At 39.2% G+C, this 126,020-nt stretch overlaps 7 protein-coding genes and 1 non-coding gene across 10 annotated transcripts; 7 read left to right on the forward strand and 1 right to left on the reverse strand.

Annotated features, from left to right (window-relative positions):
* The first annotated feature begins 11,195 nt into the window (after nt 1-11,195).
* On the forward strand, nt 11,196-24,608 carry atg9a (ATG9 autophagy related 9 homolog A (S. cerevisiae)). Its single transcript, XM_084742313.1, has 20 exons — nt 11,196-11,335; nt 11,660-11,715; nt 13,563-13,714; nt 13,802-13,845; nt 13,977-14,041; nt 14,180-14,329; nt 15,415-15,556; nt 15,693-15,833; nt 15,930-16,050; nt 16,203-16,378; nt 16,467-16,589; nt 17,054-17,241; nt 17,970-18,123; nt 18,789-18,968; nt 19,081-19,293; nt 19,408-19,637; nt 20,242-20,359; nt 20,513-20,783; nt 22,684-22,829; nt 22,926-24,608. The coding sequence occupies exons 3-20, from the start codon at nt 13,612-13,614 to the stop codon at nt 22,932-22,934; spliced, it is 2,574 nt and encodes an 857-aa protein (XP_084598439.1). The 5' UTR covers nt 11,196-11,335; nt 11,660-11,715; nt 13,563-13,611; the 3' UTR covers nt 22,935-24,608.
* Nucleotides 24,609-25,154: 546 nt separating this feature from the next.
* Nucleotides 25,155-25,227, forward strand: trnak-uuu (transfer RNA lysine (anticodon UUU)). Its single transcript has one exon. It is a non-coding gene; the product is annotated as a tRNA-Lys (tRNA).
* A 1,023-nt stretch (nt 25,228-26,250) lies between these two features.
* c18h21orf58 (chromosome 18 C21orf58 homolog) lies at nt 26,251-28,776 on the reverse strand. Its single transcript, XM_084742977.1, has 8 exons — nt 28,762-28,776; nt 28,617-28,673; nt 28,416-28,473; nt 28,071-28,144; nt 27,448-27,639; nt 27,089-27,203; nt 26,861-27,006; nt 26,251-26,531 (listed from the first exon to the last, which is right to left on the reverse strand). Exons 1-8 carry the CDS (start codon nt 28,774-28,776, stop codon nt 26,298-26,300), a joined length of 891 nt encoding a protein of 296 aa, XP_084599103.1. The 3' UTR covers nt 26,251-26,297.
* A 1,757-nt stretch (nt 28,777-30,533) lies between these two features.
* Nucleotides 30,534-80,445, forward strand: pcnt (pericentrin). The gene is made up of 61 exons (XM_084743316.1): nt 30,534-30,709; nt 32,783-32,812; nt 35,090-35,266; nt 35,735-35,878; nt 37,452-37,601; nt 37,726-38,636; nt 39,046-39,408; nt 39,857-40,265; nt 40,488-40,904; nt 40,987-41,205; nt 42,195-42,290; nt 42,457-42,576; nt 42,883-43,114; nt 43,326-43,405; nt 43,543-43,840; nt 44,664-44,764; nt 44,947-45,058; nt 45,293-45,419; nt 45,598-45,717; nt 45,810-45,882; nt 46,125-46,229; nt 46,839-47,090; nt 47,174-47,308; nt 47,432-47,666; nt 47,785-47,935; nt 48,334-48,787; nt 48,922-49,119; nt 49,250-49,321; nt 50,087-50,191; nt 50,599-50,751; nt 51,446-51,592; nt 54,163-54,323; nt 54,632-54,792; nt 54,932-55,113; nt 55,228-55,390; nt 61,802-62,044; nt 62,534-62,766; nt 63,501-63,608; nt 63,864-63,884; nt 64,271-64,507; nt 64,600-64,773; nt 64,857-65,009; nt 65,591-65,770; nt 65,867-66,892; nt 68,786-68,956; nt 69,080-69,269; nt 70,377-70,711; nt 70,817-70,919; nt 72,082-72,254; nt 72,343-72,618; nt 72,821-72,972; nt 73,412-73,541; nt 74,126-74,917; nt 75,498-75,686; nt 75,841-76,059; nt 76,332-76,558; nt 76,694-76,773; nt 76,859-77,000; nt 77,107-77,225; nt 78,520-78,675; nt 79,826-80,445. The coding sequence occupies exons 1-61, from the start codon at nt 30,662-30,664 to the stop codon at nt 79,867-79,869; spliced, it is 12,774 nt and encodes a 4,257-aa protein (XP_084599442.1). The 5' UTR covers nt 30,534-30,661; the 3' UTR covers nt 79,870-80,445.
* An 821-nt stretch (nt 80,446-81,266) lies between these two features.
* Nucleotides 81,267-91,441, forward strand: senp2 (SUMO specific peptidase 2). Its single transcript, XM_084742828.1, has 17 exons — nt 81,267-81,726; nt 83,377-83,438; nt 83,551-83,663; nt 84,386-84,452; nt 84,556-84,637; nt 84,775-84,949; nt 85,763-85,869; nt 85,958-86,040; nt 86,273-86,321; nt 86,411-86,483; nt 86,584-86,739; nt 87,149-87,280; nt 88,189-88,410; nt 88,628-88,707; nt 90,115-90,199; nt 90,290-90,385; nt 90,466-91,441. Exons 1-17 carry the CDS (start codon nt 81,545-81,547, stop codon nt 90,526-90,528), a joined length of 1,827 nt encoding a protein of 608 aa, XP_084598954.1. The 5' UTR covers nt 81,267-81,544; the 3' UTR covers nt 90,529-91,441.
* Nucleotides 91,442-92,523: 1,082 nt separating this feature from the next.
* On the forward strand, nt 92,524-96,362 carry LOC146310929 (transformer-2 protein homolog alpha-like). Its single transcript, XM_084742874.1, has 9 exons — nt 92,524-92,700; nt 93,889-94,022; nt 94,140-94,299; nt 94,427-94,615; nt 94,832-94,947; nt 95,045-95,215; nt 95,437-95,507; nt 95,654-95,687; nt 95,730-96,362. Exons 1-8 carry the CDS (start codon nt 92,668-92,670, stop codon nt 95,662-95,664), a joined length of 885 nt encoding a protein of 294 aa, XP_084599000.1. The 5' UTR covers nt 92,524-92,667; the 3' UTR covers nt 95,665-95,687; nt 95,730-96,362.
* A 1,628-nt stretch (nt 96,363-97,990) lies between these two features.
* LOC146310930 (obg-like ATPase 1) lies at nt 97,991-105,212 on the forward strand. The gene is made up of 11 exons (XM_084742675.1): nt 97,991-98,122; nt 98,449-98,546; nt 98,642-98,785; nt 98,877-99,004; nt 99,419-99,594; nt 99,701-99,781; nt 100,228-100,325; nt 100,404-100,544; nt 101,099-101,195; nt 102,897-103,019; nt 103,157-105,212. The coding sequence occupies exons 2-11, from the start codon at nt 98,449-98,451 to the stop codon at nt 103,259-103,261; spliced, it is 1,191 nt and encodes a 396-aa protein (XP_084598801.1). The 5' UTR covers nt 97,991-98,122; the 3' UTR covers nt 103,262-105,212.
* A 2,859-nt stretch (nt 105,213-108,071) lies between these two features.
* LOC146310931 (transcription factor Sp3-like) lies at nt 108,072-120,854 on the forward strand. Of its 3 annotated transcripts, none has more exons than XM_084742258.1 (9): nt 108,072-108,671; nt 108,960-109,057; nt 109,660-109,890; nt 111,032-111,634; nt 113,630-113,842; nt 113,961-114,165; nt 114,538-114,727; nt 115,788-115,984; nt 119,704-120,854. In XM_084742258.1, exons 2-9 carry the CDS (start codon nt 108,989-108,991, stop codon nt 119,946-119,948), a joined length of 1,953 nt encoding a protein of 650 aa, XP_084598384.1. In that variant the 5' UTR covers nt 108,072-108,671; nt 108,960-108,988; the 3' UTR covers nt 119,949-120,854. The 3 variants fall into 3 exon arrangements, with proteins under 3 accessions (XP_084598384.1, XP_084598383.1, XP_084598385.1); XM_084742257.1 differs by having other exon boundaries at nt 108,072-108,631; XM_084742259.1 differs by lacking the exon at nt 108,960-109,057 and having other exon boundaries at nt 108,072-108,631.
* Nucleotides 120,855-126,020: the final 5,166 nt, after the last annotated feature.

Here is a 126,020-nt window from a genome sequence, read left to right on the forward strand (position 1 = left end):
AAAGAGCATTGAGAGAAACTGAGGTGGAGAGTTAATATTTCTGTGTGATCTTTCCGAAAAAGGCTACCCGGAGGTGGAGGCTTGGTTACAGGGTTAGTCAGAGGCCCTGTAGGGTGAAAAATTATATCTCACAAACATACACATGCACACAGGACCAGAACAGCAGGGGCAAAACACCCCTCAAAATCAAGGCAGATAATACATAATGTCCCCAAAGACACACCAGTTTGTATGAAATAGATAGACAGCTGGTTTATGTGAGTTGGACCGTGCGTGGTTTTATTCTCCTCTTCAGAAGTCCAAGCTGCGGGGGCCAGGTGCAGCCATCAGGAGCCCAGCAGGCTGAGGCCTCTCTGGGGTGAAGTATTGTGAGGCTCAGCCTGTTCCCTCTGGAGCCCTGGAGGTATAGAGGGGGCCTCCTGTATGCATGGACGTATTATTTAGCTGTGCCCTCCATCTTCATCACGGAGACAGATCAAAAGCTATAGACCAAACAACAGGGCCCCTCTTTTTGTCAGAAGTGTGTGTGTGTGTGTGTGTGTGTGTGTGTGTGTGTAGGGGTACACACACATACTGTATGCACATATATAATCAGTCAGGAAATGGGACCTGATCTCTATAATCTGTGATATGAAGTGGCCTGAGGGGAAAGGAGAACTTATGAGGAGAACCTGAGACTCCAACAGCGCAGGCCATGAACACTTCATCACTCACGTTCTCTCTAAACAATAAGAAAGACTGTCTGAGCTTATACTAGACCAGTTGGATATATTAACCACTTAAATGCTCCATAAACAGAAAGCCAAGTTGTAAGATAACTAACTTTCTTGTTTACCATTTTGTAATCACATTACTTATCAGATGATTCCTTTCAGACAGGTACTTGTAAGGTGTGATCTTGGACTTGTTCCATGTCTGAAGACAGACTTATGCCCGAAACGTCACATGGGGATATATTAATAAATGTTCATTAATGCATTATCTATTGTGTGGACTTGACATGTAATTCTGTCCAGCACTGAGCATTTATTGTGCACGCTTTTGTAAACTTTTTGCAACACTGTCCCAGTGACACACTTAACAAACTAGTTCAGGTCATACAGCACTTGTTGGATGCAGAAACACTTGAGAAATTATTTGAAACTATTTAAACAAAATATATTATATCATAGTGATGCATTCAGGTATCAGAGGCTGTTTGTTGACACAGGACTAACAGAGGTTACAGCATAGTCAGGCTAAGGTGGCCTGCAGCAATGCACACAAATCACAATAGACTCTCAAATGATCTCTATTGTTTTCTCAGAAGTGTCTCTTTTAAAATTTAATGAAGTGCTGCTCTGAAGGACACTGACGTTATTTGCCAATTTGCCTGTATTGGAACATTTTGAATAGACAGTAGATTTATTGTACGTGCACTTCATGATATAAGCACACAAAATCCCAAATATATCAAAATCTGTAAGTAAATGTAGGTTAACAGTATTTGAAAATATTGCAAGCATTTGTTTTAAACCAATGAGGGCAGTTTACTAGAAGTGACAAAGGCCTACTGTGTACTGTAGGCTTACATAAGCACGTCTCAAGCTAGCTAATGTTAGGTAAAAGCTAGTTAACCAGCTAGTTAATCTAGACCAATCTTTAGCTACCTGCTTTGTTCTATAGCAAAACACTAACTGGCTAGCACTAATTAACACTAATCTACACCAGTTAATCTAGCTAGTTAGTTGATAAAGTTGTGCAATAAAGTTGAGAGATGTTCTGCGAAGTACCAAGTTTGTGCAACTGTTATTAGAGCACAGAGCAAAAAGGGGCGGGATTTAGGAAGGGTCAATTAGTCGATTAATCGATTAGTTTAATTAATCACCACGAATTTTGATAATTTACATTTACTAAGCAAAACTTGTCTGGTTCTAGCTTCTTAATTACAGTATTAAGACTAGCTGCTAACTGAATGTCTTTGCGCTGTTTTTACTGTTTGGACAAAACAAGACATTTGAAGATGCTCCCTGGTGATAGATATTTTGGACATTTTGTAGGCTAAATGATTATCAATTAATCAAGAATTAATGATTAAAGAAAATGTAAATCACAGCCCTATAGCCATATGTTTTATTGATTTTACAAAATAAAATGTTTGCTAAACCTTTTAGTACACTTAATGTTGTCTGCACTAAACCCTTCCAGACTGGTATTTCAGGACGTAAAAAACAAATACTCTGAACATAGTTTTGATCCACATTTAAGTCAATACACCAAATGCAACAGACGCAAATTTGCACAGAAAAATTCCCCAGGGTGGGACAGGCACATGTTGAGGGGGGTTGCTGCTGTCTGTCCGAGATTACATGCTAAAAGCCATCGACCCAACACACAAGTCATCTAACATGCACATGTGTACAGGGACCGCATATTAGAAAGTCTGGGCTATTAAATTCTCATTACCATGACAACAGCAGGACTGAGTGACCCTAAGCGGTGAATTGTGGGATAGATTTTTGTTCCCTGCGAGTCAGGAGCGGAACTCTGCTTACTCATCTGACCATGGCGCTCTGTCTCCCTCTTTCTCCTTCATGTCTCCTTCTCCTCTTACTGTTACACACTGAATATACGTGAGTGTGTGAGTGTAAATCAGACAGAAGTGTGTGTTGTAGACAGATCGTCAATAGGTCCTTGGGTTCTCTGAGTGAGAACGCAGACAAATTACTGAAGAGCAAAGCCCACCCATCCATGCTGCTTAATCTTCATCTGTACACTCTTAGAAAGGGTTCCAAAAGGGTTCTTCATGAAGACCTGAGGTTCTCCCCGGACCCATTTGTTTCTGAAGAACTGTTTTTTGATGAAAGGGAAAACAGAGTTCTTCAAGGGGTCATCAAGGGATCTTTATACCATAATATAAGGGTTCTCGGTCAAACCCCCTGAATAGGTTCTAGGTAAAACCCATGGAATTTAAATGGTGTGTTCTATAGGTTCTACATGAAAGCCTTGGAATATAAAACGTTCTTAGTTGAACCCCTGAGTGGGGTCTTGATAAAAGCCTCTAAATATAAAAGGGTTCTCATAGAACCCTTTGGGTGCAGTCTAGAAGAGACTTTTGAAACATAATAGGGTGTGAATTCTCAGTAAAACCCTTGAAATATAAATGTGTTCTCAGTAGAACCCTCTGGGTGATTCCAGAAGAAACCCTTCTAATATAAAAAAGGTTCTTGGTCAAACTGTCGGGGTAAGTTCTAGATATGACTCGTGGAACATAAAAGGTGAATTCTATGGGTTCTTGGTAGGACCCCTTAGAGAGGTTCTAGATTAAGTCTTCTGAATTTAAAAGAGTGGATGGGCTCTAGAAAGGTGTGAGGTGGAAAGGCTCTGGTGGAACCTTTCACAGATGTTTGTAGGTACAACCCTTTATGTTGGGTTTAAGCTAGAACTCTCTGGGGCTCCAAGTAAAACATTCAGAAAAGGTTCTACCAGGAGCTAAAAAGAGTTATCCTATGAGGACAAGCTGAAGAACCTTTATGGTTCTAATTCGCACCTTTATTACCAGTGTAAATCTATGACTGTAGCTCTATAGGAACACAGTGACAAACAAAGCTAACATATAATTAATCTCGATATGATAAATGATATAATTTAACACATGTATCTAGTGGAGTGTGTGTATCTGTGTGTGAGTGAATGTGTGTGTGTGCACGTCATATGTTACATGTGTTAGTGAGCATCACTCACAATGTCACAGACAATCAGTTTTACGAGCGCAGTGTCCATAAATCTCTCTTCATTTATTAACCTCTTTCTCTTTCGGTCGCCCCTCAACTGTGACCGCCCGGCTCTCTCGCTGCAGACACATCTGTTTATTGCCTCCTGAGAGGACACGCTGAGTCAAAGAGATGCAGAGAAACTCAGCATGAAATGCCCTGATTGATCATCAACCCCACTTTGTACTGGTTAACTGGTAAAATGGGACAATCCGAAACAAGGCCTGGAGGCTAAATTTGATCCTCAACGAGTCCTCTTTTGGGTTTTTAATGGACCCAGAGAGACAAAGATGCATTGTTAAGTCTAATTTAAAGAACGTTCTGCAGGGAAATGTGCAAAAAACTTTCTAAAATGTAACATCAATAATACATTAAAAGACAAATATTCAATAGTCTAATACCTTTCTGTGTTCTGCAGTCTGCAATACATCAACAAAGTCACTCTTCAGGCAGTATAAAATTTAAATGCTATAACAATAACCACAGTTGCTTTATTAAAACCTTGTTTTCATCAGTCTAAATTACAGTTTATGTTGTGTGTATGACACACAAACAGACAAACACACATGAGGAAATGCAATATTGAGCAGATGAGGTTACTTCGTCTTTCTAATCTAGTTTCTAGTTTCTAATCTTGAGTTACTCACTATTAAACCTCTGCAAGCAGAGGGCAAATCCTCCTGTCCACACCACAGCAGTTTAAATATTAGTCACACAAATTTCTGTAATTTTCAAAGCATTTTTACTGTAAAATGAAGAAATCCTTACTGTATAATAGGGATACAGTAAATCACTGTATATTTACAATTGACAGGATTACTGTAAATTTCAATACAGTAATTTTAGTGGGATTGTTTTTCCAGCAGTCAACAGAGGACCTGACTTTCTTCCAGTCCAGGAAAATGTCACAAATGATGGGGATTACTGGCCACCTGCTTTTCTCTGTGTAACTTTATTGAAAGAGCAACTAAATTCTTCACTTTCTTCAGCCTTTGACTCCAGTGAGGTAATGTAACTCTGTCATTATTTTTTAAGTGTATGTTAGTTTAGCACAGCTCTCATAATGTTATCAGGCTGGTGTGGGAGTAACACCAATGGATAAAAGTCAAATCAGAATTGTGTGTGTGCTTTCCTGAACTGCAAAATCTAATAAATTGGGTGCACTCAAAAAATTATGCAAACTCAGTGCCTCAAAAAGTAAAGTTGAGATTTTAAAGTAAAAATTACTTGTTTATTTTGAGTCCACAATACTTAGACTAACTTGTTAGGGCCCGATAAGACATATACATGAGGTAATACTGTGACACCCTTCATCACCAACCCCCTGCACAGTTTCTCATCAGATCCACATCAGATCCATTCATTTGATTTTCTGGGGGGGAAATGTTCTATTAAACCAAAAGTATGTTTCTTAATTTAATTTCTTTACTAGGAAAGAATAAACATTTGAAGAGTCAGAACTGCCGTTTGTTTTTGTCGTCATACAGTGATGTCAAGTCGACTTGGTTCGGTCAGAACTTTGGAATATCAAATCACTGATCTTTGCTCACGACATCTTGGCAAGTAATTATACTGTTTGGAGGGATGCACGGTATGGACTTTTTTCAGCTGATGCATTGATTACCTGCTTCACATGGCCGATAAGATGACCGATGATTTCACATGTTAAAGAAGTTTATATAACCTGTAGTTTTTACTTTAATTTAAAAACTAAGATTTAATATTCCATGGCTGTGATTAAGCCAAATCTGACATTACTATTAAAACAAAGATACTCTGCTGGTGGTAGTTTCATACTTCCGGCAGAATATGAGAGTAAAGGTATATAATAGTCAGACATTTTCATTATTGTATAATCAGAATGACCTGTTTATATCTTCAGAGGGAGCAGATCTTATTCCATGGTGGACGTCATATTGTTCCACTATGCCCATTAGCCCAGAACACAAAAACCAAACACTGGCTCTACGTGGGGCCTATTGTGAGTTACATGGCCATGCTAGGTTCTTCCACACGTTTGGAAGGTGAGGTTGAGATAAAGTGTTTGCAATCTGCAAGCTCACCACTAGAGGCCACTAAATCCTACACTCTACAGTAGAGTTCACTCCTGTATTGATGATGAAGTACTCTGCTGATTTGACAACAGTAATGCATTCAGAATACATGAACAAGGGGGACCAGTATGGAGAGAGCAAAGGATTTTGAGCCACAGCTGCATAACAAACAGTCTGAGATGCAGATTTTTCTTTTTGTTAAAATAGCAAATAAAACAAATAGATAATAAACAAATATTACTCATAAAATTGTCTCTCAGTATCAAGAGCTAAGTGAAAAAAATGAATACAAAGACGCTGAGCCACTGTGTCTGGTGTCAGAGTTCACTCCCTGGGGACACATATACTGAAGCTACAATGATTCATGCATTCATGTGTCATGCACTCATCCCCCCGACACACAAACATGCACACTGCCAGAGAGTGACATATATGATGTCATCCCAACTGTATGAGTCATGCTACACAAAATGAAATCACATTTCTGAGAACAGAGGAGGACTAAAGAAGGTCGTTTTGGAAGAAACTTACTGACTGGGCTTCTTTTTATATGGAATAAAATATACGTGCTCAAGTTTTAATTGCTGTCAGCAGACCGTGGAGGGTATTATTTCTCTACCCGGAGACAGCCGTGGACTATTTTAAAAAACTTATTAGACCAACAGTGCTACATCAGCGAATTATGAATGAAAGTTTGACCTCCTGTCTTCTCCTCTCTTCTCCTCCACAGGTCTATTCTATTTATCTCACATATCCTGAGAAGATATGTTTTTACTTTTGGTGTTGTTATTTATTTATTTATTTTAATCTTTCTTTATGTCATATACCAGATGAATGATTTAGATCCCCTGCTCATCCTGTTCATGACAAAATGTAAGCAGAGATCAGTAATCTCTTTGTTCAGGTTGCCTTCCATCTTCTTCACACACATAACACACTAACACACACACACACACACACTCAACCACATACACAGAGAGACAATCACACAGGCACATCGGTCGGACATCTCCACTTAAATCAAACACAGACAGGAAATTGATATCAAACTGATCCACTGTGTGTGTCTGTAAATGTCTCTGTGTTATTTTTTTTCTCCACGAGTGTCCAAAGCATTTGTCAGGGGAAACAAGGGACAACAAAGGGAAATATGGGAAAAAATACATTGCACTAAACAGATGTTTAATTGTCTTGATATTGGTTCAGGTTCTGATTTTTTTTTTCAGACATGGCTTATAATCACTTTGAATTGGATGATAACAGAAAGATGGTATATTTTAGAGATTATTTAGTGAGGAATCTAACCAACCAATCATTTAGCACACTGAGGTCATGTTCTTTTTTTAACAGTATTTTCAGGCTGTTTGATATTAATACCTCTCCGATATTTTGGTTTGGGGAATATAAGTTTTGCCATCTGGAGGTTGGACACGTGGGAATAATAGCTGCCTCTTTTATTTCACATCATTTTGCATTTATTCCTAAAGATTAACGGGATAGTTATCGGTTAATGGGTGTCAGGAAAGCAAAACTGACGTAACTAATATATTTGCAAGGTTCAGATCAAGTATCTCTTCAACAGCCACAATTTGTCACTATTTGATTAAAAGCTCTCAAAGTTTTGGCCAGAAGTCGATGTATTTTAGACAAATTCAGATTCACAATATTTAAAAACAGTAGTCTGTTGCAGTAGCTGTAAAGGAAGTGGGACAATTAGGACTGTTGGGAAACTGCCCCAGGGGTCCCAGTGGGGAGAGGAAGACAAGCAAAGATTTAAATTTTAAAGGGGGGGTTTAAGGAGCCTTAGGTGTGTTGCGTAGATTTCATACCTGCTGTGGTGGATTTACGTGGGTGCACATACAGGAAGGAGCTTGATCTAATTAAGTTACTCTAGAGAGATGACTTCATCCTGACTCCCTTTTCCCTGCCCCCACCTGCCACACCCCACTCCCCCACCCCCACCCATGTTATCCCAGCGTTGCAGCTAGCATGACAGCATGTCTTTGGACCAAATTAGCTGTCAATGCAACCCCCTAAGTCCCCGACAGACAGTGGGGTAATTTAATCAGTCTGCTATAGCCTGCAGCAGAGCAGACATGCTTACACACACACACACACACACACACACACACACACACACACACACACGCACACGCACACACACACACACACACACATACATACATACAATAGTCCAGAATTAGGCGTGTGACATCATCCAAGGCAGCAGAGAAAAAGGCAGATAAGCTCTGACCTAACTTGAACTTAATTTAGTTTTTAGATCATCTGCAACATCGGCAATTTTAGCCTTAAATTTTCTCTCAAAAGTGTTAATAGAGTGAGTAAAATACAATTACATCAGTTTAAACACAGCCTGTGTAGATTCATCCAGATTTTTCATTGATATTGGTTTATGGTGACCAACTTTGAATTTATACATGATTTTACTTCCGTATTTCTGTTACAGTTTGGTGTTTATCAGCTGGTGATCTTGGTCGTGACTGACTTTTTTTCTGATGGATTAAGGTGAATGAAGCCTAATCCTAATCAGAACAGATTAAATTACCCAGATCACTATAATAACCAGATTACACAGACTCCCCCCTGACTCAAGACACTCCTGCCCCTTTTTAAAATCCCCCTGCACACACACATACACAAAAACAAACAGACACGCTGTCAGAAATGGTTGCAACATGGTGGGGGTGAGAGGGGAAGAGTGAGAAAGAGGCAGAAAGCTTGTGGACCTACAAGAAAGAATGAGGAAATGTGTAGAAGCCCTTTCTCACCAATGTGAGGGGAAATAAGATCCTGCAAGTCACAATAATGAGAGACTTTCTGGAAATAATGTCTTAGTATCTCAAAATTTTGAGAAACTTTTTCAAAATGATAAGGTAGTATATCAAAATAATGAGCTAATGTGCCTAGTAATGAGAAACTTTCTCAATATAATGACTTATATCTCAAAATATAGGTAGTAATAATTTCACATTATTCTGAGATACTAATTAATTATTTTTGAGATACAAACTCATGAATTTTGAGATATAAAATCATTATTTTTGAGATACCAAGCCATTATTCAGAGAAAGTTTATTATCATTTTGGGATAATAAGCTATTATTTTGCAAACTTTGCCATTATTTTAAGATACTAAGTCATTATTTAGAGATATTAAATCATTTTGAAAAAGTTTCTCATTAAAATGACTTACAGGATCTTTTTTTTTTTTTCTTTTCATTATAATGGCAGGAATGTGCTTCCACAGTAGTATCCTGACCTTTCAGTTTGTCAACAGTAATGACTTTGTGTGTGTGTTTGTGTGTGTGCATGTGTGTGCATGTGTGTGTATACGTGCATGTGTGTTTCTTTCTGTTGTGTCTCACATGTGTGTCTCATCTCTGGCTGTCTGTGTGTGAAAACAGAAACTCACTTATTAATTCACTTCTGTCTGGGGAGATTGGTTAATGAAATAGTCATCAGTGGGTTCATTACACAAAGGTGAGCGCACACACATGCACACGCATGCACGCGCACGCACACACACACACAGTGACTGGTGTCAACATTTTAACTAATGCAGTGACACAGTGAACAAAAGCCCAGCTGTCACTCCAGAGGCCTAACAATCATATATGAATATTCATCACAGCAGAGAGCGACAGAGCATCATCTTGGTTCTGTGGAGTCAACTCCTGATCTGAACCTCGTCCAGGCCCATCAAAACACACATGCAGACACCCTGAGGTACTAGTCTATTTATCTGTTAAAACAATGCCAGATGTCAAACTGAGCATGTAAATGGAAAAAATGTTATACATTATCTGAACATGAATGGTTGCTTTGATTTTTAGATGTATTATCTTTTCAGTGTTCTTCAGCAGTGTTTCTCAAACTGTGGAGTGGGCCCCCCTGGTGGGGCATCGAGCTATGGCAAGTGAGGAGTGGATTAAAAAAAATGAATGAACATGATTTATGTAGGGAAAATAAACAAGCGTTTGCTGATGTTATCATGCTGACCTTTATTTCACTAAAATTCAACCTGGATTCATTTTTGTACGTTGCCACACTAGGGCTTTGCTTTGAGACAGTTTAATTTAATTTTTTCTTTTTTAAAGATCTGAAGTTTCCTTTCACACCTACAGTGTAAACTCTATTCAAAGAAGGACCCCTGGTTTGTGGTGTAGTATAAGGACAATCATTACAATATGTTGCAGTTACAGTTGGATTGACCATTTTTATTATTATTATTATTATTATTATTATTATTATTATTATTAGTAGTAGTAGTAGTAGTAGTAGTAGTAGTAGTAGTAGTAGTTTATTTTAGAGGTCTGTCATTTTCCTGGAAAGCTAGCCAATTTAAAATTAATTATTGGAAAATGGAAATGTCCAAGTAACTATTAATGCATCATTCTTTTATTATTAAACCTAACTGCGTGCTTGTCTGCAAACAAAATACACAGATTTATATGTTCAGCTGACCTATGTGCAGTGACTAAGACACTCTCCAAATTATGCATCCAATTAATTTAAACTAATTAATTGGATGTGCATCAAATGACTACTGTCTCACTTTTTCCTATAATTACACATTTAAATTACATCAACAACAGTAATAATAATAAGCATTACACTATTTTTTTTATGTCTTTAACTATATGAGTGTCTGCATGTATTGACTGATATTGTTACTCCTGTCCAAGCTCTGACCAAGTTTATTTACATTATGGTAGTACAATATTGGGAATGACAGACACATAATGTTTATGATCATGGAGTACATTTTATCAAATGTAGTTTTCTAAATGACTCATGTGCCATATACACACACATACTCATATTTGCCTATACAAATAAAATTTAATTGAATCTATTATTATTATTAGTAGTAGTAGTAGTAGTAGTAGTAGTATTAGTAGTAGTAGTATTTTTATTATTGGTAGTAATAGTAGTAGTAGTAGTAGTAGTAGTAGCACTGCAATATTTTTATCTCCTTAAATATATATGGGTGTCTGCATGACAAAAATAACATTTAAAATCTGTGTCAGAGGAGCAATTATTGCACATATTATTATCATTGTACATGTAGAATCTACATGTAGCAGCATCACCCAGAGTACACTTGCAGTATGACAGCACCTCTAACAGTATTGTAGTTATTCTAACAACGACCAGGCGGTGGTGGTAAACACCCATTTAATTAGACAAACCAAAGTCAATGGAAGAATCCGTCATGGAGGTTCATTCAGGGCGTGTCGCTGACTTCCTTTATGTACACAACACTTTCTTAGAGCCCGCCTCTCGCCGCATCTGATTGGCTTCTGTGCTTACCGTTGGGGAATTCTCTTTCTGATTGGTTAAGTATCCTGTCACTCACCTGTGACAGACGACACACTGCTAGCTATTTCGAAAATGAAACTGGCATCGAGGGAACAGAAAGAAAACGAAAACAAGACGATTATCAGATAAAAATCCCCGTGGATTTCACTGTTTTAGGCTGACACACGGGGGTGCAAGAACCAAACGGTAAGCTGGACTCCATGTGGGTTTGAGAGGAGACATATTTTTAGTGAGAGAGTCAGGCCTGTGCTGTCAAACCACGACAACAACAACACCTGAATCTGTCCTCCTGTGTTGGCTTCGTAACCTTATGTGTTGCTGCTAGCTTAATTAACACTCACAAACAGGTAGTTACTCGTCAGCACTCGGGTATTTCTGTCATTTTGTGTGGGATTAAGCCTGTGTAAGAACTATGTTACCTCCGCATGGAAATATGTCACAAAACCCTGTCCTAGAGTCTGTTGTGGTCCTTTATAGACTGAAGTGGACATGTCTCTTCCCTTTTTTCAGCTGGGAATGTTGAGTCAACACCAGAGCGGGATGGGACGCACTGTACTGCAGTGGAGGTAAGCATATTTCTGTGTCATTTGTCTGACATAAGCCACACAATGGCTCTGCTTTGAGACAGTTTAATTTCATTTTTTCTTTTACAAAGATCTCATGTAGCTTTTCACACCTGCAGTGTAAACTACTTGTCAAAGAAGGGCCCCTGGTTTGTGGTTTAGGATAAGGACAGTCATTACACCACAAAATGTTGCTGTTACAGTTGGATTGACTAAAACTTAGAAATAAGATCCCTTTTTGACAAATATTTAGTGTCTTTTTAAGTCCAGGTTCAATTTGGTTCATTTTTTCCAACTTTCTACGCACTCATGTTTGTCTTTGCTAGGGTTGCCATACCCCACATGCATGGTGTCCTTTTTCAGCACAAGCTGTGGTCAACAGTTTGTTAGAAGTGTTTACACTGCCGACAATGCATAAAAAATTACATGTGCTTATGTAACATTTTTAGTTATAATCGATAACCTTATTATAATACAACCATTCTAGCTTGTAAGAAATATTCATAAATAGAGGAGAAAAAATTAAGCAGTAAACTACAATACATTCTGTTTACATGTAAAGTGATGTATCCAACTCCTGACTTTTTACCTGTTTCATCAAATGTCAATTAATGCCTAAATCACTCTAAGTGTAAATATTTCTTTTAAACAATTCAGTCCATAGACATAAATCAGACACCACGTGAAAGCATCACAGTTGCACTATCAACTGGTTTTCCCTGCAGCTTGTCTCGATATGATATGTAAATAAAATTATGTTACTTTAATTAAAACATGCTCAGTGTCTTCACAGGTGAATAAACATTCTCAATAGGGTATCCATGGAGTGCCTGGGAACTCCTGGTGATTTTATCAACCCAGAGATTTTCGTCACTATTTAAGTAGACAAATCCTGAGACAGAGACCTTTGTTAGCGAGCTATTTGGTCGGTTTGACTTTCATTTCATCAATTCGTTTCAGTCTTAACTGAAGAGGCGGATGCAACATAAAGGGGTTAAACCACACATTTGTGTAGGTGCATACTAGATACTGATTTCATTTGTTCAACAGGAAATGTGACAGTCTGTGAACAATCAGCTCAACTCAGCTTTACTTTTATCACACCTTTCATGTACACGTGCAGCCGAAAGTGCCTCACATACCAAAATTAAACAACACAGACAAAAAAAAAAACAATTGTAAATAAAACATTTAAAAGAATAAAACTTGACAATAATCAAATGTTTACAACAAATCAATAAACTCTCACCACTACTTTTATGAGACATATAATGAACATTAAAAAGAAAAGCGTTGGAAGACCTTTGTAATGTGGCTGAAACATAAAATGAAAGCAGGGACAGGGAGGAACATTGTCATTCAATATTTCCATCAGTAACAAACAAATATTTATTATCCTTTAGGGGCACATGTTTCTTCCCTCTTAAAATGTTGTCATGTGAAGATATTTCAGTAGTCCAGGGTTGCATTTCTTGCCCTTTAACCAGGGAATCTAGTTTTGAGGCCCTTTGTCAGCAAGAATCCAGCAAGAATCCAGCTCCAGGGTTGCAGCTCTGTTGCTGATCCTGACCCCTGACCTTCTCTCAGAAAGATCAGGCAAAGTACCAAATCAAGGCTAATATTAATGTTAAGGCCTTTATGGAGGCTGTAACCTGTACAACAACTTTTCCATAATGCAGGGTGTGTCAGTATAATAATGAATTGATAATTATCCAACAGATGTGTGTAAACTTCACTCCCTTTCCTCTTTTGTCACTCTCTTGCTCCCTTCTCCCCCCATCATGTTTTGCTGCTCGTCTGTATACCTTCACCCCTCTTGCCTTCCTCTCATGACGTTCTCTGTGTTCCAGTCTGTAGCAGTGGGCCCGGCTACTTGGTGAAAGTGAAACTGATGTCAATATGGCACACTTTGACACAGAGTACCAGCGCCTGGAGGCGTCCTACAGCGACTCTCCCCCTGGAGAGGAGAACCTGCTGATGCACGTTCCTGAAGGAGCCAAATGTATGACAAGCATGCACACACAAATCATTAACATTCCACACACAACAACAACAGCAACATTACTGATTTGTGATAAATCTTTTGCAGCCCAATGGCACCACATAGAAAACCTGGACCTGTTTTTCCAGAGAATATCCTTTGACATGGTCTTGGCATGTATTCCTAATGTGTTTTGAGTGTCTCTGACAAATGAATTGTGCTTCTTTTAAAGTTTTAACAGAAATCATTAACCTAAGATACAATACTCCTTAACATCCATTACGTTTATAATCTTCACCAGAAGAATGGATTCACCTGTATGCTGCTGGGAGAGATCTTTGAGCTGGTGTATGTATCCAGTCCACCCGTAATTAAGTTTTTGAAGGAATCTTGTGTCTGTCATAGTGCTTAATGTGCCCTATAAGTATGTTTTCTTACCATCTTTTCTTTTCTCCTCTGCTTCCTCCTCCCTCCTTCTCCATGCAGTCAGTTGCTGTTTGTGGTTGGCTTCACAGTCTTCCTGGCTAACTGCGTTGACTATGACATACTCTTTGCCAACAAGTCTGTAAATCACACTGATTCATCTAAAGTCACTTTGCCTGATGCCTTCCTCTCAGTGGAGGTCTGCAGTAACCGGTGAGTGTGACACTGTATTTAGTTCAGTTAGTTCATGATGCTTTTTTTGTACAATTATACACTTCTTGTTGTACAATTATACAGTTGTAATTTCAGGACAATATGAAGATATGTGCGATGTTATTCAGAGGGATGTTTATGAGATATTGAAAGATCGACACTTGCAAGCAGACTGTCTTCAATATTAATTGATGTACATGATCACATGGAACTGTTATTTCATGGTTTACTCCTTACAAGTTAATCTCCCAGTTGTACCTTTTTTATGACACAACATAACTTGAAAGTGTGATGAGTTCCCAGCAGCACAGATACAGGAGTTTGGCCTCATTGTTTTGCAGTGTGTATCTGTCAGAAAAACACGCCAATATCAATCAAAGGAATTGATGGGTGGTTCTGGTTTTCAAGTCTCATCCCTAGCCCCAAGCATCTGCCACATTGTCCATGCCCCTTTTTATATATTTTCCACCATAGTAATAAAAGTAAAATAATGTTCCTGTTGCCATTACTTAAGCTGAAATGTGTCATGAATTCAGTTATTTAGATTAGTAAGTGTGTCACAACTGTCCAAATCCACGATTCCATTTGACTTTTGATTTTAAGGTCACGATTGTTATGCTATTACTATCTGGTCTTGATTTGTAAACATCAAGAGATCATTGCTTTTACACCCTGACAACTGTCGTTTACATTTTCAAATTCTTCTTTAAAGACATATACATGGTATCTGTATATGTCTATATGGTATCAAGTGTGAAGTAAAGGCCAGTAAGCTGTACTGTGTCATCTCTGAAATGTTGTTTCTTTCTTTGGATACATGCTAGATGCTGAAAGTAGGCAGGGATGGAGAGAAAAAAAAATAATGGCAGAATCACTGAATCTGCCTTTGATTTCAATCATGGAAATTGAAAGCTCATTCTGATTTAACATTGAAATTCTGACACCCCTACTGGTTAGGTCCAGTGTGTTTATATTCACTATACAGACATATTAAATATGCTAAAGCAATTCCACTTCTCTCAAGACCTGAACACTTTTGAATATATAGATCCTTTAATCACAGAGGTAAATATTTTCTCCTGCAGTATTCGAGACAATGCATTTGTGATCTTCGTGCTGATAATCTCTGGGGTGTTTTGGCTACACCGGCTAGTCAAATTCATCTACAATGTCTGTTGCTACTGGGAGATCCGATCCTTCTACATCAACGCGCTCAAGATGACCATGGTGAGACAGGCAAAATTATACCAGGAAGTTATTTTTTAAATGGCTATTGAAAATTGATTTTGTTGGCAGATTCCTTATAATTGCATAGAATAGAGTCATTGTATTCATTAATCTCCACTGTGCGTCTATTTTCCAGTCAGAACTTCCCTATGCAACATGGCAGGAGGTTCAGGCGAGGATAGTGGAGATCCAGAAGGAGCACCAGATCTGCATCCATAAAAAAGAGCTTACCGAGCTTGACATTTACCACCGCATCCTCCGCTTTAAAAACTACATGGTACGCTGCTTGTGTGCTGAACTATTCATGGCTGACACAGCTACTTGCAAACATAATGAAACAGTGCACCAAAGCTTTCTTCCTGCTCTTCTCCAGGTTGCCATGGTGAATAAATCACTCCTTCCTGTGCGATTCCGACCTCCAGTACTCGGGGAGTGTGTGTTCTACACCCGGGGTCTCAAATACAACTTTGAGCTCATCTTCTTTTGGGGGCCAGGTGTGTTCATTACATATATACAGTCTTTGCATTTTTTTGTGGTGAAATGAACTATTTGCATGCATGCACTCATATTTGCCTATTTGCCAAGGTTTAGAATTACAAAGGACTATTCTTATGACCTTTGTGTTTCTGTTTTGGTTGCTCTGTAGGCTCTCTGTTTGAGAACGAGTGGAGCCTGAAACCAGAGTACAAGAGAGGAGGGAACAGGCTCGAGCTGGCAGACAGGCTGGCATCCCGTATTCTGTGGATTGGGATTGCCAATCTGCTGCTGTGTCCTGTCATTCTGGTGTGGCAGATTCTTTATGCGTTCTTTAGTTACACAGAGGTAAGCGGTTCACATGCACATACAAACTTTATGCAAGTTCCTTTTTCATTTAGTGCTCTAGACAGTAATGTGTTGTGTGTGTTCATAGGTGATCAAGCGGGAGCCTGGTTCTCTAGGAGCGAGATGCTGGTCTCTGTATGGTCGATGTTACCTGCGTCATTTCAATGAATTGGACCATGAACTCATGTCACGGCTCAGCAAAGGCTACAAGGTCAGTGTACAAACTTATCTCCTATCAAATAATATGTAATACATAATTAAAACAATATAATACTAACTTTTGGTGGTATGTAAAGTCCTGAAGCTACCTAAGACAAACGATCCTTTAGTTTAGTTTTTGTTTTCCTGCTTTTTGTGTTCTTTTCTATGTGTTTAATTAAAAAAAAAGTATGCCCAGGGCTTTTTGTGTGTATGTTTTTTGCTGTGGTATCAAAAGAGGAATCAAGTATTGTTTTTCTATACTGTTATTGTACCAAAGTTTAAAATTCTGGTATTCTGTCAATCCCAGTGCAGAACACCACAACATAATTTTCTTTTCTTTTTTTTTTCCTTTAACCATCACGCTCCTGTTGCTTGTACATGTGTCTCTCAACCATTGCCTGTAGTAGAGTTAATAATTGAGTCTGTTTCCTCCTTTTTTCTCTTCTTCTTCCTTTCTGTTCCTGTTTCATTCAGGCCGCATCCAAGTATATGAATTGTTTCCTCTCACCACTCCTGACGGTGGTTGCAAAGAATGTAGCGTTTTTTGCCGGGTCCCTTCTGGCTGTCCTGATTGCCCTGACTATCTATGATGAGGATGTTCTTGCAGTGGAACATGTTCTGTCATCGATCACACTGCTTGGAGTGTGTATCACAGTCTGCAGGTAGGGATTAGTGTCACCCAGTTAATCTCCCTAAATACGCACATGTGCATTGATTTCATGGTTTTATTTACACAGCTGCACTGCAGCAGCTAATCATTGCAATGGTATAAACAATTACAATTGCTAAAATTGATCACAAAATCATGATTAATCACCTATAAATTATTACCTTTGTCACCATAAAACTGATATTAGTCGGAAAACATCAAACATGAATATTCAACACAAATGTGGAGCTATGTGCAACTTTAGGACTTTTAACCATGAGCTATTTCTTTATTGCCCTTTTAAAGCTACCCAGAGTTGTAATCCCCCTTTAATGCTCTTCGGCAGCTTATTCTGCTCTATAACTGATGGGTATAAGAGGGTTTCCTTCCTTAAGTAGCTATTAGCTCGACTATTTGAAGTCTTTTAGTAGCACTAAATTTAAATAATTTTGAATTATTTCATGGGAACATTCCCATGCATTCAATTGTGAGGAATAAATCTAGTTCTACCACTATCAGTCTCGTACTTTCAACCATCCAAGACACTCAAGAATCCATCAGAAACGTCACAGGTAGATTCTGAACTATAGGACTGAATTTGTTATTTCATTTGTGTTTTTTTTAATTCCCACTAAGACATGTTTTTTTTTTTCAATATTAGGTAATAAAAACTTCTTCAGTCTTCTGAATTCCAGAGTTATAAGCACAGTTCCACAACTTGTCCACCACTTCTCTCTTCAGATCATTTATTCCTGATAAGCACATGGTGTTTTGTCCGGAGCAGCTGCTGCGGGTTATCCTGGCTCATATCCATTACATGCCTGACCACTGGCAGGGCAATGCACATAGATATGAGACCCGTGACCAGTTCTCCCAGCTCTTCCAGTACAAAGCAGTGAGTATGAATACTAAACTAGGAATAAAAATCAAGACTCGGAATAATTACAAGGGAATTAAATTCTCAAAACAGAGAGGCCTTTTCCATGGCAGACATATTAACATGAAATCTTGAGTGTAGTTAATTGTATTCCTATGACTATATATATATGACCATATTCCTGTGACTATATTCCATTTACATATACCAATTTGAAGGCCTTGCTATTGTGCAAGCTGGTCTATGGACATGGCTTTCTGTGACAGTTATAAATGCATTCAAGCCATTATTATGATTTTTTTTCTTCTACAGTGACAGTTGAGCACAAAAAACACACCATGGCCATTGTGTCTAATTGATGGATGTAAATTTTATGTTATTATTAAAACAATTAATTCCATGATGGAAAATGTTCAGTTAATGCGACCCCTCAGAGAAACCAGGAACACCACAGATTTCTGCTGTTGCCTATCAAGCAGATCTACTGAAGCAGTAGGAGGTTTAGAGTCATGCTGAGAAGTACTTTGTTGGTACATAAGTACCTCCACTATCAAGAATGTCCCAGCTGGTGGCATTTTTAATTTTAATCAGAAAATTAGAATTGTTCTTCAAATATTGAATCAAAATTAATTTAACATGTTTTGAGTGTACAGTGTTGACCTTTCCCCTCTGTTACCTTCCAGGTTTTTATCCTAGAGGAGCTGCTGAGTCCGGTGGTGACTCCCATCATCCTGATCTTCTGTCTGAGGAGGAAGTCTCTGGAGATCATTGATTTCTTCAGGAACTTCACTGTGGAGGTGGTCGGGGTAGGAGACACTTGCTCCTTTGCCCAGATGGACATCAGGCAGCATGGACACCCAGCGGTGAGGGACTGCAAGATTTAGATTTAGATGAACTCATTCGAAGGTGAAATATGAAAGAATGAGAGTTTGTGAGAGTATATCTGTGGGTTCACCCTGTCTATTCTCTGTGTAGTGGATGTCCGAGGGGAAGACAGAGGCGTCTATCTACCAGCAGGCGGAGGACGGGAAGACGGAGTTGTCTCTGATGCACTTTGCCATCACTAACCCCCAGTGGCAGCCTCCTCAAGAGACCACACACTTCATCAGCCAGCTGAAAGAACGGGTTCACAGAGAGGCCGCGGGGGCTCCTTCAGACACGCATCCACTCTCACTGTCTGAGTCTGAGGTGCAGAGATTAACTAACAGTCATCCTGAAATATCACAGTGGTCATAACTTACATTTCATCACATCCTTAGTGGTAGATTTACTCTCTTCTCATGCCTTTTCTCTCTCCTATAGCCAAGGAGCCTCATTGCAAACATCCTGGGAGCTCCCTCTACGCTGACCTCAGTTCATTTCGGCAGGGATAGCTCTTTGACCAATCACGCAGCAGCTGGCATAAGCGATGGGGCATCAGCCTTACGTTCCCTGTCCCCGATCAGCAGCAGTCTTCACCTGAGAGGCAGTTTGAGTGCAGCTCACAGGGCTGGCCACACATCAGCCATGAGCAGAGCAATGGCCGGCTCTGGGTAGGAAAACTCTCCCTCTGAATAATACTTCAACTCTATTCCTTTTGTGCCTCATACATGGTTTCTCAAAGTCCCTAAAAATTAAAATGCATGTCTCAAATATGATTTTAATATGAATTTTTCATTCTTGCTTTTAAATGTGTTTTTGGAAAAAATGATGTGATAACCACTAATGCAAGCAGTGCATCAACACAAGTTTATCAAGTAAAATACTTCATAAATTATAATTTCTGCAATGAAAGTTTTAACAAAAATTCATCACTCAGGTGTGAGATATTTTGGTTCAGTGTTGGGTTTTTAACTAAATCATTGTTTCTGTCCCTGTTGTGTTAGCCTAATAAGCTAAGCTAATGTTAAGTTGGCAGGAAAGAGCATAGAACATAAACATGTTTGCAGTCGTGAAATAGGTCTTAAATTGCTTTCATAACAGTCTTAAAAATGTCTTAAATGTAACTTGTAGACACCATGGATCAAACTGCAAAATCTACCATGCTATGTTTGCAAGAGATTTGTCACGGATGACCTAGCTGAAATCCTAATTTATATTCAGTATTTTCCTTTTTTTTCATCCTCTTTTCTTCTTATTTGCATTCTCTTTCTGCAGGACTGATGCCCGCACTGTGAGCTCAGGCAGCAGTGCATGGGAGGGTCAGCTCACCAGTCTGGTCCTGTCAGAGTATGCCTCCACTGAGATGAGCATCCACGCACTTTACATGCATGAGGTAACTGTGTGTGAGCATGTGTGGGAAGAGAGACAGAGGATATCCGTAGGAGTCACAAACTGAATGAAGAACAGTGTGTCGTGCATTTGTGTTATTATCCTGAGTATCTCTCAAGATCTTCATCCATACTCCCTCCTATTTTTTTCCTTGTAGCTACACAAGCAGCAGTCTCGTGGCGAGCTCTCCCGTCACACATGGCACAGGCAAGAAAGCGACGAGAGCAGCGACAGCGTCCCAGATGAAGTGAGGAGTGAACCCAACCCTCAATCCAGAAATTTCCCCCGTTCGCACACTTTCCCCACCACAGTTCCCAGTCCCAGTGCCATTCCCACTTCAGCTTCAGCCACCAGCAGTACCACTATGGGCCAGGAGAGGGCATCATCACAGAGCAGTGCTCATCGCCGCTACAGTGGTCCCGCTGCAGGTACCTATGTTTTTAATGACCTCTCTATTTTCATACCATATGCATTTGAATATTATTTAATGATCCAGTCAGACTTTGAAAGGATGAGTGATTTTCACCTTCTAATCTCTTTAATGTTCTTTCTTTTTTTTTTTACTTTAAATGGTATTTATATAGTATCTTTTATACACACATGCAGCCCAAAGTACCTCACAAAGCAAAACTAAAACAACACAAACAAAAAAAACAATTAATGCATTTTCACAAGACTAAAAATTACAATAAAAGAATAAATGTCAAAAATAAAAGTTGATAGGGTCAAATAAAATAAAACAAACTAAACATCAGAAATCACAATAATGTTAAACCCAATGATTAAATTTAAAAACTCAGGCTACAACATTGCTTCAAATTAAAAGCCAGATGAAAAAGATAGGCCTTTAATATCCTGCTGAAAATACCAAGACAGCTTGTCATTCTAATATCCAGAGACAGTGAGTTCCACGGTTTAGAGACATAAAAACAGATGGCACTCTCACTGGTACATTTATGTGACACATAGATCTTATCTTTAGAGCACTAAATCATATTTTCACAACAGCTCTGTACTCTTGTGGCATCACCAATTTGACAAATGAAAACAAGTTGATAGAACAAATACACCTTTAGAGACAGGGGTTAATCTTATGATAGGAAATACTTTATTCCAAGATCATGTAGTATGTACAAGGAAGGAAAAAGTCTACCACACTGGATTATTATAAGAACCACAGGGATTTCAGAGTATTTCATATTTTTTATAAATCAGGACAGTTTACAGGACAGTAGCTGAACAGATCAGTGTTACAGTTTTCTGAATTGCTGAGGTACACTTCATGCAACTGGGATCCACTTGATCTTCATCATCACCTTAGCACAGCAGAAGTCAAATGTGTTGCAAATGTGTTAATACTTTTTCATTGGTTTCAGTTATTTTTCACATCCTCTTTCAAAGCAGTTAACACAGAGCTCATAGAAATACCCAAAACTCTGTTGGATTAACTATATCAAACAAGGAAAATGTCTTATTCGTAGCTGATAGAATTTACTTGCATAATTATGGATCTCTAAAGCACCTGTATGAAAGGCCTTTGCACAACTCTTCAATTAGGAATCAGTCATTATCCATCTGTAAAAGATGCCACCTCTGTGTTTCTATTTGCAAGCTTGGATCAAAGATCAGAGTCGCAGAGGGGGCTGAGGAAAAGGAGTTCATGTTTGTCGGGCTTTCCATTTTGTTGTGATCCAGCCAGAAATAATGACATAGAAAAATCGGATGTAATACAATACCGTAAAAATATTATTTCTGATTATTTCCAAGTTTGCGCAACTTTACTGGTCTTTTGGTAAAGAAAGAATGCAGTACAAAAGCTGCCCCATAATTCATGTCCAAATGATTCAAGTCCGTGTGCTTACTGTGGGTTTTAGATGTCAACAACAGTTCGTGGTCACTGAAAGAACTGAAATGAATGAAGAAAACTTTCTAGAAACTGACTCTTTTTACTGTATTTGAACAGAGGATCTCCAAAAAGTGTAAAAAGAGAGTTCAGCAGGAATTGTTATCTCTAGTAAAATCATCTTTGGAGAAGAGGATACAATTTAGGCTTTGCTTGAACTGATTCATATTGATATCTGTATTTTGTATTTTGTTCTCCATTGTTTAATTCAAAGAATTACTTAACTTGTTGCATGTTTTTAAGGTTTTGTGAGTGTTACATCATTTTGCAAACAAAATGTCTTATTTTGTACTTTCAGTTTAGGTCTGTGTGCAAATTGTTTTGAAAATGTAACTTCTAAATGGACAAATGTGTTCAAGCACATGAGAAAAACCGTCATTTCTAACTCTTTTCCACCACACTATCTTTGTCTTTCTGTTATCCAGACTGTTTTGGTGCAGGGGGGAAGGTAGTGAGGTCGGCTCGGGTGCCCATGGGAGGGTGGGCAGAGGAGGGTCAGGCAACACCGCGACACCATGAGCCACTACAAGAGGAGAGTTCAGAGGATGAACTGCCTCCTCACATCCACAAGGTGAATGCTGTTTGTGTGTAATTTGAATGGTGATGTTAATTTGCTCATGTGCACTGAAATTTAACAGATATTTTTGTTCTCTTTCTCTCACTTTAGGTTACATAACCAAGCCGTGTAAACAAGTGTCATCGTCCCACCCTCCATAGTTAATCAAACACACACATCCTTGTTGTTGTTGACCAAACTGTTATCCAGGATTGACCATCTGATATGACACAGACGAAGATGGACGTGCAAGAGTGGTGTCCCATGATCCCTACTGACACTTGACTAGTGAAATCATCTGGACAAGTTACAACTGATGGCACCATGAACCGTTCAAAGATACTGTAAGACTTATTAAATATGCCTACACAAAACAAACAGGGTATATATCTGGATTTGTGTGTCAGAAGAGGACCTACAGGATCAAGTCATTTCAAATAGCCATTGATATCATCAGAGTACACTACGCTCTTTCTTTTTTTTTAACTAAAGATTACATAATGAAAGTGCATGTGTTGCTGTGATGTAAAGAAAAATAGTGACCACGTCAGCACTACTGGAGGCATATTTGGCACTTTGTCGCTGTGAAAAAAAATACCAAACAAAATGCCTAAAATGTAATCACAGTAATCCAAATTGTGCTATCTGTATTGTTCTCCCCTTTACTAATCAGATGGCATGAAAAGTTAAATTTGAAGAATGTGTGGTGTCTCTAACAATGGCAGCATTCACCAAAATATGCTGGTAACACACTGACTTTCATTGTGTGTATCTGTTGTTGTACCAGTAGGAGGAGGCTTCCTACCATGTGCTCTGTATTTCAGCTTGAATTCTGCCTCTTAGCAAAGCAGAAGAAGGCCTCAAATAGAATCAAATTCACCATTTTAAGTTATCATTCTTCTATAGGGATTTTAGATTTCTTTCTGCATTTCTTGCATTACAAAGTTCATATTAATTTTCTAAAAAGCTCTGAAACTTTTCCCAGGTTCTGGCTCTGTTTGCACAGATTAGATGCTTGTTTAAAAGATAACTATACAGCGCAGCCTGGTATTCTGCACGCACACATGTATTGTAAATAAATTGTATCAGATTACTTCGCAGCAACCATTCAAACTATCAAATTAATCAAACTTACACAACATTTTGTGATGTGCAACCAGAGATGCTGTGTGCAAGCACATATTAATCTGATTTAACCCAGGTTTTTATTGTTTATTAGTCATTATTTTGCAAAAGAGTGGAACATACAAACAAAAGGCTGTTTTCAGCATGTAATATTGACTTCTGTGCCATACAAAAAGCCCTCAAGCACAAGTGCATGATCATCATCCAGATTTCTTCTAAAGAGTTTTAACTCATCCCACAGTAATGACCATCCACCACTTCTGCTTAATCACAGCATGATTTTCCCCTTCCCTGTCATGAAGCCTCAGTTCTTTGAAAGAATAATTATGCACTTTAATAATTTGTTAATGCAGAGGGTGTCACTTGTTTGTATGTGTATGTTTCATATATATATATTTTGTAATTATTTTATTTATCAAAGGGATGTGCCATGATGATAGACAGCTGTAAATCAAGGTTGTGTTTTCTGTCGTGGATAGAGGATGAAGAATCACTGTCACACTGCTAATCTAGATTGATAATCTGATAATATGGACAAGGATGCAGTGATCCAGTGTGGCACTGCTCAATTAAAGGTGATTGTGTAGGAGTTTTGTTGTTTGTTTTATAGATCCTGTAAAATATCATTTTGTACAGCTGTAAATTCATCCATTAAAGACAAGGCAATGATTCTGTGTGTAGACTGAAATAGCAAACACGACAAAATGACACAGATAGTGACCTTGACTATGTCTATTAAGCCGTTAAATTTTACATTTGTTTGGTCCTAACTATTACGTACGTCACCATGGCTGTGTCTAGACAGGAACCCAAGATTTGCGCTCGCGGGATTTTGTACGTCTTTTTCTGTTTTTTTCATCGTGCATGTTTATCAAACTGTTTACGTTATTTTAGACGTGCTTAGGTTAAAAAAATACAGCGTTATGATCATAGACCTTTTTGTAATATATCCGTGCACAGCTTGGGTGAAATGTTCACTCTCGCGAGATTTTTCGCGGATCTGTGGTTCCCATCTAGACCCAATAAAACAACATCACTCATGCATCGTTACCTCAAATTAGCATACGGCTAGCTTCGTAGTTTTGATAGCTAGTTAACCTTCGGTGCAAACAGGACGCTGTAGCGTAATAGAGACAGAATGAAATCACAAGGACACCTAGAAGTGGCTCACCCTATATTTTGTTTATACAATGTTTTGAGTGGTGCATTGTCAGGGCCCGGATAGCTCAGTCGGTAGAGCATCAGACTTTTAATCTGAGGGTCCAGGGTTCAAGTCCCTGTTCGGGCGTCAATTTTTTCTTCCTTCGTCCCATCTCCAACTGTCCTTATGGAGGAACACTCTCATTTCACCTCAGGTCTTCTGGTTTAAGTCTCTGTTCAGGCGTCGAATTACTTTTTATTTCGCCGTAACTGCTCTGAGAAAGAACTGTCACCTTACATATTTTATAAGTTACACGTGTTAACGTTGACCAACTTTAAGTTGTGTTTGCTGTGGTTTATTTAACTCTAGTTAAACAGTGTTAAAGTTAACCTAGCTAGCGAGCAGTGTTGGGGAAACTAGCTAGCTTACTTTAGAATTGTAGTTAACCATATACAAGCTACTTCACACTGGCATGTAATTACCACACTTCATTATAATTACTCTAAAGAAATGTCAAGTTAAAACTACGTTCAAAAGGTAAATCAACTGCATCCAATGCATGTCCATACCTAGTATCTAATTGTGGTTAGTCTACCTCAAGTGGTGTGTCAGGCGTCCACAAGGACTGTGAAGTTGACCCACCTGTTCAGACTTGATGACTAGCAAACACATACAAAAATAAAGTTTGATGTGCAGTAGTGAACTTTATATTTTTGTTTTTCTGCTGTTCACACATGAGTTCAAGTTTAGTTTTAATAATCAGCATAAGGAGGGTCCGTAGTACAATGAAATGTGTAGAAGGACAGGCCAGCTCAGCAGTAAGCACTAATCAATATAACAACACTAGTCAGATAGAGATAACATGTGATAAGTAAGAAATTTAACTAAAAATGCAATAAGTTAAATAAAATACAACATTATTCTAATACTATCACTATATAAATCTTAAAATGGGAATTTGTGTGGGTGACAAATGTATACAGAGTATTGCACATTAGGTATCAGTCCTTTTTGCCTATAGATTAAAAAAGTGCTATTCAGTGTTATTCAGTCAGGGCTTCACTTCCAACAGGTTTTCTATGTGCCACACAGGTTTTATTCAAACAACAGGGGACTCTCTGAGAGAAATCTGAGCCCTTTACATGCACACACAAACACATAACTGTGAAAAAAAACTTTAAAATAATTCTCTGTCTGTCTTGTGCTGTGAGTGAACCTCATGCATTCAGTGGTGGGAGTGTAAAAGGAGCTGTTACATGTTGTATGGAGGGTAGTTGTCCTCCTGCTTGTCCTGCTGGGACAGATGATACCCCTGGTAGCCAAGTAGGGTGGCTGATAGGAGGCAGCTGTGGTGCTGCAGGGTTAGGACCATAATGATGATGATGATGGACAGCACTCCCCCTTGGTTTGACATCTGGCCTGACAAAAATGGGGTTGCCCTGGTAACTGTCCTGGAAATGCAAATTTGGGACTTTGTTGAGAGACAGGAATAAAAATTTTGTAAAGGATCAGAACCGAGACTTTATGGCTGAATTGCACCAAGTAGAATTCATCTTAAAACCTGATTAAATCATGCCTTAACATCAAATTATGTTGCACCAAACTTTGGAATTAGCTTAAAATGAAGAAGGGTTCGATTTAAACCTGTCTTTCAACCTCCGTGTAGTTTTTAGTCGAGAGCTTTGAAACCCTTTTGCTAAACACTGATTGTAGCTAACCGTAGATTAAATTAATTTTTGTTAGTGCAAGTATGTTTCAGGGAGTGTCTGTTTGTGTGTACCTGCCCAAGATATGTAGTTGGAGAGGTCCAATGACTCGGCCCTCCAGGTGGGGTCAGGGCCATAGGAGGCATGGCTTTCAGCATCATATTGTGCATTATGATCTGGTGCATCTGGGCATTTTGCATCAGCATTAGTTCCACCATGTCTAACACACAAAAACACACATGTACAAACAAATGAATACAGACAGATTTAAATAGGTTAGGTCTCTATTTTCTGTTGCTTACCCTCTTTGATGCTGCCTGATCGTGGTGCAGGGTAGGGCTGAGGCGGGGGAATCTGAGTAATTAGAGGCTGCTGTTGTGGCAGCTGCTGTATGATGGTGGCGGGCTGCTGGGGTATCTGCAGAGAGACAGAAAGATGGGGGAGTAAGGGCCTCTTTTGCATATTTAATTTGCACTATTCTTACATTATACTTGAACTAATTGCAAGTCAGTCTGGGTAGCAGTGTCAGTGTAAAATACATGTGTAATGTGAAAGGAAATAGATGGGCAGAGGAGAAGAAGGACATCCAGAGGAGGAAATGCAGATTAAATACACTTAATAGCCCACAGAGTAACAGAGTAACAGATGCTGAGTGTCTCACAGTCTGCTGGATGATGCGTGGAGGCTGAGGCGGGGCAGGGGGTGGAGGGGGCAGGGAGGGCAGAGCAGGAGCCGGTTGGTACATTGGGAGTGGTGGAGGCGGCTGAGGGGCCGTGAAGTAATGTGACTTATGCTGCCTTTGTGATCCTCCCCAGGTCTGAGGCCTGTGGAGGTCCTCTAACATGTGCTGCTCCTACACAGAAGATACCAAATACGAACAGAACACTATTATACAATTATGACTGCATCTCTTTTTCTAATCCGTAAATGTAGGTAGTTCATTTATAGTTAGGGCTGCAACTAATGATTATTTTCTTTGTTGGTTATTCTGGCCATGAGTTCTTAATTAATTGAACAGTTGTTTGGTCCATAAAATTTCCACAACCCAAAGTTATTGAGTTTAATTCATAAATGAGTAAAGAAACAAGAAAATATTCACATTTAAGAGGCTGGAATCAAAGAATTATTAAATTTTTTTTCTATGGATTGTCAAAATAGTTACAGTTGATCAAACTGGAAATTAATTTAATAGTTGATGACTAATTGATTAATTGTTGCAGCTCTAATTATATAAAATGTATTAATAAATCAAAATGTGTCATGTGTAAAAGATTTTGTACAAACCCTGAGTTTTTGCAGTAGGTCCTGCTTTCGCCTCAGTGCACGGTACAGTTGATCAAACCGTCCATCGTAACTCCCTGAACAGTCAAAATCATGTTTTCAGAAATGACTCACAAGTCTGCCTCCTCTACTTGCTCTAATATCTTGTTTTAAAGTAAATAAAATTCCTTCAACTCTATTTAAAGCATTTTATGTCAGTGTATTCTTCATTTGTCATATTGAGAAGTCATTCTAAGTATTATCTAAATGTCTGTAATGGAGAATATAAATATTTCTGTCAAGACTGGTTAAGCCTATACCTTCCATGGTTCAAACTTCTTCATCACAAAGAATTCTTTGTTTCCTTACTTGCAGACTGGGCAGATTCCGCTCTGTCGTCCATAATGTGCTTTCTGTTTTCCAGTTTCTAGAAATGTAAGTAAAGAATATTTTTTGGAAGGTTTTGATGTAAAATTCAGAAGAAAAGCAAGACAATGTTGAGAACACAAAATGACCGAAGTAAATTAAGTTCTAGCACATGAACAAATTGTAGACAAGCCTCTCACCTACCTTCTCCAGCAGTTTGAGTTGGAGTCTTGTCATCTGATCAACCATTGGACTGCCATCCTAAAAGATTACAAGCATTTTCTGTGAACAAAACTACAAGAAACATACAAGCACACATGGACATATGTGCTTCTAATATCTAATTTACCTGTAATCTTTGCATCTGGCATCAGACAGACTTCGTGTGCACCTGTGTGTTTGGGTCAAGACTATAGCCAGACAGTGGTTGCCATGGGACACTGTTTAATACTTTGACTTAATCATGACTTGCATAACCACTTGGTTTCTATGCCTGAACAGTGATGAGGGAGTGAGTGGCTGTGCTATAGAGGCAGAGTTACACTTTTAAATACAATGTCAAAATCACAGAAACATTAGGGGTTCTCTTCAAAATTTGAAAAAAAAAAAAAAAATTCCCCAAATTTCAAAGTTTAACATTGAAGAAATCACTCTTTGTTCTCATCTGTGCAATGTTGGCTACCAAATATGCCACATCCTGCCATAACAAAAGATACAACCAGTGGGACATAGATAGAGATGCATACAAGACAGACATTTATAAATATATATTGAATAGTATTCGATTTACTGCCAATATCTTTTTGTTTTTTGTTCAATTAATGCAGAATATAATATACATAACACTCACAATAATATGAAGACATTATGATATAACTCCAAAAAATAAATAAAGACAATAACACAAAATAAAAAAAAATAAAAGAGGAAAAAACACAATTGAAAGAATTCCTTCAGTATTTATAAAAATAGATTTAGAGCATCAATATAATTAGAGACTGAATTATACATGTGACTGGTAGAGCATAGGCTTGTAGAGGTTGATATAGTCCCACTCTTCAGTAGAACAAATCTTTGGTAGAGCATAGGCTTGTAGAGGTTGATATAGTCGCATTCTTCAGTAGAACAAATCTTTTCCCATTTTATATGTTGTTCTATGTTCAAATTAGTTCTAGACTGAGTTTTGAAGAAAATTTTTTTACCTATCAGAATATTTGTATTAATTATATCTATGTGGGCATAGTCTTCATCCAGAGCCCCTACTGTCTAAAAGTGTAAATTTAAAGTGACTTTACAATGTATTAACATTACTTTGAAAAAATAAACTGAAATTTTACTAATACCTTAAGCTGATTGAATAATAACCTGATTACTTATATTACGGTATATTTTATTTCATTTATCTATTTTATTATCTATTTTATTAACTATTGCACTATAAACTGAAATTGAGTAAGTCTTTCAATGTGAAACAACCATACCAAATTAGTTCAAACCCCATTTGTTAAAATAAATTAATTGAGAAACAAACTTGACTATAAACCAGACTACAGAACTAATTGGGGTTAATCTAGTCACTCACACTGAAAACTAAATAGAGATGTCCTGCTTGAATATACTCTGGTCTGATGTAATATTAAAAGACATAGATAGCAATGCTATATAGACAAATGTATTTATTAAAAGTAACCTACAAATAATACAAAGGATTACACTTGTTTTTATGGTTTGATAAATGTATCTGACAGGTGGTAACCTTTTGACCTAGTTTTACCTCAGTCGTCCTAAGTTAGGTTGTTCCATTATCAGATAAACCTCTCAGCCAGTGGAGGATTCTGTACATTCACTTTCAAAACATAGGAGGTATGTTTTGTATTAGCCTATCCTGATTGGCTACAAGAGCCGTCAATCCAAGATTGGCAACTTGACACAGCCATTTCATTGGTCAACTAGACCCTAGTTTTGAGTGAGGAGGTGTGTTCGAGAACATATTTAACCGCCGCCAACCCCATTGGCTGAAGATGTGGAACGTGATGATTTGATTGGTCCGTTCATTCGTGGAAACTCGATAAGGGCGGAGTTGAAATGACTTGGCGGCCATATTGAATATTATCTGTTGACAGTTGAGTCCAAAGGAAGCTCAAAGATTTTTGTTTTTGCTAACTTATGCAAAGTGAAGGTCTGTTGTGCTTTTCAGCTGAATTAGGACGCATGTCCTAGACTTTTAGTAGTTTTATTTTAACCAAGAAATGGATGAAGATGAACGGCGGAGGAAAGTAGAGGCTGGGAGAGCTAAGGTTTGTTGCTAACATTTAACGCATGCTAATACTGGTTAGCAGTTGACGCTAGCCAACTCTTTTGTCATAGCTTTGTGTTTGTCCAAAGCTAAGTACACCCACCTCCAAAAGTATTGAATGTTTTGTTTTGTTGTTGCTTAGATTCCATTTACCCGTTAACTTATATGTATCCGTAATTTTAAAATTATTAATTTGCCGCGCATATGCCGCGGGTTGATGACTAGCTGAGATTGCACATAGCTAAAGATAACAATAACATTTATGGAAGAAGTTGGTTTAATCGGCTAATGAATTGAATCACTTAGAATAGCTCTCCTTTGAAGTCCAGCAAAGACAGAACGATGCCCTTCTTTAAAAAGACGAATGAGTTTATTTCTAAATTTAAGAATAATTATTTTTCTTGTATGTTTCAATTGTTGCCTTTGAGCTGTGCAGTGCAGGTGCATTGATGTTTTTGACGCATAGTTAACTTGCATTTGTGGAAATTATGCTTTTTGCAACCCAATATACAATTACATTTTTCAGTATCTGCTACATCTTTCACCAACAGTGACTATTTTACAGCTATAAAACGTTCCCTATAAAAGCGGTCTGTAAACTTATAGACTTCTCTAGCAAAAATCCAGGCACTATGGGACACTCTTGAAAACAATATTTTTTTTTTTAATGAAAACATATTAAGAATCTTTTTGTTAGTTGTTAGATGTGTGCCACTTTTATAATGCTCTTATACTCCCTACAGCTCACTAAATAAGATTAAATTTAATTTATATAGCACACTTCAAAATCTAGGTTACAAAGTGCTTAACAAAAGGATAATAGGTTAAGTGAAATAAAAGATGAGAACAGTATAAACATTGCAATAGGAGAAAATATCACAAATGAAAAATGAAAACTGTTGGAAACAAATCACAAATCAAGTTCCAAAGCATTTAAAGCCATTGACTAAAAACACCCAATAGAGACTGCTGACTTGACTCCCAGGGGCAGACAGCCCCACATCCTCTGACTCAGGTCAGCAAACATGCAGTTCCCTCGTGTTTTCAGTCTTGAGAGAGGTAAAACAAACAGGCTTTGTTCAGAGGACTTGAGGGGCTGTGCAGGGATCTATTGTATTATTAGTTCACTGATATACCCTAAAGCAAGATTATTGAAAGCCTTATGGACGAGGAGGATCTTGAATTGAATCCTAATTTTAATGGTAATCTAAACAGTTTGTATATTAGTGAAACTTACTAAAACTGATGACCTTATGGTCACAATAGATATAGTATCCCCTATACCATTTTTTTCACCAGTTGGTGAAAATTTTTACTCTGGTATTGCACAAATAGAAAAGGCATGCAGCTGTTCATACTTAAGTGAAAGGCCATATTAGTAATGGGCCAATAATCAAGAATGTCCCACCTTGTGTTGACAATCAGGTCACGTTGTGTAAAAGCTAGATTTAAAATTAGGTCACATTTTCAGAGTATCTTATTTTATTGCTTCTTGTAAATGTTGTAATCTTCCTCCAGCTCATGGTAGGACTTCAAAAGATAATGGTGGTACTAGGGCTGGGCAATATATCAATATTATATCAATAATATGATATGAGACTAGATATAGTCTTAGTTTTGGATATCATTATATTTCCAGATGGCATGAATATTGTATTTTCCTGGTTTTAAAGGCTTCATTACAGTAAAGTGATGTAATTTTCTGAAATTATTAGACTGTTGTAGCTGTTAGCCTTTATCACTTAGTCATTATGTCCACATTACTGATGTTTACAAAAACGTCATTCTGTTAATATTTTGTGATAGACCTAATAGTCAGCCTTATGATATTGTGATTTTCTCCATATTGCTCAGTCCTATTTAAATATTTTACTTATTTTGAACTTTATTCTATTTTACTTTACTTTTGAGAAAATGTGCATGCATATTGAGATATATATTGTGTATTGTGAAATAGCCCAAAAATTTTGAGGGATAAGGGATATTGCCCAGCCTTAGGTGGTACATTAGTATGATACATAGGTCTAATAATTAAGAAATAACTCAACTGAACCACTGGTATTCTTTACAACAGAATTCCTCCAACATGCCGCAAAACCAGCCGGTAAGTATAGACACTAGCGACATTGGACTTGGTCTCAGCACTGTGGGTTTGTGGACATTATTTCTTTATGATATGGGTCTTCTTGCTGTTTGTTTGGTTTCTCTTGAGTGGGCAATCAGGGATTTCTTTCTGCTTTTCTGCACTAGTATGATTGCTGTCAATTTTTGAGATTTTAGCACTGCTCTAAAAAGAATGACTCTGAGTTCAAATGATCAAGACTGAAAATGGAAAGTGAATCTGTTTTTGTGTCTATAATTTCAATCACTAACATAGCTATGCACCTGCATACACTGTCATGCTGGTTGCAGACCATCAGGTGGTGCAGTAAGCCCATGAGATTTGGATAATATGCTGCACTTGCATCTCACATGAATGGTGTTGCTATGGTAATGCGGTGCTGTCAGTTGGCTTTACTGTATTTGGCGCATCAATAAGCAGATTTATTTGTCACACTGAAAGCATGTCATGTATACATACATAAATTACTCACAGGCAAACACAAACACACACCAAAAAAATCAAATCTTATGAGGCATCCTGGTGTTGACTTTGTTGAGAACACAATAGCAGCTTTCAGCAGTCCAGTAAGATCTGATGTGGCAACAATAAGCTCCAGCCTGTCGGTTAGTCAGGCTCTCAGTAGGACGAAAGCGGCCTTGAGCAATACACAGTTCATCTGGCTAATGTGCATTTCACATGCAATGTGTAGTGTGGCAGGCGGAGGCGGTAAAGAGGGTGATGGAAGGCCATAAAGGGTGGGGTTTTAAGTGATGAGTACAAAAGCAGATAAATGATGTGAGGTGAGAAGAGATTTAAGTGTGATGGAGTTAATGGAATGATTGTTTTTAACAAAGCTGTAACCTGGCTTTAGGACTTAAATGTGGAAGATGATATGGGTGTGGATGCATTAACTGGTGGTAAGATGGAGTACAAAGCACATCTGCAATGTGTTACGACCAGGCATGTAACATGTCATAAGAATAGGCACATTTGGGCACATGCACACGTAGTGTTGCCATGCACATCTATGTGAGTCATCACACAAAGCAACAAGTAGGTCTCCCAGGGCCATGTAATCTCAAATTGAATTGAGCATGCACACTCTGATGCTGCTCGCCACACACAGAGCTCTGTCTCCTCCTCTCCATGTGAATGCATCTCCTAGTCTCCACCCTCCTTCCTTGGTCTAGACACATGCCATCCCCTATCCAGAGTTTGTGGATCACTCTGCACTGTACGTTGGCTGTGGTAGGGTGTTTTAGGATGAAAGGTTTGGCACAGACTGCTGTTGCCTACATACTACATGATCTACATCTACTGGACAGTAGACCAACTGCTCTGATAAGGAAGAACTGACAGGTCTGACCACCAGCAAGAGAGGAAGTCGATGATTGACTGTCAGTTATTGATGGAGGGCTTGATGAGGGTCCGATGAGGGTCCCTGCCACAGTGTGAACTGCTTTAATCTGATTTAAGCTGCTTAAAGAAGACAGACCAGCTGAGTGAGAGGGACAGCGATAAAAAGAGGAGTGTTTTGAAAAGAGAAACTGGCTGAGGTGGATTTGTATCAAATCGGTCCCTCTGGAATTCAAGCTAAATATCGTGGTTTTGATTGGGAATAATTTTTTCTCTGTGAATGAACTTCTCAGGTTCAGATTCTTGATCTTATTTATTTTTGTCATTTAAGGATTTTTGAAGAGGACTTTGCAATGCTTTAGAAAGCTCTAGTCAACCAGTTTGCCTGTCTCTGACTTTCCTAAATGACTGAGATGGATGTGCACTTTTTTTCTTTTCACCTTGTGCTGTTTCTGGTCTAGGTTGTCTGAGGTTGTCCAATGTGTGTCACTAAAATCTGCACTTCTCATGGGTTTGATACAGCTCTCTGGAGATTTGAGAATATTTAGCATCATCACCTCATTTCGAACTTGGAAACTTGGGTACCTCGTCAGGATGTGGTGTAGTCTATTTTGGGTGTGAGTTTGGGATTTCTTCTTGCTTCACTGGGCACTGTCTTTTTGTTGCACAACTCTGACTCATCAAAATACGGACTGCCAATCTTCTCTACAGTGAGGACTGTCAACAACTTGCACACATGCATTTATACTTTTTCTATGTTTTCACAATATTTTGACTATTCTTTCACTTTTCAACTGAGGAGATCTGGACCCTAGCTCCCACTCACCTTTGACCCCTGAGCTTCACCATGCTGATAGTGTGGTGGTGCTCATTGGTTTTGACCTATGTGTCCATTTATGTCTCACTGTCCTTCCTGCGCAGTTTAATAGCTACCGACAGAAGCGGGCGAAAGGCGACGGTGCGGGGGCGACGAAAAAGACGCAGAAGAGGAAGGGCCAGACTGTCTCGCAGAATGACAGCGCAACGCAAGACCGCTGCGTAGACCCAGCAGCACTTTCTTCAGCCAATGACGCAGAGCAGAACAAGACCAGCCATGAGGTACACCACAGATGAGATTATCAGAGATGCATCAATAATAACAGAGGAGACTGGAGAAATCTGATGTATGTTTATTAAAACAACTGGTCTTTGTCATCACACTAATTGCTTTATTGTATGACACCACTTAGGGCTGTTTACGGGTCACAATACCTCCAGTATCTGTCTAATTTTGTTTTTGCTGTGTGATTTAACAAGTGGTCCATGCCCCCTGCTCAGTAAACATACATTAGAGAAATGGGTCACTAACCATCACATTGCCTGTAGGGCATGTTGTCATGGCAACCTGGCCAGGATTAACCATAGCAGTATTTTCTGCCTTTTTGTAAAGGAAAAGTTCACCCTCCACAACATTAGTACTCACAGGTATCTGTGGCACTTAGATTTCTGTATGGAGTTGACATTTTCATTACTTTGTTATCAGGCAAAGTTGAAAAAATTTGCCTCATATCTATTTTATCCTTTTAGGAACCCCAGAGGGCAGAGAAATCAGAGGTTCAGCAGAACCAACGACAGAAGGATCGGCCCCCCACCCTGGAGCAAAGCCCGTCCCCTGTGGAAGATTTCAGAGAAGAGGAACTCGTTGCACTCACTGGGAAAGAGCAGCTCAAGGTATATTCATTTACAGAAGAAGAATTCTTGCATTTTTTTTGAGAGTATGATAGATTTTTTTATAGAGGATGTTGAAGCATTTGTTCCATCCAGTTCCTCTTGGCTTTGTCTTGTTGTTGCTGTTAAAGAGTCAACTGGGCTTAAGTATGACTCAATGCGACAAGCAAAAATGAAGATGGTTTTAATGTCATGAATGCATACTCTGGCATTATACACACTCACATTAATCTTAGGCTCTAAATCCACACAGTGGAATCTTGGCTCTAAAAGTATTCTGTAAATCTGTGGTCTTGTTTAAATGCCATGTATTTAGGATTGTTTATTCAGATTGATTAATTTGGCTTCTTGCCTTGTTTACCCAGAAGACAATGTGATTGTTGTTATGGTGTTTGTGAATATGTGTGACTGTTTTGTGTCATCGTTACCCCCCGGGGAATGTTACCCTGCCTGCTGTGTTTTCATATCAGTGCAGCCAAGCAGCGGTGCAGAAAAGCATGGTTCTGTGCAGTTTAAATTAGGTGTCTCAAGTTATGGAAGTGCTGTAAAATGACTAAAATTTTGTATCATGAATTCAAGTCCTCCAATTGGCTTGACTACAGTGTTACATTGTAGAGCTGGGCAATATGTTAAAGTCTTCCAACTAATCACTGTCAGCCGCAGTCACAGATGTGTGTGTGTCTTGGCGTCTAAACTGGGAGGTGTGTGCCAATGGCTCATTTGCTGTGTTACACATGCTACGTCCAATCAATAAAGCAAACTTACAAAAATGTCAAGAAAGGAAATACTCTGTATTCTGTTTTTCTATTTTTTTAATATATATTTTTGGGTCATTTATGCCCTGAATTTAGAGGACAGCTGAAGATATGACAGGACAGAAGGGGAGAGAGTGGGAGAATGACAAGGGACATAGGTGGGAGTCAAACCCATGGCCGCTGCAGATAATTCACAGCCTCAGCGCATGGAGGGAATGCTCTATCCACTGAGCTACCAGGCTGCCACAAAAGAAAATATTCTTAAACCTATTTTCCTTATCAAACTGAAAAATACAACCATGCACCTTCTGAATCCAAATTTCTTTCTTTTATCGAACCAAAACAAGCTTAATTGCCTTCTTAAGTCCTCATAAAACAATTCATTTAAACTTGACAGAAACAAAATAATGTTAAAACTCACCAAAACTGTCTTGGTTAGTCTTTCCAGTGTTCCCATCAATCAACAACTCTGATTTGGTGCAAATAAATTCTCAATTCGGAGAGTTAGATGTGAAAATATTCTGGCTATAGAGGCTGTTTTCCTCTCACTCTTCCTCTGGCTCAGTGGGTGTGTACTGTGCTGCTGAATGAGTGTGCATAGCTGAATAGTGGCTCTCACCTGTTTCTCTGAGGCAAGTAAAAAATAAAATGCAGAGTGACTGTAGGCATATAGTATTGTTCTGGATATTTTCTATTCCAATTGTAATTTAAAATGTTTGGGTGCTACAGTAAACTCTCAAAATGTGAAAAGTATGTGTATGTATAATTGTGTTTTAGCTATGTACTCATAAAATTGACCCATACTTTTATCACACTTACAGCAGTTGCAAGAGGCTGTGGAGAAGCGTAATGAGATAATTGCGAGGCTCAGCTCCAACCTGCAGGAAGCTCTGGCCAGTAGAGACCAGGTACAGCTGGAGGCGCAGTCACTTGCTGGACAGATTCAGGCACTACAGAGACAGCTACAGCAGGTGAGTGCCACTCAAAGCTTAAATCTGTGACAGCACAGGATTATTGTTGCCTAAAAATATGCATTTAACTCTTCACATGCACAGCATCTGAACTTGAATATTCTCTAAATTGTCTTTCACATAGACCAGTGTCGAGTTTCTGCGCTTCAAGAGTCAGCCAGGGACTGAAGTCCTCAACACTCATCAACAACAAAATCAACATGGCCACTGCTCCCAAGATGCAGACATCAGTCATAAGGATGCACCATCAGGGAATGCAGGACTTGGCTCCCAATCAAGTGTTGAAGGCTCTGACAGTGAGACATACATACACAAACTGAGGGCTGAGCTGGAAGACGAAAAGGAGAAGAGCCAACGCATATATGCTGAACTAGCAGAGGAGATGAAGAAACACCAACATGCGCTTTCTTTACTGGAGAAGGAAAGAAAAGGCAGGGAAGAGGAGCGAAAGGAAAGGGAGGCACAGCTGCACGACCTCCAGACCCAGTTAAGCATAGTCCAAACTCAGTGCCTTGAGATGCAGCAGTACAAAGCAGAGAAGGAGAAGCTGAACAGAGAAGTGATGGAGCTTAGGAAAAGGCTTCAGGAGGAGGAAGAAGATACACAGAGAAGATTTAGTGAGGAGGTGGCCAGCTCTGCCCTTCGCCTTCAGAGCCTTGAGGAGGAAAGACGGAGGCTGGAAGAGGAGACAAAGAGGCTGAAAGAGGAGCACAGGGAGGAGGTGAAGAGAGTCAGGCAGCTGTTGGAGGAGAGGGAGAAAGAACTGAAGTGTAGAGAGGAGGAGGTGATTGGACTCAAAGCCTCTAAGAATCGGCAGAACCAGGAAAAAGCTGGTGTTTGTTGTGATAATACGTTCAGTATATATGAGGCCAACCTGGAAAGTGGACCTGCTCAGGACAGCATGAATGTATCAATATCTGGAGATATTCTGATGGAACGCTACTTGTCTTCAGTCCCTCTTGCACACTCACAGTCTTCAGTGGTTGATGAAAACTTTGAGCACTGCAGTCAGCTGGACATCTCTGCAGACTGCAGGTTAGAGAAATGCTATTTCTGCTGTTTCTCTTTTATACTAAGGCTGCCACTACTGGTTTTATTAACTTATTGAATCTGCTAATCATTTTCATTATGAACAGTTTAGTATATAACGTTTTCCTAGAGCCCAGAGTGACATTTTGTCCAAACAGTCCAAAACCCAAAGACTCTTGATTTACTGTCATAAATGACAAATAGAAAGCAGCAAATCCTTGCATTTAAGAAGTTGGAACCAGCAAATGTTTTACATATTTGAAAAATGACTGAAACAATTAATCAATTATCAAAATTGTAGTCAACTAATTTTCTAATTTTTCTTGATCAACTATTTGATGAAGCAACTAATCATTGCAGCTCTATTTTATAGGCTATTAAATCCTCTAATTTGTTTCTTTGCAACTTTTTACAGTTTTGAGCTGAACAGTGAGGTGTTGGGAGATGAGCCTCTGTTATCAATCTCAAACCGTTTGCCTGAAGAAAACGACAACCACCACAACACTTCTAGCACACGCTGCTCCCCTAGCTGCATCCCTGTGGCTGATAATTCCCACCCTCAGTCTCTATCCCAGTGGCTTCACAACTCCTCTTCTGGAGAGCTGGAGACGAGTAAACTGTCCGAGCAGCAGTTTGAGGAGACAGACCTGGAAAAGGAGCTGCTGAATCAGCAGTGTGGTGAGCTCCGTGAGGAGCTGGCTGTCAAGGACAGAGACTTGCATGTGTTGAGGGAGGAAGTTATCAAGAGTGCTGAAGAGTTGGAGGAGGCTAGGAGCAGGTACAGTAATGAAATTAATTAGGGCATATGGTTAATATAGTTTTTTCCAGATACATTTCTTTTTCAACAGCTTTCCTTTTTTTTTTTTTTTTTACTATATTAATAATTTATTATTTCTTGGTCATCCTACTTAAATCGTGGCTTTTTTATTTTATGTTGAGGGGAAATGTTTCATCCTAATGTTCTTTTCTCAACAAAGTAAAAATATTTTTTTGAAAAATGTGGATAATTACCACTGGTTCACAAATTAGCTCAGCTGTTCCATTGCAGAAAAGCAAATTTGCTCACTCTAGTAACTGCCATTGCCTACTGTTGCTCTGACGGCAATGTCCAACTGTCTAACTAGGCACAGAAAACTCTGGCTCCTATCACCAGATTAACACTCATGTACCTTTTTATTATTACTTTCTCAAAGCTATTCTTTTTCAAACTATCTTTGTATATTCAGGTGGGCCCAGGTCACAGAAGAGCTCAGGCAGGCTCTCTGGGAACTTGAAGAGGAGAAGGAGAAGAGGATACATGTTGAGGAGGAGATGAACTTGAAAGCCCATGAACAAGACAACCTGAAGAACAAACTCAGTGCCTTAATGGAAGAAAGAGGAAAAGAAAATGCAGTAATGCTGATGGGAACGGAAGCTGCTGAAACCTGCCTGCTGGTCCCTGCCACCTCTCCATCAGAGGAGGGAAATAAACTGGTGGGGGAGCTTGAAAATGAGCAGGAGAAGGATGCTGCACTCCTGTCTCATCAAAAACCGCAGGAACTGCTGGTATTGTCTCTGCAGGAGATAAAGCAGGCTTCAGAATCTGCCAAACAGAGCCCTGAGCTCAGAGATGACAACCAGCTGCAGACGCTGCAGGTATACTAGTCAAATAAGTGGGTTTATGTCAGCAGCTTAATTGCAATGTAAACATGTTAGTATGTGCATGCATATTTTTTTACTCAACTCGATTTAGATGGATGGAAATAATATATACAGCTATAGTGCAAAAGGGATCCAAAGGGAGGAGGCAATGAATTGATGCAAAAATGGGTTTAATGTACAAAAAGTTAAAGAAATTTCCTTTTCTCCTTTCCCAAGGCTAACTGTGAACGTCTATTGTCGGAGTTAGAGGAGACAAATACATCGCACAAAACTACAGCAGCCCAACTAGGTCAAAGTACTACGGAGCTGGACAAAACACTGAAAGAGCTCGAAACCACTCGTGCACAGGTTCTAAACATCCAGACAGAGGTGGGAAGATTGCAGGAAGAGCTGGAGAGAAGCCAGGGCAGTCTGGACAGCACTGAAAAAGAGAAGAATGAATTGGAGTCTCAGATCGTCTGTTTGAAACAAAACCTGGCCAACCTGGAGGAGGCCCAGGCCCAGGCAGTACAGGAGAGGGAGGAACACAGGAGGAAAGAGGGTGCGATGGAGGAACGGATTAAAAAAATAGAACAAATCTTAGAGGAGGAGTTGGAACAGTTTGAGAACCTGCTGAAAGCCAAAGATGTTGAGGTAAGTGATATAATGCAATAACAGTTTATTTATTTAGTTACTGCTTTCAAGGGATTAACATGTACAAAATAATTTTCTACAGTTGGCTGAAGAAAAGGAGAAATGGGAGGAGGAGAGACAGGAGAAGGAGAAAGAGCTCCTTGATGTGAGGCATCACCTGGAGGAGGAGAGGAAGGAGAGGGAGGAGGAGGTGAGGACTCTTCTGGAGAAGCAGGTCATGGCTCTTGAGGAGGCAACAGAAAGGCTCAAGATGTCTTACCAACAGGAGATCAAAGACCTGATGGAGAAACACCAACAAGAGGTGAGATTTAAATGCAAACTGCTCAACTTTTCTAATGGCATTTAAGAGTTTAATGTCAATTAAACTCTTTAATATTTATTTCATAATGATAAGTTACTTGCTCAGTGTCATGGGTATAGAATAATGATACCATTTGCGTTTAGACAGGTTCCTTGTACAATCTGCCACTGAGCACGATTTTTCCAGGGAAAATGTAAATGTCTCCATTACAGACTTAAATCAGTGAACAAATTCAGGCTTTTTCTCCTGATGTTTTCTTCTTTTTCTTCAATTGTTACTCCCCACTCCATCCCAACACCAACCTCTGTAGTTACTTGTTTGTGTGAAGCAATAGCCTAACATTACTCAAATTATGTTATTGCTATGAAATGCCCAACATTACAATAGCTTTCATTCAAAAACTCTCAAAAGTTTAGGTGCCACACTAACCTGGAGAAAAAAGTACATCATTTAAGTTTAAATGAAATAAAATGCCTTTTAACCTTGTAAGATCACACTGGTCATAGTGTGCACCTATTTAACAATATATGCAAAAAATGCAAAAGAAAAAAACTTTTTATATTCTTCATATATATTCAGTCATTTCCTTTTTTAAAACAAAATAATGGTATCTATTTGCTTGCATTAAATTTCAACCAATAACACCCACCCATCAATCAGTCTTCAAGTTTTAGTGACACTTAGCTTGCAACAGCATGGAATGTCAGTTTATGACACACCCACTTTTCAATGCTCAAGTCAGATTCCTCCCAGTCCTGCCTGCCTATCCTCTTTCTCTCAGAATTACGTCACAATACAGAAGCTAGATACATTCAAAATACAATTTCATCTGGACCCTAATGTTGTCACTGTTATTTGATCCAGTTAGGTTAAATATTTGTCAGCATCATTAAAATAAAGAGGATCGTGCAGCATTAGTGGCATTAAACTTTGTGATACCTTCGAGCCTTGTTAATTCCTTGATTATGTTTATCTGCATAAATTCCTAGATATCAAAGTTGAACACTCACCTGGAGTCAGAACTACTGAAGCGGCAAGCTGTTATGGAGGAAGAACAGAAGCGACAGATCAGCCTAATCAAACAGGTATCAGAATTAATAAATCTGAATACTCCAGAGCCAGCACTTCACTCTCAATAACACACACTACAAAGAAATGTCCTGTCTCTAATCATTTAACTCTTTGTATTCTTTTACTATTTTCTATATGATCTTTCCAGCTTCTCATATCTTTTGTTCTGTCTTCTCCCAGGTGAATGAACGTGAGCATGAGAGGATGGTCTCAGAGCTGACTGCCAAACACAATGAGGACCTTATTCAGTTGAGGGAGAGTATGGAAGCTGCCCACCAGGCAGAACTGCAGCAGGCACAGGTATCATATATGTGCATATTTGGTCATCTTCAGCCACGGCATGCTGCGAAATATCAATTCTATGTGTTCTCTTTTTCACCTGGCTTGCATAATTATTTTTAGAGGGGAAGGGGAATTTTGCCCTTTGCAATGACTCGTACTCTCTCGTAGTACTTAATACTGGCATTTTGTAAAATACATTTTTATTCTACTTTGCATCAGTTATAAATTGTGATGGAGGGTAATGATATCAACTAAATGGTTAAAATCTAACACACACCTCCCTCCCCCACTCTCACAAAAGACTTATACATTAATTTCCTTCAGGCCCAAAAGACCAGTGAGCTTGAAGCCTTACATCTGAGCCTGGCAGACTCCCAGGTAAACATGCAACAGGAACAGGAGTTCACTCTCACTAAGGTCCAGACCTCCCTGAGGCAGACATTTGCCCAGGAAACTACACTTCTGCAGGCCCAGCATCAATCAGAACTGGATCAGATCAGACAGCAGAACCAGGAGCAGCAGGACAGACTGCGTGAGCTACACCACCAGGACATGAGTGAGCGTTTTTCAGTTGTGTCATTGTTCTTTTTCCATTTTTGCCCTCAGGTGCTCTCAACATGTGTGCTATTATGAATGTGGGTGAGTCACCCTCATTCTTTAGAATCTTATTTGGGACAAAGTAGAACACAATGACAGATGTAACCTTCAAACTCTGTGATGTGGATGAATCCTTTCATTCATTTTTTTTTTTTAATACACATGTTCAGATGAGTTGAAGCAGCAGTGGGAGACGTCTGTTGCTCAGGAGAGAGCTGCCATGGAGGAAAAGCAGGCCAAAGAGATACAGGTCAGGCTTTAAAAAATACTATACAAATTTTGAAAGGCTAATTGAAGCTGTTTAAATGTCTGTATTGCCATTTCATTTAATAATTTCTAGGAAATTATATCATATTTAATTCATCCTGGTCTTCTCTTTTTCCTCAGGCTCTGAGGTCACAGTGGGATAAGGACGCTGAGAGTGCAAAGTCCAACCTCCAAACAGCTCTTTCAGAGACCCAGAACAGCCTCACCATCACCCAGTCAGACCTCGCCAGCACCCAGGCCTCCCTCTCCCAGACCAGCAAAGCTCTTACTGAAGCCCAGGCAGCGCTGTCCCAGACCCAGTCAGATCTACTGGAGTCACAGACCAGGCTAGAGAAACTCCAGACCTCCAGTAAGGAGCAGAGTCTGAAACTGGAGGAGGAGCTGAAACAAGCCTGGGCTGACAGAGATGCTGCTGCATGTGAGTTGCATCCTTCCACATTTATTTTTTGGTCATTTTTAAACCTTTAATATGATTGTATTTCATTTATTTATGTGACTCAAAACCATGATTGGTATGGTGCACAATCAGAACATACAATAATAACAAAGCAATAGTAAACAGCATGGTGAGTTACAACAAAGGTTACTTAGTCATACTTAGGAATGACATCCTTAAAAAAAAGCACATAGTTTACAAATAGCTTTTGGCTTATCAGATTGTAATAACAGAGTTAATTTAATTATTTAAACAGTTCTTATAATATACTTTAATTCATTATGCTGACATTCTTACTTTGAAACAAAATATGATATTTGTCTCCAAGATGTTACACAAAGGTTGCAAATCCTCTGGTTTCTACCCAGCCCTTTATCTTTCAATGAACTTAGGAATTCTGGTGTTATTCACTCTAAAATTACAGACGGCCTCTCTGTATTTTTCGTTTTCACTCAATTGATACTTTTCCAGTTTGATGTCTTGTTTAATTTCTCCATAAACATTGCATGATGTCATACTTTCGTGCTCACTTTGTGAGTACTAAGGCTGTGAAGTCCTTCAAATTTGTAATTTTAATCGTGACAACTACTATGTTGTCTAGTGTATGTGCTATTATATTTCAATGTAGAGGATACATCATGCTGACTGACTGATAGCTGTCATGAGAGCTTTGTACATCCACAAATTCTGATAATTACAGTGTCATGGCCATTGACTTACAGTATTTGTGTTATTTCATGTATTTTGTGTTGTAGTTTATACAAATTGTTATTGCTTTGCTTACTCTGTTGTAAATGCTGCTTAGGTGCACTTGAGGAGTTGGTTTCTAGTCACAAGTCAGTGCTGTTGGAGAAAGAGCAGCAAGCACTCCACCTAGAGGAGAAGGAACAGCAACTGCAGCAAGAGGTGAGATCACTCAAACACATTAACATGGAGCTAAGATGCCATTTATTTCTCATTTTAGTACACAGGCCCTTGCATTGATTAACATAACACCTTTTTGTTGTTTTGATTTGATAGACATTTCGCTCATTTGGCTAGTACCAGTCATTGAACTTACAAAAGTGTTTTTGCTCTCTATGAACAAGGTTTTGCGCCTACAGGAGGAGAAGACCCTGCTAAAACAAAGCTCAGAAGAAGAAGTAGGTCAGCTTTGGACCCAGCTGGAGAGTATGAGGGCCAGTCGCCAAGAGTTGGGAGGTGAGATTGGTGCACCAGCCTGACATTTGCTTCACAGTGGTGTATTTACGTCCACTGCATCTGTTTAGATACTTACGGTTATGATATTCAAGACTTGCAGTATAATGTGACTTATTAACAGTATTTTTTATCTGTGGTGTGATACAACACACAGAGGAAAAGAAAACTTGAAACGAAACTGTACAAAGACATTCACTGCATCTGTGTATTGCTCTCTACCTTATTTTGTCACAGAGCTGAAGGAGCAGCTGCTTGCCCGCTCATCTCGTGTTGATGACATTGAACGCCTCAAGACAGAGTTTAATGAACAAAAACAGGAAATCAAGGAGCAGAATGAGGCTGAACTGGAAAGCCTGAGGAAGTATGAGAGCACAAGCCACCATGTAGACACGCACACACAGTCATGATGCATTTCTCACAAAAGCCTCCATTGTTTGTCCATGTTTGATCATTTTAACATTAGTTTTTATTCTAAATATCACATTGCAGTTATCTAATCCTGTGCACATCATACATGCTTCACCTCCATCCTCCTTTAGGTACTTTGAGCAGCGCTTGCGGGTAACAGAGGAGAACTACAGAGAGGAAATCGCTCTGCTTCAGCTGAGGCTGGTGGAAGGTGCCTTGGAGGAATCTGTGCTTAAAACCACAGAATTCAGGTATGCCATTAGGTCTGCATGTAAGAACAGACACATGTACTAAAAACTTGGAGAAATTATTTTAATATCAGTGCCTTTGGTCTCTGTTTCAGTTTCATATCTCAAGGCCAAGCTGAAGAGGAAAATGTGCTTCCTGATTCAGGCCCTAAACTGGAGAAAAACAAGGTATGTGAGAAATTTAATTGTATAAGACATTTTGAAGATCTGCTGTTGCTAGATAAATGTGTAGTGGAATGAGACTCAACAATTGATCACTTTCAACAATCTGTTACTTCAACTTTTAATAAAATTTTGATGATGACTCCAGCTCAGGTTTAAGTTAAGTTATTTTTTTCTGAATATTTAAGCTGTTAGTTTTGTATTCTTGATCAGAATTTATCTTCAGCATCGTGTTTTGTCCCATTCAGGAAGAGCTTGACAGCTTACGTCTTCAGCTGGAGGAGAAACATACAGTGGATCTTGCCAATCTGCAAACTTCTATGGCTGTTTCCTTTAAGGAGGAGCTGCAACAGGTCAAAAAAAATTCTTTCTCTCCATCTTTAATGGCTCTCTCTTTACAACAACAGTGTAAGAAGCCAATATGAGAAAGGTTCTTGGCACACAGTACTCTTAGGGCAGAGTTACATGTGTTCAGAACTACCTCATAAGACAAGAATGACAAAGAGAGAAATTACCCCTTTCTCCCTAGCTCCTTTATCACCTCCAAACAGCTGGGCAATCATGGTGTGAAGAGCGTGTAAATGTTGCCTTGTCTGCTTCAGAAATATACAGAAATGGTTGGATGCAGCCTCACGCTAATCCAGCATTAGAAAGATGTGGGCAAAGAGTGTTTCTGAAGCTATTTGGACTTTCGAGAGCAGTTTTTATTTTTCTGGATTATTTTTGTGGCTTTTTGCCTTTTCATTTGATAGGCACAGGTGAGGAGCAGACATGAAAAGGGGTAGAGAGAGAGAGGGTTTGACACAGAACAAAGAACTGAATCAAACCAGCAGCCGCTGCAGAGGACTGATAGCCTCAGTACGTGGGTGCACACACTACCAACTGAGCTACAGGGGTGGTGGAGAGTATACTGGCCCCTTCACTCTCTGATTTACTTGTTTGTATCATTATTTGTTCATTAGGTCCGTTCAGACCTCACTGACCACTACTATGAAGAACTGCAGGAGATAAAGACTCGTCATGCGCTGGAGCTGGAGCAACTCAGAGCCAAACTTTCTGACCGTCACTTACAAGGTACTTCACATATACATATTATAAAATACAAAGGTTTGCCATTTAGCACTGAGAACATGCTAAACTTAAATAACAACTCCTCATATATCTTTGTTGCAGAGCTCACCAAAGTTCGTTTCGAGGCAGCAAGGCAGGTTGAGGTGAGAAAAGATGATCTGATGATCTATTACACACTAAGTCAGTGGAGTGTGACTAAATGAAAGATTATGGGCATTTTACTTAGGTGGAGGTGGAGCAGAGGATGTGGTGTCAAACTGAGGAGCTGCAGATGAGGATGACAATCATCCACACCCTGGAGAACAGATTGGCTGCCTTGAGTCAACAACATGATGCAGAAATGCAAAGAAACACACAACAGGTACATACTCATATACAAGCCTGCATGCTAGAAAGATACTGATAGTTATACAGAAACACAGATTTAATGAAACTGCATGAAAATTTCAAGCCATGTAACTTATGTATATGTTCTCCTCTATAGCTGAAACAAGAGTTTGCTGGGGAGCTCATTAAACTCGAAGAGGCTCTGAAACAGGAGAGGGAGCATGTGCAGGAGGAGATGAAGAGGCTCTGCGAGAAGCATGAAGCTGAGCTCTCTGCCCTGAGGTCAGACCTTGAAGGAGAGATGGAGAAGGAGAAGGTGTGCCTTGAAAAAGCACTTCAGGAGGAGAAGGAGAGGTTGAAGTCTCTACAGGCTGCACTGGACAACGATGAGAGTAAGATCATTTCATTCACAAGACTCACATGGGTTGTCAGTAGAATGTCATTTAGATTGGACATTTTTGAAATATAATACATTAAAGTAGTGGTTTTCACAACATGTTTGGTTTTTAGGCCCACAGGTCTTGATAGTGAGGCAGAGACTGGAGGCCCAGTATGATGGTGAGCTACAAAGGGCAAAGAGCTGCATGGCAACAGAAATCAAGGAGCTCACTGCTCTCCTGAAGGAGCAGGGTGAGGAGCGAGTACGCCAAGCCCAACAGAGGTGAGCTATATTGAGTTTTGAGATTTTTAAGTCTTGTAGCTGGAGGTCAGTGTGGTCAATTTGTTAGGGGTTAGACCTTGAGACATTAATCATATTTGTACTACTACATTAAGCAAGATTTTAGTTTTCTAGCTGGTTGTCACATAGTACAATGTATATGTGCATTGTTCTTCATCAGTAGTTAAATAAATTTAGTTGTTATTGCTATTCATGGTGTGTTTTTGAAAATTTGGGTCCTGGGAGACACCAAATTTCTCTTTTGGGCTTAGAGCTGAAAACTTTGGGAACCCCTAAAAACAAAATAAAAATAAAATAATTTAAAAGATCCCCAGGGTCATCCTGAGAATCTTTGAAAATGCTTTGTTTTTAATGATGTGGGGTTTTGTTTGTCTGTTCAGGTTCCACGAGGAAAAAGCAGCGTTGGAGCGGAGTTTGGCCCAGAAATATGAAATATCCCTGGCAGAACTAAAAAGCAAACATCAAACTGAGCTGGAACACGAAAGAGCGACACTTCTGAACAAACACTCCCAAGAGATGGACGCACTCAGTGCCAAACACAAAGCACAACTAGATTCACTCAGTGCCAGTCACAGAGATCAGCTCACAGCTACGGTCGCTGAGCTTAAATCCAAACACAACACGGAGCTTGTTGCCTTGGAAGCAGCCGTCAATTCCAAACGAAAGGCAGACCTTGAAAGTCTGGAGGCTGTCTTTCAGGAGACAAACCAGGCTCAGCTGGAGGCTTTAGAAGCCGAGTTAGCTCACAGACACCAGGAAGAGAGGGATGAGCTGGAAAAGAGGATGCTGGGTAATATGGACACTCTGGAGGCCACATACCTGAAGGAAGTGCAAGTAAGGACACAAAATTCACAGTCTAGCCTTATGTTAGGAGTGTTTGAAATTCTTCAGATGTACACATTGCTGCTGTTGTCAAGGGTTGCACAGTTTATAGGTACGTCTGAATGCCATTGTCATTTAAATCTCAGACGCTGCGTGATGAAATGGTGCAACTTGAAGATAGGCATCGTCAAGACCTGAATCGCCAGAAGTCAGAACACAGGCAGACGATGGAGCGGCATGCAGCAGAACAGCTGTCCGTCAGGGAGGATCTGAGGAAAGAGTTGGCCCAGGTGCACATAGAGAAGTTTAGTGCCATGGCAGCAGAGCTCAGCCACGTTCACAAGGTGAGAAATGAAGACGATTAGTTGCTCTCTGACTAACAACTGGACAACATCGTCAGTCAAACTGTCATTCAATCAGTAAGCTTCTACTGTTGAATTCTATCAAATTATTGTTTTGTTTTCTTTCTTACAGACAGAGCTGGCTGCTCAAAAAGAGGCCTTAGATAATGAACACTGCAGAGCCCTGGAGACCCTTAAGAAGCAGGTACTTGAACAGTCATCCCTGCGTTACTTCATTTGGTTTTCTAATCTCTCAATTCTCCAAACTTTAAGTGTTTTTTTAATAAGGACTCTGCTTATAATGTTAATGAAATCTCAGTGGATGTAACTGCATGGCCTGATAGTTTGAAGTTTAACTGCTGACAAAAAATATAGATAAAAATTAAATATTTTATATTTGATATGCAGTAATGGCAAAACAGCAGTTCACACCGTTTGAAACTACATTTCTGGTGGTGGTCTGCACATGAATGCATCATTCGGTAACACTTTCTATGAAGATCACATCCATAATGTGTTAATGGGGCATTCATAGTGCATTATAATGGACTCATTATTCATTATGACTGCACAAATAAAATGCCTTCTGATGCACCATATCCTGTCATAAAATATTATAGATTTATAGATTTGAAATATCTTATGGTTGTTCTCGATTAGTTATAAACTAGAAGTTGACTAATGGGGCTTATAATATGGCTATCTTTGCTATTACACATCATTCTGTCAGAAACTACATTTCATAAATAAATATGAATGAATGCTTTTGAAAGTGAACCTCAGAGGAAACTTGTTAGCTGTTACAGTATTTAAGTTTGATTACTAGTTCATTTCCTTAATTACCCTTAAGTGATGTTATGACAAAGAACCTCCACTATGTTTTATGATGACTTCTCACTCCTGCTTTCTCCAATTTGTTTAAAATGTCAATGGGATTTGATTTGTTTTGATATCTTGTGTGCTTCCTTAGGTTTTAGAACTAGAGCAACAACACAGCACTGCTCTTCAGGAGCTCTCAAATAGTTGCTCTGCTGAGAAAGAGCAACTCATCGAACAGCACCAACTGCAGCTACAGGTGTGTGTCGTGCCTGAGTGTGTGTGTGAGAGAGATTTTGTCTTTTACAGGGTGAATGAACATCCAGTGCTCTGTCTGGCAAGTTGTTTTTAATGGTTTTCAGTAGAGTTCTTGTCTCTATGGCTCTTACAGCCCATTAGAGAAGGGATTACACAGAGTTATTGTTCATCCTTTATAATGGTGTGTTTGTGTGTGGAGGCACAGAGCATTTATTTGGTTTTTTTCTGAGAGGCACTATGAATGTGAACATTTGATCCACTGGATATTGTGGTATTAAATAAATTCAAATTCCTACTTTGAGACCAGCCAAAACAAAAACACATCTTATACTGGTGAATAAAGCCTGGTGTGCTGGAGAACAGCTGTGTTTTGGCTGGAATGAACAAATCTGTGACATGCATCTGTAGGAGTTGAGGGGTGTCTCTGCACGAGAATTGGAGGCATGTCGCCGGGAGCATGAAGAGGAGTCGTCAAGGCAACGTCAGCACTTCTTAGAGGAGGTGGAGCTCCTCAAAGTCCAATCAGAGGAGAGACTGCAGGACAGGATTAATCAACTGAAGGTAAATAAGGAGTGATGAGGAAAAAGATAACTTTTATTGAGGAATCTTTTAGCCACAGATATTTAATATTTGAATAGCTTTTGTGGTAGCCGGGGTGCCTGCAAATAATCAGTTAATGTTATGTGAAAATATGACAATTTTTCCCATTTTATTTTAAGTTGTGTGTTTATTTGACTCCGCATGCCTGTTTGAAGCATCATTATATAATAGCTGTGGATTATTGAGAGCTGTAGTGTGTTTGTGTGTGTTGTAGCATTGCCCTCTCTAAGCTCCAGCTGCACCAGTTCATTCCTAGGACTAGCTCTTTCTCTTGGACTCTGTCCCACTGGAGCTTTATTCAAACCCAGTTTCTACATAATCCCACCATCATATATGGAGAACTGTTCTTGTCCGTCTGTCTCTCAGTTCTCTGAATCTACTGTGCATGTGTTTGTTGTTGTTGCCATCTGAGCAGTGGCTAAATGGATGGATCTAAGCTTTTTATCCTCTGATGCAGAAGGTTTTAAGGCTGAAGGTACTTTTTTTCAGACATTTGGCATTTGACCATCTGAAATGTGCAAGCCAGCCGTTAGCCATAAGCCAGTGAGACATGGTCAGAGATCTCTTTAGCTGAGGAACAAATAAAACTGCAGCTTTTTAAGATGCCGATCTGCATATTTTAACTGATGCATCAACATCGCTGCTTTCTTTGAAGACGGAGTTTGAAGAGCAGAAGCAGGCGGAGCTTGAGGACCTGAGGCGGAGCTACACAGCTGAACAGGAGGAGAAGGAGCGGAGCTACACAGGCAAAATGAGCCAGCTGACTGCCCAACTGCAGCAGCTAGATGCTGTGGTGGCCCAGGTACTAGACAAACACACACATACATACATAAAATTCCTTCCTACTTCAGTGTATTTGCAGGTTTTACATTATTTTGTTAAAGTGCAAATGGAAAGCTTGAATAAGGGGACTCCTGCAGCTTTACTTTGCTTGAGGCAAAACTGGACAGGCCTGAGAAAAATGCGTTGTATCATGGGTGTGAAACTGAAGGCCAGTAGAAAACAACAACATGCCATGGCAATATTTTCCCCTCTTTTCCTTGTATTAGATTAAATCTTGTCAAAGAGATTATCATATCAGTCAGTCGCCATACTGATCTGTCGTGTGCATGTTTGGCTATTGTGTGTGGTCATGCTTTCCTGGTTTAAGCATGCAGTAGAATAAAATTATTTTAATGAATTATTCTAGGGCTCCATTGGTTAGTCCATTAGTCAGCCATAAGAAAATTACCTGCCAATTATTTTGATGATTGATTGATTGATTAATTGATATTTGCTGATTCCAGTTTCTTAAATGTAAAGAAATGCTGCTTTTCTTTGTCATTTATGGCATTTATGGTACTATTGAAGAATGGTTGGGGACTCAATTTGGGCTCTGGGAATTTTCACTTTTTTTTTTTACATTTTATAGACCAAATGCCTCATTGTGTAGAATAATCAGCAGATAAATCAATAATGAAAATAATCATTAGTTGTTGCCATAGATTATTTGATCAGCAGAGAAAAAACTCTCAACTGTTTTGATAAGCACTTAATCTTTTCAATAATTTTTCAAGAAAAAAATGCCTAAAATTATTTCCTCATGTCAGCTTCTCAGTTGTGGAGTTTTTCTTTTTGCTTTTCTTCATCCTATGTAGTAAATTGAACACGTTTTTGACTGTTGGTCGGACAGTAACATGGTGAACATGTTACTGTTGGCTTCAAGAAATGGTGATATTTTTATGTATTTACTGACATTTTTGTTAACTGAAAGATTAGAAGACAAGTTAATGATCATGGAAATATACAGGTGGCAGAATAATCTAAAAACTTTAATAAAATAATCCTTTATTAATCCCACAACAAGGTAAGTTAAAACAATAACAACCTCTGCGTTCATTTATTTTAAAAAAATATTTATTTATTTTATTTGCTCCAGTGGCAGGACAGGCAGAATATAATCAAAGTTTCATTTTGTTTGTTGATTGTTGTGGAGATGTGAAGTGTGCTGAAACTTTTATGTTAATCATTTACTGTCCCCTTGGTTACTAACAAGATAGTCACTGCACCCACTGAAGCCTAAGTATCTGTTTTCAGTCAAGTTTATTTATAGAACACGTTTGAAAGTTTTGATAAAGATAGAAGATAAAACGTGGGGAAGAACAAATAAAAGCACAGAAGTGACCATTAAATAAATAAATAAAACAAATGAAAATGTGTGGTCAGACAAGTCTTCACGAAGAAGATTAAGAGGTTAAAGAAAAGAGATGAGTCTATAGACAGGTGTTAATCTTACAGGATCCACTTAATAAATAAATGTGCTTTCTGCAGTTCCTTACCCTTCTACTAATTCTGTAAATCCATAATAAATCTTGCTTTGCTTCATCATAATAAATGTTCCTAAAATATGTATACATATGTTTCCATAGCACCTTCCTGGCTTGGTAGTAAGATATTAAAACACACACGCACGCGCGCACACACACACACACACACACACACACACACACACACACACACACACACACACACACACACACACACACACACACACACCCCCATCCATGAGGTTACAAAAGCTTGAGAGAGGTTGGGAGGGTGCTGTTGTCAGGGCAACAGCATTGTTTTGTTGAGGCAGGTGGCTGCTTCAGACGTGTTTGATGCGAGGAGGCGGGAGGGAGAGGGAAAAAGAGAGGGAAGACATAATGAAAGGAAAGGGAGAGAATACAGGGGTCGAGGAACGAAAGGTAAGACTTTGAGGACAACTCTGATAAAGAGACTTCTGAGAGAGTGCAGCAGTGAATCCAGACATCAGCTCGCCTCAATCCCACACTGACTTGGCACTTAACCGCAGTACCTCTGCCAAGGATTCCTGATGATTACAGTCAGTATGTGTGCTTATGTATACTTTAGACTGGATTTTGAGGAGGAAGAATGTGTTTTTTGTCTTACTGCGGATGTATTGAGTGTATTTTGTCCTGGTTGTCATCCCTGGATAAGGCGGATTTCTCTGACAATGAACATCTGGTTTTGATTTCCCTTTGAATACACAACATGCCTTCTGCTTTTGTCATGCTCTTGGCACTGGTAGGGTGCAGTGGCCATGTGATTTTTTTTGTTATTTCTCTGGTAACAGAGACTATCTGATGCATTTTAAACAGAATGAGCTGGCAGTGTGCCAGTCTTTGAGTTGTTCTTTTAATTAATTTTGTTTTCAAATTTCTTGCCACAATTAAGTGCCAATCTGTTGTCTCTCCTCCCTCTGGCAATCAGTTGCTCACATGGGTAGTTTTTTTAAACACGCCATGGCACAGGTTTGAGAGAGGCAGTTAATAGTTTTTTGTTAGCTGTTGGTAGAATTTATCAAGCTATCTCTCTTGTCACTCTTTCCAGCTGCGGGCAGAGGTTGGCTGTCTGCAGGGAGAGTTGAAGGGGAAGCGTGCAGAGATGGAGACTTTGGACACTCTCCTCCAACGAAGGGAACGAGAGAGTCAAGAGGGAGGAAACCTTCTAAAGATGCTCACTGATGACCTACAGACGGTGAAAGAGGAAAGGTAAGTGATGCTCTGTGTGTTTTCTATGCTGTGTGTCATTTATAGTGGTTGTAGCGAGGTGAATTTTATGCTTTGAAATGTGTATATATTTATATTAGATTTATTTGAGAGAAATCAATACATGTCACCTGGTGAAATTTAGGTTTTTCAGTTGAATTTATAATGACTTTATGAGGATATGGGTTATAGCAGTGTAGATTAGTAGAAGTGAGAGGGGCTCTTAATGAATGTTTTCCAATTGAATGTATTGTAATTTGTGCAGATTTGCATACATATGCATGTCTGATGTGTCTTCTTCTTTTCCTCAGACGTAAACTGGACCAGGCCAATGAAAAGCTGAAGAAGGTGCTGATTGAGATGATTCGCTGTACCATTTCAACCGAAGAGCTGATTGGACAAAAGATCACTGCCAGAGCCAAAACATCTGAGCAGACAACCCACCAAAGGAACAGAGATGCACAAGAGTCAGGTTCGTTGGGAGGGATTGTTTTGGCTTAGCCTAGTTCACAGGTTTTATATGGAGGCTAATTAAATGTTTTTTTAGAGATCAAAATCAACAATTTTAATATTTGCATTAATGCAACAATTATTTTTTATTTTTTTTGTAGGTATTTCAGTTGCAGACATGTCTTCAGATGACCTGGAGTTGACCCACCAGCTCTGTGAGAGCCTGCTGGTTTCAGATACTCAGCTCAATCCAGGGGGAGAAGAAGCAGCTCTGAACGCCTGCAGTCGACTCCGTCACACTGTTGACACGCTGCTGGAGCTGCTGAACCAGGCAAACACACAGGTAGACCTACTGATATCTCACCCATTCACACTAAAGCCTTCTTTCAATAAGCTTTTTCTGTTTTATGGTGCTGTTAGCAGTCTTAGTATCATGTGTTTCTCACTTTTTCTGCAGCTGGAGCAGACTCATGATGTCCACCTCTCTCTGGAGGAAAAGTTCTCTCAAGGCAGACAAGACTCCGCCCAGCTCCTTGAGCAGCACAAGCTGCTGTTGGAGCAACTCGATCAGGAGGCGAAGCTGAAGAGTCAACTCCAGCTGGAACTCCACAAGGCTGAGGGTGAGCACTGGGGATATACCCAAATACATTATTGGGAAAAGTGCACTGAATGCTATGGAAACAGATATTTCTTCTGCCAAAGTTGCTTGTTATTATTTGGGGCATAGTGCAACATTAGGAGCACTAATTAGGGTTCTAACCCCGAAGGGGTAGAACCCTTCTAAGATTGTACCGGTTTATTATTATTATTATTATTATTATTATTTTTTGTTGTCTGCCGCTTGAGCTAAAATTCCCGTGAGCTGGAATGAGCCAGAAACCTGAAAATTGGCCCAATGATTGGAAATGATGTGCATCAACTTTTATTAAAATATGAGCCCAGTCGGCCACATGGTGGCGCTGTAATTAAGGCTTAAAAATGACTTTTTGGGGAGGCCACGCCCCTCACACCATAAGTCTGATTGACTTGAAATTTGACACACAGGTCCAGCTCAATGTCCTCTAAAAAAAAGCCTCTAGGACCATGAAGGTCCGTCATACTAGATTTTTTGCTAATTTGCATAATTTGAAAAACAGTAAAATGACATAAACTTTTACAATTTTGACTCCATCAACACCAAATTTGGTACAGAGCTTTGGGGGATGACCAGACACATTTCTATTACAAATGAGCCAGATTGACCAAAAAACACGGCCGCCACGGACCAATGAATCTTCACTGTGGGCGGAGCTTAGAATTGATTGGCCATAACTCCCACACCCTTTGACCTATCATCACCAAACTCGGTGGATAGGTCCACAATGAGACTTGGCAGCTGCCTACCAAAGCATTTTGAGCTCAGCCTATAGGGGGCGCTATAAAGCCACACATCTGTATCCCAAAGACCGTTGGATGGAATTTCACCAAATTTGGTATGCATGCTCTAGGGGTGGCTATTAACTAATATCTTGAGTGCTATGTTGATAGGTGCAAGTGGGCGTGGCCTATACGTCATTAACCGTCCGGAAGGACCTAGGGACATGAAACTTGGTACATGGACTATAAATGACATCCAAATATTGCTCAAAAAAATTGGTCCCAATCGGCCTCATGGGGGCGCTATAACATAGAGTTTAAGTTTGAAAGGCTCTGCCCGCCGCACCGCAAGTGCTATTGACTTGAAATTTTAAACACACGTCCTCCCGATTATCCTCTACAAAAAAGCCTCTTGCACCACGAATGCCGCCCTTACAGAATTTTTGCTAATTTTAATAATGTTAAAAACAGTAAAATGACATAAACTTTTACAGTTTTGACTCCATCGACACCAAATTTGGTACACAGCTTTGGGGGATGACGAGACACATTTCTGTTACAAATGAGCCAGATTGGTCAAAAAACACGGCCGCCACGGACCGATGAATCTTTGCTGTGGGCGGAGCTTAGAATCGATTGGCCATAACTCCCACACCCTTTGACCTATCGTCACCAATATTGGTGGGTAGGTCCACAACGAGACTTGGAAGCACACCCTAAAAAAGATTTTGAGATCGGCACATAGGGGGCGCCGCCGCCATTCCCAGATACTCCCGTTTTTTCCCCAAACCGTTTTCCCATTGAAAATGAATGAGGGAATCTTCAAAGATCACAAAATTTTACCTTTTTTCAAACGGTAAATACCAATTCATACTTTCAGCTAGAAACTCCATTCAAACTGGAAAATGTTCAGCAATTCCTTGACTTTTCACATGTGATTCAACTTTTCAATACCATTCAAACTTTCCAAAATATTCAGTGTTTTCTGAAACTTGGTTATAATGGAAGTGGATGAGAAAATCCTTCAAACTCACTCATCTTCACCCACACTTCACGAACTCATACATTCATGTAGAAACTCCATTCCAACTCTGAAACGTTGACATCGCCGTCGACTTTCAGTGACTGATTCGTATTTTCCATATCTCTTTTAGTTTTTCTACACCAGCTGTTTAAAAATCATGAAATTTTCAGCCATTCTCAGCATTTATAATGGGTGTGTATTGCGTGGAATGTTGCGACTTAGAGTGGGTGATGTCATCGCTAGAGTGCACAGCACCTGTGAAATCATCAAGAAATTTTCTCTTAAACTCGCCGGTGCGGCCACATCGTTCACTCTACATACACAAATTGTACACCAAATTGTAGGAAAAGCCGTTCCGGTCGCAGAGGTGCGACCGCTGAAGAAAACGGATTTAGGGTTTTGGCCGCAGGCGGTCTGAAACGACAACAAGTCCGACCGCCTGCCCCATTCGCTCCCATGTTAAGGGAGAGCCCAAACTTCTGGAAGAAAGCAGACCCTTCCAGTTATGTCCATCGTGGCTCTGGCCTCATTTTTCACACCACAGAAATGAAATTTACACCTTTGCGATCCGCATCCCGTCCTCTCGCTGACGGTGTGCTTTTTGTAGCTGTAGCACTTACGGTTTTTCATTAAACAGTTGGAGTTTGAGAGGAACTTTTGGCTCAGTTTCTGCCTTTTCTCAGTGTATTTAAATATGACTGTGCCATTACCGACCGGCGATTGGCTGAATCGACTCCAGCTGTTCGGCCAATCGTCTGTGTGTCACAGCACAGTCAAATTTGGAAAACAGAGAAGTGGCTTTGAGGTATGGTAAAGAGATGGTCTTCCTGTCTGAACTTTCACTTACCTTCATTTAGGTAAAATCATAATAGTACACTCACATCTGTGTCTTTAGCCTTACAGAATATTTTACAGCCTCCACATTTCTCCCAAAATGATCATGATCGTGGAACTGTGATTGCTTAAACATTAAAATACCTATTGAAACTTTGAAATACACATCAATAGGTACAATTTCAATGTATGTTTTGATGTTCAAATGGAGTCTCTGTGTGAAAGTATACCACAAATGTCATTAGCGTGTAGGCTGGCTGAAAAGCCGATTTCAAGAAATGTGTGACTTGGAAAGATTATGTGTTGCTTGGAGCTTTCGGGGACAGGGTGGGGAACGTCTTGCGCTACGGCGGATGAGGGTCACGCTGGTTGGTGAGGGTCACGGTGGCTGGTTTGGGGCGGAAACAGGTTAGAACCCGCAAATTGCCGCTTGCGGCTATATTTAGGGTTCTAACCCCGAAGGGGTAGAACCCTTCTAAGATTGTACCGGTTTATTATTATTATTATTATTATTATTATTATTTTTTGTTGTCTGCCGCTTGAGCTAAAATTCCCGTGAGCTGGAATGAGCCAGAAACCTGAAACTTGGCCCACTGATTGGAAATGATGTGCATCAACTTTTATTAAAATATGAGCCCAGTCGGCCACATGGTGGCGCTGTAATTAAGGCTTAAAAATGACTTTTTGGGGAGGCCACGCCCCTCACACCATAAGTCTGATTGACTTGAAATTTGACACACAGGTCCAGCTCAATGTCCTCTCCAAAAAAGCCTCTAGGACCATAAAGGTCCGTCATACTAGATTTTTTGCTAATTTGCATAATTTGAAAAACAGTAAAATGACATAAACTTTTACAATTTTGACTCCATCAACACCAAATTTGGTACAGAGCTTTGGGGGATGACGAGGCACATTTCTATTACAAATGAGCCAGATTGATCAAAAAACACGGCCGCCACGGACCAATGAATCTTCGCTGTGGGCGGAGCTTAGAATTGATTGGCCATAACTCCCACACCCTTTGACCTATCATCACCAAACTTGGTGGATAGGTCCACAATGAGACTTGGCAGCTGTCTACCAAAGCATTTTGAGCTCAGCCTATAGGGGGCGCTATAAATGAGCACATCTGTATCTCAAAGACCGTTGGATGGAATTTCACCAAATTTGGTATGCATGCTCTAGGGGTGGCTATTAACTAATATCTTGAGTGCTATGTTGATAGGTGCAAGTGGGCGTGGCCTATTCGTCATTATTAATTTATGACCAGCTGGAAGGACCTAGGGACATGAAACTTGGTACATAGACCATAAATGACATCCAAATATTGCTCAAAAAAATTGGTCCCAATCGGCCTCATGGGGGCGCTATAACATAGAGTTTAAGTTTGAAAGGCTCTGCCCGCCACACCGCAAGTGCTATTGACTTGAAATTTTACACACACGTCCTCCCGATTATCCTCTACAAAAAAGCCTCTTGCACCATGAATGCCGCCCTTACAGAATTTTTGCTAATTTTAATAATGTTAAAAACAGTAAAATGACATAAACTTTTACAGTGTTGACTCCATCAACACCAAATTTGGTACACGGCTTTGGGGGATGACAAGACACATTTCTATTACAAATGAGCCAGATTGGTCAAAAAACACGGCCGCCACGGACCGATGAATCTTCGCTGTGGGCGGAGCTTAGAATTGATTGGCCATAACTCCCACACCCTTTGACCTATCATCACCAATCTTGGTGGGTAGGTCCACAATGAGACTTGGAAGCAGACCCTGAAAAAGATTTTGAGATTGGCACATAGGGGGCGCCACCGCCATTCCCAGATATATCCCGTTTTTCCCCAAACCGTTTTCCCATTGAAAATGAATGAGGGAATCTTCAAAAATCACCTTTTTTCAAACGGTAACTACCGATTCATACTTTCAGCTAGAAACTCCATTCAAACTGGAAAATGTTCAGCAATTCCTTGACTTTTTACATATGATTCAACTTTTCAATACCATTCAAACTTTCCAAAATATTCAGTGTTTTCTGAAACTTGGTTATAATGGAAGTGGATGAGAAAATCCTTCAAACTCACTCATCTTCACCCACGCTTCACCAACTCATACATTCACGTAGAAACTCCATTCCAACTCTGAAACGTTGACATCGCCGTCGACTTTCAGTGACCGATTCTTATTTTCCATATCTCTTTTAGGTTTTCTACACCAGCTGTTTAAAAATCATGAAATTTTCAGCCCTTCTCAGAATTTATAATGGGTGTGTATTGCGTGGAATGTTGCAACTTAGAGTGGGTGATGTCATCGCTAGAGTGCACAGCACCTCTGAAATCATCAAGAAATTTTCTCTTAAACTCGCCGGTGCGGCCGCATCGTTCACTCTACATACACAAATTGTACACCAAATTGTAGGAAAAGCCGTTCCGGTCGCAGAGGTGCGACCGCTGAAGAAAACGGATTTAGGGTTTTGGCCGCAGGCGGTCTGAAACGGCAACAAGTCCGACCACCTGCCCCATTCGCTCCCATGTTAAGCGAGAGCCCAAATTTCTGGAAGAAAGCAGACCGTTCCAGTTATGTCCATCGTGGCTCTGGCCTCATTTTTCACACCACAGAAATAAAATTTACACCTTTGCGATCCGCATCCCGTCCTCTCGCCAACGGTGTGCTTTTTGTAGCCGTAGCACTTACGGTTTTTCATTAAACAGTTGGAGTTTGAGAGGAACTTTTGGCTCAGTTTCTGCCTTTTCTCGGTGTATTTAAATTTGACTGTGCCCTTGCCAACCGGCGATTGGCTGAATCGACTCCAGCCGTTCGGCCAATCGTCTGTGTGTCACAGCACAGAGGTATACTTAACTAAAGACATGCTCTCCCTGTCTGAACTTTCACTTACCTTCATTTAGGTCAAATCATAATAGTACACTCACATCTGTGTCTTTATTTTACAGCCTCTCCCATACACAACCATTATTATCTCCACATTTCTCCCAGAATTATCATGAACTGTGATTGCTTAAACATTAAAATACCTATTGAAACTTTGAAATACACATCAATAGGTACAATTTCAATGTATGTTTTGATGTTCAAATGGAGTCTCTGTGTGAAAGTATACCACAAATGTCATTAGCATGTAGGCTGGCTGAAAAGCCGATTTCAAGAAATGTGTGACTTGGAAAGAGTATGTGTTGCTTGGAGCTTTCGGGGACAGGGTGGGGAACCTCTTGCACTACGGCAGATGAGGGTCACGCTGGGTGGTGAGGGTCACGGTGGCTGGTTTGGGGCGGAACAGGTTAGAACCCGCAAATTGCCGCTTGCGGCTATATTTCTTGTATTTATTGTACTACATTTTACATGTGTATTTGATTTTAATATTATATTAGTTATATACCCACTTCTGAATCTTCCTCTCTAGGGCTGCGACAGTGACATTTTTTTTTTTTCATTTTCAATTATTTTCTTGATTAATCAATTAGTTGTTTGGTCTTCAGAATGTCAGAAGATGCTGAAAAGTCATTCGATGTTTCCCAAAGCCCAAGATTGAATCCTCAAATGTCTTGTTTTGTCCACAACCCAAAGATATTCAGTTAACTGTAATATAGGAGTAAAATATTCACATTTAAGAAGCTGCAATCAATTATCAAATTAATTGGATGATTTAATAATCAGACAATGATTACATCTATGCTCTTTTCCTCCACTTCAATTGATGAATGCTACAAAGTTTGAACTTAACTTGGCTTTTTCTCTGACATGTTAGGTGTTTTGCTCCTTTCAAATAAACTTTTTGACTTTGCATGATGTGTTCAGGGCTTCTTGATGGCTACGTGGCTGAGAAGGCTGTCCTGGAGGAGTCTCTGCAGCAGAAGGAGGTACAGGAGGAGAGACTGGTGGAGGAGCTGGAAGACTTGAAGATGAAACTGCACCAGATGCAGGGCCTCACCGCAGAGCTGGACAACCTCAGACTGAAGCACCAGGAGCTCAGCGAGGAGCACACGCTTCTCCTGCGCCAGAAGGAGCATCTCTCTGCTGATCTGGGCGAGAGAGAGAAAGGTGAGCGGGGGAAAGCACAAAATCATGAAATCATACATCTCTGTCTGCCTGCATTAAATGTTATATGACCTGTTTAGTGAAGCTTGACCACATACTTATATAACGTCTCTGCTCAGATGTGTCTTTTCTCCGTAGGCCATTGGCTCAATTTAGATCCTGGTACAGGTTTGTAGGTCAGAGTGGAGTATGAGTGTGTGTGAGGAGGGGGGGGGGTGAATATGCAGTACATTTGCAGTGCTGTGTGAGGTTGCTGTTTGTAACACTGCCATTGCCAGTAGCTTGTAGCAAAGGCTGTTGGAGTGCTGTGTCATTTTTACCTCTGAAGAGGTATTAAAAAGATGCATTCTGTGCCATTTCAGGAGGAAAGGCACAGTATGTGTAATAGCGGTATATATTTAACTAATATGTCTTGCCTGCTTTTACAATTCATCTGTGTGTATTTATTTACCTTGAAAAAACTGCCCTAACCTTCCACATTTATGTTTCAAGCTCTCCTGGCAGAGACGGAACGTTTGGCCCAAGACAAGTTGGACTTGCAGCGGCAGGCAGAGAAGGACCACAACACTCTGTCCCTGCGCCTCAGGGCCCTGGAGAGAGAACTGGACGAGCAGGAAACAAAGGGTCTGGAGACAGAGCAGCACCACAAGACCCACACAGAAGACCTCAACCAACGCGTCCAAGCACTCGAGAAACAGCTGAAACATGACCGCCAGTTTATCGAGGTAAGGTTTTATTGTAGATATTAAACCATTAATGACTATTAACAACCATATTTGGTATTTTTAATGAATTGGCCTAAAATTATTTTTCTTTTAGATGTGAAAACAAAATTTGCCATGGAAACCGTAAAGTCATGGCAATCCATGGCAAAATCAAAATACCTGACTTCACATATTTAGCATGTCTTAATTGGTAGGCAAAGTTGATTTTCTTTTCTCAAAATCTAAAACAAATTGCAAAAAGTTGACCTTCATTTGACATTCTAACTATAATTTACTCTGGATCAACATTCAATCATTATATTATTGAAACTGAAGTTGTTTTGTACCAGACATTTATGGTTTTTCACATAACACTAGTATACATGATCCTATGATCCTTTGTGACTAATGATAAATTTGTGCTGTGACCTCATTCTTTGACTGATTTGGAAAAAAATCATTTGTGCTTAGCTAAAACAGTACTTTAAGTACTGTGCAGGAAATTGTACAATTCTACTCTGGACATGAGATGGTTAAAATAATCTGAAACTAAAAATGAGTACTTCATAAATCTGCTCTTTCATTTGTCCCATTCATTTGCAGTTGTCCAAATACTTGCAATTTCATTTAAGATTTTTGCATTCTCACTTCACTTTCTTTCTAGTGTTATTTTAGAGCATCACAGATAATTTCTCATGTTGCTGCTTAATGCAGCAGACACAAATTTTCATGTAATTTGATCCTATGCATTATAGGAGCAGGCTGTGGAGCGTGAACATGAGAGAGACGAGTTCCAGCAGGAGATCCGAAGACTGGAGGCCCAGCTCAGACAGACAGCCAGTGTGGATAACAAAGGGCACAGGGTGAGACACTGTCATTTTATAGCAAATATAGACAGTAACATCTACTATTTCTCAACAGGAGAAAATATAAAAATGCTCTTATTTTAGTTAAAGATAGTTTAAGTGTATTGCATTGCAGTATGTGTGCATTTTGGTGTGTTTTTTGAGTGTGTGTAGCTGTACTGACAGAGGTGGAAGTGATGAATGCATTGTTTGTTAACCAATGAGCCTGACCTTTGCCATGTGTTTATCCCTGTGCTGAACGGATTGCTGTAGTTTGAGGACTTGGTTCTGCAGGTATGAAATCTAACTGTAGCACATTTCTCTTAGCTCTTCTGACTCTTCTGCATGGTGTGTATTGTACATCATTATTTCTGTGCAATCATCCATAGATTAATTCTTAGTGCCTGTATGTGCTTCTCATAAGTTCTACATTTTTCCCATTTTATTGTCCATTTGCTGATATTCATTTGCTTCTATTTCGCACTTCATTTGTCTTTCATCTTCATGTCACTGCTCTCTGGAATGGCTTAATTTCAATGTTTCGTACCAATGGCTGCAGACCCAGAATGGCTTATTCTGTCTACAAATCATGTAGTTTTCCTTTTCACAAATCGATTTCTGCTACTTAAAACTCTAGAAGCTTGTTGTAACCAAATGGTGTCCCCTTCCTGTCCCTGCAGGTGGAGAGTCTGCAAGCTATCATCAAAGACAAGACAGAGGATCACACCTCCCTGCTCACAGCCAATCAGCAAGCCCAACGCGACCTTGCAGAACGCAACGAAGAGATTGACAAGCTAGCTGGGCGAATTAGAGAGCTGGAACAAGCACTGCTTAACAATGCTGAGAGTAACAGATCTGTCAGTCAACTGGAACAAGAGCTCCACAGAGCAAAGTTGAGAGAGCAGGAGCTCATACAAGTAAGAAAATGCAGACGTAACAATTCCCTGCATATAAACTTAAATTCACTCTTAATATCAACGTTTCTCATAAATGTGCTTCCTTTTTTCAGGATAAGCAGGCACTGGAGCAGCAGCAGCTGTCCAACAGGCTCCAGATCTCCGCCCTGCAGTCCAAACTGGATGAGACGAGACACTGTTACCATGATAATACCCGTGATCCCACTCAGGAGCTGAGGGATGCTCTGGACACGGCTCAACAGAGCCTACAGAGCAAAGAACAAGAGGTCTGTAGGATCTGATGCAAAGCTGGTGTTTGGTAGTTCAGATGATTTGGGCTTTGTTTAATAACAAATCTGTGTTTTGTTAGGTTGAGGTCCTGCATGGCCAACTGGAAAATGTGCAGAGGGACTTAAGCATCAAAGAAGTTGAACTAAAACACCTCACACTACAGCTGGAGTTACTGACCAATCAGAATGCCACTCACGTTAATGAGCTCCAAGAACAGATTACTGCCCTAAAGGTAAGTGCTACTTCATCTTCATATCAAAGTGTTCTCTATTTAATTTATCAGCTTTAGAAATGAAATTTGGTTGTCACTGAAACACCAAATCTCTGCCATCTTGGAAAAAATTATGCTGAAAGAATGCAGTTTGTTATTTCTGTGCCCCTGCTTAAAGACATCCTCTTCAAATCTTACTGACTATTGGAGACCATGTGGGCATGAATACTCAAACTTGTATATAGTTTTGACTTTCATGGTCACTCTTTGGCTCCATTTTGGACTGAAAGCAATAGCATCCTGTCTTTCAAACAAAACTGGATGGATACTGTGCATTTCACCCCTCAAGCTAGACATTTTTGTATTAATTATAAACTAACCATACAGTGTAATTCTTAGGTGGGTGAGTGGGTTTATATAGTTTTATTTATTTGTGAATATTTTTTTCTTTTCCCCTCAGCTTTAAAAGGTCTTCATGTTCACATTGTCTTGATTTGTTTGTTACATTCATTCTCTCATTAAAAGTCAATAAAAAAACAAAGATAGGCAAAAAGGAAATGTATAAATTATACCTGCACTGTTCTGTACAACTCTGCTTGCAGGAGAAGGTGTCTGCTCTCACCATACTCAAGGAGGAGAAAGAGGAGCAAAGCGAGGTGGAGGATCCAGAGGAAGAGACCCTCCCCTCAGCGTTACTCCAGGAGAAAAATCAGGAGATTGACCACCTCACCAATGAGATCCAAAGACTGGAACAAGAGCTGGAGAACACCCGGGACAACAAGGTCAATAAGTGCAGAATACATGCAGGCACTTTGGAAGTGCGCATAGTTGATAATTTAATGGTCTTAATTAATTATTTCGATCTTTCTGACGAACAGGTTTTGGAAGCTGAGCTCGAAGAGCTGCGTTCACAGGTGGAACACCTTCAGTCTGAGATCATGAGAGTGCGTGAGGACAAACAGGAAGAAGAGGAGCGTCTTCATGAGGTCATTAGCACGCTGCAGGCAGAGCTCGCCACATTAGGCCCCAACCTGCATGAAGTCAGTGACTCTCAGGATGGCGACAGCATCAATCCCTCGCCGGCTCCCAGCCCTGAACCTCACCACTACACCATTCAGGAACAAGAGAAGAGGGGAGGGCCGAACAGCCTGAAGCAGGAGCTTAGTCTGACTCATTCTGCCTCGTCTCGTTCCCTTCGATCTCGTCTAAAGGCGCTTCAGAGTCAGCTGGAGACGGCGGTGGCTGAGAAAGAAGGACTGGAGCGATTACTGCTCACTCAGGAGGAAGAGTACAGAGGACATGGGGAGGAGTTCGGAAAGAGGCTGACAGCTGAGCGGGAGAGGGTGGATGAACTCAAAGGTCTCCTCACAGACAAAGACGCTGAACTGGTGGAGGCCAAAGCTCAAATAGAAAAGGAGACAGAGAAGAGGAAACAATCTGAAGAGGAGAGGGACACTTATAAAACTCAAGCTGAGGAGATGAGCGCCCTGCATGAGAAGAACACCCAACTTGGCTCTCTTGTTACGGAGCTCCAAAAGAAAGAAAAGGAGGACGTGGGTGAGATTCAGACTCTGAAAACAATGGAGCAGGAGATGAAAATTGAAATGGAAGGTCTCCAAGAAACCAACCTGACTCTGGAGAGACAAGTCCAGGAAGTACGAGCTGAGGTGGTGGACATGGAGGAGCTGGTTGCTGAGGAAAGGACAAAGATCAAAAACCTCGAGGTCGTGAAGGGAGAGCTTTCTGCTGAACGTGAGGCGCTGAGGAGGAGAGAGGGGCAACTTCAGGAGGAGATTGAAAGGCTCAGGCAGGAAGTGAGTTCAATGAGAACTCGTATCCATGGCTTGACGGTTCAGCTCAGTGAGAGGGAAACCAGTCAAGAAGAGGCTCAAAAGGAAGTGCTGGTGAGTGTCGTCTACAAAGTAAACTGTGTTGTTAAATGCACTGCAAGATGCAAGTGTTAACAGGTTTTTAAAAAAACTCTCAAACAGAATTTCAACTTCCTTTTCATTTCCTGATTGAAAGATACCTTTTTAATAAGGATATAAATATCTAGAAAATCAAAGGTACAAATGAATTATCTCAGGGTGCTTTTACACCTGACTTGTGTGGTTTGGTTAAAACAGACTCAGGTCCAGGTGAGTCAGTTTCTTTTAGGCTTGTGCGAAAGTTGTCAATCAAACCCTGGTGTGGACCAAACAAATGGACTGAGACTGCTTAAAAAGGTAGAACCCAGTCTGGTTCCAAGTCCACTCTGGTGTGGTTTGTTCATGGTGTAAAAGCAAACAAACCAATCACAGGATTTTATGATGGCATGTGTAAATTTTAGCAGGATTTTAGAAGCTTAACTACAAATAAATCCATCAGCTGATCATGAAATTTGTTCAGAAAACGATTATGTATTATATCATGTAAAGGCTAATTCTTCTTATTAACAGGTCAAAAGCTGTATCCTGCTCTGTGTACTGAGTTAATTAAGGCCATTAAAGTGTTACAATACCACAGTAGGGGTTTAAGAAAATATCGATACACTTGATTATTGTCATATTCTGTCATGTGATACTGTGTCAATTTACAAAAATATTGTATTGTGATATTATGACGCAAGCAAAGAGTTGTAGCAGCAGTTCATTCATTTTGTATTTAAAGCCCTTAGCTATGAGATAGTAGTTTTCTGATTACATAATTGATTGTAAACTTTGCTTATAGTATCACAGTATGTTGAATAGTAACCTCTTTATTACAATAAACAGGAACCGGACCTGAACTAAAATGCAACAATTCATCTATTTATTTCCTCTGGTCTGGACCAAATGAATTTAATTACAGAGGGAAAAAGTTTTTGATCATGTTTAAATGTATAACATAATTAGTTTACCAAAAAAATTGCAAAGCAGACCTTTTTTCATAGTGATCTTAAACTGTTAAACTGTATTATGTTTCTAACTATACATTAGAATTTATATGGTCAAAAAAGCACTGACTGGGTTATAGTCTGATCAGCGGAGGAGGAACAAGTCTTTCTTCAGTCTCTGCTCCAGTTCGAAAGGGTGGTCAGGGTTTTTTCATCAACAAAATAATTCAGACTTAGATAAACCTGCTTCAACAGGCCCCAAGTTCAGAGAGAAAATACCTAACTGCTGCCCTCTTGCCAGCACACATCTGTGCTAGCAGCTGCAGGCAAGACCACATCTGGTTGTAGTTAACTGTGGTGTAACACGTCATCACAGCGTCAGTCCTGAGACGGCAGAATCTTACTAACACAGAGGAAGTGACCTTAAAATGAGGAAGCTGGAGAAAAATCTTTGTTAGCTGCTGTTTTTAAAACTGTGATGGACTTAATTTTTCATTTCTTAACGTCTCAGCTTGGCAGGATGTGGTAAGGAGGAGTTGTAGTTGTGTTTTTTAGAGGCTGTAATGCATAGGTTGTGCAGCTGCGTCTCTGCAGTCTGATCTGTTTTTGATGAGTTCCATGTTGTTTTTAGCAAATGTAGCCGTTGTTGTAGTGTGCATAAGAGGTATCTAGCAGTAGAGATAAAAGACTGAATCACATGTAAAACTCCACTTGTACTTTTGGTACTCTTGAAGTTGCTGTTTACATTCCAAAGCAAGTTATCTGTTGTTGCTCTTATGTAAACAGTTTATATTTTACCAGGAAAAACAGAAAACTCTGAACAAAATGAAGTTCTAATGCTGTGCTTTGTATGGATGCAGGGTTTCATGAGTACAAGTCTGAAAAAGGCATATATTGATTCTAGCTGCTCATAGGAGTTGTTTATGTTTTGTTTTCTTTGCAGACCCATGCTGAGGTGACCCTGGCTAAAGCAGATGCTGTCTTGAGGCAGAGGGAGGCTGAGCTTGCCACACTGAGGGCAGAGCATCAGGCTCTGAGGACGGAGCTGACGGCAGTGAAACAGGGTCTCAGTACCAGTACAGAAAGAGTGGAGAAACTACATGAGGAAGGACAGGTGGGAATATATGACTACAGAGCACAGAATATCTAATAGAATTTGTGTAGCAAAAGGAATTATTCTTTCTGTATGGATCCACTGTGATTTGAAATGACTTATTCACTTATTTCTGTCTGTCAGACCAAAGACCGTGCCCTCGTCGACCTGGAGACCGATAACCAGCGGCTGAAGGCGGAGCTTAGAGCTCTGCAAGAAGACCTGGCTGTGCAGGAAGAGGAACTGGCCTATCAGCAAAGAGAACTAGAACAACTCAGACAGCACTGTCGCCAGCAGGACAAACTTCCTCACCTGCAAGGACACTCACAGAAGGGTGAGTACTTGTTGATGCTTCAAACATACACTCTGCTGTTATGTTGTCAGATTTTTTTTCTACCCAGGATGTAGTGATTGTGGTCTAGTGGATTTTAGGATAAAAATCATTAGTAAACATTGCTTAAGCTTATTATTCCATAGATACATTCAAGTGCTCCTTCAATATTTTTTTTTTTAAACTTGACTCTGTTGCTTTCAAGTAGTCTTTTTAAAGCGGCTACAAGGAATGTTCATATTGTCAGACTACGCACTGTAACTTCCCCTGGGAAAATGTTAACACAGGCTCATCTGGTCTGCATGCTGTAATTGGTTTTATCTGATTTCAAGGGGAATCCAACCCGGTGATGCGCGTTAAGAATAACTAAATCTGCTCACTGATGGTCTTGTTTCCTTACACAGAGACTGAGACTGTTTCATCACCAACTTAAAAACTCATTTTTTAATCAAATCAAAAATTAAATGACTGTTTTGATCCTCTCTTATCCATCTAAGACACTCACTAAACAAAACTTCTGAACATATGCTGTTTACAGCCTCTCAAATGTGAGTGCATGTTGCTTTTTCTCTCTGCTTTATTTTTGTAAATTGAAAACAAGCAGCTTGCACACATCATATTAGTCTCTGCAAATATGTAATGGATATTTTTCAATATTAGAGGATGTTTTTTTAGCTAATTAGTAAGTCAATCCAAAAAAAATATAGATTAATTGATAATGAACATTATTGCAAGTTGAAGCCTTATTCTGTATAGCTAATTTTGCTCTGTTATCACACGATGGTGAAGGTGATACTGTTTGTTTACTTATTTATTTGACATGGATGATACATGTAGGCGCTGTTACATTTAAATATAAATGCACCACAGTGTATGATTTGCAGTGCTTGTAGTGTTCCCACTACCTGTTGATCAGTGAAATGGTGTGGCACCATTGGTTGGACTTTGCTTTGTTTATCATGATGACATGCTACAGACACCCACTCAGGAAAAAAACTTCTTAGCACTACTAGGGTTCTAAAGCTCCACAGGGAACCCTTAATGATGATGGCATTACAACAGAAGTGTGTTCTCATAATAATGACATTTTTTATTTTCTTCATCTCTCAGATATTTCTCACAGAGGTTTTGAGGACGTTGTGAGTGCTTCTCGTGATGAAGCCTCTCTGAGCTCTCCGGAGGTTTTAAGGAGACTCGAATGCTCCGAAGACAGAATCCCGGAGCGCTTCCACACCTCTGTCCTTGGCTCTCGTCTGTCTGAGATCAGCGCTTTGAACAGCACAGGCCTGGATCGCCCCCACATCGAGACGTCTCCCAGGGTTGTGATGGAGCCTCCCCATTCCAGGACCATCACACCAGAGCCAGCCACACAGAGTACCCACTCCCCAGGCTCTGTGTCGGTGTCCGACAACTTCTCCATGCTTGACTCACTGGACACTGACAGAGTATGTGGTCCAATACTTCAATACATGTTGCCTTTCTGGGCATTTTTGTTGGTCTTTTCTTTGGTTTGCATGTGGTTAAGTATTTGTTTAAACATTTTTTCTTAGGTGCGTGAGCTGGAGGGACTTGACCTAACCACACCTCCATCTCCAATTGGCTCCACGTCCTCCTTGTCTGCACCAGAATGGGCCAGTGATGGATATGGCAGCAGTGAGTATTTCCGCACTGAACCTCATAGTTGTATGATGTCTCTTAAAATTTTAATCCAGCCAGGGCGTGGTATAACTTGAAGTTCTAAATCAAGGCAATTGGACTGATCCATCATCAAAGGAAAACTCCATGCTTTCACATTTCCCTAACCTGTCTGTGGCAGTCAGACTGAAGCCCATTGATTCCTACTGACACAAATCTTTAAAAAAAATATTCTAAATATGGACTTATTTTAATTTATTTAAGAAGCTAAATCATTTCTGTAACAGTTTATATGAAGGTCATATTTATAACACATAAGATAAGACAATCCCTTTAATAATCCCACAGTGGGGAAATTTCATTAATATAGCAGCAAAAGGGGAAACCATTTAAAAAAAAAACAGAAGCAACAATATAAAGCATGATATTAGGTTATATGTTTGTATGGCTTTATAATAGGTTAAGTCAAGCTGGTTATATGCTGTGTAACCCATGACTCAAACTCTTCTGAGACCTTATAAGTTGTCATGCGTAGTTATATTTACAGTTTTTAAAGCCTAATTGCCTTATAATGTCTTATGCATGTACTTATAAGGCATTATAGACCTGACCTTCATAGAAAGTGTGATGAATTTCCTAAACCAGATGGGCAGTGGAGTATGTAGCATACTCAAACAAGGATAAATAGTGTATTTTGATAGGCTATTTTCATCTGCAGGTTTGATATTAGTAGTTAGACTAGCAGGATGGTGTATGTGAGATGGACTCAGAATAAACTAGTGTCCATGTTGACTAACAACATGTTATTGGTCTTTTTAGACAAAATTGAGCTTTATGGCACTAGTTATAAACTAGTTAAATCAAGTGGTTTTGAAGTTTGTAACTAATAGGAATGGGTATCAAGAACTGGTACTAAACCAGTACTGGTTCCAATCCTGTCTGGTCAGCACCAAAATACTGACAAGCTCCTGGACAAATTATATCGCTTTCAGGATGTATGCAACATCACATAAACTGGGCAAAACATTCATGTTTTAAGAGTATCTAAAATAGTATAAGTAGTATCAGCATCTGTAAATAAAATCCTTACAATACCAATTCCTCGTTGACAATAAGAAAAATATAGAAAATCACCAGGATTATATATTTAACCATTCTAATTCCTCCTCTTGTGCTTCAGATGTGAGTTCAGAATTGGGTGCAAGGCTGAGAGTGGAGCTGGAACAGACTGAAAGGCTGGACGCTCAGTTCATTGAGTATCTCCGCTGCCGAGGAATTAACCCCACAGTTAACACAGACAGCGCTGCAGGCAGCATGAGCTACAGTGATGACCTGCTGTCACCTGAGCTTCAGGTAGGCCTCATTTATACTTGGCAGTGATTCTGTTTTATTTGAAAGTAAACCAGAATTTGACTCAGTTTCTTCCTCCATCTTTTGACAGGGTCTGCTGAAGAAAGTTTATCAAGAAAGCTGCCGAATTCTCACTTTGTCCCAACGTCGTGCCACTTCCTCATCCCAACCTCATGTCTCAGACTTGAAAGCCTTCTCATTGAGTCAGACGCAGCATCATTATGAAGACCGCTCTGGCCTACAGGACCACCAGGAGAAATCATCCTCCAACCCACCCATGAGCTGGCAGCAGGAGAAGAGGGCACTGCAGGAGACTGTGATCGCTCTCCGAGAGCTGCTCTGTCGAATGGCCCAGAGACACACACAAGTGAGTTTCCAAGACTTCAGTCGATTAGTGAAATGAAATAGTCAGCTCAGTGGCATGATGCTTTGATATTGTCTGTGTACACGTAATAGCAAGTTCTTTTACTCTGGTCTTCATTTACTTGCGAGTTATCCTATTAATATTTGGATTTGTCTTTTGGTTCTGTTGATTTTCTGTGCTGATCACTGTCTTCTTTGTTCCTCAGACTGACCACAGAGGTGATGATGACTGGCACAGAGAACAACTCAGTCAACAGGTTGAATCTCAGCTGAGAGCAGAGCTGGATGAGAGCCAGAAACAACTGAAATATGCTCATGACACTCAACAAGAGCAAAAGAACAAAATACAGTCACTCAGGTATTCAAGCACACCATCTCTGCAAGTATAGAAAACAAATAACACTGAATATTGTCGATCATATTAGGCAAAATCAGGAATTTGTTACTATTATGATGCAACCCATTGGTGTTATATTTTGTGTGCAAAACAAGTGGCTTATGTCATCTTTAAAATATATTTCAGATAACCTTTTGAATTTATTTTACTGGTTTGTATTTTTTTTAACTTCATCTCAGCCAATTAGTGCCTGTCAAGGTACTCACTGCTCCAATGAATTCTCTATTATGTATTGTTACAACATTTTAATCTTGGTTCTTCAGTTCTTTGTGTGGCTTTATTTCTTGGCGACGTTGGTGTCTCTCTTCACCATGTTTCTGTCACACTCACATAAACATGATTTCATGTAATACAACCTATGAGTGTTGAAAAGTAATGTTATAATTTTTCTTTTCCTCAGGCTGGCTGTAGAAGACGGTGAGGAAGCTTTTAGGAGGGAGCAGATCAGAGTCCAGGAGCTTCAGCAACAACTGGAGCAGGAGAGAGCTCTGAGTCTTCGTAAGGACAGAGAGGAGGAGGAAAGGAGAGGGGTAAGTTTAGGACAAGAAACATGCATACTGAACATAAAATTCTCATATAAAAGCAGATATTTGGATGATCAAATTACCAGCTAGGGGGCAGCAAATGGGTTGAAATATGTACACCAGCTCACATAGTAAACTTGGTAATTCCATCAGAGTTCTGTTCTGTTCTGTCATGCTCACCACTTTGGAGTTTGAAAATATAACTTCTGAAAAAAAAAAAAAAACCCTCAAACTCAGCAACTCAGTCATTTCTTCTTTGCTTTGTTCCTGTCGCTGTTAAGTTACTGTCAACAAAACTCAACTTCTCCTTATGTTTCTTTCACATTTAAAGCCTGCATACAACCTGTATGTGGATTAACTTTAGTTAGCAGGTCATGATTTCTGAAAAGGTGCCACAAGCAGAGTTCCATTTAGTTCCAATGTAGATGTATAAATGGCTCCACAGGCCAGAGGAGAAATATGTATTTTTGATTTTAGGGTGAACTGTTCCTTAAAGATCAAAGAATGTGAAGAATCCAGAGTGTGTGACCAGAGTGTACTCGAGCTTTCCCTTTTAAACTCTGAAAGTTGACCCTCCTCTACCTCTCCAGGCTGTGCAGGTATCATCTGAGCAGCAGAGGTCAGAGGTCATGGCTCTGAAGGGTCAGGTGGAGCAGGAGAGGGTGGCCTGCAGCAACCTTAGACGGGAGCTTCAAATTGAACAGTCCCGCAGCATACTGCTGGAAAAACGCCTGGACGACAACCAGAAGGAGTTGGAGGATGAACGCCAACGCTCTGCTCACCAACAAGAGCTCAACATGCAAGAAAAGACTCGTCTTGAGCATCTCCTCACTGAAGCAGAGTCTCGCTCAGGAGAAGTTCACTCCAAGCTTGCAGACACTCACAGGAAGCTGGATGAAGAGAGGGACCGAAGCTTGAGGCAGGTGGAGGAACTTAGCCGCAGACACGAGGCAGATGCTGCCAGAGACAGGAAGTTCATCTCCGACATGCGAGCCCAGCTCGAGCAGGAGCGAAGGCAGGGGGAGGAGCTGGCAGCTGCGATGGACAAACTGAGGGCTGAGCTACTGCAGAGCAAGAGGAAATGGGAAGAGGAGGACAGAATGAGGAGGGAGGAGCTGCAGAGGGAACAGGAGGCTGCCACCCGACATCGTGTAGCCATGGAGACCTTGAAAGAGCAGAAACAGGAAGCCAGCCGTGCTTTAGAGGCGGAGCAAGAGCGGTCCAGACGCCAGGGGGTGGAGCTGTCGGAGCTGAAGGAGAGACTGCGACTGCTGAAGGACAAAGAGAGGGAGAAGGAGGAGCAGTGGGAGCGGGAGAAGAGAAAGGGGAGGCAGGAGCAGATGGAGAGGGAGAGACGTCAGGAGAGAATCAATAACAAACTGGTAAAATATCATCAACCTGCTTCATAATTTTTTTTTTTTTATTTTACTCTCTACTTTCACAAATGTAATGCTTTTATTTTACAGATATTTAAAGGGATAGTTTGAAGTATTTAAAGTGGGGTTATATGATGATAGTCAGTGCACCTACAGATGATGGTGGGCATGCCGCCAGTTTGAAGAAGCAGAGTGGAGTACCAGCATAGAAGATATGCAATTAACTGCTGTGGGCAAAGTCAGCAGAAAAACTTATTTTATCCACTTAAAATAATGTAGTTTTTTTTTTAATGGCCCCTTTTTTTAAGTGTATGCTGTATTTAGAATAATTTCACTGATTTTCTTTGCCATCAGACAGCCTTTTCTGATGGGAAACTGCTTTTTATTTATTTATTTATATAAGCCAAATACTCTCTCACACTCAGTCAGACTCCTTTTGCAAAATCAGTAAATTTTACCTTTCAGCCAACCGCCATCTACTATAAGTAAAACACTGACTATGAATAAGTAACTTGTAAAAACCTGAACTATCCCTTTAAGATAATTTTGGATACACTCAAACATGCCTCCTCATTTCTGACTTCAGTGCGAGTTGGAGTTGTTGAGGCAACAGGATCAGCAGCGCATGCAGGAGCTGCAGCGCACTCTGGCCGAGTTGGAACGAGAGGAGAGAGAGATGGCTGCTGAGAGGCTCTCTGGACGAACGACAGGGAAGCAACACAAGGCTGCACCTTCACAGCATCTTCAGGCAGGCAGCACACAACAAAACCAGCAGGTACACAAGCAGTTCTTAAACTGATGATCTAGGAAATAGTAATAGTGCAGTGAAACCCTGTATTTCAATACTGTTGGATACAGATAATGCAGGTAATACAGTAATAAGCAACTTATTGGACTGTTGTGAAACAAATGTACTTTTTTCACCGTAGATGCCGTCCATGCCTTCATCACCCAATCTGCTGGAAAGGTTGTTGAAGGAGAACTCGGAGCTGACGGAGCGCGTGACATCACTGAGTCAGGAGAGAGCCACCCTCAAACATAGACTCACCTGCCTGGAGCGCCAGCTGCGGCGCACCGAGAACGAGCTCGCCAAGGTCACCACAGAAACCGAAAACAGACCCATCAATGACGTGACCAGCAACAGCAAGGTCAGTAGGGAACAAGTGCACTTAGATGCACTTGGCAGGACAGAAACAATGACCCTTTAATTCTAGTTGTGTAACACTTGCACTGCACTCAGTCCCAAGATCTTTGATGTTTGTGTGTATGCTTTGATGTTTGACGAGGAAAAATCTGGCATTAAATTTCTTGCTTTGGGCAACCGCCAACCTGTTTAACTGCTATATGTTGGCTTATCTATAAAACTAGTTTTGAAATACAATGATGGACAATGTCGAATTGCATGTTTCTTGGTTTGCAGGTGCAGCGTTTGTATGAGCGTTACCTGCGTGCTGAGAGTTTCAGGAAAGCTCTGGTGTACCAGAAACGTTACCTGCTGCTGCTGTTGGGAGGTTTCCAGGAGTGTGAGCAGGCCACGCTGTGTCTCATCGCCCATATGGGGGCACGGCCGTCTCCCCCACTGTCCTCCCAGCGCAGACCCCTCGGACGATTTAGAGCTGCTGTACGAGTTGTCATTGCTGTCTCAAGGTAGGAAGCACACCAGGATGTAAAGATTTAAGAGTTACCTCAGCCGTTTGTTCATACATAAACTAATCACTTTCTGTTTTGTTTTTTTTTTGTTTTTGTTTTTTTTGTTTTTTTTTTCTTATATGTTTTTTTCAGAATGAGGTTCCTGACCAGGAAATGGCAAAGAGCGATCAGAAGGTTATCTGTGTCTGGGGTTGTCAATGGGCACGCTTCAGGTCAGTTCACTGAACACATTTTATGATAATATGCATCATATATGTCTGTGAGTGGATGGATTTTTAATCTTAAAATCTTCCACAGGGCCTAAAGTTGAAGTTTTAAGGCAACAACAGCCAAGATTAAATTCTGAGTCGCCACCAAACAGAGACAGCGGCGCTGTCCACAGAGACACCATGTCAGCCCTTGTCCCACCTGTCAAATCACCCTTCAGGTTGCACAACAGGTCTGTGCTCCTTTCATCAAAGTCTAATCAACTTTAGATTGTGGAAGACTGTTCATGTTATGTAGTATTTTTAAGGGTTTTAAAGTAAGTTTTCTTCTTTCCACAGGTCGCCCTCCAGCACCAGTCTGGCTTCAGGAGGAACATCTCAGGATCCAGAGCGATCACTGACAGAATACATCCACCATCTGGAGAAAGTTCAGCAGCGGCTGGTGGGAGCCAGACAAGGTGAGCAGCATTACATATATGTTGGGTGAAACAGGTGAATTCCAGGACAAATGATGGAGTTGACTGTGGGTGGAGGAAACTTCTAACTTCTAAAAATCTGGTGCACACTGGAAACAGAGGGTGGAAGGTCAACACTTGGTCATTAATTGGTTAAAGGATTAGGACTCTGTCACTTCCTGGCTTTCATTCATTCTATGTTATATGTCTGGGTTTTAAAGTTTTTATCAGTGAATAGTTGTTCAAAGCAGTCCTCTGTGGAGTGTGCAGTTAGATTAGAAATCACACTGGTGACGGTACCCACAAATTTCAAGGCATCCCACTCAGATCACAATGGGAGATGTTACAGGGCACTGGGTTTATGTTTTATAGCTCTTAGGCTGAGATCAGACTGCACAATAATGTCCCAAATGAAAAAGAACAGCACGTGCTACAGTCTAGTTTATTCCTTTTAAAATGATAGTTCAGATCATTTAAAATGGGGTTGTTTGAGGTACTTATTGATAGCAGTGTATTAGCTACAGTAGGTGATGGTCAGTATGCCACCCAGTTTGGAGAAACAGAAGAGCACCAGCACAGACGTTAAGCAATGTACTGCTGTGGAAAGGATCAGCAGTAAAATGTATTTTTGACACTTAGAAAAGGCCTGCCTTAAAAAAAGAAATCAATACAAGTTTACACTATATTTTCACTTTATCTTGCTGTCAGACAGCCTGCTGGTATACTGCTGCCTTGATTGTTGGTTATTGTGTGACATCACTGAATCTGAACTAGCCCTTTAGAATACAAGAAAAGGCTGTCTGGTGTGTGAAAATATTCTAAATATAGCGTACATTTAAACTGATGTTTTAACTAACTGAGATTCTCACTTGGTCTGATAGCTTCATTGTGCTCAGTGACATTGGCCCATAGTAGCAAAGACCTCTTTTTCAGCTGTAAACATGACAAAGTGACACACAAGTAGCACACTCACTGTCCTGCTGGGAAGGAAAACGACAGTCCACCTTCACGCTTTAGTCTGTCATGTCTCTTTGCAAAAATGAATGACTTGTGATTAATTAATTAAGCACAATGACAATAATCAAAAGACAAAAATATTGTGTAGTCTGATCCCAGCATTAGCTGCATGTCTCCTAATTTGGTCACTCATTTTTCCGGAAGTGTTCATTCCATTCATCTGAGAAAGTTTAGTATAAGACAGGTAATGTAAGAAAAAATTGTGGGTGGGCTAAAACTTCCTGCAAAACAGCTTATTAAATTTCACAAAACCTGTGTGCTCTATGATCTCCCAACCTAGTAAGCACAACTCATTTAGCCCCACCCCCTAAAGACGAAAGGAGGATACAGTCAGCCTGTTCCCCTGATATGATTGGTTATCGGCAGCGCTGGCTGCAGGAGAACAGGACGTGGCTGTACCTGAGCTGCTTGTCGCCCCTTTACCTGAACGGTCCAGGTGAGTGTGAGTGTAACAGACTCACTCCACCAAACGAATAAAGCCACACAAACAATGCACCTCTCAGGATTGGATCTCAACTGTCACTGAGTGCACAAGATAGGAGGTGGTAACACCACGGTGTGGGACATAGACGGCTTTCAGGTTTCTCATCTCTTACATTTATGTGCATTCATGCAAAAGCCCATTTTTGTTCTTGCATGTGTATAGGTTTACTAGTGACTTCAAAGCCTTTCCATAGTTTTTTTTTTTTTTTTTTTTTTTTTTTTTTTTGATGTTTTAAAAAAAACTTTAGTTGGCTTTAGTTTTGCAATTGATTTTTGATGTAATATTGAATTTGTGTCACTCCTGTTTACCATGTCGTGCACCATATTTACCCTCTCTCATTTTGAGTGTCCAATTTCTGAGTGTGAAATGTATCCTCTATGTAGTGCCCTCAAATCCCCAAAATAGAATTAAATATGGCATGTATGCTTCTTTCTTTCTTTTTCTTTCTCTTTCTCAGTGATGGATTACCATTAAAGATTGATTCAGATAGGCATGAACTGACACAGGGGTTGTTTTCATGGTAGAAAATGGCATGTAGAAAAAAAGGAAATATGGTGTGGAAAAACTTGCTCAAAGGACTGACACAAACACACCAGTATAGTCCTATAATCCTATAATGTGGCTTGTTATCTGTGACTTTTAGCCTCAAAGACCAGAGTGTGACCGTTCTCTTCACAATGGACTGTTTGTTATGTGTAATTTTGTTTGTTGTTTTTTTCATTGCAAGGTAATTTTCTCATGTATTGTTTTACAGAGTTGAATATTTCAACTGATGATGATGTGATAATTTACTGATGAGTTAAATTGCGTGAGATATGTTTGGGCTTTTGGCAACAGAGCAGTAAAGACATATTCTAACACAAATGATGAGAAATGTAGAGCCATCCTAATAACAATTTTTAAATGTATTGTCAACTAAGTTATTTATGACAGCCAGTTGTAATTCTTTAAATAAACACAAAGTCAGAATCCAAGTCAAGACAGACATCAGCAGTGTATTTTTTACTTTGACAACTTAAGTATGGATTTTGTTTTACTAAATGCTGAAAAAAAGGTCACAGTCCACTTTATCTGACTTTTTTGTCTTTGTGTGTCCTATCAGGTCCGTCTGTTCTCCAGCCCGACCCAAAGTTGTTCGACCACTGAAAGAATGAATGTCTCCTGTCTACATATCGTTACACAACTGTCCATGCCTTACACCCATGTAGAAATATGTAGAAAGGAATATATGACATATGATTAATTATTTAATTACTCAATTTTTACAAGCACATAAATTATTTTTCACTATTTTCTTTTGTAATTTTTCTATTCTCTGTACTTCGGTATTTTGAAGGTCACTCTTGAATTGTTGCAAGAACAGATGTTTCGTTATTTTAAATAGGTCTGTTTGTTATTTTTCTAATGTTTTTATACTCTTTTGTGCTACTGTATGTAAATAGGACTGATGTTCATTGTACATGTGTCCAAATTTGCACTGGTTTTATACTGGAGGTCCATGATCAATATAGTCAGTGAGTGCGTTATTGCATAAAAGTGAACTGTACTGTATGTATTTTTATGTATTATCTATGTTTCTACCATAAAGTTGATATAAATATTTTAAATGTGTGCTTACAAACTAAACAGACTGGTTTTATTTTGTTGCAGCTCTCATAATATATTATGTGGGGTATTTGTCATTTTCACACAAGGAAATTCTTCAAGAAACCGTGCACAATAGATGTGTTGTGTGCTACTTACTCATTCAACCTTAATACAGGGTAAACTTGTTGAACACTTACCACACTACCCTATTAAGTTGCAATAAAATAATGGCAGTAGTACAGAATAACAAACCCTGCACAGGCTCATTTCTAGCAGTAACAGGCAGGTAGAGCGCGATTATTGTGAACAGACCAACTAACAAAACACATCCGTGAGATTAGAATCACCATGTCCTGTGTTGATGTTTCAATCTTCAGTCCAGATAGTTTTTTTTTTGTTTTGTTTTTTAACTAAACATATACATACATACATATATATACATACAATTTCAGTAAATTGATAGACACCCAGTAAAAGTAAAACAATGCATTTGAGCAGGACAAATATTAAACAAATAATGGGAGCAAGATTAAAAGATAAATGACAAATAATTACTTGTTTCAAATATAGTTTGGGCCTTTGTTGGTTCTTTCAAATTTTCGTTTTCGAGAATTGTAATGTAGTTAGATTAATGTAAATTAGAATTAAGGTAAAGTTTAGTTTTCTATTGGTCCATTTTCTTTAACTTGCCAATTAAAATACCTCCAGTTATCGAACGATTCAATCAAAATAAGTTAAAATGTCACTACCAGAAAGCATGACCATTTGACCTGTTTTTTCTAGGTAGGGACTTTCTGCGTATCGATCCAAAATATCAGCGAGTCAGTAGATTGAAGCTAAACATTATGTAACCAAGAATTGACATCTGAGCCCCTCAGCAGCAGCCAATGATCGTCTGATCTGCCTCTGACGCTGTTTACCTTTCCGGTCAGGGGTTCGTTCGTTTTTAAAATCGACAGAAGCCGCTTGTAGTCCTTCCATATCTCGTTACCATTCCATCTGTCCTTTAGAACTCCGCCCGCCTGGTTTACGTAGACGGATATAACGTTCTCACTCGGTGGAAGATCAACACTAACTGACGCACATCCCTCTTGCTTGAGCACAGTGCTGCTAACTGCAAGCTAACGGTGAACGGGAGGCTGTGTGTCGTAGATCGTTGCATGACATCTTATCGGTTAAAATAGTCCTGGCCCGCGTAGAAAACCCCGTTACCATTTTCTCGTATTTGTCTGGGATGTATGGATGGATAGTTGACGGAATCTCGTCGCTGTTTGAGCCCGTTACGGGGCAGAAGCCCACCGAGTGGCCCACCGGGAAAGGTAACGTTAGCGAAGAGGGACCCACGCGACCTGGCGCGAGAGCGGGAGCACAGCGGCAGGAGAGCCACGGCAGACCGGCTAAACGGAACTACCAGAGGTCCGTTGATGGAGTTAAAGACCATTATTGTACTCCATGCACATGTTCACTAGTATTAGTTGAATTGTCGGTTCACAGCTACATCCCCGTTGGTTACCGTTGTTTAGCTAAAGGAATGGTTCGTTAACCGGAGGTGTGTAAGGTAGTGAAAAGTCATGTCGGCTAACTAACGTAAGAACGCTAGTTAGCTAGCTAGATTAGCTAACCTGTGTGAACAATCAGTAGCATACAATAGTGATGCGATATTAAAATGCTGTGTGGTCATGTAGTTACGTTATTGTGAATTTGGTAGATACGTTGCTTAAACATTTCCTCTCTTCCTCACAACCTCCAGTTCATCGGTCAACTTTCCTTGGCACACACTAAAACATAGAGAAATGTTTGACAGGTTGCGAATATGATTTTTGAAGGCACCAAATGTAGTTAATGTTTTGTATCGAAAGTATAGCTTACCGAATGTATTCCACAGCCTCTTTTAAACGAATCCCCATTCCGTTCATATCCAATCACCCAAGCAAAGGATATTCATTTCCCCGATTATCATACAACGCTCGGACAGTATGCCATAAAATACACATTATATTATACTTTACTTTTGAACAAGAGCCCTCATTCTATCAAAACCTGTCCATTATCATCAGTATTTAAGTCTAATGTGTAAAAACATCTGTGCCAAAGTTAATGTGATCAGTATGTGTTCATTTGGTATATGCTTGTTAGTTATATTTCTGATTATTACAAGTATTTGTTTTGTTTCTCTACATTTTTTTGTCATGTTGTAAATCTGAGAGAGGAGATTTTACTATAAGCTCCTTTGTGTGTCTTATCTCTCTCTGCCATATTTGTTTTTTCATGTGGATTCATTGCAGTGTCATTAATCCCACTGGGGGGATAAAAAATGTTGTTTCATATACTATTGTCTTTATCAGTGTAGTTGAAAGAAAGTGAAAGAGAAAATAGTTGACAACAATATCTATGGATTATCTTGAGTAACTAGGTCATTTTTTTGGAAGTAGACATTGCATTTGATTTTCAATGTATTTTTTGGTGTTTTGAGTACCACAAGCTGAGTGTTCTCTAGTTCCACTATATTTAAGAGAAGGCCAACATCATGACAGCCAATATCTTCAAAACTCGGTAACTCACGTCTTAGAGACTGGAAACTATGACCAGCATTTGTTAGTTTTCTTCCATTTTACAGAATATTGTACTAAACAGACTTGGCAGTTTACTCAGCAATGAAAACTGTTTCAGCAGCATGAATATTCTGTCTACCCCTTTAATATTATCTACATGGGTAGACTTCAGTAGAAATACCTCTCTGTATGATGCAGTACAGTTCAACAGAACCACAAACTACAGCCTCCCAAATAACCATAAGATTGAATCAACACCTATCTAAAACGGTTTGAAGAAAAAGTAAGCTTAATAACCTTCATGAAGGCAGGATGTATTGCAGGACAGTTGTATCAGACTGAATACATTTTTTGGCAGAACTGGCACTTTGGTAATTATAATATATAAGAGGCACTAACTGAAGCTAGTAACCCAAATACGTCTACACATTGCTGATACTGTTTTAATGAGGAATATTATGATACATGATATTGTCAGAAGCATCTGTCTCAAATCTTGTTTTTCTTCTTACAGTGTTGATGTTGCAGATGGTGTTTGTCAGAATGAGCAGGTAGAAGTGAAAAGACGCAGACGCGGTATGAATAATAAATTTAAAAAAAAATGTTTTATATATATATATTTTTATATAATTCCAAAAGTCTCCCACAAATGAAGACAGTTGCTGACTTGTGGTATCTTGTTTGTCAGATGTAGTCATCAGCTTTGTGAAGAAGACTGTGGCCGGGGTAGCAGGTCTGCTCAGGCTGCGGAGTCCACTGACAACGGGGTGTGAGAAACCAAGACAGTATGAAGAGACACAGGTTTGTGCTCCAATTCCCTCGACCAGACATGCATATAAAATTTGGTTGAACATTTTTGCAGCTATGAATCTATGAATGGTTCTGTTTTGACAAAGGTACTTAAATGCTTCTTGGATAATCTGGTCACAAGTGAACAACTAAATAAAAAGAGGTGTGTGAATCCAAAATTCACTGAGAACACATTTGAGTATGTTACTTAATTTTGCACCCAATGTAGCATGAATGTAAATGTCTGTCTCTTTTAAATATCCATCTACTCACCTCTGCAGTTTGCATATACTAAAATAAACCTTCAGAAGCATATGTGGATGAAGCTGATTTACCTGTACTAAACAACACAAACACGTTTTTAAGGCTACACATAAAACCAGAATAAAAGATTATTTTTTTTCTAAAATTAGCTTTTAAAAAAATGCAATATATCACCTTGCTTATAGTATCTCAATATATTGAATCGTAACCCCCGTATCATGATGCATATCGTATTGCCAGATTCTTGGAATCCATAACCTTAATGTGAACTGTAAGAATGTCAAGCAGACCAAGAAAAATATGTGTTTCAATGCCAGATGCTTGGTGTGGGCAAAGTTCACTGGACACTTAAAACTGCCTTTTTCAAATAGCTCAGCTAGTAAGCACAACTTAAGTTTGGTACTTCCATGTTGCATTTGTTATTGGTATTCTCTATTTATAATTATCTTCTATTTCCTCTGTTGATCCAGCCTGTTACTCTGATGGGGATAGATGAACTCCACACCTCATGGTTGAGCAGTACTGAGTGGAGAATGAGTAAGTGAGGACAGCTATTACTGCAGGACTGTATTTATGTCACTGTACACTGTGTAGTCCTCTTATGCTCATCCCCATCACCGTTTGGCTTTTTTCTTCACAGGTAAACCGGTGGGTGGGATGAATGACAGGGGTGGGAAGAATCCCTTTAAGAGCTCCTCCCCTCCTTTAATGAGGAAGTACAGGCAAGTGGTCCAGTGTCACAATGCTGTTCCCTTCATTCTTCCAGTTTTATGTAAATATACTTACAGGGCTGCAAAACCACCAGTATCACCCTTTGTTAATGATCTGTTGTTAATATATATAATGTTTCTGAATCCAGTGGGGCAGGACTGTCTGCAGGGCTCCTTGACAAGGGAAAGGACAGAGAGAGGAGAGGTTCCCTCCAGCTGCTGCCCTCCAGACCTGCTCCGAGGGTGGGAACAGCCAGCTCTGATCCAACATGCAATGGCTTTGGACACAACCGCTGCCACAAGCCCAGTCTTACAGTGGAAGAGGTAAAATAATCAATTATTTGGCTTCACTGATTGTATTTATATAAGGATACTTTGAAATCCTGCTTTGTCTGTACAATTCATGTATTTGGAAGTCTTGAATTTTATAAATGCTATAATAGGCACAGTTTTTGGAGTATTTTATTTTGTTTTTTCAAATAGAATACAAACCACACATCAACAGATTGACAAAGTGCATTTATAAAAAACACTCAGTGTATTACAGATGTCTTAGAAATAAATTAAGAGACAAACCAAATTGAATTGATTTTAAATAAAATTAATTGAACAAAGAGTAGAGAAATTAGATGGATAACACTAACCACAATAGAGTGCTCTTCTAACTACAATGCTCTTTTACATCACTAATGTGGAGAAAATAGACCCACCAATAATAGACAACATTTATGTAAAAATGTTTAGTGTGTTAAATTTACAGACCAACCAATATTAGATATTTCAGGCTTTAAAAAAGTCCAATAATGTCATATGCATATAATGTTAATATTATACCCATAACAAACATGATTTTTTTGGTAAAAGGGGATCAAAATACACACTATGTGGAAAATTGTACAGTGTTTAAAAAAATAACTTGTCAGTGCTCTCTGGTGGACAAACTAAGTACTGGTGATACAGTTTCTAAATAACCTCAAATCTAGCTTGGAATGTCTTTACTGCCTTTAGCATTCAGAGCAGCAAATTAATGTTTAAGTTCTGTTTACCAAGATGATCACCTCATAACACCTGTAATCATGCTTTAAGGCTGTACCACTCAGCTGTACCAGTTATCATGTATTTGGGTTCTCCCTTTAGGCCATAAAGCAGAATAATAAGGAGCATTACAGACGCTTGCTGGAGATGGTGACAGAGAAATACAGCAAAAGCCAACCACTACCTTTCAACCAAACAAAACCGCAAGAGTGAGTATAACCCTATTATTCATGTGGAGTTTTTAGACATTTCATCAAGATTAATCCACTAAGATCCTTTTCTCCTTTTTGCTTCCAGTGATGCACTGTCACAGGTTGATCACAAAACTGCTGCTTCAGGAAAAGCCTTAGAATCAGTGTCCAGGAAGACAGCATATGCAGGTAAGACACTTACGTATATACTTTATGAACCTGAATGGGTAGTTTCAAGCAATGCTTTCATTTCAGAGTTGCACATCCCATCAAGTTGTAATTACCTCCTACTTGTTTGGGGCATTGTTTTTATTGGACACTAGATTCCTTTTTACAACAGAGTCTATTTGAAATATGTTCAGTAAACATGAATCTACCCTGTTGAACTGACTTTTTTTTTTTTTTTTTTTTTTTGGCACAGCTGCCCCAAGTGTGTTTACATGGAGAAATGCACCTGCACCCAAGGACAGGTTGGTGTAACACATCTCTGCATATCTGTGTATCAAATATGTTGATGATTTCTGATTATTTTATCCACCTGTATTTGATTTATATCCAGGCGGGGTAGCTTGACCTTTAGTAATACATTCAGTGGAGCCTTTGAGGACACACAACCTGCTAGATGTACAAAGGTAGCCTTTTTATCTGTCATGACTTGTCAAAGCATGCATTAGTTATAATTACAGGTGAAATGCAAATGCATCATCTCTGTACTGTCGATTTATGTTGCAGCAGAAACAGGCAGCAGATTTGGACCTTTCTACAGAAGTAGCCACTCGCCTCAACCTAGTGGACAGAGAGACCCCTGCTGTCAGTCTCCCTGACACACACACTGCACACACAGCACATGCAAGACACAGTGATGAGGACATACCTCGGTTGACCAAGGTGAGATGGTCAGGAGAAGAGCTGCATCTAACAAGTATTTTCATTGTCAATTAATCTGCAAACTGTTTTCTCAATTAATCGATTAGTTTGTCAGAAAATGCTGAAAAATGTTTGATTGGTGTTTGCAAAAGCCCAAGATGATGTCCTTAAATGTCTTGTTTTATCCACAACCCAAACATATTCAGTTATCAGAAAATATTCTGGAATCAGAGTTTTGACTTTTTTAATTATTAAATTACTCAGACCATTAATTGATTACCAAAGTAGTTGGTGTTTAATAGTTGAGAATTATTCAATTGATGGTAGCAGCTGTAGTTTGGAGTGATTTCTAGTCACTGTGTTTAAGAAACGATGGATACAGTTTTTTTTTTTTTTTTTTTATTTAATCTTTTTATTGTTGTTTGTGTAGGAAATGTCAGTAGAGATAAGTTGTGCTCTGGCTCAGAGTGATCCCAACCTTGTTCTGAGTTCAGCTTTCAAGCTACGCATCACACAGAGAGACCTGGCCACACTACAGGAAGGTGGCTGGCTCAACGATGAGGTAAGACTGTAAAGATGCTTTTGTTCGAGTTAATTCTATTTGGGATGATTTTTTTTTTTTTTTTTACCATTTTAGTCAGTCTCTATGAAATACAGTCAGCTTATCAGACATGTGGTCAGCAAAGAGGTGGATTCATGGTTTTGGTGTAAATGGGTACAATCCCCTTGATCCATTCATCCTGTGTTACTGGCAACTTAGTGTATAATGCTTAAACTCTATGCAAGGAAATTATCCTGCACTTCAAGGGGTGTATGTCACTTAATGAGCTGTGGCAAGGTTCCCACTGTGCAATGATATATTGGCCTCCTAGAATCCAACAATTGTGCATTTTTTCTGTACATTTTTCTCTTGTATAACTTGCAAGCTCAATTGGATGGCTTATTTAAAGGTACAGTTTCTGAATGTAGGGTGTGTGCATTTATCCATGGACTGAGTGTTTAGATACTTCCACATTATTTAAATAGTGCCTTGACCCGCTTTATAATCAAAAAAGACAAGGAAAGCTCATGTTCTACTACACTGGACCTTTAACAGTGAATGGAAGTAGCAGCTACTGCAGCCAGTCACCATGGAAACAAAGTTTGTTGAGTGACCTGCTTTCTCAAATTAGCATCACAAATTGTGGTTTAATACAAATTGTGGTTTAATACAACTGTTAGCCACTGTACCATGTGAGCATTCCTCTACCTGTTCTATTTATAGACTACTTTGTACAGTGAGAGGTAAGTTACTGTATTATATGCATTTGAAGTCAGTACCTCATCATACTTACTTGAAGCTAATTTTACTCTCATGAGAATTAATGTCTTATTTTTTCAAAACTTTATAGAACATTGCCAATGTGTATATGTGTGATAAATGTCTGTTTTTTAACATTTTATATTTCGTCTCCTCTGTTTCCTCTTAAGGTGATTAATTTCTACCTCTCCCTGGTCATGGAGCGGTGCTCTGGCGAAGCAGCAGTATTGAAAGCCTACTCGTTCAGCACCTTCTTCTTTCCCAAGCTGCGTGGTGGAGGTGGACAGGCTGGAGGACACACCGCAGTGAAGCGCTGGACCAAGGCTGTCGACCTTTTCCTCTACGACCTCATCCTAGTCCCTCTGCACCTGGGAGTCCACTGGGCAATGGCTGTGAGTCTTTCTTTATAAATTTATTATTTACTGCCATGTCATGTTCCTCCTTTTTAGTTGGTGATCTTGACATACAGTGCAAGACAGATTTTGATAATCCATTGGATTATTTTAATATTCTAAGTATTTCAATTGTGTTGATCAGTGTCAAATATCCAAATTATATCCAATGTGCTGAATAGTTCAACTGTTTTCCTTACTCTCATTTTCATTTCAGGTGATTGATTTAAGGTCAAAAACAGTCAAGTCATATGATTCTATGGGCCAGAGGCATGATGACATCTGCAGTCTTTTACTGTGAGTCCTCACTCTACTCTTAAAAGTTCAGAATTTTTTTTTTTTTTTTTTTTTAAGTAATGTTTAGGAGTCGCAGCTGTTAAAAAGGACTTAGATATCAGTTTAAGTGAATGTTAAATTTAGAGTTTTTTCACCACTTATACCTTGTTGTCAAACAGTCTTATGCAGTGGAAAACTGCTGCTATATAATGTTCTATATAATGTTGAAAATAGGCCAAAAAGACTTGATGCTACAACAGTTATCAAAGACTAGTCTTTAAAACTGTCTTTAGAGGTCTAGTTGAGTCGAGGATAATGACAAAGAAAGTTATTGGCAGAGAGTTTATTTACTTTCCCAAGTTAGTAAACCAACAAATTCGAGTCAATCCAGGGATCAAACTGAAGAAAGAGACTCAATTCACCTTCTATTATACTATTTGGGGACTGAAGAGTCCCCTCCTCCTTTTAACATTTTGATCTGCATCCAAACATAACTGTTTATGATTTTCTTGCTCTTTGGGTACTCTCCACACACACACTTAGGTTTGTGCCATGTCAGCAGATATTTAAAAAAAAAAAAACTGCACTCTTAGATGACTTCATCCTGGCACCTAACCATATTTTGCCACATCCGGCTCTTGTTTGGCTGTATCAGCACCCTATTGGCATAACCCTTGTCAAGTTTTCTGTCATTTCCTCTTGCAGCTGGGCTGCTTGGCAGCAGTTTAAAGTAAGGTGATAGTCTAATCTGTCAAAACACAACAGAACAAATGCTCTGTATTACACTGAGCAGTTTGGAGGATGTTTCAAACACACACACAGAATGCTGACACTTCCAGAACACACAAAAGGTGTTCAATGTACATGGAAGGTATAGAAATTCTCCTTCTACAATAAGCCAATTATAGCTCTCTCCAAACCAATCAGACTCTATTGACAAAATAAATCATTTTATCTTGCAGAACACAGGAGCTGCTGTTGTGTTATTGTATGACATCAGTATCTTAAAGGGTTGGTCCGCAATCACCGAAGTCAGACAAAAACACAAACTGACAAATCCAGGTAGCAGTAGATGAGCATCTCCTGTGTTCTTTGAGGTAAAATTTAGTCTAGTTGAGCAAGCGAGACACCAGTATTTAGTTTATGTAAGAGCAGTTTCCCATGTGAAAAGGCTGTCTGACAGGGTGAACAGTGAAAATATTCAAAATGTAGTTTATACTTGAACTTTTACTGTATTGCTGCTACTACTACTATCTGTCTCCTATAGGTAATACACAGACTATTAATAAGTACCTCATCCACCTGAACTGCAAATACTCCAAACTATCCCTTTAAGTTGTATTTGTCTGACCATTTTAAATAAATAAGTGTTCCACGTATTTCCTTGTATGCACGTGTAGTTAATGGAACCTTGTGCTCATTTTCCAGACTCTACCTTAAAGAGGAGCACAAAGTAAAGAAAGGCAGAGAGCTCGACAGTGCTAAATGGACTGTTGGAAGTTTGAGGGCAACTGTGAGTCAAACTGAGATTAATGACACATCAGTAAATTGAATATTTTCATTTTCACTGTGAGATTAATGTACACTGTTCATGCCTCTATAGGAGATTCCCCAGCAGAAAAATGGCAGTGATTGTGGTGTTTTTGCCTGTAAATATGCTGACTATATCACAAAAGGAAGGCCTCTCACCTTTAAACAGGTATGTACTTAATTTTCACCTAATGTAGTGATAGTTGTGCTTTAATTTTGTTTTTCTAACATTTACCTCTTTCTCTACAGTGCCACATGCCTCTCTTCAGGAAGCTGATGATTTGGGAAATCCTCAATCAGAAGCTGCTATAGAGGACTGCAGCAATCTCAATTAACGGCCTAACAACAGATACTTTATCAATGGACACAACATCTGTGTACAGTAACTACATGGCGAAGAAAAACAGATGAATGGGCCAAAGAAGTGGACTTTACTGACTGAAATCTAACCCAGTCCAGCTGTTCTGGATAAATCAAACACTAGTCTTAAGACATGATCGTGTCCCTTTCCCTGTGAGGGACGTATTAACATTTTGTAATCTCTGAGTTGTAATTGGAGACATTATTGGGATGTAAGAAGTGTATGTCTTTACACGAGCTTTGGCACTACTGACTGAATGGCTTTTTTGTATTAACTTTGGATTGTTTTGTTAGTTTTACTGTTTGAAATTCTGCCTAAAGTGCCTTCAGCCCCCTGACACTGAGCTCAACTTACAGCATGCTTTTGTATATTTCGGGAAATTTCTTGGTCACATAAAACTTGGCCAGTTCTTCAATGAATAAGATTGTTGCTGGTCAATGAAATTTTGGTTGGCTGTTATCCTCCATGTTATGATCAACAGAGTCATGACACTCTACAGATGGTGATAATCAAAGTACCTCTTTTCCGGTCCCTTTTTCAGAACAAAAATGCACGGTTGAGCGCTTCAAGTATGTTTGTTTTGCTGTTTATTTATGACTCGACTGGATGAGAAAGTGTTTGTTTGTTTTTCCTCCATGTGTGGAGCATTATTAGTTGTGTCCCCCTCTGTAAGACATAAGGCGCTGTTATGTCTGTGAATTTTTTCCATGAGCATACTGCAAGACGAGGCTACTTAGGGCTATTACATTAACTTACAGTATAGAATACTGCATAGAAAACTACTGTACACACATGCATGTTTGAGTTCATGCTTTAAAATGTGATTTTTTTTTTTTCCTGTAATAAAGTATTTCATTTTTTAAATTGGAGTTTTCTTAATTACATGGCTCATGCAGTGCTATTAGAGGGTTAATCTGGAGCATGTGTGTGTATGTGTATATATATATATGTATGTGTGTATATATATATATATATATATATATATATATATATATATATAGATATATAGATATGTGTGTGTATATGTATATGTATATAGCCAGAAAATAGCAGAAAGTAGATGTCATATTTGAAGTCTATAAGGCTGTTATATACTGTAATTAGTGAGTGCATATTTGTTTATGAGCTGCACCAACTGAAAACATACGCTGCGTGTTTTTCTTTACCATTCATTGATACCATTACCACTACATTGATACTGTTGTAACAAAGGGAACTAGTATTTAGACCCAAGTGGTTTATTGAAAAGTGGATTATTGAAAATCATTGAAACTAATGGGGCAAGGTGCTTCTTTGTATTGCATGCAATTCCCTGATGTAGGTATGTTATACATACAAAATATAGTATATACACAAAGCACAAGAGGGACAAATTAAGTTATTGCTGATATGCCAGTGTTTATGAGAAATACAATGTGCGGTATTGATGGTGCTTAATGCTTAAAATGGTAAGTTATCATGGTGAAATGCCAAAATGTAGTCACATGTTATTTTTCTTGAAAAATACAGGAATGTAGAGGAAACATCCAACAAACCAGTTGATATCACTATTGTTATTCAGAAGTAACAATAACACTTTAATGTACAATTTTTGTGGCTTTTAATACAGAACCTTCCTTTCTTTCAAAGGTTTTAGGCGAATTTTATACAAGTTTTATCGAGATGATGCTTTTATTCTGAAAATCAGACCATAACAGGATAATACATTAAGGCGCAGAGACCAAGAACCTCAGACCCGCGAAAGATCTCGCGAGAGTTACCATTTTAACCCTAACTATTGTATTTCCCTAACTTTAACCGTGTTTTCTTGCCTAAACCTATCCATATTTCAACCACGACATGTTATATCATGTTATAAAGCATGATTATTTCGTAAAAGTTGTAAAATTAAGAAAAGCGCGTACAAATCTCGCGAGAGATTCGCAAATCAAGGGTTCCATTCTAGACGCGACCGGCTAGCATTAGTTCAGATCAAACCGGTTTGCTTTGCGGGTAAATTCAGCATGCGATTAAGATAAATCCGTCGTTAGAGGCCACGTACTACAAATTTTTATACATCTGCGGTGTAGTTACAGTAATAATACAATAAAATGAGCGACAACGAGAAAGATTTTAGGGACCAGGTGAGTTGTGATCATAAATTAATAGAATAACAGTTGGAACGATGTTAACCTAGCTAAGGTCAGCTAGCTAACTTACTGTGGCTAGCTGCTTACTGCGTTTGTAGGTCGGGTAATAGCAATACACTTTTAAACCTCAAACTTTTGTCTGTACTATATAAGCCTAACCGTAGCTTTTTTATGAGTAACAAAAGAGTGCTGATTGCATTGTAGTTGAATGTTTACATCGACGGTTACAGCATGCGGCCTACAAAACATAACAGACGAGAGACGCCGCCATGCTACTAAAATTTTACTACTAGCTCTAGTTTGTTACTTAGCGTTCACATAACGTAAGCGATTGAAATTTTGATTAGTGGTACATATCAAATATTGGCACCTAGTCAATATCTACTTTACCTGTTTCTTTTTTCAGTATTGTGTCGGTATATAGCAAAGAAGTTAGATTAGGACCATTAGCTAGCATACAAACGTGTGTTTAGCTAATCTATGTTGTTTACTGGTTATTGCTGTTTTTATTTGTACCTTTTGGTTCTTACAGAAACCAACATGCCTTATCACCCTTGTTTGTTCTTTGTTAAGGTTGAGGTTGGAAGAAAGAAAAAGGCGGAAGACGTTTCAGATGTGAAGTTATTAATATTTGCAGCTGATGGTGTTGATGCATGCTAATGTATTGGATGCTGAAAAGAAGCGATCAAGATCTGTCCCCACTACTAGTGTTGTAATGGCAGATGGTAAATGGGGGAAGAGGAGGAAAAAGAAGTCATAATGTCAAACAGAAGAAAGAAGAAATGAAGGGTTGTTTTGAAGTAATGAAGTTAAAGAAGTTATGAAGTTAAGATCAGAAGTTTACCAGGGTATGAGTAATTTCCAGCCTGCTATAATTTTACTCTTTCATCCTGTTTCTTTCTATTAAGCATGCACGATTATTCTCCTCTCTGTATCAGACACATAACTGGCCAGTCCCTCTGTACCATTTTGTTCAATCTGTATTGCAGCTAAATTAATTTCTATTTAAAATATTTGTCTAAATGTGTGACCTTGTGTAATCAATTTCTTAAATATTCAATGTCAAATCTCCAAAATGTTGTGAACTCTTTCTAAAAGGGGCAGGCGCAGTCACCCCCTGGCCCTTTATTCTTGTTGTTTAGCTTTAGAGTGTTTCTCACCTCATTTGTCTGGTCTGTCCAGGACTCACGGCCTGGCTCAAGGAGTGCATCCCCTCGGGGCTCAGCGAAATCCACCAGCCGCTCACCAGCACACTCTAAAGATGGCTCCCGACGGTCCAGGTCCAGATCTCGTTCACGATCGAGATCAAAATCCAGGTAAGGTTTTCCATTTTCCTTAATCACATGTGGACTCAAAAACTGCACTTTTGTGGTTGTTGTGTGCGTGTAACACAAGTAAATTAGATGCTCAGTAAAGTTTGTGTCCATCTCCAGGTCCCGTTCCCATCGAAGTTCACGCAGGCACTACTCCCGTTCTCGTTCCCGATCCCATCGACGACGATCCCGGAGCCGATCTCGTAGCTGGGAGTACCGCAGACGAAGGAGCCATAGCCGTTCCCCCATGTCAAATCGTCGCAGACACATTGGCAACAGGGTTACTATTTAGTGCTTCTTCTACATACTTGATTTGGGGTACCCACCAGCCCTTTTGCAAATGTGACCACATTTAATTACATTTTTTCCAATTTATTTTTACACTCATCCTCTCTTTACTGTCACAGGCCAACCCAGACCCCAACAACTGTCTAGGTGTGTTTGGACTGAGCCTGTACACCACTGAGAGGGATCTCAGAGAGGTTTTCTCTAAATACGGCCCCTTGAGTGACGTCAACATTGTGTATGACCAGCAGTCGCGTCGCTCAAGAGGCTTTGCTTTTGTCTACTTTGAGAACTCTGAAGACTCTAAAGAGGTAAGGCAAATCATATATTGATCATCATGGGTTTTTCTGCAAAGAAAACCGTTTTAGTACAGCCCTTTGGGCCCCACCTGCTTGTGATGGATCTTTGTCATTCTTTTTTAACAATGTATTGTGTCAGTGGTATGAGTTGGAATCAGGGCAGAGGGTAAACAGGCATACAGTTTCATTCTTATTGGATAATAAAGAGTGTGTTGTTGTATGTTTTAGGCTAAGGAGCGTGCTAATGGAATGGAGCTCGATGGACGTAGGATCCGAGTAGATTTCTCTATTACAAAACGAGCCCACACTCCCACTCCTGGAATCTACATGGGACGACCCACATAGTGAGTGTTTCTTAACCCAGGCAGCTTTGTCTTTACAGCAGGGATATTTCCTGTAAAGCTGCTGTGTCATTAAACTTAATTTTGTGTGTTTTTACAGTGGCGGTGGTGGTGGTGGCGGCGGCAGTGGTGGTGGTGGTGGTGGTGGTGGTGGTGGTGGTCCTTCACGGCGCACATCGAGAGACTACGACAGGGGTTACGACAGAGGGTATGACAGAGGTTATGATCGTGACTATGATCGCTATGATGACCGAGAATACAGATCATACAGGTAAGTTTTCTTTCTTGTGTGGTCTTTGACTACTGGAAATTCTGAGTATAATAATTAATTTTTATAAGTAGTCTAGTAGGAGGAAATTAAAATTAAAATGTGAAGTTGTCTAGCTTTTAGAATTTTAGGACTCAAATGCATCTGGTTCATTAAGTGATGCTAATCATATATAACATTAAAGGCCTCATTTGAAGTTTTATGGTTTTGTTTTTCCTCTACAGACGCAGGTCTCCGTCTCCTTATTACAGCAGACGGTACCGCTCACGTTCCAGATCACGGTCCTACACACCACGTATGTGTAAACCACTTTCTTTTTTTGCGTAGCCTTCACACATACTGTCAGTATTTAAGATAACATCTATTAATTATCCTCATATTCTTTTTTTTATACACATCAAGTCTGACACTTAAATCTTTTACCCTGTCATTTTTTCACAGGTCACTACTGAGCAGTGAGAGAAGAGTCGGTGACATTACATTACATTTACATTTATGCATTTAGCAGACGCCTGCTAGATTCGGTGTTATCACTTAGATGCTTATCTTCATGTTTTTTTTGACTGGATATTATGTATGTAATAGGAATTATCGATTTGTTTACGTATTGAAGTTTTTAAAAAATAAGTTTTAGAAATGCAGTCTGCCTGAGAACCTCGGTGTCAGTGATGAAGTAATCCCGAATTTATAGGAAAAAACAGTAAATAACAATTTGCTAACAATTTTAAATTCACAAAATTAGGTGGAAGTGGAAATGGGCAATTCTCCGGATCTGCATAAAAAAGTGACTTGTTCATTGGCTAACTTTTCTCCTCACTTTTATTAAAATTTGAGAAGTAATTTTTGGGTATCCCTGTTGCAGCTTTCAAACAGGAGTCAGTCACAGCCTGTTTGTATGTGGTAATTAACCTAAGGGCTGGTTTGTTTGTGCTCGGCTTGACAGACTTGTTTTTATATGAACAGGACTTTCTCTGGTTGTTGCATTAGAGTTTTCTCATCTTTCTGTTTGTATGTAATTGGTTTGTCAACTGTCAAGATCTTAGTTTGCTCTTTGAAATATTTTAAAATGTCATGTTTCTTTTTAATTGTGCCATTTTTCTGATGGAAATATTTTTTTTGGTTGTATGTAAGCAATAAAAAGTTATTTGGATCATTTGCTCTGTGGTTTTATAACAGTGTGTGTTATACTGTAGAGAACACATTGCCACATTGTTTTAGAGGCAGCGATTCTGCAGGTATTGTACTATGAAGTCCCATCAAACATTCAGAATTTCATATTATAGTTTGACAGAAACAAAATGTTAATCCTTGGAGTTCAGACATTCACCCTATTTGACATCTGTGATCTTCCAAAATGAAGCCCAGTTTTCTCACAGATGTGGGTTGTGGTTAAATCCACAACAAGAAACCATAAAATGTAATGTGAATATTTTTTCCCTGTGGAATGAAGCAGTATTTCTACAGATATGAATGACAAAATTAAATATTAAAGAAAACATCCTGCTTTTTTGCTGGCTCACGTATTACTGTTACTGTCTGGGAAAATGGAAACATTTCATAAGATTTCAGCAAGAATCTGATCTGATGGCAGACAATAAAAATAAGTATAATTTCTCTTTTCAGGGACAATTTCATTAACTCATATGTTGATCATATAGAGCCATTAGTGATAAACTGAGACTTTCATTACCAATTAAAAGCCTGTAGTAGCTTCAATTGAAATCTTTTACAGAATAATGAATTTAAACTCATTTTAATGTATTTAATGATACAGTCCATCCTGGATACATCAAACAAGTGGTGATTTTAGGGTATAGTGAATTTAAATATTTTGGGAATAGAAATTTTGCATCAATCAGGTGATATCCTTTGATGTACCACAGGACAACTTGCAAGCTATATGAGAGTGTTTGTGTTTGCCACAATTTAACAATTTTTGTGCTACATTTTAAGTTTTGTTTTAAGTAACAACCTGGAGAAAGGTAAACAGTTTGTATTTTAATGCAATTGTATAATATGAAGCAACTATATGAACGGTTGTCTACACTGTTAGGATATTATTGGGCCTTGTTGTCAACTGCTGTTTCTAAAATCAAGATTACACTTAAATTCAACACTTTTAAGCAAACCTAGACGACAGGTCCGTAAAGTGCTCCGAAGAGTGAAATTTCAACGTCTATCTTACTGGGAGACCGTGTGATGGGATGAAAATCTCTAGAACCTGTTCTTGCTTGGATCTGAGAAATTTTCTCAAATAAATACTAAATTAATACCTCAAAATAATGATAAGCCTGCTCAAATTAATGAGTTAGTATCCCAAAAAAGAGAGTACCTAAAATTATTATTTAGTATCCCAAAATAAGAACTTAATTTCTTAGACACTAGTTTATTATTATTATTATTATTATTATTTTGAGATACTAAGTCATTACTTTAAATACAAAATCGTTATTTTGAAAAGAAAAATCATTATAATGACTTCATCATATCGACATAAATGTGTTTGCATAATAAATCGGCCTTTGTACAACCTTTGTACGTGTTCTTGAACGCATCGTGTAAAATGACGACCTCTAGCGAGGAATCGTTTACCCTTCAGGACGGAACGGCAGGCAGCAAACTGTAAAAATATACGCCTGTTTATTCCCAAACTTTACAGCCAAACCACACTACAGGTTTGTTATAATGAAAAATAAAATTAATAAAAAAGAAAATTAATTCCATACATTCTGTCGGTTTAGCGCTCCTCTGACGTGTCGATATAGTTCTTTCTCTGACCAATCACAGGCCTCTCACGTCAAAACACTTCCGCTTTGCTCTCTAACTTGTCTTTCCACCGGAGCGGCTGGTGTGAGCAGATATCTGAGGAGTGAACACCACGTAGACTATAAGCTTAATAAAGACATAAAGGTACTAAGAGAACAGTTTTACCAGCTAAACATCTTTCGGCTTGTTTGTTATTATTATAAAATGCAGACAGTCGTATCTGTTCAGTCAGATATTTTGGCTAACAGGTAGCTAGGAGTGGTTTGAGTTAACCATAGCTAACGTTAGCATGCTGTGTTTGAATGAGCATATGACCAGAGCTGCCTGTGCACGTTTTTACTGAAGCTAGCTCAGTAGGATGGAGCTGCGTAGGGATAAATATCCAAATTAACTTTTTAGAAGGACTGAAGCTTCTGTGAAATATTTTGACGTGGTGTCATGATTTAACCAACTTGTTGTAACTCTCTCAGATGCCCCCCAAAAAGGTGGAAGCCCCGAAACCGCCTCCATTGATTGGACGGTTTGGAACCTCTCTGAAAATTGGAATTGTGGGATTGCCTAATGTCGGGTATGTACAAGTTACTGGTAATGTGGAAATGATGTTTATTATTTGAGGTTAGTTATCTGCACGTTTGTTGACACTGCTGACTCTGTCCACTGCAGGAAATCCACCTTTTTCAATGTGCTGACCAAAAGCCAAGCTGCTGCAGAGAACTTCCCTTTCTGCACTATTGACCCAAATGAGAGCAGGGTACCAGTCCCCGATGAGCGCTTCGATTACCTCTGCCAATACCATAAACCAGCCAGGTGTGTGTTATGCCGGTGTGCCCTGTAATTTTTCCAGCATCCATGGATTTCTGTCTAGCTGACTCTTGGTCTGGTTGTCTTGTCTCTTCAGTAAGGTCCCGGCTTTTTTAAATGTTGTGGACATTGCTGGTCTGGTGAAGGGAGCTCACTCAGGACAGGGACTCGGAAATGCCTTTCTCTCCCACATCAGTGCCTGTGACGGCATCTTCCACATGACTCGTGAGTTGTTTTTACTACTCCAGCCTGCAGCTGCCTTGTAGTAACAACTGAGTAGAGTAGAGACAGGTGGTAGGAGGGGCAATTTAAGGGTCATTTTTACACTTTTTGAAAGGAAATAAGGCCTTACTTATCGACAGATCTGCTAGTTCTGGATTTAAATACAATCCAGACAGTTTTAAATTGCTTAATTTTCAGTTAATATTTTACAAGATTGATGAAACTTTTTTTGAGTATTGGATTGGTTGTTTGGTCCATAAAATGTCAGATAGTAGTAAAAATGTTAATAACTGTTTCCTAAAGCCCAAGATGATGTCCTCAGCTATATATATATACACACACACATACATATATATAATTTACCAGATTTAAAAGGTGTTAATATTTGTAAGACTCCATCACGCTTGTGTCCTTTAGGTGCATTTGATGATGAGGACATTATCCATGTGGAGGGAAACGTTGACCCAGTGAGAGACATTGAGATCATCCACGAGGAGCTGCGACTAAAGGACGAGGAGATGATCGCTCCGATCCTCGACAAACTGGAGAAAACTGCTGTCAGAGGAGGTGACAAAAAACTCAAACCTGAATATGTAAGTAAAGTGTGTTTGTTTGTGTGTGCTCCTGATCTGTTGTCCCTGCAGTGTCTCTGTAATCTGTCTGCATACATGATGTATAATCCATTGCCTCTTGTTTCAGGACATCATGTTGAAGGTAAAGAACTGGATAGTGGACGAGAAGAAACACATCAGATTTTACCACGACTGGAATGACAAAGAGGTAATGATGTATGTGTACAGTATGTGTGTGCTTGAATGGGTTTGTGCATTACTTGGCTGCTGTATGGATCAATGGTAAGATGAAATGTATTCTCAGTGTAGTATGTTGATAGTTTCTGTTAGCCTTAATTGCATCCTCACTTGTTCTATATACAGATGTTTCCATTCCAATTAGGCTAGCAGACTCAGTGCATTTTCCTTAACCAATAGTTGAAGATGTTAAGCAATAATCACTCAATCATTAATAATTCATAAGAGACAAAATGCACATATATTTCTCAGTTTCAGTTTTAGTCAAATAATTCTAGCGGCACATTAGTCTAGCTCTCATTGGCTCTTGCTCCAAACAGCTGATCTTGACCACATCTCATTAGTAGGGTGTCATTTGATACATTTAGTGAACTGAGAGCTAAACTGTTTGTTTGTCCTTTTGAATTCTCTCCATAGATTGAAGTGTTGAACAAATACCTGTTTCTGACGTCCAAGCCCATGATCTACCTGGTTAATCTCTCTGAGAAAGATTACATCAGAAAAAAGAACAAGTGGTAGGTTTTCTTTCAGTGAATGTATGTAGCTACTGTTAAACTCTCAAAATAACTCACCCTGCCGCTTGTTTTTCTCAGGTTGGCGAAAATCAAGGAGTGGGTAGACGCTCATGACCCTGGTGCTCTGGTGATTCCTTTGAGTGGAACTGTCGAGTCTAAGCTGCTGGACATGGACGAGGAGGAGAAGACCAAGTACTGCGAGGAACAGAAGACACAGAGGTGAGACATCAACAACATCAACACTGTAGCAAGAATATCGTAAATCAGGTTGGGAAATGTTTACCTGCAACTAATGATTTATTATATTTGTTGTTTGTTCAGTTTAGAATTGTGTAAGCTATTCTTTATATCTTGGTACTCTAATGTCTAATGTCTCTTGTGTCTAATGGCAATTCCTAGTAAGTTGAAGGAATAAGTCAATAGGCCTAAATATTTTGACTTGTCAGAGCAGGAAAGACACAACTGTAAATAAATCTTGGTTTTGTTCCAGCAAGCTGAGGCCATGAGCGAGTATGAACATTACCAGACTCTGCCTACCAAAAAACCATTAAAAATATTTTTAATTACTTGTGTGTTATTCCTGTTTAGATAAACGTCTACAGTGCAAAATTACTTTCAGTTCACTGAAGCAGAAGTCTTACACCATTGTTTAATCAAAAAACAACAATAACAGAGTATTGAATTTTCTGTTTCTCTTCAGTTACTGAATTCACTTTTTCAAAGATGTATATTTGCTTGAACCGCTCCATCACGGCTTCTCTGTGTTTTTCTAGTGTGCTGACCAAAATAATAAAGACCGGCTATGCAGCACTACAGCTGGAATACTTCTTCACAGCAGGACCAGATGAGGTGCGAGCGTGGACCATCAGGGTAAGTGCTGTGATATGAATAACTTTTTATATGAATAATGTTCATTATTATCTTATGTCCTTGAGCATGAACTCTTGATAGATCCTGAAAATCATCTGTGTTGTTATTTGAAAGTGTCATTTACATTTAATGTCTTCAAAGCAGAGGTAATAATCTATAAAAAGTTCGGCTTTTTTAACTGTGTCATTGTACACAGAGAAATGCAGGAGCAACAGCATGACAGGCTGTAAACCTTAGAAGCTGAACAGGGTGATGGAAACGGAGGGCAGTGTGATAATGGACAGTGCTGGCAGGGCAGTGTGACTCCAGTCTGCTGGCTGTTCCAGTGATGACTGTCAGTGAAGTGGGCTAAACCAGACGGTATTATAACCTCCTCTTCTGCCATTCACTGTGATTGACTTTCGGTTGACAGCACTGTTGGCAGCCCTGCAGGAGAGACGCTTCATGGTGTTCAGGGATTTTATACCTGAACTATGAGCAGGGCTCACATTTACTTTCTCTGACTGACTGGAAACCTGATGTTTTCACTTCATAGATGACAGAGAAAGGCACTAAAACGAACAAATGAGACCAATGCAGGCTAAAATAGGAGTTTAAAAAGATTGATCTCTGATATATTATCTGATTTGACTTACTCTGTGTTAGTTACAGCCCTGATTTATGTTCAGTACTGATTTGCTTGTCTCAAATGGTGACATTGTTGTCATATGGGAATATTAGTAGTTGAATAAATAAGTATGTCCCAGTATCATGATGTTTTTTCTTTCTGGTAACTTGTAAACTGCACTGATTTTAGATTATGACTAAACAAACAACACAGAGTGATATACGTCGGAGAAAAGTACTCCCAGTTTTGCATTTTTGGATTAGACATTTTTCCTTTTTGTTTGTGTTATTGCAGCCTTTCTGGAATTGGATTCTTCGCTTATTAAAAACATCTGAGGCAGCAGTACAAATATCTGGAACCCACTAGCATTTACTTATGGTTTTGTGCAATTAAAGGTTTAGTGTGTAATATTTATGGGAATTTGTTGGCAGGATATGGTAGAAATGGAATATAATACTGATGAGTATGTTTTCATTAGTGTATAATCAGCTGAAAATAAGAATTGTTCTGCCCTCTGTAGGTATGAAAGGCTCATTCTAAGGTAACAAAAACACAAGTCCCACTGCCATTTCTGCAGAAGCCCAGAGCAAAACACTGGCACATTTTGTGCGAGTTTTGCAGCCTCTGTAATTTCTTGTACACATCGGAAAGACACGAGTAAGATGTTTGTAATCTGTTAGCTCACCACTAGATGTCACTAAATCCTACACACTGGCCCTTTAAGGCTGTATGCGTTTAGATATTTCTGAATGTGAAGTCCACTTTTCTCACTTTCTTCACTCTTGTATACCTTTTGTCCTTGAGGGCCACCGTACAGGGGCTCATTCTTCAAAGGTGCATCCTCATTCAGTGAAACTGAGATGCAGGGCATACATACATGAACGTAATTGATTTTTTTCTGTGTGTTTTGGTTTTGCTTTTTTTTTTATTATTATTATTTTGATATTTTATGTTTGAGGGAAGCATATTGTTTTAGTGTTGGGAGTTTTACTACAATCCCTATCTTTATCTAGAATAACAGTTTTTAAGACAGCTGTGTGTTAATACATCTTGAGTTAATTTTGTTTTTAAATCCTGCTGTTTTACTCCTACAGAAAGGTGCGAAGGCTCCTCAAGCTGCAGGGAAGATCCACACTGACTTTGAGAAAGGCTTCATCATGGCTGAGGTGATGAAGTACACAGACTTCAAAGAGGAGGGCAGTGAAAGTGCAGTCAAGGTGTGTATTTTTTTATACAACCTAATTATAGGCTTGAACTGGCGCTGTTGAATTTCTTCCAATAATTTTGCTGACACCCTGAGAAACTTCCCTCAATACAATTTAATTTTGTCCTCTTTGTTTTCATTATTTCACAGGCTGCTGGGAAATACAGGCAACAGGGCAGGAACTACATTGTGGAGGACGGAGACATTATCTTTTTCAAATTCAACACACCAAACGCCCCTAAAAAGAAACCATGAGACCACACAGTCGCTAGAGGATGAACTCACAATACAGTTTAGTTTAGCCTCATAGAGCTACACTCTGCTGGTTTTCATATTTCTGTCTCTTCAATTCAGAGGATCAACTCATGACCTGGTTGGCCAGAGATATTTACTCCACTGGCCTCCCAGGTCTGGACCACAATATATTTAAATCATTCTATATTAATATGTTTCATACATTCCTACCAGTAATACTTTGAGCAATTTTTTTTGTGCCACTGTACCAGTCAAACATTTTTGAAAACACTGAATGCTAGCTTTTATGGTTTCAAGGAAGAACTGAGAACCGTATCATTTCTGATTTTACTGGAAATAGCCTCATTAGAAACTGTAGCAGACCCAAACTGCATATTTTCTACTTGATGCTGACACTGTCCATGTGTTTTAAGAAACAGAAACTTTTAAATCAGAGCTTGTCCTCTCTTCTAGATGATTTTTGATCATTTAAAGCTAGACTAAGCAGTATATTCGTTAGTGTCACTGGAGAAAAGTTACATAACCTTTAAGCATCATATAATTCAAGTGGTCTGAGAGAAAATTAGTCTTCTGCACCTCCTTTTAGCTGTTTTCAGGCTTTAGAAATGATGTTAGGCAGTTTGTCTGACTGGGTGTGTTCATGAGTTTCAAGCTGTAATGTGGAAACAACATGGACACTACAAAGAAGATGTGTTGTATTTTGTTGCTCAGAGCATTTAAACAACACATTGATAACTGCATCAACATTTCCCTAAAACCACTAAAATATTTCTTTATCTGACTCGTTATCGGTTTTAATGCTAATGAACAACTTTTCTAACTAATCTAGGTCACCTTAAGTAGATAGCAACTAATCATTACAACCTAACACAATATTACAGTTGTTGTTGCTCCAACCTTAAGGGGCGTTCACATGAATCAGGAAGTAATTTTTCCAATGATTTTGACACCACATGAATGCAGGGAAAATGTTCCCCATGGCGGGTAACTTTGATAAATCATAGGTCGGTCCACAGTGCAGGTATTTGATGACCTTTCTCCAGAATTGCTTGCTGCACCTTTAAGCTACAGTGCTCAAAGACACTTTAATTTTTTTTTGTCTTTGATTCCTGTGAGTAATAACAGCTTACCTCTCTGTCATTAGTTGACAATTACTGTCATGATGATTGCTAATGAATTGGCATAACTGCATGCATTAATTAGTGCTCCATTGCAGGCAGGTGTGCTCAATCTGTAAAGCAGCTCCTGGATCATAAAACACTTGTAAACAGTGCCACCATGAGAGTAATATACAGCTTGTGTTTTCTGCTGCAGGTTCCTAATCAGCTTAAACTAAGAAGAGGCCATTTTAAATAAGGTTCAGGTCTTTTTTTTCTTCAATTTTCCTAATTAATTTTTTATGCTTTTCTTTTTCCTTACATGAATCAAATAATGCTTAAATATACAGTGTCTACAAATGTTTGACTGTTAACTAGTGAGAGAAAATGAAAGCCACCAGTCTGTGTTACACTTCAGGCCAGTACTGAGCTGTATTCTGAGGGGGATGATGAGGGTATTTTGGAAAGCGCACAGCAGGCATCTCTGACGGTGCCTGGTCAGACACCTGATTTGAGAATGTTGTTTTACACACTGCTTTTATTGATTTAGTTTGGGCTGGTAAACAAAAAAAAAACAAAAAAACCTGACTCTTCTTCACTTTATGAACCCCACGCTGCGTAATGAGACGATGCTCTGTGGATCATCTGGACTGTACAGCTTGCTTCACCTCTCTCCGCTGCCTCCACAGTGTGAATTTCTTCATTTTCAAGAGTACATAGCGAATCCCCTCACTAAACATCTCGCCAAATTGTTGACAAAAAAAAAGGAAATCCTGTGACCCTGAGGGAGGCAGGATACAGTAAATGTCATCCTCATCAATATGCATGTGTCAATAAATGGAGATAAACCTGTTGCTGCTTTGTGTATTTATACTTTTTCCTCATGGAGTCTGGACTGTGCCACTGAAATAATTTTAGGTTTTTACAGTGTTCAATTACAATCACTTAACAAAATCATATATTTAAACAAGCTATTATAAATGATGCCACAATGAAGACTAATTTCATCTGAGATTAGTTCTAATCAGAGTTTAACAAAACTAGGTTTAAAATAAGTAAAGCCAGATTTGAAATTAAACAGGGCTCTGGTGCACAATTAAAAACTAATCTCATTTAAGTAAATCCATGTTAAGTGATGTAAACTGAATCTGGAGAGGCTTGAATACCCAAATTAAAATAAATAAATGCATAAAAAGAACAGTACGAAAAGAAGGGAAATCTGCATTCCTTTTCTTTAATGAAACAGTTGTTAAAAAACAACAAAAAAATGTTTGTTAAAATTGTGGTTATATGATTTTCATTTTAAAATACAAAAAAATTGAAGCCATCCCTTGGACAAAAGAGTCCATAACAGTGGTCATTTCTAACATTACATTAAACACCATATAATAGAAAGTTAAAGGGAAACTCACCTCAAGTTACATTATACCATTCATAATTTCCTCATATTTTGACAGTTTTTCTTTAATAGCTTTTCTTAAATTGTCAATGGAGTTCTGTTCGCAGTGACACTGATGTTTTACTGTTCAGTTTTTGAGGAAAAACATAAATGGTATAATATTATAATCTGTATCGTTTTAAAGTTTTTTAAAAACTGAACAGTAAAATACATTTTTAAATTAATTTTTGTATTTGTATTTTGAAAATTAAAAAAACACTTGTCTTCTAATACCTGTTTCTGAAAGGAAAATTGAATCACCAAAAGATACACTGACCCTCAACAAAATGTTACATTATTTGCTAACTAACTAAAGAGTTAACAAAACGTTACAATGTTAATGGTCACAAAACAAATTGAGATTTTAACATTTAGATGCTGAGTGGTATATTTGATGTAATTTGGGTGTATGCTTTATTGATTCATATTCTGCCTTAAACTCATGCTTATTCTTATATTTAAGTTGCTTATGTTACATATTTTCCCATATTTATGTCTATACTTTCACTTTATGTGTATTGAAAGGTGCAACTTGAATAAAATTGCTGTTGGCATAGATTTCCATGACAACAGGAAAACTCCATCTGCTGAGGAGGACTGTGTGATCTGATGAAAAGAACATTTTGTTTCCTGCCTTGTGCTGAAGCTTGTTGTGAGGCAACATTCACACTATCAACATTAGGAGATAAAGATAACAAGGCTTTATTGACAAGAAATTTGACATGAGTCGCCTATGCACAACTACAACTATGACAGACAATGTTAAGGAATAAAATTAATAAAAATAATGTGTAATGACAATACTAGCTAATAGAACAAAATTTATAATAAAACAGATTGATTAAATAACATATAAGTAATAAAGCTAGCATTAGTGCAATTTGAATATGACTTTAACGATGCAAGACAAACAAAAACATTGAAAGTGTTAATCTACTGATAAAGAGATGTTCTGACACACTTTTGGAGACAAAAAAATCCTCCCCTTTTTTCTGTAGTTTTGATATTCTGTTAGAAATTGTAAGTCTGTCTCTACAGCAGCTCCCTCATCGCAAAAACAGCACAGTCTGTCCTCTCTGAGCAGTATGCTTGTCTGTCCTCATCTTTCGCCAGACTACGGTCAGTCTGTACATTTTCTTATTCACTCTCTCTCTCATTTCCAGTTATTTAAACATTGTGACACACATTTCTGACCCCCCCCCCCACACACACACACACAAATCACTGTGTTACATAATATTACATTCACTATTATGTGCAGTACTACTTTTCATTATCATTATCATGTTATATTATTTTACCCCCACTATCATGTGCACTATTACTTCATGTATCATACACAATATTACATATGATATCATGTGCAACATCATGTTAATTATCTGGTGGAAAATAACTTCATACTTTTTAGTATCATTGTCAATACTTCTTTTATACTTTAACTTTCTTTCTTTCTATGTTACTTCTATTATTATTCAGTTAGGCCCTGTTGTTTTGCATTTGCTCCTTATACACCTTATCACTCCTGTAGTTGATGTATTTTTCTTTTCCTTTAGTTTTTTTTTATTTATATCTGCTGAAACAATGGTTGCATATTTGTTTGTGAATATCATGCACTGGTATAAAATAATTACTTATGAGAATTTTCTTTGGATTAATAGGGACAATTGTAGCACAAAATAAACTGGGACACTAATGATTATGGAATGTAACTAAATACATTTATTCAAATACTGTACTTGAGTTCAGTTTTAAGGTACTTGTACTTTACTTAAGTATTTCCATTTTATGCTCTTTTATACTTCTATTCCATGACACTTTTGTGGCAATATTGTACTTTTTACTTCAATATTACTTCATTAGTTTCTTTGTGAATTTAGATTATTACACAAAAAATGAATCAACAATTAAAATATGTCATTATAGGTTAAGTTACCCAACAATAAAGTAATTAAAATTAACCTCATCTATACCAGCTTCAACATGAAGCAGTGTTGCCCTACACATTAATGCATCACTAATTATAATCCAGTAAAATAATATGATTCTGAGATGGGATACTGTATAATTAGTAATGTACTTTAAGTATATTTTGCGGGTTATACTTCTATACTTTTACTTTAATACGATTTCGAATGCAAGTGTCTTACTTGTAAGAGTTTTTTAAACTTAGTATCGCTACTTCTACCTTCGTATGTCTTTTCTAACACTGGACACAGACAAGTCACTGAGGAAATGTAATACGTTTTTTTTTTTTTTTTAAACCACCTCTGGTTGTAATGCAAGCCACCTACAGTGAACATTAAGTACCCAAAACTTTAAAAACTAACTCTCATCGTACGTCTATGCAGTGTTATGACGGAAAGAAAACGCACTAAATAGCAACAACAACCAAGATTTAGAAAATATAACTTAGTTTTCAATGAGAACAATATCATTAATTGTTTAACTTCGACACAAACACCACTGTTTTCCAAGAATCTCTGCTGAGAATTCAACAACTGCATTCCTTCTCTTGTCTCGTTCAACAACAAACAGGAAACACACGTACTATAAAAAATGATTGAAATCCACATAAGCCAATGACATGTACCGAACTCCGCGCTTAGCCAATCGGCTTAGAGAAGAAGGGCGGGACGTCCTGTAATGTGATGCAAATTCGACGGTCAAGCTTGTTAGTCCCACCTTTTTGTGTTTCCCGCACCGTCAATCAAAATAGAAAAAAATCGACCCGAATTCACCGATCAACACTAGCCCGCCTTTGATAAAATAATCATGTTTGGAGTTTAGTTGATCAGATAATCCTCCCGGTTACTACCATTCACGCTATGACTGGTACGTAAACATTTAGCGCATCGAAGCGTGCAACTAATCGGTGAGTTTGTGCAACCTACAGCGGAGCGAGCTGCGTCTTTTTATCTTTTGCTCTACTGCTAACTAGCTAGATATGGTTAGCTAACAGAGCTAGCTGCCTAGCCACGGAGTTGACAAAGTAAACAGTCAATCTGGGCCGAAATTGCCTCAGAATCTGCGCTGCAAAGTTGAATTTCGCAGTCAGCTCCTTTTGGACTGGAGAGTGGGGATGCTTTGCGGGCTTTTCTGGCAGGCAGGAGTTGAAGATTACAGAGTTTTGTTGCTGAGTTTCCCCCTCTCTCCCTGCTAGCGCCAGAGCAGCCTCTGAAACAAGGAGAAATGGCGTCCGCGGACGTGGACAGCAGTCAAAGCGAGTTTCTGCAACCCGGCGGCGCAGCGGAAACACAGGTATCCGACATTTTCTAGCTCGTCTTTCTCGCTTGCTTTCGATTGCTGGTTGTGTTTTTGAGAGCATGAAGTTCACACGTTTTAAAATTTTGATGGCATGGGGTGAAAGCCGTACACTTCCTGTGTTCCCCTCAATAACGGCCACCCACTTTACCCCTGTAAAACCCGCCCATAGTGGGTAGGACACTCAAGTCAGTCACTTGGGTCGGCTCGCTGGAAGATAGCCGGCGTACCTTCAGGCTGGGAGGATGTTGGGGTGTGATAATATTGTAAGGCTAGCGTCCATAATCAAAACAGTAGCGTTCAATTGTGTTGTAATAGCCACCCATCCCCCACACACCCTGCTCTGTGAGCCTGTTATCTTCTCTCTGTGTGTGTTGGTGGTGGCTGTTGTACCGTCCATCCTTTGCTTCAGCACAAATCCTACATGATCTCCCACTGCCTATGATTTATGATTTACTCCCTCTTTGATATGTCAGCACAGGCTCTGAATCCTTAACTGATTTACAGACAATAGCCAGGCTCATTCCCTTTTCCTGTGATCAAATCTGAATCTTGATGTATGATCTGTCCTTGTTAATCTGTGTTAATTTTGCTCCCAGACAACAGATATGTCAGCCATCCAGCTGACGGGTTCAGACCGATGGGAGGTGTTAACCCCCGTCACAACCGGGAAGGAAGACCAGGGAGTCGTTCACATTCCAAACTCGGGGATTGTCACGTCCAACGGGCAGTACGTGCTTCCTATTGGGAGTCTTCCCAGCCAGCCCATTTATGTTACAGCGTCTGGGAATGAGGCTGCAGCCAATGGGGTGTCAGGCATTCAGTATCAGGTAAAAAGAGACAGAAACACTTTCAAGAGGCTGTTCATACCTGGTGCTAACATGCGTCCTGGCTGAATCAGTGACTTGCAAGATCCCTGGGTCACACCTGACATTGCAGTGTGTCTTGAGATGCTTTTTGAGTGACCACCTCTGATCGGATCCAACTTTCATGCTCTATATGCAAATAAACACTGGGGTTATTGTCAGGTGGATATTCATTACTGTCCATTTGGCCGTTCTATACAAAGAGCTGCTTTACCTGCACTTTCAGTAGCCTGGCAGTATTTTGACTGTCTGACTGTATGGAAATCTGATATTTTCATATCACAGGTGACGAAGAAAGGCGTTAATGACAGAGAACGTAAATTTACAAGAGGGCATGAATGATGACATATCTGCTGTAGCTGTTTCAGATCAATATGCAAAGAAATGCATTCACAAAATACGTTGTGTTTAACTGCTGTTCCCACAGTAGTAGGAAACATGCTGGGACAAACTGTTTTTAACACAAAGAAAGAAATAATGTCATTGAACCATTAAAAAGCAGCTAAGGATTGAACTGATTACCAATTACAAGTATTAACTGATAATATGTGTTTTGTGCATCATTTCTCCAGAGCGCACAGATATTCTCATGGTTTGGTTTGGTCTGTCTTGTTTGTCTACAAATGGCAGTAATTGCACCCCATAGGACATTGTTTTGTTTGGTGGAGCCATTTGTTGAATTTGACATTTCAGGCGAACAAGAGCAGCCGTTTTGAATAAAAGCCTTATTGTTTTATTATTGTCATTGTTTGAATCATTTGTGCATCCTAAATTAATGTTTCATATAACTTATGTGCTGCTAGAATAGTTTAAATTAAACTTAAACTTAAAAAGACTGCATTTTGTATCTTATTAGTTATTAATGATGAATTGATTATCAGATCTTACATCCGCTGCTTATCCTGGCAGCTGAAAGAGCCCAAACACATAATTTACATTACAATGCAGGAGGTCAGTTGAGTAGGTGGCACTTCAGTGTGGCCCAGGCATACACACTGATGAAAGAATGTGGTCACATGTGGCCCAGGAATGAACAGCTTGTAAGATACAATAGGTAATCTGTTCAGGTGATGATCTTACTCAGAGTTGTCGCTCCTTCTTCCAGGTCATCCCTCAGATCCAAAATGCAGATGGGACACTTGCAGGGTTCTCGACACAGGGACTAGATGATGGCACAGGGCAGATCCAGCTTCTCCAAGATGGTAGCCAAGCCAGCATCGGGATCAGCTGTGCCACAACGGCAACCACAGACCTCCTGACGCAGGCGGGGCAAGTACAGTCAATCCAAGGTGTCCCGCTGGCTGGTGGGTCAGCGTACACCAGCACGGTACCTGTAGGGCTGCCCAGCAACATAACGTTCGTCCCTATAAACAGTTTGGATCTGGAGTCTCTAGGGCTGACCGGAGCGCAAACAGTCCCCATCGCAACAGGAGTGACACCTGAAGGTCAGCTGATCATGAGTGGCCAGACATTGGAGAGTCAGGGTCAGGACGCTGGCGCCAAACAGCCGCTGGTGACGGTGAGCGACGCCAGCGCCAACCCAGAACTCTACGTGCCAACCACCACTTCTTCCTCTAACTCCTCCAATCTTCCCGAGACCATCGACGGCACTGGGGTTCTGACCCAAGCAACCGCTGTGTCTGCAGGCGTGTCGGACCCCTCCTCGTCAGCAAACTTCAACTCCCACAACCACCTGCAGCAAATCCAGGTCAGAGTGTGTGTCTTTTAACACCATGTCATGTGTACATGTGTCAAGCATGTGTGCTTTAAAGCAGCAGTTTCTCAGCCTGGGGTCAGGACAGTCCTGAGGTAAATCTGATGGGTTCCAAGAATTTAAGTTGTGAGAAGAAAATCAATGTTTCTGTTACACAAAATTTAGTTTATTTCCTTGTGTGATGCTTAAAACTTCATTCTTGGCAGGTGTCTAAAAATCTTTAAATGAGACAATCTTAGAAGGAAAAAATGGTTTACACTAGAAAGACCAGAACTGATGACGTGATTAAACCCAAATTTTTTTGGTCTTTGCCAAAATTTGAGATTTGGAAACTGCCAATTACTGAAAGTTGGAATTAAATGTCTGGTCAGATTTGTAGACTTGTACGTGTATTATTTCACTAGATTGTTGTTAATTTAAATTTTAAAAAAAAGTCTTGTTCTTGTTTACAGTTTCCTCATTATTTTACAGGTCTGGTGGGCTGCCAGGCCAAAAGAAATCGCTTTGTGTTTTTTGTTGCCAAAATGAACACCAAATATCATTTGATTCAGAAATCAATGATTTACGTTTGTGAAGGCCTCTGTGCATTTTTTCCCCCGAAATGTGAATCAACCTTTGTGTCATTGCCTGGGAAAATCTTGGAAGCAAGTGTCACTGTGATCAGAGTCCGTTAAAATTACTGCGGAGCACGAGCATATGGTATGCACATTAGCTAATGTGAGCATGGTGCTGTCTATAAAGAGAAACCAGTCTAACGCCGGGGATGGACAACCAAATATGTTGATATTTTTCTCCAAAACTCCAAAGCCAATGAAAAAAATAAAGATGGAGCAGATGTAGGCCTCAGTGTCTCCTCTCTTTGGGGTTTGCTTTAAAAAAAAAGCCTTAAAACGTCCAGAATCCAAAAAGCTGATTTTTAGGCCTTAAAATGTCTTGAATATGATTCGTCTTAAAAATTAATTGAATTATGAAATTAACATTAAATCTAAAATGTTTTTTGGGAAAATATTGTTCAGATTCAGATTTTATGACTCTAGACTTTGTGGTGTGGAGTACAAACATAAAACAAAGCAACAATACATTGGTGGACGACCAGAATAGATATCTGTCACAAACCAGGTCATTTAAATGTATTGATTATGTTGCAACAACTACAAAATGAAACATTGAAACAATAACGACTGACGCTAACTGTACAGATACTTTTTGGCCATTATGGATGTGAAATAGGTCTTAAACTGCATTTATAATGGTCTTAAAATGATCTTAAAAAGTCTTAAATTTAACTGAGGTATTGCACTGGAACTGGTATCTAGAAATTTCGAATGATGCCCAGCTCTAATGATGGAGAACTGAGAGGACACTGCTTTGTTTTAAGGAGTCACAAGCCACAAAGGTTTAGAACCACTTTAAAAATTTCCCAGAATTTATTTGGCCAACCCACTTAGGTAGATTTTCCTCCTGCTGGGGATTTTCTACTTTGCACATATACTGTGTAGCTATAATTGAAAGTGCAGACTGCTAGAATGGTGCATTAATGTGCTGCCATATAGATTAGAAAAAAATACTCCTATGATCAGATTTCAGTTTATGAATGCAAGGCTGTTGTGCAACCAGCTGTCAAGGGTTTAGTGTGCCCCACCCTGATGGTCAACATCCACCAATACATTCTTGGCTGAGGACTGCACAGTTAATCATGGTAATTGCAATATGGCCAAGTGTAATATTCAAATCTCAGAAGCTGCCATTTATTGATTAAGGTAAAATATTTGCAGCACTACAGTGCTTCATTATAATTCTGTTTGGTCAGAGATGTATGAAAACCAACATAACATCATCATGATTTTTTAATAGTCATCACATCATTACAATATAATTTTTTTAGTATATCATTCAGCCCCAAATTGGCCTGTGAGAAATGCAGGAAGTTGCTTTCTTGGTCTTTGTGTGTAATTGTAATTTATTTTTCTGTTTCCTTCCTCTTGGCAGGTGTCATCCTCTAATGCCACCACTATCTCGCAGCCCATCCTGCAGCTGTCTGGGGACAGTCAGGCCCAGGTAGCCCAGGTGGCTCAGGGCCAGGACCTGAATGCAGCAGCAGGTCAGACTCTGCAGAGCGTGCAGCTGGTCAACCCGGGGACCTTCCTCATCCAGGCCCAAACCGTCACCGCTACTGGACAAATCCAATGGCAGACCTTTCAGGTAACCTACAGAGAGTGTGCAAGACATTTCCTCTTGTGTCCAAGTAGCATCTTTTGTTTTTTTTTTTGTGCTGTTAAAGATGACAGATTACTAACAAATGTTCCATCTGTCTGTGTAGGTTCAGGGTGTCCAGTCACTCCAGGGACTCCAGTTGCCCCAGGGTCAGGGGCAGGCTCAGCAGCTGACCTTAGCACCAGTCCAGACCCTCCCTCTGGGCCAGACAGGCCAGGTCAGCCTGCCCAACCTCCAGACGGTCACGGTGAACTCTGTAACACAAAGTGGAGTTCAGTACACACAAGGGGAGGATGCAAACAGTCCAGCTGGTATGGGGCAACTACACATGCTTCACATCCTAACACACAATTCTTCATTTTTAGGGACAAATCTTACATTTCTTGTGTTAAGGTTATAATATGCATATCTCTATATTAACATGTATTAAAAACCTAGATAAATGGTTATATATTTTGTTGAGCTGTGTACTTACATTATCCAAATGTTTCTAACCATGTTCAATCTCAGAGAAATCCGTAATTTATTCAAGTTAACAAAGTGTTTCCTAATTACAGCTAGTTGTTATGATTTCCAGGAAAACGTGTTTTAATGTGAGAGAGACGCTTAGTAGCAGAACATGCATATTGTTCATTTAAATCACTTGACAAGATCCTGAATATGCTGCTTCTTTGCTGGTCCAGGTATCCAGATAAAGGAGGAGCCAGACTCAGAGGAGTGGCAGCTGAGCGGCGACTCCACGCTGAACCCCAGCGACCTGAACAACCTGCGTGTACAGATGGGAGACGACGACATGGAGACGCCGAGCGGGGAGGGCAAGAGGCTCCGCAGGGTGGCCTGCACCTGCCCCAACTGTAAAGAGTCTGGAGGAAGGTGAGCACACAGATGCCAGGAGGAGGTGTTAAGCTCACATTTGTTAAAGGGATAGTTCAGAGTATTTGAGGTTGGGTTGTATGGGGTACTTATACTTACAGCTCACTCCCAGTTTGGAGAAGCAGAGAGGAGTACTGGTGTAAGAAGCTAAGTGACATACTGGTGTGGACTGGGTCAGCAGCAGTCTGCCAAACTCCATGGGTGTTTGGTTGGTTTGGTTGGCTTAGAGAGAGCGATATTTGGCTGACATAACAGATGTTTCCTGTCAGAAAAGGCTGTCTGATAGCAAAGTAAAGAAGTGAAAATGTTCTAAATATGGTGTGTACTCAAAAACAGGGTCTTTTAAGGCAGCTGAAATACCATTTGTTGCTGAACCTGATCACAGCTGTACTTTGCTTAGCTTCTGTGCTGGTACTCCTCTCTGCTTCACCAAATGGGGGGCATTTCCACCGGCATCTAGTGTAGGTAATAACACTGACTAGGAATAAGTACCTCATACAGTAATTCAAACTGTCCCTTTTAAAATGAAGATTAAAAATTAATTCAGAATTGCTAAAGGTTCTGGATGTCCTAAAACATCATTAAACAGCATAATTACAGTAATAAGAAACTACATTACAGCATTTTTGCAGCTACAGCCAGATTTAATACAACCATAAAATCCATTTTAGTGACACTTTTTGTAAGACAACACCCAGATGTTGCATCGACTGTACTAAACACTTGATGTCTCAAAACGCCAAATTAGCTTCTCTGTTCCTTTATAGTTGAAACTAGTGTCTGGAAATGATGCAGCTTTATATTTCTGTATTTAAGTTGTTCAACTGGGTTTTAATGCCATTCATGTGTCGTGGAAAAACTCAGGTTTTTATGCAAATCTATATTTGCATGCATATTCATGCAAATCCAGAAAGCATATGCATACTTTGTCAGTGAGTATTTAGTGATATAACATTGTTTTATTATTTAGCACATTTGTGTGTGTTTTCAGCTTTTGCATTCATTTACTTTGATTTTTGTGTTAAATTTTGTGTATTTGTGTTTTCCACTCATTTCACAGAGGATCCGGCATGGGGAAGAAGAAGCAGCATATCTGCCACATCGTCGGCTGCGGGAAGGTCTACGGTAAGACGTCTCATCTGCGAGCTCACCTTCGCTGGCACAGCGGAGAGAGACCCTTCGTCTGCAACTGGATGTTCTGCGGGAAGAGATTCACTAGGAGCGACGAGCTGCAGAGACACAGGAGGACACACACAGGTGAGACGACGCTCAAATGAATCTGGTTTCTGTTCAAATCACCTCACGCAGATCTACAAGCCTTTGATTGTTTTCAGTACTTTCTGTTGTTACTGCCTGTTGTTTTGTTGCATGGAAACACAAACATCAAGCAAATGAACACATTTTTTATGTTTGGAGTGAGTTATAAGTAGAAAACAGTAATGTTGGCAGAGTGTCAACAAAAACAAAGTTTGTACATTTTCCTGTTTACAGTTGAAACACAGCAGATTCCACAGTGTTTTAATGTCCCTCGTAGATGTTTGTCTTAGGTTGCCCGTGTTTTCTTTCTGATTACACAGTGAGTAATAAGACGTGTTAAGCATCATCTTGAAAGTGAGAAAATGACGAAATGCAGCTGCTCCAAAAATTGTGAATGATGCAGCTAATCACCAAAGATTGAATCCAGCTTACACTAATCATTTAGAGGGAGATGAATAAATTTTACTAGCCTTTATTAGTTTTATAATGACCTAAACAGCCTTAGCAGTATCAGTCAAAATGATTTGATTTGGTGTGAAAGACAGGTCAATAAATAGAAAGTTATCAGAATAATATTAATCATTTATTAAGTAAAATATTGTGGGTGTTTTATTGATTTCATTATGTTTTGTGTGTCCAAAATAAATTTCGTGTTCCATCTGGCTGCAAGACAAATGTCCCTTCGGGGATAATTTAGATTTAATAAGAAATTCTAAGGCAGTCTTTGGCTCAGATCATCTCTGATGAGGATTTATTATTAAACTAAATAATTTATCAATGCAGCTTTAATTAGATTTTTATCATTTTAATGTTTAAGGCCCATATGAAGGAACACTAACTGTCCTGATGAGGATTATCTGAAGAAATAAGACCTGATATTATTCACTGCATTACCAAAATGTGTACTATACTTCTGAGTAAATTAAGAGTAGCATAATTCTTTTCAGAAGCACTGCTCAGCCTAAACATGGTAACCTGTGCCAGCAATAAACTAGATTTTAAATATAATATTAATAGATATATATTACACTTAACAAAGTGAAACCTTAATCAAATTTAAACTGAAGCATCACTGACGTTGTTGTTGTCATTGCTACTGCATTGCATTGTGGGATATGTTTGCTGCTGTAGTGTCCAGGGTTTGCATACTGTAATATTTCCCCTGTAACAGTATGAACCGTGTGAACTATTGGTTTTATACTGAGGTTTCTGACAAACTAAAGAATCCCACATCGTGTTTTAGCACACTAAATAGTATGTTGGTAAGGAATTTTAGACACAGCTCAATAGTACATTTTAGTCACCTACATCACTACATAGTGTTTGTTTTTAATTACTGTAACCTGTGAAAATAACTGTGAACAAAAAACTATTGTGTCATGTAGTAACAGGTGTATTGATCAGTGTCCTCACACCTTGGTGCTTTTGTTGTGCCATATTAAGGCTAAAACTCACTGTACAGCACCTGTTCTGAGTTCAGTCTAGAAAATAAGAAGGCCGGTAAAGTGTAAATGTTATCATAGTATTTTTTCATTTTGTTATTGCTCAGACTTTCATCATTTTCTGCCAGGACTTTGTTGGTGTTGGACACATGCTGGCATGTTCAGATGTTGACAAGGACTGTTTTTCCTGAATTTAAAAAAAAACATATTTTCTCACTTATTTGTAGGATTTCCTTATCGCTCACAGAGACTCAAAGTTCTTTGTTTTCTGGGTTAGAGGCTTGCTGTGTTGGTAGGTGTCACTGGTTGTACACAGTGTTCAGGGATACACAGATTCGTTTCTTGCCCACTGCTTCACCATCTAAGTGTTACCAGCGTTTAGTTGGATGACGAACACTACATTTATAAACTGAATGTGTGTCCTCTGTGCAGCAGCAGAGTTGCAGCACAGAGCAACAGGAGTCAGATTTCAAATGTAATGCCGTAGGCTAATCATGAGAGTGTTTGACAAGTTGATGTGGTTGTACTGACTAAAATCTGCTGGAAGGACAATTATACAGAGCCCCAGCAAACAGTCATGGGGTGAACGCAGACATAAAAATGACTATTCTGTTGTTCAATACATCAGCATGAAGCAGATTACTGTTGCTAGTTTGCCAAAAGTAAGGCTAACTTGGCTAAACCGAGCTAGCCTTGACAACAAACTAACACTTGTCTGATAGAGGGTTCATTACCAAGTTTTCAGTTTCCTGTTCTGAGCATTTGTTTTGTTTAAAGGGGAGAGCTAAAGACCTGACATTACAGAACAAAGTAAGTGCTCTAACTTTACAGATATTGAGCATCATTGATGAATGTCTTTGCTTGTGATCCCTACTGCATTATCAAGAGCATCAGGACACTATTTCCACAAAGAAATGTTGTGGTTACGTTTTTTTTTTAAATGTGATTGAGCCCAAAAATTAAAATCCCATCCACCTCTGCTGTATCGGGGTGGATGCAGAAATGTTAGACAGTTGTCTCAAGACTTGGACTCAAAATTATCTGCATTGATAGATGCCAGTAAATGTATGTGAGACATTTTTTTTTGTAATTTGGGTGAACATACGCTGTGTAATGTTCTGTCTGATAAAAGATTTTGGAGGTAGATGTTGGTATTCAGGGAGGTTCATATCAAAGTATATATTGTGAATTTTTTTTCCCAGAAACTGTTTAGCTTAGTTTTGGGAACTATACTTGCCCACAGTCAATTTTTACATGCCCATGAACAAACTGTTTTAACAAGAGTTACTTAAGTTAATTGCCATGTTTCATGTGTCTATGAAATGTCAGAAAATAGTGAAAAATGTGCATCCAAGTTTTTCAAGCCCAAGTTGTCTTTGAATGTCTCATTTTGTCAGTCTAATACTCAGATATTTAGTTTAATATGGTAATTGATGATGATAATATAATATGATGATTAAATGGAGATAAGTGGGAAATCTTCATGTTTGAGAGGCTGAAAACAACATTTTCTGACATTTTGCATGAAATATTACTTTAATGATTAATCGATTATCAGAATACTTTAAGGCTTTTTTAAGGGTTGGACAAGTGAGTTGCCAGATTTACTTGCCCAACATGGCATTTTACTTGCCCCTGGGAAAAGGGCAGTCCTTATTGTTGAGCCCTGCATCTGTACAGTACTTTTGGTAGTGTCAACTCTTTTAACGCTTTATCCATTGCTAAGTTGCTAAGCTAAGTTTTTCAAGCATTCATTCATTACATTGAGCTATTTTACAGTGTTTATTACTTTTTGCTAAATATGCCAATCATTTATACATTACTTTTATCTGTTTTTAACCAGTTATCCATTACTGTTGGCTTTTGCCAGCTTTTTTCCATTATTCAGTACAAGTACTGACTATTTCAACTGATTATCTGCTGCTATGAAGTTAGCTAACAAAGCTAACTTTTACAACCTTGCATTCATTACTACAGAATATTGCTGTTGTTTTTTCCCCAGAGATTTTTCAGAAGGGAAGTATGTTGAATTGTGAAAATGATGTGGGATACAAGTTAAGGAACCAAAAAACCCGAATCCAAACATTTTAGGCTTTTCTGCACTGCAGTTTATTGTTATGTATTGGCCAACATACACATAAGTACCAGTATTTTGGATTTAAACTAAGTTAATTTGTCCACGCCATCAATCCGTCAGTGTTAGTTTGTGTTTTTAAACCAGTGAAGGTGTTTTTTTACTCCTGCACACGGTCTGATGTTTGTGTTTGTTTCTCACAGGAGAGAAGAAGTTTGTGTGCACAGAGTGCTCCAAGAGGTTCATGCGGAGCGACCACCTGGCCAAGCACATAAAGACTCACCAGAATAAAAAAGGCGTTCCCTCCACGTCTCCGCCCACCACCGACACCGTCATCACCGCCGACGGAACCACGCTCATCCTCCAGACCGCCACCCACGACCTCGTAGGCAATCAGGAGATTCCTTTACAGCTGGTCACGGTGGCGCCCGGTGAGGTCATGGAATGAGGTGGTGAATGGGGGTGCGGTGGTTTTTTTGAGAACTGGCCTATCACAGGGACCTCTTGGGCTTTTCTCTTTCCCTCTTACCTTATTTTTGTTTGTTTTTTACATATGAATATATACGTAAATATATATGACAAATATATATATTTTAAGTAAGAGTTATCATGACTTTATGTTTGTTTTTTGCAGTCTTTTTATAGGCGGGCAAAAAAATAACATTAAAATGTGGTCGCTATGTACACGCATAAACACAGTCAGACACATACACACACACACACACACACAAGAAAACGTATTAACACTCAACACACAACATGAATACGCAACACAATGAAATGCCTTATTTTGTATCATACTCTTGTATAAAATGCTGGAGGTGCATGTGTTTTTTAAGCTTTGCAGATGATGTAACTGTAACGGAGATAAATGTGTTGATGTGATGAGGAGGAGGAGGAGGAGGAGGAAGAAGAGGAGTTTCTAAAAGAGAGAAAAGGAAGTAGTGAACCTCTCTGGAATGATTGAATTTGTGTCTCTGGAGAGTTCTGACAAAACCAAGCGGTCTGTTGGAAGCAGCACCACATCCACGCCGAACTGTTGCACCGCTGCTGCCATAAATGAATGCTTTGGCTTTGAAGGAATAGTTCAGCAATTTGGTAAATGTGCACATGGACTTTTTTTGCTGAAAAATAGATGGGATGGAAGCTGTTGGCGTGGTAAATGTGAAACCACTGGTGGGCAGTTCAGATTTATTGGGGGTTATGTTCTAGGGAGTTTGCCAGGCAACCTCTGGAGACTGCTCCGAGCCAAGAAATAGTCCAGTACCAGGGGTGTAAATCTTAAGTTTCATCATGATACTATATTATATCGATTCTTTGGACAACAATATGATATGTAAGGGGAAAATGTACAGTGAGCAGGTCATTTTAATGAAATAAACCCTGTCAGGGTGATGCAGGCCCCCAACAAAAAACATAGGGATCTTGAATCGTCCTGAAGGGGTTTATTCCACGATAATGACCTGCTCACTGTACATTATCCTGCGTATTACATGGTTACTTAACAAAATAATCAATTTGATTAAAATGTTAATTTAAAATGATTTTATGGATTTAGAATGATTTTATTGCTCTTCCAGGGTGTATAATCAGAACTGTGTCCATAGCAACGGTCTGCTATAGAGAAATTACCTTAGAATGCTGTAATTGACCAATCAGAGTTGAGTATTTAACAAAGCCGATATCACAAAGTCTGTTAGAAAAGAGTTCTGATTCACTTTATGACTTAATTCTTCCAGGCTTTTTTTTTTTTCAAGATAAAGGTGTATCTTAAAGATGATGATATAGATATTTTTATTTGGGATTGATAATATTAGATTGTTGAACATTGAATTGATATACCTATCCTGATCAATGTATTACTACAAGCGTATCCAGGACATAACCCTTTGTAAAACTGCTAGATTTCACTTACATTTCAGATTTTGTACAGTGCCAGGCTCGCTGTTTTCACCTGTGTCCAGTCTCTATGCTAAGCTAAGACTGCTGGTCATACCTCAATGTGAGTGATATCCGTCCTCTCATCTAATTCTTGGCAAGAAAGGAAAAAAGCGTTGTTTCCAAATTTAATAAACCTGCAGCAGCGGTCGCCCCAATCATTGACAGCCAACAGGACTGTGATGCCGTGCTGTTTCAAGCAGAGCGGGAGGTTCAGCCAGATGTCAGAGTAGGATGACAGTGCCACTGTTAACAGATCTGAAGGTGTTTTCCTCCTCGAACGGGGGAAAAAATAGATGCAAGCCCCTCTGAAAAAGGGCAACTTCTTCCAGCATCTGGTCAGTCTGAACAGAATGTCTCATCTGTCCTCACGAGCACACCGTCCGCTGTGCTTGTCCACGTCAAAACACGTCTTTATTTTATTTTTTTTTTATTTTTTGCATATTTTTGTTGTAAATTCACATTGTGTATTGCAGTTTTCTGTGTCTCTTCGCCGATCTTGGTGTCGTCTAAATCGAAGCCACATGATGGTGATCATAGATTTTTAAAGCGTAGAGTGGTTACCTCTGAATTCCTGCAGGGCTCTTCATTGTCATTGTCGGCTGCACATGGCCACAGGAGGAAGAACATGCACCAGTTCTGCCATTTGAGGAAAACCGAGAAAAACGGATGCAACAAATCAGCAAAGCCCTCAAGGCTGTTTTTGTCATCGAACATTCCAGTTGGACTCCAGATGATGTGGGATTAGTTTTGCAATAACTGCTCTGTTGGTAATTCTGGCCAGATGTCACTCAAGTTAAAAGGAAAACAATCATGCCATTGTTTTTTTTGTTTTTGTTTTTTTTTGTTTTTTAAATTTTAATTAATGTAATCCCTTCCTCAGTTTGTCCTCATGTTTGTAGCATTCATTTACATGTATATTATCTTATTTTCACATTGTTTATAGAAGCCATTACTTAGTTAACTGAATTTGTTGTATCAAAACCTTATTTTAAGTGATTTTTTTTTTTTTTTTAAAGAATTGGTGTAAAAATTGAATGTTACCTTTTGTAAAACCTTTTTTCAAATGGATCACAATAAAAGTCTGAAACCTTCCAGTAACTAGTTTTGTGTGTGTTGAGGGCAGCATCAAAGTAGTGGTATTGGGGGTTTTTTGACGGCATTTTGTGTTTGGACTTTTTTTTTTTTTTTTTTTTTGGGAGATGACAGTGAACCAGGGAGAGAGAAGGGGATGACATGCAACAAACATCCCCAGCTGGAAACTGCTGTATGGTTTGCGTTTCTTAACCACCAGCCCAACACTATGGCACCAGTTCCAAGATATTATACTTGGGGGGTTGCAACTTTTCTTTTCAGTGTCAACAGAATAGATTTATTGATAGATGCATTAACGTGCAGCAGAGCAGTGGTTCACAATCTTCTCTTTTGCAGTTACCCACAAGAAACAATCGGATGAGCTAAAACAACCTACTGTTTCATGAACAAAACCCATCATGCTTCAAATGTCTTACTAGAATTCATTTTAAATTGTATACTGTCTTGAACTGTTAATTATAGAAAACTGTATTTTGTTAAAATAATTTTTCAGACAAACTCAGTCGTACGTTTCAGTCAGTTTGGTAAAGTTTTTGTAGTGCCACTTGCAAAAGTAGGGCCCTTAATTTTAGCCTCACTGTGTATTCATTATTTTTGTGTTTCAGTCATCCACAAACTTTTAGCAAACTTTTTAACCATTTATCTAACACTTTTAGCTAACTACTTAAGCATTTATACATTACTTTTAGCTCATTCCAACATTTATCCATTAGTTGCACAACAAGCGAAGTTTTAGCTAATTTCAACTGTTTATAACTTTAACTGTGTGTCATCACATTGTGATATTTCATGCTTTAATCCATTACTTTCAGCTGCTTACCTTTTTTTTTTTTTTTTAGCTCTTTCAAAGTTTAATTGTTTCTTCACACTAACTTTAAATATTTGACTTATCCACTAATGTTACTTTTTTGGACTTTGTTAGTTTAGCTACCAAATTCTACCATTAATGTTACTTGAAAGAAGTTAGCTGCCACTGGAAATTCTTCAAACATTAATTTGTTGCTTTTCTATTATCCATTGCTTTTATGCGTTTAGCTAACTATTGCAACCACGGATATCAATTTTAAGTAAGTGACCGCTGATAACTTTATATTTCATCATTTTATCTACTACTTTAAGCTCTGTTTACCACTATCCACCCATGTTTACTGACAGGCGGACTCTTCCTTTCAACTCAAAATGTCATTGGCTATTGTGGGCTCCGGACAGGACATGGAAGCTCCTATTGGCTCAAACGAGATGTCAATTAAAATGTTACGTTGCAGCGGAGATGATTACATTCCGCAACACACGTGTGTGCGGTGTGCAAGCGGCGGAAAGAGCAGTATTACTATTTGGATAGTTGTTTTTTTTTGCAGTTTTAGTGATTTAAATTGTCTTTTGGATCGTACGCGTCACTGGGTGGAATCGACTGGACCTTTGGGATTAAAACAACAATTTTTGATCAACATTTGGCTGATAAGGAGACCCTTCAGAGTAAGTGCTTTACTGTTGAAACTGGTTTGTTTGCTGGGTTTTCATGCTGATGGTAGCTGGCTGTGGTTGTATCTGAACTCGCTTGGCATCAACAGAATATTTATGGATCTGTTTGTGTTGTTTGGATGAAAATGTGACTGGATTGGATTGACTGGACCTTGTCAGTGCTAAACCAGTGCTTGTTTTGAATATTATTTATCTGTGGAGTTGGTGTTCTTTTACAATAATAATGAGCTTGTTTGTTTGCTGCGCTGATTGTATCTGCTGCTGTGACTGTATCTGGAAATTATTGGCACCAATTGAAACACAAGAATCTAAGGTTTCTAATGGTATATAGCATGAGCCTGTTTTGTTTTTTTTAAATAATTTTACAGTTTTATAGTGCATGGTGCAGAGATTACTTGAAACTTGGGTGGCGCTGGCAGCTGGTGTCCTCGATGGTTAGCTTGAAATAGTTTATCCACTAATGATACTAGTAAGTTAGCTGCCATGTCTAACTTTCTTTCTTTTTAATGGTTAAATTATCAAACTTTTAAAAACTTTAATTCATTACTTCCATCACTTTAGCTAACAGTTTCCACCATGTATACCAGGGGTGTCAAACTCATTTTGGTTCAGGGGCCACATGCAGCCCAATTTGATCTCAAGTGGGCCGGACCAGTAAAATTAAAGCATAATCTATCGATCATTCTGCCAATTAATGGAGTAATCAGATAAGAAATATTGCGTGCTGTGCAGGTTCTGTTTTTCTATTACATTACTTTTACTTTATTTAAGAACAATAGTAAATTGGTAAATTGCTGAAGTAAAAATACTCAGTAACTTTACTTGCACTTTTTAGTTGTTTTTTTAAAGTACAAAGGTAAAAGTAAAGGTAGTAATGTCTGCAGAAACCACAAACAGAAGATGCAACTAACTCTTTTAACAGAAACCAAACCAGAATGCTTTGTTAACATGTTAAAATCACAAAAATTTTCTTCTGGAGCAGGACGCTCCCACACCTTCCAAAAAATGGAAACAATAACATACACGATTTTTAAATTGTAATTAGGTATTTTTACATTGTGGCATTAGTGTTTTACTTAAATAAAGAATCAGAGTATTTTTTCCATCACAGCAGGTCAGTGATCACTGTTTCAGAGACTCTCTGTGGATCAGTGAATAGTGTTTTATTCATGGCGGCCCGCCACATTAAAACATCGGCATAATCGACATTATTTTTTTATTTTTTTGAGCAGCGCACCTTTTTTCGGTCGTGTCTAGAAGGTAACTCTTTATTTGCACAACTCTCGCGAGATTTGCACCCGTTATTTCTACTAAAATAATCAAACTCGCGCGATCTTTCGCGGTTCTAGGGTTCCCTTCTAGACACAACCCCCCCTGTGTCTGTCAAACTAATGACAGCAGACTGTCTGTAAACAGCACGATGTTTCACTCTGCAGAGTTTTACACAAAGACTTTATTTGTGTGGACACCCAGGTTTGGTTTGTCACCAATTTTGACATTTTAATTTTTTTAAATCAGACCGAGAGTACGACGGTATCAGTGATTGATTAGTGATCAGTCTGCCCTCCTCTCCCCCTCTACCTGTTCACTCTGCTGTGAGAAGATCTGAAAGTTTCTCACAAATGTGTGTGTGGAGGAGCTGCATTGACGCAGAGAGGAGAGATGCTGCAGCCATGTGATAATAAATTACATCAAAATTTAAATGTCGGCACTCATCAATACTCTGGTCTTTAATAACCCCCACATGCAAAACACAGTGTGATGTACAGTTGTTTAGATTTAAACATATTTTAGTAATCAAATTACTCGAATTACTCTAGGAATGGTTTCAACCCTAACATAATGTCTTCTCTGTAATTTTCACTTTGCAAAGTCATCCCACGGACCGGACTGGACCCTCTGGTTGGCCGGTTTTGACCCGTGGGCCATACGTTTGACACCCCTGATATATGCATTACTTTTAGCTAGCTAACCATTACCATCCATTTACATATCTGTTGTAGCC

Source organism: Lutjanus erythropterus, chromosome 18 (assembly GCF_056507025.1).
Source record: "Lutjanus erythropterus isolate fLutEry1 chromosome 18, fLutEry1.hap2, whole genome shotgun sequence".
Lineage (NCBI taxonomy): Eukaryota > Metazoa > Chordata > Actinopteri > Lutjaniformes > Lutjanidae > Lutjanus > Lutjanus erythropterus.

What these genes read in the sequence shown, in the direction of transcription:
- atg9a (XM_084742313.1), top strand. Translation starts at nt 13,612, where the DNA reads ATGGCACACTTTGACACAGAGTACCAGCGCCTGGAGGCGTCCTACAGC. An exon ending in CGTTCCTGAAGGAGCCAAAT is followed by an intron (nt 13,715 to 13,801) that starts GTATGACAAGCA and finishes AATCTTTTGCAG; the next exon opens with CCCAATGGCACCACATAGAA. An exon ending in TCTCACTGTCTGAGTCTGAG is followed by an intron (nt 19,294 to 19,407) that starts GTGCAGAGATTA and finishes TCTCTCCTATAG; the next exon opens with CCAAGGAGCCTCATTGCAAA.
- c18h21orf58 (XM_084742977.1), bottom strand. An exon ending in AACTCAAACTGCTGGAGAAG is followed by an intron (nt 28,474 to 28,616) that starts GTAGGTGAGAGG and finishes TTACATTTCTAG; the next exon opens with AAACTGGAAAACAGAAAGCA. An exon ending in ACCTACTGCAAAAACTCAGG is followed by an intron (nt 27,640 to 28,070) that starts GTTTGTACAAAA and finishes TCTTCTGTGTAG; the next exon opens with GAGCAGCACATGTTAGAGGA.
- pcnt (XM_084743316.1), top strand. Translation starts at nt 30,662, where the DNA reads ATGGATGAAGATGAACGGCGGAGGAAAGTAGAGGCTGGGAGAGCTAAG. An exon ending in CTGGGAAAGAGCAGCTCAAG is followed by an intron (nt 35,879 to 37,451) that starts GTATATTCATTT and finishes TCACACTTACAG; the next exon opens with CAGTTGCAAGAGGCTGTGGA. An exon ending in CAGTCGCCAAGAGTTGGGAG is followed by an intron (nt 45,059 to 45,292) that starts GTGAGATTGGTG and finishes ATTTTGTCACAG; the next exon opens with AGCTGAAGGAGCAGCTGCTT.
- senp2 (XM_084742828.1), top strand. Translation starts at nt 81,545, where the DNA reads ATGTATGGATGGATAGTTGACGGAATCTCGTCGCTGTTTGAGCCCGTT. An exon ending in CCTTTAATGAGGAAGTACAG is followed by an intron (nt 84,638 to 84,774) that starts GCAAGTGGTCCA and finishes TTCTGAATCCAG; the next exon opens with TGGGGCAGGACTGTCTGCAG. An exon ending in GACATCTGCAGTCTTTTACT is followed by an intron (nt 88,708 to 90,114) that starts GTGAGTCCTCAC and finishes CTCATTTTCCAG; the next exon opens with ACTCTACCTTAAAGAGGAGC.
- LOC146310929 (XM_084742874.1), top strand. Translation starts at nt 92,668, where the DNA reads ATGAGCGACAACGAGAAAGATTTTAGGGACCAG. An exon ending in AGAAAGATTTTAGGGACCAG is followed by an intron (nt 92,701 to 93,888) that starts GTGAGTTGTGAT and finishes TGGTCTGTCCAG; the next exon opens with GACTCACGGCCTGGCTCAAG. An exon ending in TACATGGGACGACCCACATA is followed by an intron (nt 94,948 to 95,044) that starts GTGAGTGTTTCT and finishes GTGTTTTTACAG; the next exon opens with TGGCGGTGGTGGTGGTGGCG.
- LOC146310930 (XM_084742675.1), top strand. Translation starts at nt 98,449, where the DNA reads ATGCCCCCCAAAAAGGTGGAAGCCCCGAAACCGCCTCCATTGATTGGA. An exon ending in CGGCATCTTCCACATGACTC is followed by an intron (nt 99,005 to 99,418) that starts GTGAGTTGTTTT and finishes TGTGTCCTTTAG; the next exon opens with GTGCATTTGATGATGAGGAC. An exon ending in AAAAACTCAAACCTGAATAT is followed by an intron (nt 99,595 to 99,700) that starts GTAAGTAAAGTG and finishes CTCTTGTTTCAG; the next exon opens with GACATCATGTTGAAGGTAAA.
- LOC146310931 (XM_084742257.1), top strand. An exon ending in TGTCAGGCATTCAGTATCAG is followed by an intron (nt 109,891 to 111,031) that starts GTAAAAAGAGAC and finishes TCCTTCTTCCAG; the next exon opens with GTCATCCCTCAGATCCAAAA. An exon ending in GGATGCAAACAGTCCAGCTG is followed by an intron (nt 114,166 to 114,537) that starts GTATGGGGCAAC and finishes TTGCTGGTCCAG; the next exon opens with GTATCCAGATAAAGGAGGAG.